We start from the raw sequence: 102,245 nt of genomic DNA, 5'->3' as shown, positions 1-102,245 counted from the left end.
TATGAAATGTTAAAGGAACTTATCTAAGATAAAGAAGATAAAAATCATGTATAGTAAAATGACAACAAACTCACAATTATTAACAACCACACCTAAAACAAAAAGAAAAAAGAAAAAGAAACTAAGCAAACAACTAGAACAGGAACAGAACCACAGAAATGGAGACCACATGGAGGGTTAGCAACAGGGAAGTGGGAGGAGGAGGGAGGAGGGCAAGGTACAGAGAAGAAGTAGCATAGATGGTAGGTAGAAAATAGGGAGAGGGCAAGAATAGTATGGGAAATGTAGAAGCTAAAGAACTTATGACACATGGACATGAACTAAAGGGGGGAATGTGGATGGGAGAGGGTATGCAGGGTGGAGGGGAATGAAGGGGGGTAATGGGACAACTGTAATAGCATAATCAATAAAATATATTTTTTAAAAACTTGCGCATGTACCAAAAAAGGATTAACTGTGCTCTCTTTGAAGTTCAAAACTCCTGACCAAGATGAAGGCATTGGTAAATATGCTTAACTTCCTTGCTCAACAAAAAGAAGGATAACAACCAATTTAAAACAAAAAACAACCAGAACTGACATAAAATTGAACTGTATGAATTCCAAAACCAAGAAGCTAAAGAAGAAACATTCATTGAGACTGGTAGGATGGGTGGAGACAGGCAGTGAGGGTGGTGAGGACACCCAGCATGGTTGCAGCAGGCAGACTAGGTGGTCCCATTCGCATGTGGATAAACTAGGAGGAATAACTGATGAGGGAGACAGACAGCAAAACCCAGGGTTCCATCACTGGGAAAGAAAGCTTCAAAATCTCTGGCTGTAAAAACGTGTGGGGGTTGCAGCAGCGGGAGAAACTGCCAGTATCACAGGAAAGTTCATTGGAGGGGCCCATAAGATCCTAGAATGTACACAAGCCCACCCACCTAGGAATCAACACCAGAAGAGTGCAGTCACTTGTGGGTAATGGGGAAAGTGACTGTAAGCCAGCAGAGAGCCGAGCAAACAGCATTGTTCCCTCTCTGACCCCTCCTCCACATACAGCACCACAACAAAGTGAAGTGTTACCCTGGTGAATACCTAAGGCTCCGCCCCTTGCAAAGTAACAGGTGTGCCAAGACAAAGACATATGGCCGAAATGAAAAAAAAAAAAAAAAAAGATCAAAACTCCAGAAAAAGAACTAAGCAACAAGGAGATAGCCTACCTATCAAATGCAGAGCTCAAAAGACTGGTAATCAGGATGCTCACAGAAATGATTGAGTATGGTCACAAAATAAAAGAAGAAACGAAGACTACACAAAGTGAAATAAAGAAAAATATACACAGAACCAACAATGAAGGGAAGGAAACAGGGACTCAAATCAATGATTTGGAACAAAAGGAAGAAATAAACATGCAGCTGGAACAGAATGAAGAAACAAGAATTCCGAAAAATGAGGAGAGGCTTAGGAACTTCTGGGACAACTTTAAACATTCCAACATCCAAATTATAGGGGTGCCAGAAGGAGAAGAGGAAGAGCAAGACATTGAAAACTTATTTGAAAAAATAATGAAAGAAAGTATCCCCTATCTGATGAAGGAAATAGAAAGTCCAGGAAACTCAGAGAGTACCAAACAAGTTGAACCCAAAGAGAAACACACCAAGACATCATAATTAAATTGCCCAATATTAAAGCTAAGGAAAGAATCTTAAAAGCAGCAACAGAAAGAAAAGAGTTACCTACAGAGGAATTCCCATAAGACTATCAGCTGAAATGTTAAAGGGACTTATCTAAGAAATAGAAGATCAAAAATACTAGCAGTAAAATGACAACAAATTCACAATTATCGATAACTGAACCAAAAACGAAAACGAAGGAAACAACTAGAACAGGAACAGAATCACAGAAATGGAGATCACATGGAGGGTTATCAGCAAGCTCGGGGAGGGGTGAGAATGGGGGAAAAGGTACAGAGAATAAGAAGCATAATTGGTAGGTAGAAAATAGACAGAGGGATGTTAAGAATAGTATAGAAAATGGAGAAGCCAAAGAACTTATAAGTATGGCCCATGGACATGAATTAAGGTGTGGGAATGCTGGAGGGAAGGCGGGTACAGGGCAGAGGAGGAGAAAAGGGAGAAAAAATGGAACAACTGTAATAGCATAATCAATAAAATATACTTTAAAAAAACATAAAACCACAGTAAGGTACCACCACTTCACTCCTACTAGGATGGCTAAAATTAAAAAGGGTGAGTGTTGATGAGGGTGTGGAGAACTCGGAAGCATCATTACATTGCTGGTAGGAATGTAAAATAGTAGAGCTGCTTTGGAGGAGTTTGATGATCCCATAAAATGTTAAATGTGGAATTATCATATGACCTAGCGATTCCACTCCTAGTTATACACCCCTAGTTATACTCCTAGTTATACTTCAAGAGAAATTAAAACATTAAAAAAAATTCAAAACTCTTACGAAAGGTGCTGATTGTTTTTGGCCATCTGGATCAGTTTTTATCCCAGTCCAATCAAGTGTGATCAGAAGGGTCAGGTCATGGCAGTTTCCATGACCCCGCATAGTTGGATATGGCAGAGAAGGATCCTTTTCTAAAAGAGGAAGGTTACTTCTCCCAGAAGAATGTGCAGGTGCAGGACAGACACACAGCAGATTCATCCTCCCTATATTGAACTGCTGTAGGCTAAGACCAGTTTAGGGATGTTCAGAGTTGTGCAGGGCAAACTCTTACTCAGCACCAGAGAGTCACAAGTAAGTTTCAGGAGAACTTTCAGGAAGTTGGCTGCCTGACTCAGAAAAGGATACTGCTGAGCAAGTTGCTCCAAGAATTCTATATATGGAACTGTTTTTTTACCAATACATTTGAGAGCATTCAATAAATTAACAGCTATGTAAAAGACTTTGATTTGACTTGTATGTTTTATTTTCCCTCCTTTTACTACGGCACAGTTTAGACTTTTATTTGGAGCCAGGAGGTGGATTTAGGTCATCAGAAAGTGTAACTGAATTAAGCTCCTACTGCTCACCCCATGACAGCCAATAAATCAAGTAACAGGGTGTTGGGGCAAGCAACTTTATTTGGAAAGGCCACAAACCTAGAAGATGGGGAACTAGCATCATAAAGAACCATATTAAGAAAGTACAGAATTCAGGCTTCTCTTATATCAATGGACGGGGGAAATGAGAGGGGCACGAGGTAACTATGACAGATATCTGAGTGCCATCAAGGGTTTAAGGAGGCTTTGTTTTTAGTCTGTTGATGTGAGCCTGGTCAAGAGGTTAAACAGCACATACTTTTCTTATTTCCTTAGAAGGGGCAATTTTCTGGTAAGGGGCTGTTTTTGTAAAACTGTGCAAGAGGAATTCCTCTAATGCTGCATGCAAGACTAAGTAGATGCTATTAACCAAAAGGCCATAGGAACAAAGCATGTTTGAACAAGATGGAGTCAAAGTAACTGAGCATTTTACTCTTGCAAGAGCAGCCAGCTAAACACTCTGCTTCCAGCACTTTGAGGGCTAGTTCTTACTTTTCTAAGCCCCAAGATGTCCCATATTCCTGCCATTCCTCACCTCTGCCCATGTGATAATAAGCAGGGAGACCAGAAGAAAGACCTACTGAGGATACTAGTACCCTGAATCCTTCTAATGGTGTGAAACCTCTCTCCAGGTTTCAAGCTCACAAGGAGGCATGCCTGACCTCCATATTCTATGTCCTCTCCTCTAAATTATAGTGGTTAAGTGGATTTTAAAAGAAATGTCCTGGTATTCTCCATGGAAGTACAGGCAACCTGCAAAATCAGAGTTTAATGCAAATTGTGAAAATTAGAAGACAAATAGACAAAAGCAGCACATGACAGACAGTGTATTAAGTTTTATTTGATGGAGATTGCATATCCACAAAAGCACGTATGTAAACTGAAACCAATACCACATCAATACCATAGAATAGATGAAATAAAAAGATGAGATGCAGTGAGAAAGCCCATATTGAGAAAAATTGAGAGAATCCCACAACTCAATGGTGATAGCACGACAGTTTATATAAATTAAAAGAACTAGTGCTCACTTTGGAAGCACATGCATTTTTTTTTTCATGACATTTTTATTATTTTATTTTTTAACATTTTTTATTGTTGTTCAAATACAGTTTTCTGACTTTTCTCACCACCCCTCCCCACCAACCCAGCCCTCCCCACCTCCCTCACCTATTTCCACCCCCCCTCCCTTGTTATTGTCTATGCATACTTTATAAATGTTCCTTTTCCCCTATAATCCTCTCCCCTCTCCTCTCTGGTCACCGTCAGCCTGTTCTCAATTTCAGTGTCTTTGGTTATATTTTGCTTGCTTGTTTGTTTTGTCAATTAGGTTCCTGTTAAAGGTGAGATCATATGGTATTCATCTTTCACCACCTGGTTTATTTCACTTAGCGTAATGCTCTCCAGTTCCATATGCTGTCACAAAAGTTAGGAGCTCCTTCTTTCCTTCTGCTGTATAGAATTACAGTGTAAATGACAGCACATGTATTAAAATAAAAGAATAAATGCTGCTCAAATACTCCACAAGATGGCGATCTTGTTTTTCTAAAATGTTTTATCTTCCTTGAGTACCACTCATGATCTTTAACAGAAAAATCAAGCAAATATACAGAAATTTACAGAACACTTCAAAACTGACTTCCTTATTGAAGTGGTATGCTTTGGCCTGACATCCCTGGGCTATTCACTAGCTCCTAGGAAAGCGAATTACAGAGAACTACCACATTTACCATTAAAATTGCAATTTGTGAGCATTTCATTACTACATTCAGTGAGAAATGAAATGAATATTTGGACTTTCCCAGCAACACATTGTAATTGGGGCAGGTAATAACCTACTTCAGCAGCATCAGAATTGTACTTTATCAAAACCTGTATTATTCAGTAGAAGGAATCAAAACCAGGCTAGATGAAGCAGGGAATTGAATAAGCGAGCTGTATGACAAGATAGAAAAAAAAAAAAAAAACACCCAGAAAGAGCAAGAAAAGGAAAAGAGACTCAGAAAGAATGAAGGGAACTGTGGGACAACATGAAACATAGTAATATCCTTATAGTAGGGATACCAGAAGGAGAAGAAGAGCAACAGATAGAAACTCTGTTTGAAAAGGTAATTATGGAAAACTTTCCTAACTTGAGAGGAAAAGTCACATAAATCCAGGAAACACAGAGATTCCTAATTAAGAGGAACCCAAAGAGGCCCACTCCAAGACATATCATAATTAAAATGGCAAAATTCCAACACAAAGAGAGAAACTTAAAGGCAGCAAAGGAGAAAGAGGAAATAACATACAAGGGAGCCCCAATAAGACTCGCCCCTGACTTGTCAGTGGAAACACTCCAAGCCAGAAGAGAATGGCTAGAAGCATTCCAAATAATGAAAAACAAAGCCCTGCAAACCAAAACTACTCTATACAGCAAGGCTCTCAATTAAAATGGAAGGTGAAATAAAGAGTTTCCCAGACAACAGAAGACTCAAAGAATATACCTCCTCCTAACCAGATCGCAACAGATGGTAACAGGTCTGCTTTAAGCAAAGGAAGAAAAATAGTAAGAGAGAGAGGAACACAGGTACAAAGGAAGTAAAATGGCAATGAGTAAGTACCTATCAATAATAACCTTAAACATAAATGGACTAAATGCTCCAATCAAAAGACATGGAATACCTGAATGGATAAGAAATCATGACCCACATATATGCTGTCTACAAGAGACCCACCTCAGAACAAAAGACCTACACAGACTGAAGGTGAAGGACTGGAAAAAAATATTCCAAGCTAATGGACAAGGAAAAAAGCCAGGGTAGCAATATTCATATCAGACAAAACAGATTTCAAAACAAGGGTCATAAAAAGAGGTCACTTCATAATACTCCAAGGAAGAATCCATCAAGAAGACATAAACATTGTAAATATATATGCACCCAACATAGGAGCACCCAAATACAGAAGGAAAATTTTGGAGGACTTCAAGAAAGATATTGATAGCAACACAATTATAGTGAGGGATTTTAACATCTCACTGTCAAAAATGGATAGATCTTCCAGACAAAATATCAACAAAGATATTGTGGCACTGAACAATGTCCTAGATCAAATGGACTTAATAGATATATAGAACCTTTCATCCCAAAGGAAAAAAATACACATTCTTTTCAAATGCACATGGAACATTTTCAAAGATAGACCATATGATAGGACACAAAACAAGCCTCAACAAATTCAAGAAAACTGAAATCATATCAAGCATTTTCTCTAACCACAAGGGACTGAAACTAGAAACCAACCTCAAGGAAAAAGCTCAAAAACACTCAAACTCATGGAGATTGAATAGCATGCTATTGAACAATGAATGGGTCAAGAATGAGATCAAGGAAGAAATAAAAAAGTTTTTGGAAACAAATGAAAATGAATTCACAACAATCCAAAATTTATGGGACATGGTGAAGCCAATCTTGAGAGGGAACTTCATCGTGATACACACCTACCTAAAAAAGATAGAAATATTTCAAATAAACAACCTAACTCTACACCTACAAGAACTGGAGGAAAAACAAAGACAGCCAAGAGCAAGTAGAAGGAAGGAAATAACCAAGATCAGAGAAGAACTGAATGATATAGAGAATAAAAGCACAATCAATCCAGGAGCTGTTTGTTTGAAAACATAAACAAAATCAATAAGCCCTTAAACAGATTCATCAAGAAAAAAAGACAGAGGACCCAAATAAACACAATCAGAAATGGAAAAGGAGAGATGACAACTGACACCACAGAAATACAAAGGATTGTAATTACTATGAAAAACTACAGCCAAGAAATTTGAAAACGTAGGTGAAATGGACAAATTTCTACAAAACTATAATCTCCCAAAACTGAATGAAGAAAAAGCAGAAAGCCTGAACAGACCAATAACAGCTGATGAAATTGAAGCAGTAATCAAAAACAAAACAAAACAAAAAAAAAACCTCCTAACACACAAAAGCCCTGGATGGGACAGTTTCACAAAAGAATTTTACAAACCATTTAAGGAAGAGCTAACCCCTATCCTTCACAGACTATTCCATAAAATCCAAGAAGACAGAAGACTCCCAAACTCTTTTTTTATGAAGCCAGAATCACCCTGATACCAAAACCAGTTAAAGACACAACAAAGAAAGAAAACTTCAGTCCAATATCGCTAGTGAACAAAGATGCTAAAATGTTCAACAAAACATTGGCAAACTGTACCCAGCGACAGGATCATACATCAAAATCAAGTGGGATTCATCCCAGGGATGTAAGGATGGTACAATATTCACAAATCAATACACATAATACATCACATAAACAAAAGGAAAGATAAAAATCACATGATCATATTAATAGATATGGAAAAATATTTGATAAGGTACAGCACCCATTTATGATTAAAACATTCAGCAAAGTGGGAATAGAGGGAGCATTTCCTAACCTTATAAGGGCCATATATGACAGACCTACAGCCAACAATCATACTCAATGGGCATAAACTAAAAGCTTTCCCACTAAGATCAGGAACAAGACAAGGAGGTCAGCTTTTACCATTCTTATTTAACATAATATTGGAAGTCCTAGACACAGCAATCAGACAAGAAAATGAAATAAATGCATCCAAATTGGAAAGGAGGAAGCTAAACTCTCATTGTTTGCAGATGACATGATAGCGTACATAAAAAATCCTACAGACTCCACCAAAAAATTTCTTGACCTAATAAGTGAATTTGGCAAAACAATGGGATACAAAGTCAACATTCAAAAATCAAAGGCATTTTTGTACACCAACAATAAAATATCAGAAGCACAAATCAGGAAACAAATCCCATTTGCTATAGCAACAAGAAAAATAAAGTACCTAGGAATAAACCTAACCAAGGAGGTAAAAGACCTGTACTCAGAAAACTACACAACACTGAAGAAAGAAATTAAGGAAGACACAAACAAATGGAAGCACATACCATGTTCATGAATTGGAAGAATTAACATAATCAAAATGTCCATAGTACCCAAAGAAATTTATACATTCAACACAATCCCTATAAAGTACCAATGATATAAGGATTACAGATAGAGAACAAACATTTCAAAAACTATATGGAAACATAAACAACCCCAAATAGCTGAAGCAATTTTGAGAACGAAGAACAAAGTAGGAGGGATCACAAAAGCTGATATCAAACTGTATTACAAGGCTGCTGTAATCAAAGCAGCCTGGTACTGGCATAAGAACAGACACATAGACCAATGGAACAGAATAGAGAGCCCAGAAATAAACCCAAGTCTCTATGGCCAATTAATATTCAACAAAGGGAGCAGAAGCATAAAATGGAGTAAAAATAGCCTCTTCAACAAATGGTGTTGGGAGATGTGGAGAGATATGTGCAAAAGAATAAAACGCTATCATCAACTTACACCTTACACAAAAATAAATTCAAGGTGGATTAAAAAATTAAATATAAATTGTGATACCATAAAAGTCCTAGAGGAAAGCATAGGCAGGAAAATCTCAGATATTCCACGCAGCAATATTTTCACCAATATGTTTACTAGAGCAAGGGACCTAAAGGAAAGAATAAACAAATGGGATCCCATCAAAATAAAAAGCTTCTGCATTGCTAGAGAAAACAGCATTAAAGTGAAAAAAAGAACCAACTGTATGGGAAAACATATTTGCCAATGATGCCCTGGACAAGGATTTGATCTTCAAAATATATAAAGAACTCACATGAGTCCACTCCAGAAAGACAAATAACCCAATTAAAAAAATGGGCAAAAGACCTGAACAGACACTTCTCCAAGGAGGACATACAGAGGGCCCAGAAACATATGAAAAGATGCTCAGCATCACTAGCCATCAGAGAGATGCAAATTAAAACCACAGAGGAATATCACTTCACACCGGTCAGAATGGCCATCATAAACAAATCAACAAACAAGTGTTGGACAGTATGTGAAGAAAAGGGAACCTTAGTACACTGTTGGTGGGGATGCAGACCGGTGCAGCACAGTGGAAAACAGTATGGCATTTTCTCAGAAAACTAAAAATGGAACTGCCTTTTGACCAGGCAATTCCACTGCTGGTATTATATCCTACAAACCCTGAAACACCAACCCAAAAGAACCTATGCACCCCAATGTTCATAGCAGCACAATTCACAATAGCCAAGTGCTGGAAGCAACCTAAGTGCCCATCAGTAAATGAACGGATCAAAAAACTATTGTACGTCTACATGATGGAATACTACACAGCAGAAAGTAAGAAGGAGCTCTTACCCTTTTCAACAGCATGGATGAATCTGGAGAGCATTATGCTAAGTGAAATAAGCCAGGCAGTGAAAGACAAATACCATATGATCTCACCTTTAAGTGTAACCTAATCAACAAAACAAACAAACAAGCAAAATCTAACCAGAGACATTGAGATTAAGAATAATCCAACAGTGACCAGAGGGGAGGTAGGAAGAGATATTGGGGCAGGGGCTGGGGGGGTGAAGGGTTTTCAGCAACAACTATATAGGACACATGGACAAAACCAAGGTGGGTGAAATCAGTGGAGGCAGGGATGGCTGGTGGGGGGCATATGGGGGGAACTGCAGACAAGTGTACTTGAACAACAATAAAATAAAAACAACACAATAAATATATTCAGAATTGTGAAAAAAAGAAAACAAGCTCTGTTATTCTGTGCACTCTGCTAGGTGCTTGTCTTCCTTCTCTAACAGTCTTCCTTCCAAGAGGATAAAATAAGAGAAAATACTTTTCTATAATATGTATAAATACCTGATTTTATATAGTATTTAGACATTCAGTGTTGGAAGAAGAAAGTATTAATTAATAACTCCTTTATGGCTAGGAGAATATTATGCAAGGTCTCCCCAACTACAATCCAAAGAAAATTAAAAGAATGCTCATTGCAGCATCATTTCAAATAATAAAAGTGCATAACTACATTGTGCTATGGTTGTACAATGAAATTAGACAGCTGTTAAAATATTGAATAAATCAAGTCAATTTCCACCGTTGCCACACTATTGTTTCTCATTTCCACTCCCTTCATACATATGTGCTTTGTGATGCCAGGACAGGCCCCTGCCCATTTTTCCTTGACTGAGGGCATGAGGTCCTGTCAACATCCCTAGTCACAGCCTCTCGCCAGCAGCAGTTGGTACCAGTCTCCACTTTAGTTGTTGTTGTTGTTGTTAATGTTCTGACACTGCCAGTGCCAACTCACTGTGTCCTCCTGCAAAATCAGCACCAACTGACAGGCGCCTTCCCTAAGCAAGACAGGCCTTTCCTCCAAGCTTCTAGATCCCGATACTCCCAACCTCTCCCTGTGCCACTGGCACTGATTGGGTGGTACCTCTTCCAGCAGGTGCTTCCTCTTCATTATCTGTGTCCCCTTGATTTTTCAGTTCTCTAAAACCTGCTTAACCAATTCCTTGTATTAAATTTTCTTTGCTGAAATATGGACACTTGATGTGGATCCCAGCTCCTGGGACCTGAAGCATTATGGATGAAATGAGGCAAATTCACATGGACTACTAAGTCCTGTGGAGGAAAAGGGATGGCATGGCCACTCTCTCAAGGGAAGAGTGCCTCGACCCTTGCCTTGACAAGCTTTTATTGGGTTCAATTTGCACAGGAATACAGGGTGTATAGGTAAAGCTCATCAATCATTGTCTGGCAAAAATGATTAAACAATAGATAAAATTCAAAGAACTCTGAGGGCTTATTCTGAGTCAGGATCAGATAGTTAAAGGGCCATAAAACTTTGAGGAACAAACTCGCTTCCTGCTTGGACCCTTATCATTTAAATTGAGGGTATTAGCAAAGTAAGTTTCATAGGATTTTATGCATTCTTTCTTAGGCCTGATCCCCTAGGGAACCCGCCCTTTCTAGCACAGGGCTGCACCCACCTCCACCATTGTTTCAGGCTTAAGGCATTGTTTCAGGCTTAAATCAGGCAGAGGAAGTAAGGCAGCCAAGAGATTAGGAGACTCCTTGCAGACAGAATGAGGACTCAGGCTATGTTAAAGCCGAGGGGTGAGCATCCATCACCCCCTTTTTCTATAGCCCCCCAAGTCCTTCCCTGAGGGCCCCTTTGTGACCATGCCTGTCTTAAGTTGTCCCTCTTTTGAGGAATCTTACCCCTCATTGGCTAAACAGTCATCCACCTGGGGCAAAGCAGGGTGAAGAGAAAGGGGTCAGAGGTGGTGCCTCTACAAGGAAGATAAGCTTTGTCTCCTAAATGGCTTATGGTCCCAAGGTCCTTTACTCAGCCTTAGCCACAGGGGATTACAGCTTCTGAAACCAGGCAGGGCAGTTCCCAACAGACCCTGATTAATACAATAACTATATGCCAGAAACTATAGATACACAGTACAGATGGATAGATGAGAGCTAGACAGTTATACATATACCTTAGAATATACATACACATACACATGTATGTATAGGTGCATATATACATACAAGTACATATGATACCACTGATACCACAACCTATCTTTTTTCCACTATGCCCAAAGTCAATTTATCCCTAATAGTGTTTATATCATAGTTCAATACTTCATAATATAAGTAAACTGTAACACTATCCTCACCACCACATACAAGAGAATATAACCACCATACACAAGACTGCTTCCATGACTGAAGTTATGGAAAGTTTGAGAAACTGTGGGAAAGCATGGACATCCCTAACTCTAGGTTATTTGTCATCTGTCAATTCAATTAATATGGTTTAGTGCCTTCTATGTGCCTTCCAATATGCTGGGCTCACGATGGTCAGCAAAGCAGACTTAGTCTGTCCTTCAAAAAGCTTACAGTCTATGGGAAGTGACTATCTTTAATTAAATATCATGTATAGGAGAGGTACTTGAGTATACAGGGATTTTAGACAAGCTGCATGACTACAGGGTAGTTCCAAATGCTGAACCCTCCCCCCGACCCCACACACACACACAAACATACAAACACACTCACACTCAAGAGTTTAACATCTGCTCCTCTCCTGTCTGGAATGGCATGTACACTCTGCCTTTGTTGGCCAGGAACTTATTAGTTTTCAATCCAAAGTGATCACAGGGAGAGATCACAGCAATAGAGAGCAATGTCAATCAATGTTTCCATGGTAGCAGCCACATTTACACTTTCCCTGCAGCCTAAATGCAGTCAGTAACAGATGACCTACATTGACCAATGGACAAGCGGCCAGGAAGCTTACTCCAGGGAAGACATCCAGATGTGCAAACACAAATCTCACCAAACTCTTACTGTAATCAGAATCAGGAATCTCTGTTACCCTACCGTGACAGCTGAATCTCTAAACTCTCTTTGTGGCTGTATTTCATTAGTCAAGAAATAGTTCATTAGTCAATTGCACAGCAAAAGAAAAGAAAGAGACCTTGCAGTAGCCAAGGCCATGATGAGTGTTAAACTTAGTGGGAGAAGCTTTACAGAGACAGGATATTTGCATGGCCTCAGAGCACCTTTCCTTAGATACTACTTCCTAATTACTACAATTGTTTGAACAGATGTCCACAATTTCTTGACAATCTTCTCTCCAATTTAATTTAATTTGTCTCCCTTTGTATGTGGCTGTACTTGATTACTATTTTCTAATGACTAGTGTAGGGAAAGGAGAAATTGTGACTTCACAGTGGAGACAACCCCTTACTCAAGTGATCAAGGCTGATATATCACCAGGAAGAAGGCATGTTGTATCATGTCCACCATGGCAGGATATGAGAAGGGGGGCATAGTCTCCGTGGTTTTCTTGTCCCAAATCCATACCCCGGTCTACTCACAAGAAAATATTAGACAAATGCAAATTAAGGGACATTCTACAAAATACATGACTAGTCCTTTTCAAAACTGTTTTTCCGTGCAGAGCAAGAAAAAGAAAGAGAAACAGCCAAGAGATTGGGGGAGACTAAAAAGATGTGACAAGTAAATACCATGTGAGATCCTGGAATGGAAAAGAACATTACTGGAAAAACTGGTAAAAATCAGTCTGAAGTTTAGTTAAAAGTATGTCGCAATGTTAATTTCTTAGTTTTGATAAATGTGTTGTACCACAGTTATGTAAGATGTTAACATTAGGGGAAACCTGGGTGAAGGGTTCCTAAGAATCCTGTGTAACTCTCAATGACTCTTTTGCAAATTTAAAATTATTTCAAAATAAAAGATTTAAAAAGAAAAGTGGGGAAAGCCACCATAAACTGGAACCCATCTCTACTCATGGATATAGCATTTGTGCTGTTTAAGCAATAGGGAATGTTGGGGGACTTTGTCCCAAGTCCCAAATCTGGAGGGAAGGTCAGACTTGTAAGATTTGGACCCAATTCCTTAGCAGCCAGGACACATGGGATTCAGAGAAGGCTCCCTTGAGGCAGAGATGAGCCAGGTCTGAAGGCCCACACACCCCTCCGGAAATACCAGGGGCAAGAAGACACTCTGGGCAAGGAAGCCTGTGCTGGGGTTCAAGAAGAAAGGAAGCCATTGGGGGTTGGGAGGGACATGAGTAAGGGCAGCAAACCTAGAGTAAGCCAGGAAGAAAGAGTTGAGGAGATGGGGCGGAGGGTAGGAAGGTTATAGGGCTGCAGAGCCTTTGAAGCCCTCTGGCTGCATTCACATCATTCAAGTGTGTCGGGCAAATTTAATTTTCCAAAAGCTCACTCTGACCATGGTGCACAGTTGAACAAAATACCAGAAAGAACAAAGGAGGTATTGGAGCCAGGATTTTGTCTCTATTGCCCATGTTTATAACAGTGCCTGGCACAAAGTGGGCCATCAGGAAATGTTCACTGGAGGAGTGACTAAAGAAGAAACAGATTTGTAGGATGGTTGGAGGACAGCACTGTCAGTGTGGGGACAGCCAGCAGCAGGCTGGTGAGGGAGACTCACAGGACACGTTACCGGAGTGCAGGACATGGACCTCCAATCTTGGTGATGCCTCTGCTTCTCCAAACAGCTCACCACTCTCCTCTTTTCCTCACCCTGCCCTATGCCTGCTCCCTCTCCTTCTCTCTCTTCTGAGCCCATCATTAAAGAATGGAGACTTGCAACTTCCCGTGGCTCATGTGTTTCTAAACTAAGACACAGTACTCTGAAGTTCTCAAAGGCTATTTTTATCAATAGAAATTAAAAGCAGGGTTTTATGGGATTATTTTGTGTGTGTTTCAGCTTACCCCCCTACACTCTGACTTATTCAGAATAGAGATTCTGAATAAGGAGGAATAGATTCCTCCCCACTGCAGCATAGAGCCAAGACAGAGGTTTGTCTCAGCACTTAAAAAAAAAAAAGATTTTATTTATTTTTAGAGAAAGGAGAAAGGAAAGAAAAAGAGAGGGAGAGAAACAGCAATTTGTGGTTGCTTCTCGTGCGCCTCCTACTGGGGACCTGGCCTTGCAACCCAGGCATGTGCCCTGATTGAGAATTGAACTGGTGACCCTTTGGTTTGCAGGCTAGCACTCAATCCACTGAGTCGTACCAACCAGGGGTGTCTTGGCACTTTTAATGATGATGTTAATTATAACCTGTTACTGTATGCCAGTCGTCTTCTTCTTAAAAATGATTGTAAAAGTATCATGTTTTTGAAGAACTATGGAAAATACAACAGCAGCCGCTGCTGCTAACATTTAGCTTCCAATTTTTCCCCATTCATCTTCATCAAAAAAAAAAAAAAAAATGTAGTGCCCTGGCCGGTGTGGCTCAGATGGTTGGAGCATTGTCCCCATACAACTGGGGGTTAGAGGTTTGATTCCCAGTCAGGGCACGTGCCTGGGTTCCAGGTTCAATCTCTAGCTGGAGCACTATTCTGTATATATTTACTGTACTTTTAACCCATCAAAGGTCTAGCTGCACACCACTTCAGAAGCTGGTGCTCTAGAGGCAGGTACTGATGTAAAGGAAAGTGGTTTTATTCAGGTGCTAGCATCCTGGAAGATGTGGGACTCTCATGTCAATGCCCATCTTAGCATCTCAGACATCCTAGTCTAGTTTATATAGGGAAACTGTGGGAAGACGGGAATTAAGGAATTGCTGGGGATGTGCAGTTTCTCAGCTCTGCTCTTGAGTAGTTTCAATGCTAACTCCTGCATATGCCATCATGTAGTTTCACATTCCATCTGCAGTTTTAACTGGTGATATCTACAAATAAGATGTGCAAGCAGCGTTTCTGCTGGTTCTGATATAAGACGCTGATGCTTGACCAAATTCTTGTAGTCAGGGTCATTCCTTCATTAAGAAGGAGTAGCAACTACTAATGTCTATAAATACTTATAAAGAAACTTTTAATACATGAATCTTCTATGAGTTGTTAGTATAGCCTATTCTATAATCACCACCTAATTAGTATATTATGCTTACTTTAATCACTGTTTCAATTTCCTACTATCAATTCTCTCTCCATATCTATTGGAGCTACTGTATCCTCTGAATCTTCGGGGGGGGGGGCGGGGTGGGGATAAAAAAATTTAGCCTGTTGTAAAGTAAAAATTCATGAGTTAAAAGCAGATATATTGTTCAGTAGCACCTGTTGAACAGACACAATGTTTCCAATGTGGGAAAAATAAGTCATAAGGAGTTTTAAAACAATAAAGACAAGCATTATAAAGAAAAGAGTGGTTAAACCTAAGTTAAAATTCCTCTTAATAGGTACCTGCATCCTTGTGGTATCTATACAATAGAATTGCAAACCAATCTCCAATTCCTTCAAAGAGAGGGGCCTGATGGTCCATTGTCTGTTGAAGCCAGGTAGCCTGTTGCCTGATTTTGGTGATGCTGGTTTCCACCTTGTATTAATGTAAGTACAAGAGGAGTTAATGGTCATGCAAACTCTTCCTTGTTCTGCTAGTGTGTAGACAGGGCAATTTGATGATCTAAGACAACTTTAGCTAGAAAGTCCAGACATTTCTGAATATTAACTGATCTGAATTTACCCACTTTGGCTTCTTATCACAGAGGAGCTAGAAAATGAATTTGGACCTGTTAATAAATATATCCTATACTTTATTTGAAGTATGTCTCCTGAAAATGTGAATGTGTTTGCCAATGACAAAACCTGTTTCTAAAAGTTATAAAATGTATTCTTAAAAGTATCAATGTAAATAATGCTAATTACTTGTTTTAGATGTCACTACAAATCAAGCTTTCTAAGAATTAAAAATTCTGATTAGGTTAGAAATTGTATGGTTTGATAAGATAAGATATGAAGACACTCATTAAAGAAGTAAATAATTTGTTCTAAAGTTGGTTACTTCTGAATGAATTTTTTAAAAAGCAAACTAAAAGGGACTGTGTAAATTACAGAAAGACTATGTACATTCCAGAGAGTATATGCAAATTGAAGAAGGTTTGTAAAGAAAAATCTTGAGAACAAATTATATAGTTAAGCTGCATAATGAATTTAGGTAAATGAATCTAAATATCAAAAGTAAGCTAATACAGAATTTGTTTGGTTTCTTCAGACTGTTAAAAGGAAAAAAGCTTTTCTTGTATCTGCCTAGACAGCAAAGGTTTTATATATATATATATATATATATATATATATATTTTTTTTTAAATAGCTATGTGTTACATTGTATTAATTAGGTACTTGATTACTTAAAAATCTATATTCTTTTTCATAAGAACTAAAGTGTTGCTGTCCTGTATTTATGTTTAATACCTTTGCCATCACTTGGGTAAATAAATAATTTAATATTGTTTAATAATGAGATATAATCTTTTGGTCAAATATGTTTGGACAACCTTCCCAGGGTTCAAATTTTAAGAGACTTTTTCTTAACCTAAAATTGCTTTAGGTCATTCCCGTGGGTCCCTGGAATGCCACAGGGATTTCTTCTTTTTCTTTATGAAGAAGAAATTCTGAACTAATTAGGACCATTTGATATGCTTAAAGAACTTGGGAAGCTTTGTCAAATAAAGAAATAATAACTGTCTTCTATTTGTATAAACATATTTTTATTATTAAAATGGATATTCTAAAAATTATATAAAAATCTCCAAGTCTATATAGTTCTGATCAACTTTAATTTGTAATTCTAGTTATCTTAAAATTTTATTACAGAAAAACAAATTCCTTTGTCAACTGCATTATAATCAGATCTATAGCCATTTCATTTTAAGTATTTTTGTCATTTAGGGACAGTCTTTGTTTTATTTTGATGCATTTATAAATAATGTTATATCTTCAAAAAGGTCCATGGAAAGGATTCTGACTTATTCTAAATTATGTATTTCTGAGAATAAATTTTCAGGTCATATTTTAAACTGCATGAAGATTACTGAAACTCTGTGGAATGACTGGAATTATAGAAATACTGGCAAATAATCAACATAAGACAAATTGATTTTGGGACAGAATGAACTGAAGATGATTGCAGTTTTGTAACTTTTTGTTGAAAATATTGCTTATTTTTTGCACTGACCCATGTGGCTCAGTTGGTTGAGCACTGTCCCACAAAGCAAAATGTTACTGGTTCAGTCCCTGGTCAGGGAATATGCCTGAGTTGTGGCTTCAGTCCCTGGTTGAAGCACCTATGAGAGATAACCAACTCATGTTTCTCCCTCCCATCCTCATTCTCTAAAATAAATAAATAAAAATCCTTTTTAAAAAAGAAAACCTATTGCTGATTTTAATCTTTTTGTTTTTCAGACATAAGGAAACATTTTTTTCTTAAAACAAGTTGGTAAATTATACTTTCATAAGCAATATTGAGGCACTTATATTTTTCCCCCTGTCTGATCCCTCCAGAATTTGAAAACTCTTAATGAGTAAATAATATTATTTCCCTGACAAATGTTTGTTTGCATAAATCCAATAGGAATATGATTCCTTCATAATAAGACACATAAAGCCAGTTTCCAATTGTGGTTTTATTAACCAAGACTTTGACTGGAATATCATGTCTGAAAGAGACATGCTTAGACTTTGGTTGTCATCAGAAAACTTTAAGGTATGAAGATTGACCATGAAGCTGATAAAAGCCCCTTGCTTATTCATAGGGTTCATGGCAGTCTTTCCAGGTAAGGAGCAAATGTTCTTTCCTGGGAGATGGCAAGGAAGAACCTCAAGACATTTTAGAGACTTCAAGAATGCGGAGGAGCTTTGTCCAGCAGAGCCCTCCTGGTCACCATGGATGAGAATAAGTCTACCAAGAGATGATCTGCTTGGGGAAGAAAGACTGACCAGTCTCTCAGAGGAGAAATGTCTTGAGCCTCTCTCTCAATGGGCTTTTATTGAGTGTAGCTTGCATAGGGAAGCATATCAAAGAAAGGAGGTATGATTTACAGATAACATTTCTGAGATCAACCAGGGTCCTTTTGAGTCAGGGTCTAGTAGACAGGGTGATGCCAACTGACCATAAAACCTGGGGAAACAAGCTTATTTTGTGCTTGCACCCTTAACATTTAAATTGAGGACATTCTTAGAAAAGCAGGTTTCACAGGATTTAATGCATTCTTTCTCAGGCCTGATGCCTAACCCCCGCGCCCCCCCCCCACCACCACCACCGCTGGGAATCAGTGGTTCTGGCACAGGGCTGCAGCCCCCTTCGGGCCTGAATCAGGTAAGCGAAGCAAAGCAGCTAAGAGATTAGGAGACTTTTTACAGACAGAATGAGGACCCAGGCTATGATAAAGCTGGTCTTTTGTCCCTCCTCCATAATCCCCTAAATCCTTCTCTGATGGCCCTTCACAACTATGCCCATCTTAGGTTGTTCCTTCCTCGAGGAGTCATACCTGTCACTGACAATCCAGCTATCCTCCAGGGGCCAAGCAGGGTGAAGTAAAGGGGGCAGAGGCTGCTCCCCTGCCAGGAAGATAAGTTTTGTCTCCTTAGTGGCTTATGGTCCCAAGGTTCCCTAGCCATGGGACCTTTTCGCCTGTCAGTGGGGTTACAGCTTCTGAAACCAGGCAGGATGGTTCCCAACAGAGGAACTAATCCAAAGTTATAGGTATTGCAGACAAAGCCTAATAGCAACTGACTGGCTTGGCTTCTTTACCCTGTGGGGCTAATTAAAGCTCTATATGGAAATTTCTTATAAGATTCCAGAAAAGCACATTTAAGAGAGCCTATATGAACCCTTGCTATAAGTGGCTTGAGTACCAGACTATGGACCAAATAGTCACTGGTTCAATTCCCAGTCAGGGCACATACCTGGGTTGTAGGCCAGGACCCCAGTTCAGGGTGTGTGAGAGACAACCAAGTGATGCTTTTCTCCCTCCTTTCCTCTCTCTGTGAAATAAATAAATAAAACCTTTTTTTAAAAAGAGAGAGTATATGATCTATTGCTATTTCTGTTGTGTTTATGCAAATAATGAAGCACAATTGAAATGGAATTAATACAATAAATAACTTATTCTTAATCAATAAAAGGCTCTTTGATAAAAATGAGGGTGATTATAGAAGGAGACATTATTTCAATAGAGTCTATAATACACAGTTATGGACATTAAACTCTAGTTCAATTAATTGTCTTCAAAGTTTTATTTTCACTTATGCATAGACCAGATTGGAACAGGAATAGACCAGGTGCAGAAGGTCACCAAAGTGGAAAGCTCAGGTGCCTGGTAACAGGCATGGGAAAGATAAATGAAACATAAAAAGACAAACAGGCAGATGATGAAATGGAATAATGACTCAGATAATAAACGAGGAAGTTCAAAGCTCCTCTACACAACTCCCAACCCATTATTATTTCCCCACAAGAGCCCCAGATAGAATGCGGAACAAATTGATTGACTTTTAGTAGACATGGGAGCCACATATTCTGCATTGAACACCAAATTGACTAACAACAACAACAACAACAGCAAAAACCCACAACAGCCTCAGTTGTAAGGGTAACAAGACAAATGCAGCAACAAGCCTCCCTCCAGTCATTAGAATGCCAACCCAGAGCTCTTAAGTTTCACAAAGCTTCCTCAGCTTCCTGTATTTGCCTGAACAATCCAGCAGAGTGATGGGGACTTGCTCTGTAAAGTGTCGCCCCCAGGTAACCTTTTCTCCTAAAAGACAGCAGCTCCACCTGCAGGTCCCACCAGAACATGCACTCCAACTCCAGATGCTTTTAACCTGTTTAGGTGGACCCAGAGGAGAACTGTTCTCTCCTCAGGTCTACAAGCAAATAAATTAAACTCTCTGGGATGATAAAACTCCAGGGCAAGCAATCAACATTCAACCAGATGGCCTGAGATCTCCCTGGAGAAATCCCAGACAATGATAAATATTTCTTTAGATGTACTCTGTTACCCTGTGGGGAATAGCTGCTCATCAACATGTACGTTGGAATCTCTCCAAGAGTTTAATCACCATAGCCAATAAAACTGCCACTTTACTTGCTAATATTAAAAAGTCTCTGGACTTCCTAGCTAAAGTTGTCTTAGATAACTGAATTGCCTTAGTCTACATACTAGCAGAACAAGGAGGAGTTTGCACAACCATCAACTCCTCTTGTACTTACATTGACACCTCAACTTAGGTGGAAACAAGCATTACCAAAGTCAGGCAACAGTGTACCTTGGCTTCAACAAACACTGGACCATCCAGTTCCCTCTATGACATTGGGTTGTAAGTCTATTTTCATGGATACTACTAGGACTCAGGTCCATATTAGGAGGAACTTTTAATTTAGGTTTAATCATTCTTTTTAAAAAAATATTTTATTGATTGTGCTGTTACACAGTCATCCCAATTTTCACCCCTTTGCCCCCTCAGCAACTCCTACTCCCCTCAGGCAATCCCCCACCTTTGTTTATGTCCATGGGTATTCTTTATAATGCTTGTCTTTATTGTTTTAAGCTTCCTTATGACTTATTTTTCCCACACCAGAAAAATTATATCTGCTCAACAGGCACCTCTAAAAAATATATCTGCTTTTAACTCATGAGATTTTGCTTTACAACAGACTCAGGTTTTTCATTTCCCCAGAAGATTCAGAGCACATCAATTGCTCCATAGATATGGAGGAAAAATTGACAATGAAGAATTATAACAGGGAATAAAAACTTTATACTACTCTGATTTACCATGAAATGGAACTAGAATAAAATCTAGAAACAAACTGATGGAAAGAACTCACATACTGACAGTTTCTTTGTAAGCATATTGCAGGTGCCAGCAGTTCCAGTTCCTGCTTGTACATGAAACAGCCTTTACCATTTCAGTTGATGCAGATCTCCCAACTGCAGGAATCTGGCTGGCACTGATCTGTTCCAGAATGCTGACATTAAAGATATATATCAGGACCAGCAAGAATACTGCCTGCATGCCTCTCCCCCTGATCTCTTTGTTTTCTTTGGTGTCCCTCTCTCTCCCATAAAAACTCCTGCCTGTACTGAGATGTTGAGATGGGCTTTGAGATGAGAGTCCCTCATCTTCCAGGTTGTCGACACCTGAATAAAACCACTTTCTTTTACATGAACACTTCCCTCTCAAATATTGGCTTTCCAGTAGATGGGCTGCTAGAACTGCATTTGGTTACATCATCTCATGTGTGTTTCTGTTTCTAATTTTTTGTTGTTCTTGTTGCTTCCCCCCTCCCTTTCATTTCCTATCTTCTTTTGGACTGAAGTTTTCTCTATTTTCTTGACTGCTATGTGGTTTCTATAAACCCTGCCTAATAGTTTCATAGCTGTCTCTAGTTGCCCTTATTTTACCCCAGCTCTAAGTTCAGAAGTAGAACTTAAAATGGCATTTTGAAGTTCCTGGCTTCATTAAGGGGACACCATATATCTAGCTGGAAGATTGGTTCCAGGTCAAGGAGCTTCCGTGTGTCCTCCAGCCTCTGTTAGAAGTCACGATTCTGAGGGTTTATCAGTATATACATTTTTCTTTCTCATTTGTTGGGGTCTGGGTAGGATGGAACCTTGAGCCTGAGTTTATCTGTTGGTTTTCTATTTTTAGATTTACATCTACTATTGCTATGTTTTCGGAGCAAAGAGGTCCACCAAAGTTGGTCTTAAATAGCTTCCTTATCACCTTCTCCACTGCTACACTGCAGGCCACCGTCACAATAAATTTTTGTTGTGTTAAGCCACCCAGTTTGTGGTACTCCAGGAAGCTAATAGATGATGTGTTGCAAGCAAAACAGCACAAAAGAAAGAAATCATTGCCACCAATGTGATCAAGAAGGACTTCTGCAGGATGTGACATTTGTGCTGAGTTTTAGAGATGGCAGATTCAAGTTACCGTGTTTCTGTCAATAATTCAAATTCCATTTGAAAGCCTAACCCTTTTAAGCAGGATCTCTAGAAAACAAGCTGAATTTTTTCACTTTAATGCCTTGAAGCTACTGTCAGCTTTGACACCATCATGACTTTCAAGGTATAAAATCTGGGAGAACAAAATATTTACACACCTTTCAGTATTTCTACCGCTAGAAATATTATTTGCCTTTATAACCTTCACGTCACACTATAAAAGGGGGAAATGTGCTTCATGGAGACCTTACTGAAAAATAGACATGAAGTATCAGGAAATGCAGTTTGGAATTACTTGTACATCTTCATAGTGCTGCTTTTACGTTCTATTAAGATTAACAAGTATTGTTTAGAAGAATACTGTAGTAAATAAATTCTCGAAATTTCAGTAGTACCTTGGGGATCAGGGAAAGGGCTGTTGCTCTCCTTTTTCCAATTCAGATTTCAGTTTGTGTTTTAAATCAAATTGACGACTCTACAAGCTTCCATGCTAAATCACAGGCATCTACTGGTTCCATTCCTCGAAAAATGGAGGGGTTAGGCCTGAAACGCGGAGCAAGGGATTTCAAAGTTCAGGGTTCTTAATTAGAGGTGCACATTGGCCTCCCCAAAGGAGCCTTACAATACCAGACAACCCTTGCCTTCACTTTCTGGGGCACAGCCTCACCCTATTTGAAAATGGGCCCCGAGAGAGCAGTTTGTGCTTCCAGAGCAGTCCCAGATCCGGCTCTGCTATCTAGGAAGTGCTTTCCAACACTGCACACCCAAGGCAGGCACCGCCCCCCAATCCCGATTCCCGGAGTAGCCTCCTCCGTAAGCTCCTGCAGCCCAGCCCCCGGTGGTCGGGAGCCGAGGGCCCGCCCTAAGAGCCGGCCTTCCGGTTTTGGTCAAAGGAGCCCTGCCCCAAGGTGAGGCGACAGCTGGCACGGGGGCGGGGCCTGGAGCGGGGGCGGGGCCTGGCGCTGCGGCTGGGAGCCTCCGGGGCGGTTCCGCGGGACTAGCCGTCCTCTGATTTGCGGCGTAGCTACCTTAGGCTCTGTACTCCTTGGGCCTCGGTGCTGCAGCCGCCCCGGAACATGGCGCCGGGACGGTCCTGGCGCTGCTGCCAGCGCGGCGTAGGCTGGGTGCCGGTGCTGTTCATCGCCTTCGTGGTGGCCTGGTCCTACTACGCGTACGTGGTGGAGCTGTGTGTGTGTGAGTACCGGGAGGGCGCGCCCCGCCGCGGAGCCCGAAGGGGTTTCCCGGGGCGAGCGGTTGCGGAAGTGTGTGGCGGTTCCAGCGTTTGTACCTTTCACGGTGAAGACTCAGGCCTGTAGAGTGGGGACCGTGGAGCGAAGCCAGCTGGGCGGCGGCTGGCCCTTGGGAAGTTCCTTCTTCCCAGAGTCAGTAACTCGTACTCAGTGCAGCTTTTGGTCAAAGAATGAGTGAGACAATTGATCCTTTCAGCAGCTGTTTTCTTACGGAGATTTCTAGTCCGCTCCTCCTTACTGTCGTTTTCCTCAGTAGTTCTCACCCGATCCCCTGAAAAACAGGAGGAAGGGCCTAGTACACTTAAAGGATTTAGGGTACCGGTTTACTTAGGTTGTTCTTAAGAGGGGAGGAAATGGTCTGTCAAAACATTGATTGGTGATTGATTGATTGATTGATTGATTAAAGGAGTAGTTGATGGTCTTTGAGCAGGTGTTTCAGGTTTACGTTGGCCTCTAGGTTCTGGTCAGCCGCTTGCCTCCGTTCTTCCTGAGAACTTGGGGCCACGTGGTGAGTGCCGTTTATGGACACAGTCCCTCGGTATCCCTAGTCTTTGTGTCCGGGCTGAGTCCACATTATCAAAAGAGAGACCATAAAATACATAGGGATTGTAGGAATGGAAAGCTGTACCAGGCACTCCACTTGAAGTGGCACAAACAGCACTTCCTGTTGTGGGTCCGGGTTTGCACATCTCTCAGGGAAGTGGCAAAAACTGAGTTCTGCCTATGGAAGAGAATGCTTTGACTCAGAAAGTTTGGAGATAGGTTTTTAAATGAAAATACCTACCTTTTAAAAAAATTACTTTGTATTATAGAATATTTAATTCCTAGAAAAACTCCCTGCAAGTAGGCCCGGAATAAATTAGTTGTGGAATACATTTCCAAATAATAATAATCCGTTGAATATTATTTAGTCTCATTCTTTTGGATACCAGAATATTTGCCAAAAATGTTTGAATGAATTAAAATTGTCCAGAGTTGGGTATTTCTTGAAGCTACTTCCAGGAAGTGATGGTGATCATAGGATTCTCACCACCTTATGATGATGCTTTATCTTAATTACTCTGAAGTGGGCATTTATTACAAAAGTTGTACCAATCTTATTTAATTACATCGGAAGATTATTCCCACCCTATTTTAATTGCATAGTGGTTTTGAAGTAAAGCTTCCGAAGGATCACTAAAAATATGTATTTATGTTGCAATTGCACATTTAATCAACAGGTGACATCAAACATGAAGGAAAAGAAACATGAATTGAGAAGTGTTGTGTGGAGGAGGCATTTCATTGTTCTCCCCTCAGTATGCCACAGATGTAGGAAATGAGACTGAGTAAATAGGACCCTTGGTTAGGTCACACAATTATTGAGTGGCTGTTAGAATGTGACCCACATCTTTCTATTCAGCATGCAACTTTTAGTGGGCCATGAGGGTATTTTAAAATATCGAAGGTGAAAGGTCTTACATAGAACCTGCATTTAATACTTCTAAATTATCCAAGTTTAGGGAGAATTTGGGGGGTCTGCGGTGCCACTGCATTACATAGTTGAACACGAAAGCTCCTTTGGTCTCATTTTAAAACTGTTCTTTAAGCTACTTATGTATATTTATGTTTTCATAATTACAGATCCACTTAAATACATCAACATATAATTTAATAGGAGCTTGAATTTGAGAGAAGTATAAGTTTTCTTAATGGGTTATTTCAAAAATTTTTATAAAATTTTCATAGCTTCTGATATTCTTTATCAAACTAGATGGGAGAGGAAGATAATAAATAATACCTTTACATGTGCTGATTTATTTAATACTCATAATAATCTCCATAAAGTTAAATAATTTGTACAATAACTAGTAAATGGCATAATCAGAATTAGAACTCAAATGATATGGCTCTGGAGTCCATGCTTTTAAAATTGACAACTATGCAAGACTGGTTGTTTATCCAGACCCAGACACTCAGGGCAGATTTCAATATTAGTTATGGTCTATTTGCATAAGGTAATATTCTCCTAAAAGGTGGCAGCCGAAGTTTTCTAAATATCAGACAATAAAAATGCCGCGTCCTCAGTAGGACATTTGAACAAATAAATTGTTTATGAGAGGCCCTCATTTCATTCCAGCTTCTCTAACTTAATTTTGTAGTTTCATGCACACATATACACACTCTATATGTGTGTGTATATGGTCTGTCCAGAAAGTATCCAGTCATGTAATACAAAAAATAGGGAGAAACATTGTACAAAGGACAATAATACCCCAGTCCCCTTCAAAGTAAGCATCTTCTGACCTTACACAATTCTCGCAATCACTGTCAGCAGCCCCATCGTACTTTACTGAATCTCACCAATGGTCTGAAATCTCTTCCCTTTCAAAGGTGATTTTAGTTTTGGGAAAAGCCAGAAGTTGCAGGGCTCCAAATCTGGGCTGTAGGGGGACTGAGTCACCTGGGTGATTCGATGTTTTGCCAAAACCTCTGCAGGAGATGTGATGCATGAATGGCATGTTGTCGATGTGAAGCTGGCCAATCACCCCTGACCCATAGCTGTGACCTTCTGATTCATCCAAATAGTTTCCACCAGGGAATGTTCAAGCCTAAAGCAAAATTAGTGCAGATTTGTTGCTCTACTCCCTCAGTCATTTTGAATGCGAAGGCCACACAGTACATATGCTCACTAAATGGGTCTACTGCCCCCACTGACTAGTACAGTGAAGTGGTCAGTGTTCACACATGTGCGTTCCAGTCCACTCTCCTTGCCAGGTTACATCATTGCCAGGTTACATTGGTATCACGCAATCCATTCTCATTTTATTAACAATGGTTGGACTTTTTCTGGACATACCTCCTATTAGTCAGGAATTCATATTACTGGAAGGAGTATGATTGAGGACAAAAATTGAGTAAGTAGTAACACATCTAACATGGCTTTCTCACAGGGGTAATGAGTGGAGAAGTGACAATTAAGTTAATTAGTAATATTGGCCTTTGATTTTAAATTGAACTGAAATTCTCCTTTCATTTCCCCCAAGGCTGATATTTAAACACATGAATTTAGGTACGGGTAGATTGACCAACTTCTCCCTAGTTTCCCAGAGTTTTAAATCAGAGCATCTTGTATAGGTCATTTATAGCTGTTAGTAGTATGCATACACCTTTTATTTGGCATGTTTAAAGAGATTTTAAGAGATTTTCTAATTCAGTCCCTTTATTTTACTTCCAAGAAAACTGTTGTTTGTTTGGAAGAGCTATGTGGTTTGTCTAGGGATCAATATGCCTTTTATATTTTTCAGAGAAAAATAGGTAGATTAGAACTGTAACCTCTGAGTCTATATATCTAATACTTCCTGATGTCTCAATAATTTCCTCAGTGTAACAAGATAATGTAACAATGTAATTTCTTAGAATGTAACAAGATAAATAGCTTAAATATCAACAATGAGCACACTGTTGATTCTCAACATTGTTGATTCCTGTGTTTTATTGATTTCAAAAGAAGCAGCTTTTGATTTGATTTTTCTTTGTTTTTCTGTTTTCAATTTCATCAATTTGTAATTTGATATATATTATTCTCTTTTACTTTATGTTTAATTTGCTCCTTTTTCTAGTTTCTTAATGTGAAAACTAAAGTTATTGAGTCCAATCTTAGGTGTTTAGTCCTATAGATTTATCCTTAACTACTGATTTATTTGCACCCCATCAGTTTTGATATGTTGTATTTTTATTCAATTCAAATTATTTTCCTATTTCACTTTTGTTTTTATCTTTGAACCATGGATTAGTTTAGAGGTATGTCATGTAGTTTGGAGTTTCAGTATTTGGGGATTTTCCTAGTATCTTTTTGTTACTGATTTCAAATTTAATTTCATGTAGTTAAAAAACATACCTTCTGTGACTTAAGTTCTTTAAAATGTATTCAGTCTTGTTTTATGGCCCAGAATGTAGTCTGTCTTAGAAATGTTCTATGTGCATTTGAGAAAAATGTATTCTATTCCAGCAGTATATTTTGCTGTTTATTGTTGGGTAGAGTATTCTATTATGTCATAATGCTCCATAAATGTCAATTAAGGAAAGTTGGTAATGTTGTTCAAGTCTTCTCTGTACTTGTTGACTTTCTATTCTGTCAATTAATTATTGAGAGAGGTGGGACTATAAGTGTTGACCTGTCTATTTCTCCTTCCAGTTCTATCGGTTTTTCTTTCATGTATTTTGTAGTATTGTAATTAGGTACATAGAATGTTTAGAATTGTACTGTCCTCTTGATGAATTGACCCTTTATCATCGTAAAATGACTTTCTTGTCCCTGGTGATATTGTTTACTTTGAAATTTACTTTGGCAAATACTAACACATCCGTTATTCTTTCTTTTAGTTAGTATTAGTGTAGTGTTAGTGTGGTATGTTACCACAGTTAGTGTAGTGTAATGTAGTATAGTGTAGTGTTAGTGTGATATGTCTTTCCCTGTCCTTTTACTCTAACCTGTTTATATTTTCATATTTAAAATGCATTACTTGGCCCTCCCTGGTGTGGCTTAGCGGTATGAGCCTTATACTACAAACCAAAACGTCACTGGTTAAATTCCCAGTCAGGACCTGTGCCTGGGTTGCTAGCTAAGTCCTTGATTGGGGGTGTGCAAGAGGGAACTGATTGATGTTTCTGTAGCACATCCATGTTTCTTTCCCTCTCTTTCTCCCTCCCTTCCCCTCTCTCTAAAAAATAAATAAAATCTTTAAAAAACTAAAATGCATTTCTTGTAAGCAGCATACAGTTAGATCTTGTTTTTTTAATCCATTCTGAAAACCTCTGCCTTTTTATTGTATTTTTAATGTATGTTAACTTTTTAAAAAAGATTTTATTTATTTTTTTTAGAGAGAGGGGAAATAAGGCAGAAAGAGGGAAAGAAATATCGATGTGTGACACACACCCCAACTGGGGATCTGGCTTGCAGCCCAGGCATGTGCCCTGATAGGGAATTGAACCAGGAACCCTTTGGTTTGCAGACCAACAGTCAACCCACTGAGCCACACCAGCCAGGCAAATCTCTGCCTTTTAAAAAAATTAACATGTAACATATTAGTGTTAGGTCTAAAACATAATATTCATATGTATCTATATTGAAAAATCATCACCAAAATCTAGTTAATATTCATCACCACAAATAGTTACAAAATTTTTTCCTTGTGATGGTGGACTTTTAAGATTTACTCTCTTAACAAGTTTCAAATATACAGTACAGAATTAACTATAGACATCATGCTGTACAATCTCTGTCTTTCAATTGGGGAATTTTGACCCATTCCACTCAATGTGATTATTAATATAGTCAAGTTTAAGCCTTGTCATTTGCTATATTTAAATCTATCCTCTGTGTTTTTTGTTTCCTTTTCCTCTTTCTTCAGCCTTCTTTGAATTAATCAACTTTTAAATGATTTAAAATTTTTTAATTGCCCTGGCCAGATAGTTCAGTTGCTTGTAGTGTTGTCCCAGTGTGCCAGGGTTGCAGGTACAATCTCTGGTTGGGGCACATACAGGAATCAATCAGTGAATACATAGATGGGTGGAACAGCAAATCAGAGTCTCTCCTCCTTCTTTTCCTCCCTCCCTCCTTCCTTCTCTCTCTTTCTCTAAAACCAATAAAGTAAAATTTTTTTCAATTATTTTTATGATCATTTTTGTTTGTTGACTTATTAGGTATAATTGTTATTTTAGTAATTTATTTAGGGTTTGAATATTTATGATTTTTTTAGAGAGGGGAAGGGAGGGAGAAAGAGAGAGAGAGAAACATTGATAGTGAAAGAGAAACATCACACCACAACCAGTGACCAAACCCGCAACCTAGGCATGTGCCCTGATGGGGAGTTGATTGAACAGCAACTTTTTGTGTTGCAAGACAAGCACCCAACCAACTGAGCCATACTGGTGAGGGCTGTTTTAGGATTTAGAGTATACATTTTTAACTTATAACTTACCTTCAGGTGATATACCTCTTCACATGTAGTAGCTTATAAAATCATTCCTTCATTTCTTCCCTCCTAGCCTTTATGCTATTGTCGTCATGCATTTTATATGTTATAAAACTCAAACTATATTGCTATTATTTTGTTTAAACAGTTTATTATCTTTTTAAAAGATTTAAATAATATGAAAACAAATGTTATGTATTTACCTATGTAGTTACCATTTTCAGTACTCTCCATTCCTTTTTTTTATGATTTAAGGGAGAGAAACATCAAATTGTTGTTCCTTGTTATTTATTTATTTTTATTATTCTTGTTTATTTCATTACAGTTGTCCCAATTTTTCCCCCTTTGCCCTCCCTTGCACCCACATCAATCCCTACACCATTGTCCAAGTCTGTGGGTCATTCATACATGTTCTTTGACTAATTCCTTCCCCTTCTTTCCACAATTCCCCCCACTCCCTCTCCCCTCTAGCACCTGTCAGTCTGTTCCATGTTTCCATGTCTCTGGTTCTATTTTGCTAGTTGGATTGTTTTGCTCATAAGATTCCTCTTATAATGACATCATATAGTATTTCTCTTTCATTGCTTGGCTTGTTTCGCTTAGCATAATAGCCTCCAGTTCCATTCACGCTGTCACAAAAGGTAGGAATTCTTTTTGCTGCATGATACTCTATTGTGTAAATGTACCGCAGTTTTTTAATCCATTCACCTACTGATGGGTACTTAAGTTGTTTCTAGCACTTGACTATTGTAAATAGTGCTGCTATGAACATAGGGGTGTATAAGTTGTTTTGAATTGGGGTTTTGGGATTCTTAGGATATATTCCCAGCAGTCGAATCACTGGGTCAATAGGCAGTTCCATTTCTAGTTTTTTTGAGGAAATTCCATTCTGTTTTCCACAGTGGCGGCACCAGTCTGCATTCCTACCAATAGTGCCCTAGGGTTCCCTTTTCTCCATATCCTTGCCAGCACTTTTTTGTTGATTTATTAATGATGGCCATTCTGACTGGTATGAGGTGGAATCTCATTGTGATTTTATTTATTTATTTATTATATTTTTTAAATATATTTTATTGATTATACTATTACAATTGTCCCATTCCCCCCCCCTTTATTCCCCTCCACCCTGCATACCACCTCCCACCCACATTCCCCACCTTTAGTTCATGTCCATGGGTCGTACATATAAGGTACGACCCCCTTTGGCTTCTACATTTCCTATACTATTCTTGACCTCCCCTTGTCTATTTTCTACCTACCATTTATACTACTTATTCTCTCTACCTTTTCCCCTTCTCTCCCCCTCCCAATCTCCTGTTGATAAACCTCCATGTGATCTCCATTTCTGTGATTCTGTTCCTGTTCTAGTTGTTTGCTTAGTTTGCATTTGTTTTAGTTTTAGGTGTGGTTGTTAATAACTGTGAGTTTGCTGTTACTTTACTGTTCATATTTTTGATCTTCTACTTTTTCTTAGGTAAATCCCTTTAACATTTCATGTAATAAGGGCTTGGTGATGATGAACTCCTTTAACTTGACCTTATCTGGGAAGCACCCTTTATCTGCCCTTCCATTCTAAATGATGGCTCTGCTGGATAGAGTAATCTTGGGTATAAGTCCTTGATTTTCATGACTTCAGACACTTCTTTCCAGCCCTTTCTTGTCTGTAAGGTTTCTTTTGAGAAATTAGCTGACAGTCTGATGGGAACTCCTTTGTAGGTAACTGTCTACTTGTCTCTTTTTGCTTTTAAGATTCTCTCCTTATCTTTAATCTTGGGTAATATAATGATGATGTGCCTTGGTGTATTCCTCTTTAGGTCCAACTTCTTTGGGACCCTCTGAGCTTCCTGGACTTCCTGGAAGTCTGTTTCCTTTACCAGATAGGGGAAGTTCTCCTTTGTTATTTGTTCAAATAAGTTTTCAATTTCTTGCTCTTCCTCTTCTCCTTCTGGCACCCCATGATTCAGATGTTGCAACATTTAAAGTTGTCATGAAGGTTCCTAAGCCTCTCCTCATTTTTTTGAATTCTTGTTTCTTTGTTTTGTTCTAGTTGAATGTTTCTTTCTTCTGCTCCAAACCGTTGATTTGAGTCCTGGTTTCCTTCCCATCACTGTTGGTTCCTTATAGATTTTTCTTGGTATCACATCATGCAACCTTCATTGCTGCCTGGGTCTTTTTTATGCTGTTGAAGTACCCAGTGAGTTCCTGGAGCATCCTGATAACCAGTGTTTTGAACTGTGTATCTGATAGGTGGGCTGTCTCTTCATTGCTTAGTTGTATTTTTCTGGAGCTTTGAACTGTTCTTTCATTTGGGTCATTTTTTTTTTTCCTCTGGACTCGCCTGTTACATAGTAAGGGGCGGAGCCTTAGGTGTTCACCAGGGTGGGGCAACCCACATGGCTGCGTTGTGACACTATGTGGGGGGAGGAGCCTAAGAGGGAAAGTGCTGCTTGCTCTGCTCTCTGCTGGTTTTCAATCACTTCCCTGGCTACCCACAATCAAATTGGGCCTTTGTGGTGCTGATTCCCAGGTGGGTGATTTGTGTATATTCTAGGATCCTGTGGGTCTCTCCAACAAACTCTCCTGTGAGTTTCTCCTGCTGCCACCTCAACCCCCACAGGTGTTTTCAGTCAGAGGCTTTGAGGCTTTATTTCCCAGTACTGGAACCCTGGGCTGTGCGCAGTCTGTCTTGCTCCCTAGTTATCCCCCCCAGTTTATCTGCATGTAAATGTGGGACTGCCCAGTCTGCAAGCGACTGCTTCGCCCATTCTCCAGCCGCTGCTAGCCTGGCCCTGTCCTCCAGCCACAGCCTTGCAGCAAGTCCTCTTTACCTGGCTGCCAGTCTCCACCCCTCTTACCAATCTGGATGAATGTTTCTTAACTCCTTGGTTGTCGGACTTCCATACAGTTTGATTTTCTCTGAGTTCTGGTTGCTTTTTTGGTTTTTAAATTTGTTGTTGTCCTTGTTTTGGTTGTGCAAGGAGGCACATTGTGTCTGCCTATACCTCCATCTTGGCCAGAAGTCCTTCAATGTGATTTTAATTCACATCTCTTTGATGGCTAGTGGTACTGAGCTTCCTTTCATATGTCTCTGGGCCCTCTGTATGTCCTCCTTGGAGAAGTGTCTGTTCAGGTCCTTTGCCCATTATTAAATTGGATTGTTTGTCTTCCTGGTGTTGAATCATATGATTTCTTTATATATTTTGGAGATGAAACCCTTGTCCAGTGTATCATTGGCAAATACGTTCTCTCATACAGTCATTTCTCTTTTCATTTTGATGATGGTTTCTTTAACCACACAGAAGATTTTTAATTTTCTGTAGTCCCATTTGTATTTTCTTTATCCTGAGAGAGATATCAGCAAAAATATTGCTACATGATAGATCTGAAATTTTACTGCCTGTGTTTTCTGCTAGGTCTTTTAGAGTATCACAACACATTTAAGTCTTTTTCCATTTTGAGTTTATTCTAGTGTATAGGGTAAGGTGATGGTCTAGTTTCACTTTTTTGCATGTACCAGATCATTTCTTTCAACACCACTTATTGAAGAGGCTATTTTTACTCCATTGTATGCTCATGTCCCCTTTGTCAAATATTAATTGATCATAGAGATACAGATTTATTTCTGGGCTCTCTATTCCTTTCCATTGATCTGTGTGTCTGTTCTTATGCCAATACCAGACTGTTTTGATTACAGTGGCCTTGGAGTATAGTTTGATATCAGGTATTATGATCCCTCCAACTTTATTCTTCTCTCTCAAGATGCTGAGGCTTTTCAGGGTGTCATTTTGGTTCCATATAAATTTTTGGAATATTTGTTATAGGTCTGTGAAATATGCCATTGGTATTTTAATAAGAATTGAGTTGAACCTATAGATTGCTTTGATTAGTATGGACATTTTAATGATGTTAAGTCTTCCAACACATGAAAGGAATATCCTTCCATTTACTTGCACCTTTCTCAATTTTTTTCATTTTTATATAGTTTTCCAAGTATAGGTCTTTTACTTGCTTAGTTAAATTTATTCCTAGGTACTTTATTTTGTTGTTGTTGTTGCCATTGTAAATGGGATTTTTTTCTTAGTTTTGCTTTCTGATTGTGCCATCGATTTCTGATATTGACTTTGTATCCCACTAATTTGCCATATTCACTAATAAGTTCATGCAGTTTTTTGGTGGAGCCTATAAAGTTTTCTATGTACACTATCATCTCGTCTGCAAATAATGATAGTTTTACTTCCTCCTTTTCAATTTGGATGTCTTTTATTTCTTTTTCTTGTCTGATTGCTGTGGCTAGGACTTCCAGTACTATATTAAATCAGAGTAGTGAAAGTGGCACCCCTGTCTTCTTCCTGATCTTAAAGGAAATGCTTTTAGCTTTTGCCTATTGAGTATGAGGTCGGCAGGCAGTATGTTTTTCATATATGGCCTTTATTATGTTGAGGTATGCTCCCTCTATTCCCAGTATGTTGAGGGTTTTTATCATAAATGGGTACTGGATTTTATCAGATGCTCTTTCTGCATTTATTGACATGATTGTGTGATTTTTGTCCCTTTTTTATGTGATGTAATTTTTGAATATTGTAACAAATTTGCATCCCTGGAATAAATCCTACTTGATCATGGTGTATGATCTGTGTAATATATTGCTAGATCCAGTTTGCTAGTATTTTGTTGAGGATTTTAACATCTGTGTTCATCAGAGATATTGACTTGTGATTTTCTTTCTTTGTTGTGTCTTCACCTGGCTTTGGGATTAGGATAATACTGGCCTTATGAAAAGAGTTTGGTAGTCTTGAATTTTTTAGAATAGTTTGAGGATAGGTGTTAGTTCTTCTTTGAATGTTTGGTAAAATTTACCTGTGAAGCCATCTGGTCCAGGGTGTTTGCGTGCCAGGAGTTTTATGATAACTGCTTCAAGTTCACTAATTGTTATGGTCTATTCAGGTTTTCTGCCTCTTCCTGATTTAGTTTTGGAAGATTTTATGTTTCTAAAAATTTGCTCATTTTGCCCAAGTTGTCCATTTTTTTTTTGGCACGTTAGCGGTAATTTCTTACTATCCTTTGTATTTCTGTGGTATTAGTTGTTACCTCTCTTTCATTTCTGATTTTGTTTATTTGGGTCCTCTCTCTTTTCTTCTTGGTGAATCTGGTTAACAGTTTATCAGCTTTGTTTATCTTTTCTATAAACCAGTTCCTGGATTCATTGATCCTTTGAATTGTTGTTTTTGTTTTTGTTGTTGTTTTTCTCTGTCATTTAATTCTGCTCTGATTTTGATTATTTCCTTTCTTCTGCTGCTCTGGGCTTCATTGTTCTTCTGGTTCTTTTAGATATAGGGTTAGGTTGTTGGAGATTTTTTTTGTCCCACTTTATGCATTTATTGGTTGATTCTTGCATATACTCTGACTAGATATGGAACCCCTAACTGGGCTATCTAGCCAGAGCCTCATTATTCTTTTTTTATGATTAGTACTGCTCTTCCTGCTCCTCCTGCCCCAGAATGCCTGTGCATGAACAATGATAATTTCACTGTAGTAGTCAGTGGGGGCAATAGACACCATTTAGTGAGCATGTGTACTGTGTGGCCAACACATTCAAAATGACTGAGCAGAAAGAAAATGAAAGAAAAATGAATCTGCATTCAATTTTAAGCTTGAACATTCCTTTGTGGAAACTATTCAGATGATTCAGAAGGCCGCAGCTATGGGCCATGGGTGACTGGCAGCTTCACCACAATAACATGCCCACTCATGCAGCACATCTCCTGCAGAGGTTTTGGCAAAACATCGACTCACCTAGGTGACTCAGCCCACCTACAGCCCAGATTTGGATTCCCATGCTAACTTTCATAGTCTAATACCTGCTTTCTTGACATTACTGCTTGGATATTTAGTTGATATCTCACTTACCAGGTCCAAAATAAAACTTGAGATTTTTGTCCTCTCTCTCTTTCCTGAACCTGCTCCTTTTACTCTAGCTCAGTAAATGAATTTCATCATTCCAGTTTGTTGGTTGAAAAATCATTCCACATCTAACGAATTAGTAAATGCTGTCATTAAAAGTACTGAAATCTAGCTGCTTCTCACCACTACTGCTGCAACTGTATTCATTCCAGCCACCATAGTCTCTGTCTTGTGCACTAGATTGGAAAAGATGCCCATAGTAATTTGTACTTCCTCCCATGAAGAGTTGGTGTCTGTCTATCCACCCAGTGAATCTGAGCTGGCCTTGTACTTGCTTTGATCAATAGAATGTAGTGGAAGTGATATGTGAGGTTTGGAGCCTAGGCTTCAAGACAGCATGCATCTTCACTTTAGCTCTTTTGGAATGTTCTGGTCACCATGTAAGGAAGTCCAGGCTAGACGCAGAGGTGTCCAACCTTTTGGTGTCTCTGGGCCTCCCTGAAAGAAGCCTTGTTTTGGGCGACACATTAATTACATTGTGACACGTGATCACAAAAAAAATCTCTTGATGTTTTAAGTAAATTTATGGTTTTGTGTTGGGCCACATTCACAGCCATCCTGGGCTGCATGAGACCTGGGGGCTACAGGTTGGTCACCCCTGAGCTAGAGAGAGAGGTCTGGCCAAGGTGATCTAAGCACCAAAGCCCCTGATATGAATGAGGCCATCTTAGACTTTTCTGCCCCAGTCAAGCTACCAGTTGACTACATCTAGTAGAAAAAACAGTTCACCTGATTTTAGCCAGAACTGCTGGCACACAGTTAATAGGAAATAACAAACGGTGGTTGTTTAAAGTCACTGAGTTTTGAGTGGTGTGTTATACAGCATTGTCACCTGTAACACTGTAGTGCCCTTATATCTTGTCTCTCCCTTCTTGCTCCATCCCCATCCTTACACTATACCTTGCCTATTTTCTATGAAGCAGCTAGAATGATTCCTTTAAAATTAATACCAGATTCATCACTCCTCTTCTGAAAACCATGTTCAGTGGAACACCTTAAGTCTTTACCATGTTGTCTTCCCCTCATTACTTCTCTGCCATAATTTCTTTTCTATTCTTCCTTTAATTTGTTCTATGGCTGCCATGCTGGCCTCTTTGTATATTTTAGTGTTTGTTGAATGAGCTCTCTGAACTTGTTCCCATGCTATAAAATTAGATAAAACCTGTCTTACAAAATAATGTAAATTCTTAGCAGAGTAGGTTTTCAAATGTTATTGGGAGTGGGGAGAAAATTTAAGTAGCCACTAGCATATTTTCTCTTGTTTCCCCTCTTTTGGCAGGTTAGAGTTGTGTTGTTCTCTCCCCCCCACCCCATACATACTTTAGTGAGTGAAGGAGCATGTTCTTACACAGTTTTATATATATATATATATATATGTGTGTGTGTGTGTGTGTGTGTGTTTTATATGTTTTATATATATGTATATACACACACGCATGCATATATATATATATATATATATATATATATAAAGAATATACATTCTTTTTTTAATTAGCTGTATCTGAAGATCATATTGCATGTGCCTATTTTGCTATGAGCTGCTGGTAGTGTCAGAGTATATTGCCAAAGGGAGGGAGCCAGGACTATTAACTTTTTAAAAAAAAAATAAGGAATTGGCCTGGCTGGTGTGGCTCTGTGGATTGAGCGGGGGCCTCTGAACAAGAGGGTTGCTGGTTCGATTCCCAGTCAGCTCACTGCCTGGGTTGCATGCCAGGACCCCAGCTTGGTGCACACAAGAGACAATCACACATTGACGATTCTCTCCCTCTCTTTCTCCCTCCCTTCCCCTCTCTCTGAAAATAAAGAAATAAAATCTTTTTTAAAAATCAGGAATTGATACTGGATTTTTCAAATGCCTTTTTGGCATCTGTAGAAATAAAGATTTTTCTTTATTTGTTGATCCTAAGTAAACATTTTGTACCTCACACTCTGTTTCAGCACCTGATTCCAGAGAAACTCAAACAATATCTTTGTGGGGAAATCTATTCCTGATTTCTTGCACTTACAGTTTTTAGCATCTCTGCAGATTCTTGCTTGAAACAGTTATTGTACTGGTTGTCAGATGGTGGTTTTTCTAATTCCATGATTACTTCTACATAAGGATTCTACTGTAAGGAAGAAGTTTCCCTCCTTCTCATTTTTAGTTATTCATTTAAAGATCTTATTTATTTATTTACAAAAAGAGGGGAAGGGAGAGAGAAACATTGACATGAGAGTGGAACATTGATCTGTTACCTCTTGTACACACCCCCACCCAGGACTGAAGCTGCAACCCAGCCATGTGCCCTGACTGGGAATCCAACTGGTGACCTTTAACGTTGCAGAATGATGCCCTACAGACTGAGCCACACCAGTCAGGGTCATTTACTCATTTACATGTGCATAGTCTCATGGATTCTTCTTTTATGGGTTATGATCTTACCTTTTTTGTTATTGTTTTTGTTGTTCTGATTCTCCCAGACTTGGCCAATAGGATCTCTTTCAATTTGGTTTCTCTGTCTTTCTGACATGTCCCCATCATTTATTTCTTCCTTACTTTTTGGCAACGGGATTTTTAAAGCTTATCTGATACTTTTCCTGCCCCTGGGATCCGTCATTTCAAAGTGGAACAAATCTGAACGTAAAAAATAAAAGCATTCAAGTACTAGAAGAAAATGTGAGTGGATGATCTTATAACCAGAGATTAAGGAAAGCCCCATAGGAAAAAAAAAAAAAAGGATAGGTGATGTAAATAGTTCATAGTAAAAAAAAAAAAAAAAAAAAGAAAGAAAGAAAATGGCTTATAAACTTATGAACAGATGCTTACTCTCATTTATAAGATAAATGCAAAGTGAAACTACCCTACAGTACCAAAATTTGAAAACACTTTATTGGGTATACTGTAGAGAAACAGGCAGTTTCATACATTGCTGGTAGGAGTGTAAAATGGTACAACCCCTATAATGAGGATTTGGGGGATAAGCGGGCAGATTTACTTTTTGTCCAGTAATCCCACTATTGGCATCTACACTGAAAATAAACTTTCACAGATAACACATGCATAACGTTATTCATTGCCACATTGTAGCATCAGTAAACTGGAGACTACCCAGATGTCTATCAATAGAGGCCTGATTGTATTACTGGAACCCCCACACAATGGAGTCCTGTGCAGTGCTGTACAAACAAGCCATGGTTGTGTCTATGTACTCATATGTAATGATAAAAAAAAAAAAAGCAAAGTGTGGAATGATTTATAAATGGAGAAATTGGAAATAACAGGGCAGGTAAAAGTAGCTTTACAATTGTGAGTATGTGAAACAGGGTTTATTCTTGTATTATTAATTATTGTATTATCATCCATACAAACACGTGTAAACCTACTTTTGCCCCACCATGTGTATACTTACATGCTTATTTTGCTAAAAGAAAATATAAGAAGGATAAAACAAATACTAATAAAAATGATTACTTGGAATGAAGAATGAAAGCCAGGCCTTTCTGAGTACCTTTTTATATTACTTTGACTTTTAAACCATTGACATTTTATGCATATTGAAAAAATAAAATTAAAACAGAGACTTCCGGCAAGGTGGACGCACCGTACCTCCTCGTACAACCAAGATTAGAAAAACAATAATTTACAATCAGAATAACACCCAGATCCGGCAGAGGATTTATCTGAATGGAAGTCAGGCAGCCAAGAAGTTGAAGTAGACGCGTTCATCTGGACTGGTAGGAGAGGACGAGCCGGGCAGGCACACGGCTGGCTTGGGACGGCGGCGCGCGGAGGGCGGGGAAAGTTTGGCGCGAAATTGGTGCGACAGCCATCTGGGGCGCAAGAAGGCAGCGGTGATCCCTGAGTACACAAGCTGAGGCTGGCAGACCCAGAGGGGTAGCGATTGTGGACCAGGGCAGAACTCGCAGCCCGGAAGCTCAGACAAGGGTCTGAGTCCAGGAGAATGGAACTATCACCATTGTTTTCTCCCGTCCCGCTCCCGCCCCCGCCCCACCCCCACATATAACATCACAATCTAGCGACTGGGGTGCCCAGCCCCGGTGAACACCTAAGGCTCCGCCCCCCACCGTAACAAGAGCAACCAGACCGGAAAAAAAAAAAAAAAGGAGAGACAGGGGGAAAATATGTTTTCAACAGAGCAGATCAGTCCCCCAGGACTCATCCTTTTGAGCGACTAAGAAATAGCCAATCTATCAGATGCGCAGTCCAAAACACTGGTGATCAGAAAGCTCACGGAACTGGTTGATTTTGGGCGCAATTTAGATGAAAGAATGCAGGTTACCATAAAAGAGACACAGGAAGATATGCGGAGGAGAGCCAATAGTGAAAGGAAGGAATCTGAGTCTCAAAACAATACAGTGGACCAGAAGGAAGATAGAATCAACCAAGCAGGAAAGCATGATGAAATAAGAATTCAAAAAATTGAGGAAAAGATTAAGAGCATCCAAGACACCTTTAAACGTTCCAATATCCGAATTATAGGGGTACCAGAATCGGAAGGGGAAAAGCAACAAATTGAGCACGTATTTGAACAAATAATAAAGGAGAACTTCCCCAATCTGGCAAAGGGAACAGTCTTCCAAGAAATCCAAGAAGCTCAGAGAGCCCCAAAGAAGTTGGACCCAAGAAGAAACACACCAAGGCACATCATAATTACATTAGCCAAGGTAAAAACGAAGGAGAGAATCCTAGAAGCAACAAGAGATAAGGGGACAGTCACCTACAAAGGAGTTCCCATCAGACTGTCAGCTGATTTCTTCAAAGAGACCTTACAGGCAAGAAGGGGCTGGAAAGAAATATTCCAAGTCGTGAAAGACAAGGACCTACATCCCAGATTGCTCTATCCAGCAAAGCTCTCATTTAGAATGGAAGGTAAGAAAAAGTGTTTCTCAGATAAGGTCAAGTTAAAGGAGTTCATCATCACCAAGCCCTTATTTTATGAAATGCTAAAGGGACTTATCTAAGAAAAGAAGATAAAGAAAAGACATGTATAATAAAAGGACAGCAAATTCACAAATATTAACAACCACACCTAAAGCAAAACCAAAAGCAACTAAGTAAACAATTAGAACAGGAACAGAACCACAGAAATGGAGGGCACATGGAGGGTTAGCAGCAGGGGGGTGGGGGGAGTAGAGAGGGGGAAAGGTATAGAGAATAAGTAGCATAGAATGTAGGTTGAAAATAGATAGGGGGAGGGCAAGAATAGTATGGGAAATGTAGAAACTAAAGAACTCATAAGTATGACACATGGACATGAACTAAAGGGGGGAAATGTGGGTGGGAGGGGGTACAGGGGGGAGGGGAGAGAAGGGGGGAAATGGGACAACTGTAATAGCATAATCAATAAAATATATTTTTAAAAAATAAAAATAAAATTAAAACAGAAAAAAGCAAACTGTAAAATCTGAAATCATGATAAATGAACTTAGTTTATTAAATTATTTCTTGTTTTCTTCTTTTGTTTTTTCTTTTGTTTGTTTTTTTATTTGCTAATCTGAGAGAGAAGAGGAAGAGAGAGAGACAGAAGCAACGATTTGTTGTTCTACTCATTTATACACTCATTGGTTGCTTCCTGTATATGCCCTAACTGGGCATCGAACCAGCAACCTTGGTGCATCAGGATGATGCTGTAACCAACTGAGCTACCTGGCCTGGGCCTCAAGTGACTTTTGAACTTAGTACTCCTTAGTGGGATGTAGTTTAAAGCCAAAACCAAATGAAATGAAAAAGCTGCAAAGAAATACACTAGTATGCAGTTTTAAAACTATTTTATTTATATTTTAGGATAAGCCAAATTAAGTAAATTAATTGGGAACTAAGATCTTCATTGTAAAAGCAAAGAGATGCAAATTTTATGCCAAAGAAATTGAGGAAAAACTCTATAGAGGTACATGATAGACTAATTAAGTAACTATGAGTGTCACAGAGGAGTCCTGTTCAAGGTAGCACCAAGGAAACAGCTAAAGAAACAGCACAACTATAACCATATGGATACACCTAAAATGAACAAAGTTGTGAAAGAAATGTTTAATGTAATTGCAGTGTCAATGATGAAGAAGAATCTGAGTTTTAGCAATTTAGTGTTTTTAGTATGTTTTAGAGTATGTAATTCTGAAGTTGCACTAGTGTTTACATTTTATAACTAAACTTTATGAAAATGATATTAAGGTGAATAGTCAACCTGTGATAAAATTTATGTACAAGATGTTTAAAGTATATTAATTCACTATTTTTTCTTCTGTTCTAGTTACTCTTTCTGGAAATGGAGAAAATGGTAAGGTACTTTTAGTCTCAATTTAAGTAGACTACTTAAGCTATCATAATTACAACCCACATTCTTTTTATTTAGTGATGACTGTGTTTTTGTTTTCAGAAAGACAATATATATTTTTTAAGTTTAAATAGTTAAAATGAGATGTCATACTGTGTTCATTTCTATATAGTCAATATTTTCTTCTTTGCATTATTTATATAAATTAAAATAGTTGTTATTTTGTAAGGCATCTGGTACCCAAACTTTGTTGATGTACATATTTCTGCCTTGTGTGTTTTTTAGAACTCTATAATAATAGTTCAAGGATATTTACTATTTAGGGTGGAAGAAGAGATTTTATTTTCTATAGTTTATACATTTGTTAAAAATTGTACTTTAGTACTCACAGACATTTAGTTAAATAGACTGTAAATTTGTAAATTGTATTACTGGTTCATTTTGAAAGGGAATTAAAAGTTCTTATCATGACTAGTCAAAGACAGTGACTAGAGGGAAAAATATTTGCTCAGAGTTCACTGAGATAAAATTAAATTTTAGGTATAGTGAGACAGATTTCAGGAATAAAATTTGATGCTTCGAGATACAGAAAAGGCATGAACTATGTAAATCTCAAGTTGGCTTTGAATCTCATTTCTCAGTAACAGAATAAACAGACTCAATCTTGGTAGATTTGTTTTTCTTCCTTTAAATCAAAACTGTGTCCCATATATTGAATGAGCACGTACAGAAAGCAAAGAATTTCTGAAGTTCTTACAATAGAACTTTTAATTTGTATTTTTATTTCTTGGAACTGTTTTCCCTATGTCTTCCAAAGAGTCTTTTGATGAAGTTGTTTGCTTGCTTGGTTTGTCTTTAATTCAGTTACAGGTAATTTATGAATCAGGCTTTTTGATTTATAGGTTCCTTTTTTCTTTCAGCTTTGATTTAATTTGCTTAGTTAACTTACTTTATATATTTCTTCCAGCACATATGTGTGCACAGAAGTTTGTTATTGGCAATTGCATTAATTCAAGCTTGTTTAAAAGCAATATTTTCTATTTTTTACATCATAATTTTGATGCCAGAGTGGGGAGTCCCCCATGGGAACTCCAGATCCAAGCCAAGAAGAATTTAAGACTCAAGTCAGATAAGAGGTTAAAGTGGAAAAGCAGGTTTTATTGAGAAGAGGGAACAAGCAAGAAAACCCATTCCACAGACAGAGTAGTGGACTCTTCTCACTAAAGAAGGAAGAGAGGCCTCAACTGTCTCTGGAGGTTGAGCTTATATCTGTTTCTAATTTCTATGGAAAATTGCTGGTATGGGAAAATAGAAAGTAGAAAGAGGTTGAGATTAATTTTGACCTTTACAAGGTATATTTTGTGGTGTTGTGTTCTCCCTTTATGGTATGGGTAAACGATAAGGTATGAATGAGTAGCTATTAATCTTAGGCAGGAATTTTCTTTGTGCAGAGGTTCCTCATGGTCTGCTTGCATTTCTAGTCAGGCAGGTTCTGTGTCAGGCAGCATGTAGCAGGCCCCTGACTTACATGGGCTGTGAAAGAACTCACAAAATGAAGATACAGAGAGCAAAGTTTTTATTTTTACTTTCCCAAGGAAGGGAAAGGGCTAGGTGTGGAGAAATGCACCAGCCCCAGGAGGTTAGGGCTCTGGGCACTTACCAGGTAATGGGGTGGTCGTAGAGCAGAAGGTTTCAGTTGGGCTGCAACTTGTTTCGAAGGCAGAGGGTCCTGTTTGGATGGTTGTAGTCTGGTATATCCTGTTTCATAAGTTCCTAGAGTTTCTGCACCTTTAGGGGGCTTTTAGTAATTTTCTAGTTCTGAGGATAAAGTCTCTAAAACAGCTAGGGTCAGTCATGCTTAATGGGGTCCTGCTAGCTCTGGGAAAGAAGATCTGAAAAAGGGGCTTGTGTCCTATTATTAAGTACTTACTATATTTCAGGCATTATGCTGAGAGATGTACCTATGTTTTGTAAGTGAGAGTTACGGGTTCTTAAAGCAAAAGCCATTTCGTTTTTGTTCTTATGGAGAGCAGAAATATTCTAAAATTGTGTTAAATGTTTTTAGGCTATATTGTTTTACATTCTAGCTTTAATTGTAAGTAACTAAATGGTCAAGAGATTTAAAGTAACTCTAGGCTGCCATTTATTTCAAAGCTATACAATAGTGTGTAGATGAGGACTGACAAACTTGACTGAATGTCAGCCCAGGCAAAAATAAAGTACAGTGAGTTAGGTGAAGATGACAGTTGGTGGTAACATTAGGAGACTGAGCTCCAGCATGCTTTTCCAAAGGAAAAACAAAGAATGGTATTGAATCTACTGAGTGGACCATGGGATTCAACGTGGAGGGAGCTGAGATGATACAAAATGCAATTTGAAAAAACAGTCTTTTTAGTGAGGATGACAATTTTAAAGGAAGTGAAAAGAAAGCAAATTTGAAAATAGAAGGAGGTTGTAGTTAGGACTTTATCTTGGCATCAAATGTTGGCTTTAAAGTAGGCTGTGATCACTATTGTTGCCTGAAGTAAACCAGTGTGGAAATAGGTTCTTGCTAAGTTGCAGGAAATGAATTTTGGAGACTCACACGTAGGAGGATTTGAACAGTAGTAGTAGCAAGATTTAGTGGAAGGGCACACAGGACATAGATTCCCCTGAAGAGGGTGCTGTACTGTGTCTTCCCCAACCTGGTGGCTCAGTGCTGTGTTACTTCAGAAGTCCAGGCTCTGAGGTCACAGTCCCAAACTTGTCCCCACTGAGTCCAGGAGGAAAGTCAGGGCTCAGAGCTGCAGTGCCTTTAGCCCGGGATCCGAGACTCCAGTAGTCCAGCATAGTCTCTGTTCCCATCTGGTCCCCAAGGCTGCTGCAGAGAGAGAGTGTGTGTGTGAGACTTGAGCCTTGTTAAGCTTTGATTATATTTCCATGAGTTTGGGAAGGAGTAAATTTTCTTTCAAACTACACAATCTCTTTCCTGGATCTTCCTGGGGCTCTGCTGGTACCTCCCGCTATCCAATCCATTTCCTAGGTTTTTCTCTTCCCCTTTATGGTTGCTATTTTTGCTCCTATTGCACATACCTCAGCAGAGGAATTTTCCCTGTTTATTCTCCTCCTCCCCAGTCCCTGCAAACTGATGGATTGTTCTCCCAGGGAGACTGGAAAGCTGGTCTTTCCTGCCTGCTCATCAAAATTAACATCCCTTTGGTGGAGGACAGGGCTCTCATGTGGGGTGTCTGTGAAGCATTAGCCTCCTGACTTAGACAGGCTTAGCCAGTTTTGCTTCTCTTTGGTTAATACCTAACTAGCTGCCCATGTCAACACTATGATGATGGTTCAAGAAGTGGAGGAAAATACAACTTTAAGTATGTCATAGTGAAAAGAACCTTGGATTTTTATCAAGCAGATACGGGTTTGAAATCTGGGTTTCTCATTTAGTAGCTAAATGAAACTGGGCAAGAGATTAAATTCCTGAGACTTAGTTTTTACCTTTGTAAACTGAAAGAATACCTTACCAGACTGTTGTAAGGGTTAGAAATAAGGTCTTATTATATGCCATCTCTTAGACTTTCAGTGGCAGAAGTGGTGATTTGAATAACTATGGTCAGATATGGTTACTAGGAAGTCCCAGAGTTTTAGAATGAATTCACTAGTTATATACATGGAGTTAACTTCCCCAGAATTTCACTGCCAAGGGGTGGGGGAATAAGCAACACATTTTATACTGCCAACTGAGATGGGTTGGAAGTGAGAGAGACTGGACTTGGGAGACCAATTGACTTTTGCATTAATCCAAGTGAAATAAGCAACAGTTTATGAACTATTGCACTGGCAGTGAAAGTAATGAAAAGTTTACTTTGAAAAAGATTTTAGGAGCTAGAATTTGAAGTATTTTTTTACTGATAAGCTTTAGGATGTGAGGAGTCATTGAGTCCTGGCTTCCTGTAGGCTTCCTTCCTGTCTCCTGGACCAGGATAATTGCAATAGAAAATGCTGGGGTCAAAGGAGTTGTCACTTTTTCATTGAAAAAGAACATTTTTAAAACCGAAAACATAAGGAAAAATAACCTCAGACCATAGGAAGAACAGTACTTTGAACTGAAAACATGTTAGCTCTATAAAAGCTTTACCGTGTTGTTATTAGTATTTTTCATTTCACTGTAGATCAATGAAAACTTTTACTAGTCTTTCATTTTGGGAAATGCTGACAAAGAGAATACAAACAAGAACCACCTTTTGAAAAGGAATTAAGATGCCTGGAAAGTAATAATAACCAGTATTTATTGAGGATTTATTATGTGCCAGGCACTGTCCTAAGTGTTTTGCATTTATTAGTTCATCAATATTAAGCAACTAACTTTAATGTATCAAGTGAAGTGGTTTAATTAAAGTCTGAGTAAATTAATTGGAGAGTAGAGTATGAGGGTGTAATGAATTCTAGAGGTAATGGAGAAGGCTTTTGTGGAAAAAATAGTGTATTTGACCTGAACTTTAAAACACTTTTAAAACTTACACTTTGTTTTTCAGTGGGTTTGTGGTATTAAGTTTCAAACTTAGAAATTAAGCACCTGGTAGATAGTTTTTGCTTCTTGTGGAAACCAGTCCCATTTCTTCCAAATAGAAAAACTACAGAACCCAACATAAAGCTTTAAGTTATTTCGGTGAGTTTAATATTTGGAGATTAAGATGGTGGAGTGTTACCCTAATCCACTTGGGAAACAGTTATGGCAGAAATTCAAAGTGGCTAAAAATTTTTTACCCTGTGTTGAAAAGAACAATAAAATTTTTAATACCTTTTCTGAACAATCCAGGGATTGAGTTTTTCTGATGTACTGATTATTTGCTGTGATAGGAACTTCTTTTATTTATTTTTACTTCATATTTTATTGGATTTAATGTTCATTGTAATGGAATCTGTTTCAAGTCATTTAAAGTCTAACTCTTAGGAAGAGCTTTGAAATGCCATCAGTTAAAGAGGTGTTTTCAACTTAATCTTCAGCAGCTTAATAAAATCAAGTCTCATCTCAGACCAGTCTTATACTACTTATAAACTAGAATGATGACCCGTAAAAACAAAACGTACCTTCATATGTGTAACTTTACTTCATGCAGGTAAAGGACCTAATGTATTTGATGTCTTTAGTATGTTTTAATTTTTTTTGTTAGGTTAAACCTCCTGACCCTAAATATTGTGTTTTAATGCCATGCTTTTTCCTGTTTTCACCAGGATTCAATGAAATGTTGTTTTTATTTACCAGGAAAGGCCGTTGTTTACCTTGTGGCTTTCCATCTGTTCTTTGTTATGTTTGTATGGTCCTATTGGATGACAATTTTCACCTCTCACGCTTCCCCCTCCAAAGAGGTAAATTTAATGTTGGTAAATTGCCAAATGTTATAATTAATTATGGAATTATTTTCCCTATGTTATCTTTGTTAAAACTTTATTACATGATTACATTTGTTCTGTCTCCATTCATTAAAGTGCTTGTTAATTCTGCATTGTAGATGTGATCATCAGCCTTTTCTCAGATAGAGCCCCATGAACATAGTATAAAGATTAATGATCTGTTAAAGTTTAGCTGTACTAATATTCCTCTGCCATGTTACATTTTCTTAAATTAAAGATATACTTTATATCACTGGAGTAAAAAATTTTAAGGGACAGAATAGAGTTAAGAAAATGGGGTTTGGTTTTAGAAACCTTTTAACATTTATATTTTCTCAGGCCTGAACAAATATGCTATAACTAAAGAGAGTGATTTGATTATGAGAACAAATTGTCTAGGCTGTTGCTTGTTACACCTTAATCTGGCCAGTTGAAGGTTCCACCTGGAAAATAAGGTGACTAAACACTCATGTGGGGCAAGTTTCAAGACCAGTGTCTCTCTCTTGCCTTGACATCACCCGAATTCTCCTTTACGTACAATTTAGTATAGCTAGATGGTTAAGAATATATTCCCTAGGGTTAGGGTCATCCGAGTTTGGTTTTTCCTCTGTAACACATTGCGTAATGACTCTGAGACTCAGTTTCTCATCGGAAAATCAACTTAATAATGGTGCCTGTCTCTATAGGATATTTGTGAATTAAGTGAGATTCACTCATGTAAGACTTTTAATATAGTACCTGCTACATGGTTAGCACTCAGATATTAGTGATGATGATAGTGTACTTATTTCTGTTAATATTAAATTCATTAAAAATTATAGACTAGATATTTAAAAATACCAACTTCCATTTAACTTTTTATAGAAGAACATATATGCAGAAAAGTCTATGTACCGTTAAGTGTACACTTGATGAATTTTCACAGATTGAACACACTTGAGTATCTACCACCTAGGTCAGGAGCAGAACATTATCAGCTTCCCATAGCCTCATACTCCCTTCCACTCACCCACTTCAGGGGAAGCCACTCCAGTAGCACTGATTGATTTTGTTTGCCTGGTTTTATACTTCACATAAATGGAGTCATACAGGACAAATGCTTGTGTGTGTGGCTTCTTTTAGTAACATCCTATTTGTGAGATTTGTCCATGTTGTATACAGCTGTGGATCACTCATTCTCATTGCTTATATTTAGTTGAGGTCTATAACATAGTTAATGTGCCTCGTGTGATAGTTGGTGGGCACAAACATCTGGGTAGCTTCCAGGTTAAGGTCACTACAAATAGGGCTGCTATGAACCTACTAGTACACAGATAAATGCACGCACACATGCCTAAGTGCATACATATATAGTTCTTTTGGGTAGATGGCTAGGGGTAGAATCTCTGGATCATAAGTTGTATATACATTGATCATTAGTAGATAATGCGAAACATTTTTGCCCATTTTTTCTTATTCTGTGCTTTTGTTTTAAGGGGTTTTATAAACTTTCAATAAATCTTAGTGTTTCTTCAAATATATTCTTCAGACATTTGATAATAATCAACCCTTAGAGTTATGCCATCCATATCTTAATGCTTTAAGTTGAAAAGGACCTGATTTTATTCAATCAATTATAGTCGTGATGGCTATTGAAAACATAGCATGCATGAGAGTTTAGTTCTCATTATAGGAAATAAAAAATAGAATAGGAAAAGCAATTGGTAATACTTTTGAAAAGCAGTATAGTATAGAGGTTAACAACTCAGACTAGCTCCAGACTGTCGGGTTCAACTCTTATCTCTGCCACTGAGCAGCTGTGTGATGGCAGAGACTTTGCTTAGCTGTCTGTAGCTCAGACCTCTTCTCTGTAAAATGAGGATGACAGTAATACGTATCTATGGGATTGTTGTAAGGCTTGAATCAACTAATAATATATGTGATTAATAAATTGATAATAATACATAATTAATATTGTATATAAAGTGCTTTAAAGAATGCCTAGCACACAGTAAATGCCATCTAAATGTCATTGTCTTTTGTGGTAGTTGGTTTTTGGCACATTGCACCCATTTAGCCTTCTGCCTAGGGCTTAAGCCTTTATAGCCACTGCTTCCCTATTTCTGCAAGTTTAGCTGCCTGCCCAATTCTACATCTGGGGACCCTGCTGGGCATGTCTTACCTTCCTTGTCATGGCTCTATTATAGAGTATTGTAATTGCCTGTTTTACTTGTATGTATCACCCTATTAAACTTTCAGCTTTTTGAGGGAAGGGATCATTTCTATAATGTTCTCCACTGTTCTCCAATAATTCCTCTCCCCACTTTTTAGCACATAGTTGGTATTCAGTAATTACTGAATGAATGAATTATTAAGTCATTAAGGGCTAGCTAAACTAAGCTGCCTTGACAAACAAGAACAGGATTTTAAGTTTCTCTTTCTAAGTAAGCATACAGTGTGCTCACTGAGATACTCTGTAAGTAATTACAAATCTGTATTTAATTATGTAATCTTGTAATTACAAATAATTACATAATTATAAATTTAGAAAAAGAACTTCATGTGGTAGAGCATAACAGTAGAAGCTATTATATTAAAAATCTATTTTAGATAGTGTGATCAAAGAAGTCTTCTCTGAAGAAGTGACAATTAAGCAGAGATTTTTGTTTTGTTTTTTGAGATTTTATTTATTTATTTTTGAAGAAAGTGGAAGGGAGGGAAAAAGTGAGGGAGAGAAACATTGATGTGAGAAAGAAACACCAATTGGCTGCCTCTTGCACTTGCCCCAACTGGGGACTGAACCTGCAACCAAGGTAGGTACCCTGAATGGAAGTCGAACCAGAGGTCTTTCACTTTGCAGGACGATGCCCAACCAACTGAATCACACCAGTCAGGGTGAGACCTTTTTTGTTTATTGCTGTGTCCTCATTACCTAAAATCAGACCTAGTGTATAACGGACAGATTGCTAAATACATGAATGAATGAATGAATGAATGGTAAGGAGGAGACAGCATATGAAAAGCTGGTAGGCATCTTCCATCACAAAGTGTCATCTTTCCAAAAAGAAAATATGTTTCTATCATTTTTCTGGCAACCCTTCAGAGGTTCTCAATCAGCTACAAGATGAATGACCTGCTCATTTACATGGTACACAAGACGCTTCATGAACTAACTTCATCTGCATTCCTTTTTCCTGAAATCCAGCACTCAAGTAATGTAGTATTGCTTTGAACATACTGTTTTTGTGTCTTTGTGCTTCCTATACCATATTCTTTTTGGCAAGATTCTCTTTCCCTTTCTGTCTTCCTGAAACATTCCTGTTATCTCTCAAAACCCAGCTTAGATACCAGTTCTTTCAGGTAACTGTCATTAACAAACACCTACCCTCCAAAGGAACTTTTATCTTACCTTGTAAAGTTAATGTATTTGTTTGCTGATTTGTAATTTGCAGTTCTTTGTTTACATGGCTTAACCTTTCTACTAAACTGCATGAATATACTTTTGAAGGCAAGGTCTATATTTTTATTGGTCTTTAGGTCCCTGAACCTGGGACGGTACAAACTCTTAATTGGTTTTTAATATATATTTAAGAAAAATTTTTAAAGATTTTATTTATTTATTTATTTATTTATTTTTAGAGAGAAGGGCAGGGAGGGAGAAAAAGAGGGAGAGAAACATCAGTGTGTGATTGCCTCTCATGTGCCCCAACTGGGGACCTGGCCTGCCACCCAGTCATGTGCCCTGACTGGGAATTGAACCAGTGACCCTTTGACTCACAGGCCAACACTAAATCTGCTGAGTCACACCAGCCAGGGCCTATTTAAGGAACTTATTTAAAAATTGATTCTAAAGAGAGAAAGAGGGGAAAGAGAGAAAACCATTGATTTGTTTTTTTGTTGTTTTTTTTTTTTTAATTTTTGAAGATTAAAAGATTGACTTTTTTAAGATTTTATTTATTTTTAGAGAGGGAAGGGAGGGAGAAAGTGAGGGAGAGAGAGAGAAACATCAATGTGCGGTTGCTGGAGGTCATGGCCTGCAACCCAGGCATGTACCCTGACTGGGAATCGAACCTGCGACACTTTGGTTCGCAGCCCATGCTCAATCCACTGAGCTATGCCAGCCAGGGCTAACCATTGATTTGTTGTTCCACTTACTTATGCATTCCTTGGTTGACTCGTGTGTGTCCTGACCGGGCATTAGACCTGCAGCTTTGGCGTATTGGAACGACACTCTAACCAACTGACTACCCAGCCAAGGCAATATATATTTAAATCTAATTGTCTGAACACTGAATTTAAAATGACATTTTATAGTTTGAATTCTGTTTGGTAGCTTTTAATGGAAAACAGAATTCTAGTAATAATTTCAAAATTCTAATTCATTTTAAACTTTGTTTTATTCCATGCTTCATTTAAAATTCTGGCATCTCTTTAAATTTCCATTTGGTTTAAGCTTTTCATAACTTATGACCTTAGTTCTTAAGGAAAAATAATGATGTTGAGGCCTGGAATACTATGGCAGGCTACAAATAGGACAGCCCATAATAATTTGTTCAGATTTTATAAGGAAATCAAAATTTGGTTACAACATCTCCTATCCAGGTACGTATTTAATGTCATGTTACTGGCATTGGGGTTCTTAGGTTCCCCAAGATAGAAATCAAGAGGAAACCCCAGAAAAATTGCCAGACAGAAATATTTTTTTTATTGATTGATTTTAGGGCAAGAGAGGGAGAGAGGAAGGGAAGAGGGAGGGGGAAGAGAGAGAGAGAGAGAACGAGAGAAACATCAATTTGTTACTGTACTTATTAATGCATTCATTGGTGGCTTCTTGTATGTGCCTTGACTAGAGGTGAACCTGCAACCTTGACATATCAGGACAATGCTCTAACCAACTGAGTTACTTAGCCAGGGTCACACAGATTTTTTTTTTAATTACTTTTTAAATTTTTAGTGCCGTATCATATTAGTTTAAGGTGTACAACCTAGTGATTAGATACTTATAAGATGATTACCCTGATAAATCTAGTACCCACCTGGCACCATACATAGTTATTAAAATATTATTGACCATATTCCCTATGTTGTACTTTACATCCCCATGACTGTTCTGTAACTACCAATTTGTACTTCTTAATCCCTTCACCTTTTTTGCCCATCACCCCCAACCCACCTTCAACTGGCAACCATCAAAATGTTCTCTGTATCTGTGAGTCTGTTTCTATTCTGCTTGTTTGTGTATTTTGTTTTTCAGATTCCACATACAAGTGAAATTATCTTATATTTGCCTTCTTCTGTCTGACTTACTTCACTCAGCACAATTTCTTCTAGGTCTATCCGTGTTGTTACAGATGGCAGGATTTCATTCTTTTTATGGCTGAGTCATATTCCATTGTATATGTGCACCACTTCTTTTTTATCCAGTCAACTATTAATGGACACTTAGGTTGCTTCTATATCTTGGTTACAAAATAATGCTGCAATGAGTATATAGATGTATATGTCTTTTTGATATAGTATTTGGGTTTCGTTAGGTAAATACCCAGAAGTGGAATTTCTGGGTCCTTCTTTGTCTCTTGCTATAGATTTGTTTTAAAGTCTGCTTTGTCTGGTGTAAGTATTGCTACCGCACATTTCTTTTTGTTTCCATTTTCACAAAATATTTTTTTCCATCCCTTTACTTTCAGTCTGTGAGTATCTTTCAATCTGAAGTGAGTCTCTTCTAGACAGCATAGGCGTCTTATTATCCATTCATCCACCATATGTCTTTTGATTGGAGCATTTAATCCATTTGCATTTAAAGTAATTGTTGAAAGATATGTGTTTATTGCCATTTTGTTATTTATACATTTAACGTTTTTTCTTCTTCTTAAAGAAGACCCTTTATCATTTCTTATAATACTGCTTTGGTGGTAATGAACTAACTCCTTTAGCTTTTTCTTTTCTGGAAAGCTCTCTAAATGCTCTTTGATTTCAAATGATAGCTTTGCTGGGTCTAGAAATCTTGGTTGGATGTCCTTGCTTTTCATCACTTTGAGTATTTCTTACCAGTCCCTTCTGGCCTGCAAAGTTTCTGTTGAGAAATTAGTCTTTTTTTTTTTTTAATCATTGTTCAAGTACAGTTTTCTCCCCCCTACTCCCATTCCAGCCCACCCACCCAACCCTCCCCCTTCCCCCCCATCACCCCCCACCCCTAGTTTTTGTCCATGTGTCCTCCGAATTTGTTCCTGTAAACCCTACCCATTCCCCCCTGAAATTCCCTCTTCTCTCCCCTCTGGTCACTGTCAGACTATCCCCTATTTCATTGTCTTTGGTTATATTTTGCTAGTTTTGTTTTGTTTTGTTTTGTTGTTTAGATTCCTGTTAAAGGTGATATCATGTGGTATTTGTCTTTCACTGCCTGGCTTGTTTCGCTTAGCATAATGCTTTCCAGCTCCATCCATGCTGTTGCAAAGGGTAGGAGCTCCTTCTTTCTTTCTGCTGCATAGAATTCCGTTGTGTAAATGTACCATAGTTTTTTGATGAGAAATGAGTCTTATGAGAGCTCCCTTATAGGTAACTAACTGTCTTTCTCTCACTGCTTTTAAGATTCATTCTCTCTGTCTTTAACCTTTGACTTTTTAATTATGATGTGTCTTCGTGTCAACCTCTTTGGGTTCATGTTGTTTGGGACTCTCTGTGATTCCTTAGACTATATGTCTATTTCCTTTACCAAGTTAGGGAAATTTTTCTGTCATTGCATTTTCTAATAGGTTTTTAATTCCTTGCCTTCTCTCTTCTCCTTCCATGACCCACAATAATGCAAATTTTTTGGTTATGCTTGAAGTTTTCCCAGAGGCTCCTTATACTATCCTCACTTTTTTTGGATTTTTTTTCTTTTTTCTGTTCTGATAACGTGTTTTTTTGCTTCCTTGTGTTCCATATGGATGATTTGTTCTTGGCATCATACACTCTACTGTTGAATCCCTATAAATTATTCTTCATTTTAGTTAGTGTATCCGTTATTTCTGACTGGTTCTATTTCATGTGAGCTGTTGAAGTTCTCACTAAGTTCATTGAGCATCCTTATAACCAGTGTTTTGAGCTCTGCATCTCCATTTTGTTTAGTTCTTTTTTCTTGAGTGTTATTGTGTTCTTTCTTTGGGCCATGTTTCTTTGTCTCCTCATTTTGGTTTCCTCCTTGTGTTTGAATCAGGTACAGCTGCTGTGTCTCAAGTCTTGGTAGGGTGGCCTATGTATTATAGTTAAGTGTCCTTTAGGGCCTAGTGCAGGGGTGTCAAGCTCATTTTCACCAGGGGCCACATCAGTCTCATGGTTGCCTTCAAAGGGCCAAATATAATTTTAGGACTGTATAAATATAACTACTCCTTAACAGTTAATCAAGAGCTCAGTGCTGCTATCAGGTAGAAACAAGGTGCCAGGCTGGATAAAAAAAGGTGGAGGGCTGGATTCAGCCCTTGGGCCTTGTGTTTGCCACCTGTGGCTTAGTGGCACTGCTTTCCTGGTTATCAGAGCTGGGTGCTCATGTTGTTGTGGAAAATCCACCCACACTCGGGGAGATAACGAAGCACAAACTTTATTACCCGGGGCCCAGAGGGGGTGGTTAACATCCAAATCCTCTGAGCACTGATCCTCACTCTCCCAGGGTTTAAATAGTCCCGGGCTTCCTACCTACGTGGCAAAGCAAGGTTACAGAAGCTGAATGCGGAAGTTAGGTCCAGCTACCTTATATGGGAAACAAAGAGAAAATGCAGGAGGAATTTGCAGAAGCTACAGAGCACAGGAGCTTATCATGGGAGCCTGTGTACAACCTTGAGTAACTGGCCGCTGCTTTGGTTACGACTTGTCAGCTTCTACAGTCCTGTGTGAAATTTTGCAAGTGTTACAGTTACAGAGCATAAGAAACTTTTGGAGTTTTCTTTTCCTGCCACGATGTGAGCTATGTGCACCCTCCTTTTGGAGTTGAACCTTGATTGCTGTTGGCATGTCAATGAGAAGGATTTATTTCCAGGCCAGTTGGCTTCCAGGACTGGCTGTGGATGATTGTGGAGGATCTGCTGTGTAGCAGTCAACCCCATGGACCAGGACTCTCTTCAGGGGGCTCTGGTGCCCACTGAGTCTGACCCTTGCATATGTTGCATGTGGAGGTGGTTGTATGGTGCTTTGGCATGGTCTAAAGCTGTCCAGCAGGTACACTAACTCTGGATCATCTTGAGAAGTGGAGGCCCAGTTCAGCTGCCTAAGTCCTGCTCAGGGCCAGTGGATATGACCTACAAAGCTATCTATTGGCTGCTACTTATGCTGGGATTGGCAGCTGCTGCTACTGCCAGGCCCGGGGTCACAGCAACAGGTATGGAGTACACAGGGACTAGATGCTGCTTGCTTGAGAGATATTAGGAAAGTCTGAAGCATGAGCCAGGATAGGCTGTGTGTGTGTGTGAAAAAGCCATAGGAAATGACTTAGGTGGGCTCACAATTTGAGTGGGGCGGGGTCTCTGGGAATCAGCAGGGTGGGGAGAACAGTGTGAGCTAGGTTGATAGAGACTCAGATATGGTGTCCACCTGCTGCTGCTTCTATGTGGGGAGGGCTCAGCAAAAGAACAGTGGCTTCTGTCAGCACTTCTGGGAGAAAGTTGCCCCTCTAGCCCTCATACTGATGTCAGACAATTCAGTTCCTCCTTCTGTGTACCCATATGAAACTTTTAAAAAAAGATTTTATTAATTTATTTTTAGAGAGAGGGGAAGGGAAGGAGAAAAAGGGAGAAAAACATCAGTGTGTGATTGTCTCTCACATGCCCCCTATTAGGGACCTGGCCCGAAACTCAGGCATGTACCCTGACTGGGAATAGAACTAGCAACTCTTTGGTTTGCAAGCTGGCACTCAATCCACTGAACCACACCACCCATGGCCCCGTATGAAACTTTTTGAGTGTTGCCTTAATGCTGGAGCTCAGAGCGAGTGAGATCATCAGCAAGTTTATGCACAGGCCCTTTAAGAGGAACACCTGGGACATCAGGAGTCCTCAGCCTCACTCAACCACAATCTTTGCTTTTTACAGCCAGAAGTTATGGGAAGTGCTGTTTCCAGCAGTGGAACCCTATTCTGGGGAGATGCATAATGTGGGGCTGGGACACCTCACTCCTCAGGGTGTGACAAAGTAAGTAGTCAGTACAAGTTGCTGGAGAAGGCAGAGGACAGGGAGAAAAAACCCCAAGGTAGAATTGAAGATTAAAAGCAGTTAACGTTCCAGAGGGAGATTCTCCAAGGCAGACAAGCAGCTCGTGACTCAGCAGAAGGAAGCTTATACCGAGTATGCATGGTTTAAGACTTTGCCCCCTTGCTAATAAACATGTCAGCTGGAAGAGGGGAAAAGGCAAATATGGCTGACACTGGGCCTTATTGGTTGGAAAGCTAGGTATTCCCACTGGTTTTCAGTGTATATGGGATTTGGGGAGAGGCCTTTTAAACAGAAGGTGGGCAGAAGCTTGGCTCTTGGCCTCTGGGCCTCTTGTCCTTTTGTCTTCTTGGGCCCTCTTGCTTGCCTCACACCCCTGGTTGGAGAGTGCTCAGGGCTTATGCCTTGCGTGTTTGGAAGCCAGCTCCAGGAGGCATGGTCCCTTGCTGGGATGTGTCCTTCACTGGACTCCAGCCCTTGGGATGCTACAACCCATTGCAGCATGGCATATGGGTCCTGGGCTGCTTCTATTCTTTCTCACCCTGAGATTAGCTCACAGAGGCCTGAGCTGGGAAATTCCTCGTGGATGGAGCTTCCCCTGCACGACTGGAGTGTTCTGGCAGCACACCCTAGACCCTGAGAGAGATCAAGCTGCTATGCAGTGATGGCCATCCTGGCTCCAGAGAGAGAGAGAGAGAGAGAGCCCAGAGCTGTAGAGATGGAGATCCATCTCTACAGCTCTGAGTAATAACCTTGGGCTACAGATAAGCAATAATGGGGAACTTCTGGACATGGATTTGGACATTAATCTTCCTGAGGGTGGTTGGTTTTCTGTGCTTTACAGGAAAGGTTGGCTTGGTGAGCTCAGAGCAGGAATGCTCCTGGCCCCCTCAAATTGGGAACCCTGTTAATAAAAACCTATTTCTTTACTCACAAATCTTTGTTCCCTGCTTATACATGGAGACAACAAGTGGCTGGAGCCCATGTTGCCCAGTTACAAGGGGAGACCTCCACAGACAACCTATCCTTTGTGACCTTCAACTGCCATACATGGGCATGTGACCAGTCTGTTCTGCATCTTTACCTTTTTTACCAGTTTTGTAGTGGCTTCTTCATCATATCCATAGTTGTAGGACTGCTGTTTAGCTAGGTTTCAGGAGGTTCTGAATGACGGTTGTTTTGTATTTTAGTTATGGTTTTGATGTGTTTGTGGGAAGAGGTGAGTACATTAATTACCTACTCTGCCATCTTGACCAGAAGCCTCCCTAGCCAGATTTTATTAGGCTTATGCTTGAGCACAAGAGAGACAGTAAGTTTCTTTTCTTTTTTCTTTTTTCTTTTCTTTCTTCTTTCCCTCCCTCCCTCCCTCCCTTCCTTCCTGGTTTCTGGTTTTCTTTCTCTTTTTTTTTAAAGATTTTATTTATTTATTTTTAGAGAGGGGAAGGCAGGGAGAAAGAGAGGGAGAAAAACATCAATGTGTGGTTGCCTCTCATGTGCCCCCAACTGGGGACCAGGCCGTCAACCTAGGCATGTACCCTGACTAGGAATCCAACTGGCGACTATTTGGTTCACAGGTCACCAGTCAATCCACTGAGCCACACCAGCCAGGGCAGGAAAGGTCCTTTAAACTGGGCTCTGCTTGGCTGCTTTTATAAGCTGGGGACAGAGTGGACTTGTATGAAAAGACAAACTTTTTGAAAAAGGTGGGCTTGTGGGATTTTCTGTTTCAGAGTCTATCTACTTCCTCCTCTGTCAGATTGCTTAAACATCTGTCTTTGCCCCCTGGGCTGTGAGGGCCAAAATATCGAACTGTTTGTTACCACCATCCCAGGAAGGTGGAATAGCAGTCAACACTTCATCAGCCAGCTGCACATGAGAATGCTAGTTATTGCATCTGCAGTTAGAAGGGAGATAAAAATAGGTACCTCTGTGTTTCTGAGTAGGGAGTAAAGGGATGGTATTTTACAGTCTGGATTTCTTTCTGGCCACCTGGTGTCCTTGTGGTCCCAAACCTAGGTCCTTTTCTCTCAGTCATACTATAAGATTTTTATTCTCTACTTATAAATGTTTCAAAGACATGGACTTGCAGGGAAGAACTTTTTAACAAGTTATAATTCCTTTTAAGATAATGGGCCATCTTGCAAAATAGGTAAGTATTTCTGTACCTGAAAAATTCAAGAGGGGCTAGATCTTGGAAATGTGGTCTGAAGATTCCTGCCTACCTGAGGTTAAAGTGACCTTAAGTCTCAAGTGTAAGATCAGGGGAAATGTCTCTGACTTCTTTCTGTCCTCTCTATGTAACTTATTATTTTTTATAAGTAATTTGGGATTGCTTGTACCTTCAAGATTGGATTGAGGGAGCCAGACCCAGTAACCTAAATAGACTCTTCCACTTTGTACACTGTGGTGTTTCAGTCTAGTTAGAGCAACAGTCTGTGAAAAGCAACAGCATGTATTTTACATCAGCAGTACTGGAGGAAACATGCTAAAGCTTGAACTCAAAAGACTTGAATTTAATTATCAGCTCTGCCAGTAATTGTGCAATCTCAGACAGTAACCTGAGCCTATTGGGATCAGTTTCCTTGACCACAGCTTGCTCTCCTATGCCAAACTAATGCCTTATTTATAATAGAATAGGCTACATTGATAAGCTAATACTGTTGTTGATGATAAGGCATCAAGAATATATGGAATTTAACCCCCCGCCTATGTGGTTCAGCTGAAGCATTGTCCTGTAAACTGGAAGTTGTGAATTCAATTCCTAGTTATGGCAAATACTTAGGTAGCAGGTTCGATTCCCAACTGAGGCATGTATGAGAGGCAACCAATCGATGTTTCTGTTTTACATTGATGTTTCTTGCTCTCTCCCTCACTTCATCTCTCTTTAAAATCAATGGGCATGTCCTCAGGTGAAGATCAAAAAAAATTTTTTTTGAAAGTATGGGGAGTTTTGGTATTTGAGCTAATAGGCAGACCAAAATATGTAAATATAAAAAGATAAAATTCCAGACATGATTCCTTAGGTGTTTTTGAGCAAAACTGTATAGGTAAATAAAAATTGAGGAATAGTATTGTTAACATATAAAGCATCATCAAAAGCAAGTCTCAAGCCATTTTTAGTTATAAAAAAACTTTTGTGAAATAAAGACTGATAGAAACATAAAGCTCCTGGTTACATAGGATAGAATCATAAAACTGGGGTTCCTTAAAGTACTAGGATGACATCAAAAGAAGAATAACGGAAGTCCTTTGTAGGGAAAATGCTATTTAAGAGATGAACTATATGCAAGTTATATTATGGGAATAAAAACTTAAATGAAAACTAGAAACAACTCCATAAAGGAGTCTTTGCTTGAGAAAAAGAGACTCCTATTATTGCCTTGACTGTCCTTAATAATTCTGGAGACAGTAGTCCTATTTGGTTAGCTTTTTCAAAGCTAAAACAGAGTAGTAAAAGAATGACTTTTACTCATTGGGACATTTGGCCAGAGAATAATAGGACCCCAAGGTTTGTGATTTAGTCTTGTAGCCAAAGCAAATGAATCCATAGACATTTTTTCAAAAATTAAAAATCTTGACACTTAACTTTCAAACACCAAAATTTTCATTACCTTTTTGATGGAGGAATTTTTCTCTTTAAAAAAAACAAGATGCAAAATATTTAGTTCATGTTCTTTGTTGTTATTATTAAATAGAAAACATTTTTAATATGTCAGGTATAAATTTTATTAAAATGTACTTATCTTCTTAAAGAAATTCAAAGAAAAGTTTTGCCTTTGTAAAGAAAATTTTGGCTTTTTTTCTATTCTGAATAAACTTTGTTTTTATGAATGTAATAGTTCATAATTATGGGATTAAAAAATTAATAATTATTTCTGCTTTTATAGTTCTACTTGTCCAATTCTGAAAGGGAACATTATGAAAAAGAATTCAGCCAAGAACGACAACAAGAAATTTTGAGAAGAACAGCCAGGGATTTACCTATCTATACCACGTCAGGCTCAAAGAGTAAGAAAAATTAATCTTAACCTTTCCTGCTCAAATAATTTTTATAATATGGTCATTCCTGCCAAGATATATTTATGTGATTTGACTGTTAAATGGATATTGTTATTCCACGAATAACATGGGCAGGAACAAGATTTCCCCATGTTTGTATCTTCTGTGGTATTGTAGATATAGATGTGTACATATATTGATAGATTTTTTTAAGAGGTTCTCCTTAATGTGAGTCTCTTTTCTTTGCATATTCTTTCTTTTCCAACTTAATCTTTATGACTAAAAGCTTCAGTTATTATTCTTAGTAAACTATCATTTGGAAATTTGGGTTTGAATTTTAATATTGTGTGTCATCACCAAGTAACTTTTTAAAAAGCAAGAATGTGCTAACTTGAAAAGGAGAGAAGCAAGACACAAAGGGGTAAAAAACTTGTTCAGAGTTACAAAGCTCATATCAGAGAGCCAGAATTTGAACTTAGGTTTTTGTGGTTCCGAAGTTGTTGGTATGTCTACTGTCCCACTGCCTCCATTGAGAGATATGTGAGTACAGTAGCAGCTTCCTTTTCTCAAGGGTAGAGTCTTATGATAGGGGTGAAACTATGAATCAACAAAGTGTTCATTTAAATACAGGAAGTTGTTTTAATTATGTATTGTATAACTCATTAATTCATTCAAATGCTAGATAATAGTAATAACTAACAATTATTCTGTTCTAAGTGCTTTATGCGCATGAACTCATTTAAACTTCACAACAGTCCTGTGAGGGTGATACTGTTGTCTACACTTTATAGAATAGGAAACAGAAATGCTGAAGGGCTTAAATACTCAATAACTATTTCAAGGTCAGACAGATATATGGGAAAAAACAGGTTTAGATTGAAGAACTCTGGCTTCAGAACCCACCATGCTTGTCAATTCCAAGGGAAAATAAAAGTACTTCTTTTTTGTATAGTTATATACACATTGTGAATTTTTAAAAGTATAAAGTTTGCACAAGATTTTGGAGGGTATATTTGACCAAGTTTTTAATTTTTTTATGCACTTATTGCTGTCCTTTCTGCATAACTGGTATATTGCTATATGAAATGAAAACATGGATTTCAGATCAAACCTCAACTTTCCATTACTAGTACAGTGAGAGTCACTTAAACTTTCTAAGCCCTAGTTTCCTCATTTTAAAATTAGGATAATAATATCTACCTCTCTGGGTTAGTGGAAGTATTAAATGAGATTCATAAATGAGATAAGCACTTAGTATGGATCTTTGTACATAATAAATTGTCAGTAAATGATATCTAATTTAAAATAATCCTTTTTTATATTTAATTATGAAAGCTCTGGTTTATAATAATTGTTAGTAATTATAGTTCTGCAGATTAGATATTTTTAACCCAGGGTCTAAGAGTTCAAAGAATTTATGAAGCCCTGAGATTATACACAAAATTCTGGGTCATTTTTCAAGTAACCTATTCATAGCAAGAGCATCTGACTTTAATTGCAGTATATGTGCCCCAAAGAGTTAGGAGGCATGATGTAAAACCTTTACCCTTAAAGCTTTACTACTTTTCATTATTGATAATGTCTGTCCTCTAATCTGAACAATACCCTTTATGTATTGAACACTACACTAGAAATCATTCCAAGCATTTTATTGGTGATTGTTTAATCCTCAGAACAACTCTGAGTGAGATGGGTGCTGCACTTGTCCCCATTTTATAGTTGAAGACGTAGGGTGTAGTGAGGTATCCAGCATCCCCAATGGCCAGGTTTGGGACTTGTGCCTTATGTTCTCACTACTGGCAAGTCCTGCTCTGGGGTAGCATTTTATACTGGATTTCAACTGCTTAGAATCTCAAATGCTGGGGCTTTTTGTTTCTTTTTTCTTATTATAGAAGGACTACACATTCATCTTTAAATAACAAAACTACAGAATACATGTTACAGAAAATCGACCTTTTATAGACCAGAGATCATTGAAAGTAATGGAGCTGCCTTCACAGAGAGGATTTGGGGGCCCAAGTACCAGGGTGGGACCTTCTCACTGAATTCTTTGTGCTTTTTCAAGCCATGTGGACATATCATTATCTATTCAGGAAACATAATGTATCTTTATAAACCTTCTCCCCTCCAGTCTTGATTCAACCAGCAGTTATCTCTAGCTTTGTCCCATACTGTTTCTCTCTGTCAGCTGCACTAACACATTGCCCTTCTCCACTTTTTTTTTTTTTTTTTGTCTTTTTCTCTGCTTGGAATGATTATTTTCTCTTCTCTAAATCCAGTTTAAAGTTTTAATTCACTATGTACCTCTATTCAGCTTCTATTCATTTTTAACGAGAAGCGATTTAGAAAGTCTTCTTGGAACATCTCAAATTTCTACCTGGTAAACTACAAGTCACTGCCTTTTAGTTAACAATGTCCATCTCACCTCATTAATTTTATCTAAGTGTCTGGCAGCCAAGAGTTCCCCCACAGTCTCTAACACGGTGTTTCACTAACCAGGCATCAGGAGATATCTGTGGAGTAAATCTATTCCTGGATGTTCTCCATTATGGCTGTTTGTACACTTTTTAATCTCTCTGGTTTTCTCTCCCTCACTATCTTTTCCCATCATAGTCTGACTTTATATTTTATTAGAAATAATAATTTTATTATACTTACTGCTTAATTGAGAATCTGATATATTCTAGAAGGTTTCATTTTAATCTGAAAAGTAGTTCATTACACTTGGTATATTTTGCACTTACAGAAGAGGGAAGTGAGGCTTTTAGAAAGTGAATTACTACCCCAAAGTCACCAGCTAGTCAGTGGGAGAATTAGTATCAAACCTGATGACAAAATAACTACTTGTCAATTTCCCCAGAGTTGTTTATAAAAGAAATGAAAGAAAATTTTATAGTCAAATTCACTGACCTTGTACATCCTCAACAACTTCCTTTTAATTCTTAAATGTAGCCATCAGGTACTGTGAAAGATGTCAATTGATTAAACCTGACCGTGCGCATCATTGCTCAGCATGTGACATGTAAGTGTTACCCTCATTTGCTTCCCTTTACCCCCAGCACTGGAAATTGGTGACAGGAGAAAAAGGGAAGAAACATTTTATATGCTTTATACTTAGCAAAAAACACTTCATCCTCTCCCATTATTTGCTACACATGTGAGCTAACATAAATATTTCCATAAGCTAGAATATGCTTTGGAGTAGTCTTTGATAATAGTTCCTATAGTAGTCAGCGGAATTTTCTTTAAATGTATTTTTTATGTTCACGCTTAGCATAATATTGATGAACAAGTAATAACCCCCTTAAGAATATTTTTTCCTAAATTAAAAAGACCAAAATGACAATTTTCTTGTTTTTTATTATTGTTGTTAATATTAAAACCTAACAAACCACACACAAAAATGTTTTTTCAATTTCTACCTGTAACATTGTTCCCAGAAAAACTTGAAAGATTTTATTCCTTGTGTGCTTGTAAGAAGGTAGTGTGTGGAAGGAAAGATCCCTTGTTTGGGAATCCCAGTTAATCCTTCAACTTGAGCTAGACAAGCTATTTAACCTTCTGGGTATTAGTTCACTCATTTGTTATGTTATTTGAGATGATCTGTGGTTTGACTTTATAAATATATAGGCTACATATACTGGTGGGGAGGCAAGTTTTGGGATTTTTTTTCTGATTATAAAAGTATAGTAGTGCTTATCTATGGTGTAGAATTCTATAAAATATATGAGAAAAATTACCATTTATAAACCTGTCAAAGTTAATATTTTAACACAGTTGCTTCTAAAGTTTTATTTTTATGACTTGCATATGTTTAAAATAAAGATTGTCTGTATTTCACTTTATTTCCTTCAACTGATTTGTGAGTTGGACTAGCTAACGTACCAAGTGCTCTATGTATCATATCTGTATATTAAAATGTCACTTGATACAGTCCAAGGCAACTATCTATGCTCTGCTGAATTCTCAGTGTAAAAGAATTGTTATGTCTTACCTATGAAAATGTTAGTGGAAATATCAGAAATTTTCTCTAATCTAGTGTTTACTGGGTTGGTTTTTCCAAGATGTATTTGTAAAAAGAAAAAATTGAGGAAAATTATCTGCAGTTAGAATTAGGATAATATTCTACATGAATTTTCTAATGCTTATTTGTTTTTTAGATGTATTCTTAAGATGGATCATCACTGTCCTTGGTATGTATAAAAATACAGGAAGTCACATATTGGGGTGGGGAGGCAGGAAGGAGAGGATTTAGAGTGATTTATAAACCTCATCATTCCTAAATTTTCAAGGGCAATTTAGTTATTTGTATACAACAAGACTGATATATATAGATATAGATATAGATATATACACATATATGTATGTACATGTTTACATTAAATATTTTCCTTTAAAAATAGTGTCTGATGTTATTTACCCAAATAATTATATATTAAGAATTAAGATTAAAATTCCAGGTTCCTTATAGGATTTACTAAAAACACATATCCACAATTAAGACATACTCCCTACTTCCCAAATGACCCATTTCCAAATAATAATTAAGGTTTTTGAAATGTCTTATTATTATTGATGTGGTAATAAAGAAAAACATACAGTTTACCACCTTAACCATTTGTAGTGTTCCGTAGTATTAAGGTTAAGTATGTTCACATTGTGCAAATAGTCTTCAGAACTTTTTCATCTTGCAAAACTGTGTCCACATTAAACAACTTCTCATTTCCCCTCCCTGAACCCTGGCAAATGTTCTAGTTTTTGTTTTTGTGAGTTTATGGATTTGTCTTTATTTTTACAGTGTGACCTTCTGTATTCTTCTAGGGTGAATAACTGTGTGGGATTTTCTAATTACAAATTCTTCCTGCTGTTTTTATTGTATTCCTTATTATATTGCCTTTTCGTGGCTACAACAGTTTTACAGTACTTTATAAAATTTTGGATGGTAAGTCTTTTTCTATCTTAAAACATGTATTTAAGACTTTTTAAGATCTCTATACATAAAGAATTTATTTTCTGTTACAAGTAGATATACTTTATTTTAATTTTATGAGTTAGAATTTATAATGGATCAGAGATCAGTTAATATTTCATTCACATATATGTGTTTATTTGCAAATAAATGAATATTTTTTTAAGATTAACCAACATTTTTTAAATTATTTTATTGTTGCTCAATTACAGTTGTCTGTATTTTCTCCTCACCCCCTCCAAACCCATCTAACCTCCCTTGCTTCCACCCTCCCCCTTGGTTTTGTCCATGTGTCCTTTATAGTAGTTCCTGAAAACCCTTCTCCCCACAGTCTCCTCCCCCCTCCCCTCTGTATTTGCAAATAAATGAATATTAAACAGGTTATTGTGAGCTGCTTTTTAATGATCCAAACTGTTTTCAACCACACTTTAATAATAACATACCAATTTTAGGGAAGTAATTGCTTTTATTTGAGTTGATGAGACTTACTGCAGTTTTATAGTAATCAGAGTGATATTGCCAGGCCTAGATAATCTCTAATCTCTTTCCTGTCTCTACAGACATTAATCTTCTTTCTGTTATGAGTTGGAAGTGTTTTTTCCATATTTCCAAGTTTTATCTTATAATCCTGTTTTACTTTTATCAAATCAAAATTTTATATTTTAAAGCAGTACTTTTATAACTTCTGGTTTTATGGTTTTTTAAAATTTGAAAGCTATACATTTAAATTATGATTTCTGGCTTTAATCTGTTTGCTATAAATTTACGCAAATATTTACCTATGTTTTTCTTCTGGAATTTTTTTTAAAGATTTTATTTATTTATTTTTTAGAGAGGGAAGGGAGGGAGAAAGAGAGAGAAACATCAATGTGTGGTTGCTGTGTGTCATGGTCCGCAACCCAGACATGTACCCTGACTGGGAATTGAACCTGCGACACTTGGGTTAGCAGCCCGCGCTCAGTCCGCTGAGCTACACCAGCTAGGGTGGAATTGTTTTTATTTCACATTTAAACCTTTGATTTAAAATTTTTTTTTAATTCATTTATTTTTAGAGAGAGGAGAAAGGATGGAGACAGGTAGAGAGACATCAATATGTGAGAAACAGATTGATCATTTCCCTGTCAGATTCCCCCAACTAGCCATCTGGCCTACAACTCAGTCATGTGCCTTAACTGGGAATCAAACTGTCAGCCTTTCGTTCACAGGCTGGCACTCAAATCCACTGAGCCACACCAGCCAGGGCTGATTTTTTTTTTAATCGAGAGAGAGAGAGAGAAAAAAACTCTCTCATTGATGTGAGAGAGAAACAGTGATCAATCACCTTCTCGTATACGCTCCAACTGGGGACTGAACCCACAACATGGGTATGTGACCCAACCAGGAATCAAACCAGCAACCTTTCAGTCTAGAGGATGATGCTCCGGCCAACTGAGCCACAAAAGCCAGGGCAAAACACAATTATTTTTTTCAGGAAATATCTAATCCATTTTGGAAGGGTTTAAAACATTATTAAATTTTTAAAGTTTGATTATTTAAAACCAGCGGGTACTGGCATTGCCTTTGTGCATATTAGAAAGACTACCCCATTTCTGTGTGGTCTTAGCCTAATGAATTTTGGCCTCTCTTGTTTCCCTACCTGGTATCTCTGTTCAGTTTACAACCTACTTAACCATACTCAGTGGCCCTGTTTAAAGGAAGAGGATTCGGTGCCTGATGAATGAAGTCCAAATTATAGAATTTCACATTTCTTTATCAGAAACTTCAGCACTGTTTGCATGCAATGGTTTATTAATTAAAGAATAGTTGTTTCTTAACTTTTTTAGATTAATTATGTTAAAGAAATACTAGTAAACTTAACTCTACCCTTTTCTCTATTTATTCAACAAATATTTACTTAGCACCTATAATCTTCCAGGCAGTATTCTAGGCAGTTGGGATATATCAGTGGACAAAACAGTCATATTTTTGGAATTTACTTTTGAGAAGAGGAAGTCAAATAATAAACATTGTAAATAAGTAAATTATGTATTAGTAAGTAAATGCTATGGAAAAAATAAACTAAGGTAAGGGAATTTGACAAATGTGTGGGAGTGGGTAGGTTAGGGGCAGGTTGCAGCATTTAAAGAGTGATTAGGTAGACCTCAGTGAGAAGTTTTGAGCGAAGATTTGAAGGAAGTTAATGGATATCTGAGAGAAGAACACTTATGTACCCAAAGCAGGAGCATCTAAATATATAAAGTAAATATTAACAGACAGAAAGGGGGGATATAGACAACAATACAATAATAGTTGGGGACTTTAATACCCAACTTTCATCAGTGGATAGATCATCCAAACAAAAACAAAATCAGTAAAGAAACATCTGCCTCAAATGACATGTTAGTCTATATGTACTTAACAGATGTGTATAGAACACTTCATCAAAAAGTCACAGAATACATATTCTTCTTAAGCACACTTGGAACATTCTCATCTCAGAATACAGTCATCCCTTGCTATATTGTGGTTCACTTATTGCAGCTTCACTGTATCACAGGTTTTAAAAATATATATATATCTAATTCTGTATTGCAGAGTTTTCACTATATCGCAGGATTTTGTGGTATATAGGTATTTATATAATATTTATTATTTTAATTATTTTTGCCTTAAAATTTAAAATATAAAAAATGTTAATTCAAGCATATTAAAAGAATATTACATCAAAATAAAATACAGTGTGTATTTAATCAGTGGATGAATACTGTACTGTACACAATGGAAATGCAGTACGCCACTACCACTTGCGCAAGTTCGCCAACGTGAGAGTGTACACAGCACACTGTTGGCTGATGGAATGGAAGGTGACCAACCACAGCACTGTGTTCTGTATCCTAGGTGCTGATTGGCTCAGTGACCGTAGCATCAGTCTGTTTGCTCTCCTGCACTGTACCCATATGATCAGCATCTCTCCTTATCCACTTCACATCAATGTCTGATTGCTGCGTGTAGTGTTGCTTGGCAGTTGCTTGTGTTTTTGTGAAATTTTTGTAAAAGTTTGAATTTATTTCAAACCCTACAATGCCACCCAAACATTCTGCACCTCTTAAGGCTTCTGGCAGTGAACCCAAGCGCCAGAGGAGTATGCTTACCATCAAAGAAAAGGTGGAACTTCTTGACATGTTAAAGGAAGGAAAAAGCTACGCGGCTATAGGCTGCCATTACAGGATCAACGACTCTATTGTTCACTGCATAAAGAAAGACAAGAAGAATATTAGGTCTACAGCAACAATGACTTTTAACAAGACTGCAAAGAGGGTGGTCACTTCCCACAATAAGGCCATTGTGAGGATGGAGTCCACATTGGCCCTGTGGATAAATGACTACAGGAAGAATATCTCACTGGATACCAACACTATCCGGACAAAGGCCAAGAAACTTTATGATAGTTTTGCAGAAAGCATGGATGTTTATGACGGTGACAAGGATGAAGACACGGACAATGACGTAGAAGGAGAACTGTCGAGTGTTTCTCCCACCAGACCAACCCCATTCAGTGCCAGCAAGGGCTGGTTTGACAAATTTCAGAGAAGCTTTGGACTCAAGAGCATTTCTCTACATGGAGAAGCTGCCTCTGTGGATAAAAAGCAGCACCAGCAACTCCCCATAACTACATTCATCACTCAGATGAAGAGATCAGTTACACCTACACCTTCAGCAGAAATAGAAGTTACGGCCCAGGGTGAAGATACTGCATCACTTGATGAAGCGCCTGATGAAGTGGTGCCTTCAGAAGAGCTATAGTGCTTTTCTTGGCTGTGTAGTACATTCATCTCATTGTCATCATCTTCATCGCCATCAGTACTGCACAGCTACATAATTCATGATCTTCATCATTCAAGTTATAGTATACTTGAGCCCCATAGCTCAGTGGATTGAGCGCGGGCTGCGAACCAAAGTGTCGCAGGTTCGATTCCCAGCCAGGGTATATGCATATATGCCTGGGTTGCAGGCCATGACCCCCAGCAACCGCACATTGATGTTTCTTTCTCTCTCTCTCTCTCTCTTTCCCTCCCTTCCCTCTCTAAAAATAAATAAATAAAATCTTAAAAAAAAGTTACAGTATACTTCACCGGTGAGTACCCATATAGAATTTTATATGTTGTTAAAATTATGTAGGTTTAAGAGTGTAGAAACTGCTTAAGAGCATATGAAATGTTTATAGGAGTGTGGGAAGGGTTTATAAGGCCTTAAAATATATATAAATAATGAAATAAATATAATGCCACCACTTCAAGGATTTTCACCTATCTCGGGGGTCTCTGGAACGTAACTCCCATGATAGGTGAGAGATCACTGTAGATCTTTTGTTCACAAAACAAGTCTTACTAAATTTAAGAAGATTGACCTACAAAACATCTTTTCTAACCACAATGGTTTGAAACTAGAAGTCAATTACAAGAACAAAACTGGGATATTCACAAATAAGCAGACATAACATGGTACTAAACAAACCAGTGGGTAAAGGAAGATGTAAAAAAATACCTCGAGACAAATGGAAATATAGGTACAACACACCAAAACTCATGGAATGCAACAAAAACAGTTCACAGAAGGAAGTTCATAGCAATAAATGCCTATCAAGAAATAAGAAAGAGCCTTGGCCAGATAGCTAAATTGGTTAGAACATTGTCCCAATACTGAGGTTGAGGGTTCAGTCCCCACTCAGGCACATGCAAGAATTAACCAATGAATGCATAAGTAAATGGAACAACAAATTAATGTTTCTCCCTCTTCCTCTCCCTTACTCTTCCTTTCTCTTTCAAATCAATAAATAAAAGATCTCAACCCAACTTTACACCTCAAAGAACTCAAAAAAGAAGACAAAAGGAAGGAAATAATGAAGATCAGAACAGAGATAAATGAAATAGACTTTAAAAAGACAACAGAAAGATCAGTGAAGGTAAGAACTAGATTTTTATAATGAGAAACAAAATAGACAAAGTTTTACCTAGACTCATCAAGAAAAAAGAGTACTCAAATACAATAAAAAGTGAAAGAGGAGACATTACAACTGATGTCACAGAAATACAGAGGATTATAAGAAACTACAATGAACAACTGTATGCCAAAAATTAGCCTAGAAGAGATAGATACATTCCTAGAAACATACAACCTTCCAAGACTAAATCATGATGAAATAGAAAATCTGAACTGACTGATTACTAAGGAGATTGAATCAGTCATCAAAAGCCTCCCAACAAAAGTCCAAGACTAGATACCTTCACTGATGAATTTTACCAAACATTTAAAGAGCTAATGCCAGTCTTTCTTAAACTTTTCAATGAATGGAAGAAGGAAGAACACGTCCAAACTCACTTTATGAGGCCAGCATTACCCTGATACAGAAACCAGAGAAGTTACTACAAGAAAAGAAAATTACATGCTAAAATCCCTGAGGAATACAGACAAAAATCTTCAACAGAATATAAGCAAATGGATTTCAGCAATACTTTAATAAGAATCATACACCATGGTGAAGTGGATTCATTCCAGCTATGCAAGGATGCTTCGCTATCTGCAAATTGATCGATGTGTTACACCACATTAACAAAATGAAGGCTAAAAATCATATCTCAATAGATGCAGAGAAGCATTTGACAAAATTCAACATGATAAAACTCAAAGTGGGTATAGAGGGAATGTACTGCACCATAATGAAGGCTGTATATTCCAATATGCCAAATGTACAGCTAACACCATATTCAACTCTGAAAAGCTGAGAGCTTTTCCTCTAAGGTTAGGAACAAGACAAAGATGCTCACTTTTTTACTCAACATTATATTGAAAGTCATAGCTAGAGCTATTTTGCATGATTAAGAAATAAAGACATGATATTGGGAAGAAGTAAAACTTTTGTAGATGACATGATAGTATATATAGGAAACTATAAAGACTCAAAAAATTTTAGAACTCAAATTCATTAAAGCTACAGGATACAAAAACCAGCAGCATTCTCTGCACTAATAAATTATCAGAAAGAGTACTTCAGAAAACAATCCCACTTAAAATTACATCACAAAGAATAAAATACCTATGACTAAATTTAACCAAGTAGGTGAAAGACCTGTTACACTGAAAACTATAAGACACTGAGCCCTGACTATTGTGGCTTAGTTAGTTGGGCATCTCCCACAATGTGAAAGGTTGCCAGTTTGATTCCTGGTCAGGGCACATGCTTGTGTTGGGGGCTCAGTCTCCAGCTGAGGTACATGCAACAACCCACAAATCAGTGTTTCTGTCTAACATCAGTGTTTCTCCCCCTTTAAATTAAAATCTTTTTTTAAAAAAAACTGTAAGATATTGATGACTATATCTGAAGAGGACACAAATGGAAAGATAGTTCGTGCTTATAGATAGGAAGAATTCATATTGTTAAAATAGTCACACTACCAAAAGCAATCTGCAGATTGACTTCAATTCCTATCAAAATTTTAATGTCACTTTCCACATAAATAAACAGTACTAAAATCTGTATGGAACCAGAAAAGAGTCCAAATAGTCAAAGGAATCTTGAGAAAAAAAGAAGAAAGCTGGAGACATTATGATTTCTGATTTTAAACTATGTTACAAGGCTATAGCAATTGCTCTGACTGGTGTGGCTCACTGGGTTGGATGTTGTCCCACAAACTAAAAGGTCTCAGGTTCAATTCCCAGTTAGGACACATGCCTGGGTTACAGGTCAGGTCCTAGGTTAGGGTGTGCAAGAGGGAACCTACTGATGTTTTTCTCTCTCCCTAGCCCTCTAAAAATAAATAAGTATCTTTAAAAAATAAAGGTGTAGCAATCAAAACAGCATGATACTGGCATAAAAACAGACACATAGATCAGTGGAACAGAATAGAGAGCCCAGAAGTAAACTCTTTGTATGGTCAATTAATCTTTGACAGAGGAGGCAGTAATACACAATGGGGTAAAGACAGTCAATAAATAGTGCTGGGAAAACTGGACAACCACATCCAAAAGAATGAAACTGAAACCCTATACTACACACACACACACACACACACACACACACACACACACCACAGCTCTAAATGGATTAAAAACTTCAGTGTAAACCTGAAACCATAAATCTCCTAGAAGAAAACACAAGCAGTAATGTCTTTGACAGTTCTTAGCAGTGATTTTTTGGATTTGACAACAAAAGCAAAAATTAACAAGTTCGACTATATCAAAATAAGAGACTTCTACACAGTAAAGGAAACCATCAACAACATGAAAAGACACCTTACTGAATGGGAGAAAATATTTGCAAACCATATATTTGGTAAGAGATTAAGATCTAAAATATGTAAAGGACTCATAACTCAATGGCAAAAAAAATTTAGATTTTTGCAAATAGGCAGAAGTCCTCAATAGACATCTTTTGATACAAGACATGGAGGTAGCCGGCAGGTATATGAAAAAATGCTCACCATCACTAATCAGTAGGGAAATGCAAATCAAAACCACAATGAGATATTACCTCACACCTGTTAGAATGACTATTATCAGAAAGACAATGAGTGTTGGTGAGGATGTGGAAAAAAGGAATGCTCGTGCACTCTTGGGGGGAATATAAACCGGTGCATCCACTATGGGAAAAATACGGAGTTTCCTCAAAAAGTTAAAATTGAACTACCATAGAACCTGGCAATTCCACTTCTAGAAATATAGTGAAAGGAAATGAAAATATTACCTCAGAGATATTCGTACCTCCATGTTGACAGCAGCATTATTGACAATAGTCAAGACATGGAAACAACTTAAGTGTCCATCAACAGATAAATAGATAAAGTATCAACATACAGTAGAATATTATTTAGTCAAAAGAAAGGAAATCCTGCTATTTGGGACAACACAGATGGGCCTTGAAGGCAATTTTATAAGTGAAATAATTCAGATAAAAATAAATACTGTGTGATCTCACTTACATATAAACATAAAAAAGCCCAGCTCATAGATATAGAGATTGGTGGTTGTTAGAGGTAGGGTGTCAGGAGTGTGTGAAGTGGGCAGAGGCAGTCAAAGTAAGTCCTAGGGATGTACCATATACCATGGTGACTATAGTTAATAAGGATATTTGAAAGTAGCTGAGAGTATATCATAACAAGTTCTCATAAGAAAAAGAATTGTAACTATGTGAGGTGACGTATGTTAACTAGACTTACGGTGGTGATCATTCACATTTGACATAAATGTCAAATTATATTGTATACCTGACACTCATATTTTGTTATATGTCAGTTATATCTCAACTAAGGAAAAGAAAAGGGTGATCAGGGTAGACCTAAGTAAGGAGGTAATATTTGAGCAAGAACTTGTTGGAAGTTAGGGGGTATCTGAGAGAATAACATTTCAGACAGAGGAAACAGAGGAAAAGACTCAAAATTAGGAGCTTCCCTGCCATGTTTGAGAAGCAAGGAGGGAGACTAGTGTGGCTGAAGGGGGTGAGCAAGAGTGAGACTAATGGGAAGTCCTGGAGATGGGCCCAAAAAGTAAAGAACCTTGAAAAGTGTTGTAAGGACCACAGTTTCTACTCAGTGAAGTGGGAACAGAGCAGTGATATGCTCTGATTTGTAAAGGATCACTGATTGCTCTGCTGACACTAGAACAGAGAAGGGCAAATGACAACCTTTTAGAAGGATATTGCAATAGCGACTAAAGTGGTAAGAAATTGTCACATCTGGTTCTTAAAAACAGCTAATCAGAAGTTTTTTTCAAAGCTATTTGCTAAAAAGTTTAATTTTATTCTATGCTAGATACAGACCTCTGTTTTAAAAACTGAGTTGATAATGCTCTCCAGTTCCATCCATGCTGTCACAAAGGGTATAATCTCCTTTCTGCTGTGTAGAATTCTACTGTGTAAATGTACCATAGTTTTTTGATCCACTCATTTGCTGATGGTTGCTTCCAGCACTTGGCTATTGTAAATTGTGCTGCTGGGAACATTGGGGTGCTATGAACACTGGGGTCATAGAAAAAGAATCTATAAACATAGATTCTTTTGGATTGGTGTTTCAGGGCTCTTAGGGTATAATCCCAGCAGTGGAATTGCTGTTCCACTTTTAGTTTTCTGAGGAAATTCCATAAGTGAAATAAGCCAGGTGGTGAGGGACAAATACCATATGATCTCACCTTTAACTAGAACATAGTCAACAGAAGAAAAAAGCAAACAAAATATAACCAGAGTCATTGAAATTAAGGACAATCTAACAATAGCCAGAGGGGAGAGGGGAGGGGACAGTGGGGAGAAGGGTTTTCAGAAACTACTATGAAGGACACATGGACAAAACCAAGGGGGAAGGTGGAAGCAAGGGAGGGAGGTGGGTTTAGAGGGGGTGGGGTGGGGGGTGGAGAAAATACAGACAACTGTAATTGAACAACAATAAAATAATTTTTAAAAAACTTAGTGGAAAAGTATGTATTTAAAGTGTACCTGAAATGTGCTTGAAGAGCTAAATGTTCTTGTCTGTTTTCTGTTTTTTGAGAAAATGTTGTTGATGACCTTTAGAGAGCAACATCTTACCGTTCCTTCAAAGCAGAAGTTTGCTAAGACTAGTGTTCAGGAAAATTTTGTATAAAACATGGGTTCTTAATACATTGTCTCTATTTGTACAAGCTTTGCCACAGGATATCTACAGAGAGTTGTCCAGAGGTAAAATACATTACTGCCATGACATTCTTTTCATCTCTTTTATGATGTTTATAGTGAATATATGTGTGTGTTTATATATATATATATATATATATATAAAATATTCATTTGTTTCACTAGATGAAGAGATAGGAGAATCACTTGATATATTTAAAAGGTATCATGGTTACTCGGAGAGAAGAGAAAAAGATAAATAGCAGAATTATGTAATGCTAAAAAACTTCCTTTTAGCCTGTAAATAGTGTTTAAATCTCTAAGGACCACTGTGTTCTAGGAGCTCCTGTGATTTCATTATAAGAGCTAACACTTTAAAACCTTCTTCCTTCTCTTATTAATAGATACTGATGTGTTCTAGGTTAATTAAGACTTTGCTTCTGTTGAAATGAACCTAGCCATAAAAATGGATAACTGAGAAACTGTTTTCATTCATTCATACCTTGTGTTAAATTCATTTACCAAAATTGCTAATTACCAAAAAGGAAAGGCTCTGTAAGAATGGAGCGACAATTAAAAAGGTAGGAATTTAAGCAGCTCAGGGGATAGGCATATTTGCAGTGGTGTTCCAAGAAAAGAGATTAGAAACCTACAAAAATAAATCTCACAATTAATTTCTGATTAGCAGCATATATAATTAAAATAAGCAGATACTTTAGCATTGACGGGGAAACCCTCCTATATCCTGGATATTGAGGGGAAGGCTTGCATGTGTACAGAAAGTACAAAAGAAAAATGTTGAGTAGAGTCCATATTTTTATTTTATTACTGAAAGTATTGCTAAATTTTTTAGTTTAGTAGTTTTTTTAAATGGCTCTGATTTTATGTAAGCAAACTCCTTTGATGATGCCAGTTTTCTGCTTTCAAAATTTTTTTTGGATATATTATTTAATTTATTTTATTACTCTTCATATCTGACAAGTTTTGGGGAGATTCAATAATTTTTAGGAAAACCAAATAGTACATTTTAGAGATTGACTGTCTCCAAAAGTAACACTTCTTTTTTCTTTCCTCAGAACGAACTCACAGATACACGTGCCAAATTCCATGTACTATTTCTTTTCTTTGTGTCAACAATGTTCTTCATCAGTGTCCTGTCACTTTTTAGCTACCACTGCTGGTTAGTTGGGAAAAACAGAACAACAATAGGTAAGGAGATCAAAATAAATCATAATTATTTACTAAAATGACCACTCATGAATATGAAATCTAGAGAAGGACAGTAGATAATAAAGAAGTATAAAATAATTGTGTGTGAAAATTCACTGTGACTGGACAGGAACAGTCAGTATATGTAAATATAAAGGTTCATTATTTTAAAGAAGGTTGAGGAAGTAAGATTGGCTTTTATGTATTTTTTCAGTAGTGCATTGTATATAGAGAACAAACCATATTATAAATGTTAATAGAAGTTGTTTCTTGTGTATATACAGTGTCTTTAAAAATTAATCTATGAAAGATGAATAGATTTATGTGTTAATAAGGTAGTTAATTCTCAGATTTCTAAAAAAAATTAAATTCTTAATTACAGCTTATCATTTAGTTCTTTACTTTTTTCCCAAATGTTTCATGATTGAGACAGGAATAGTGTTTTGACATGGGGAATCCTTTCCATCTTTGTGTCAGTCAACATTTAAACTTATGAATTGTATCACTAACATCAACGTTTATGTCTTATTTTGCTTTTTTTAAGGAACTGATGCTATAATTTATTTCATCTGCATAATTACATTACAGAGCAGGGTGGGTAAACAAGACAAATAAAGCAAACTCCTTTCTCCCCCTATTTAACCAGATACAACATTTTTGCATTTTCATGCAAAATTACTTAAGTCATTTCATGACTTAATTAATTCATTGACTAAGGTTGAAAGTTGGCAACAGCAAATTTTTGCAATTTAGGATCTTCATCCATAGCATACTCCAAAGATCTTAATGATTGAACTGCACTATGAGTTCTGAAATGGTGCTCATTCTTAACATTCTTGAGGCTTTCATGTCTTAACCTGAAAGGCAAGGAACTGTTTAAAAGCTTCCTCTTGGCTAACCCAGTCCACCAAAAATCTTGTAAGAGTTAAGTTACTATATAAAAATAAAACTGCTCCCAAGTATTGATTGAAACTGTTGTGCTAGGATCCCTTTTCAGAGCATTAGCTTCCTGAAAGAAAAGAGGTCCTAACCAGTTGCTTCCATGAACAATAACTCTAGCATGGTATGCCTAATGTTCTTTGAAGCATAACTCAAGAGGTCAGACAACCATGATCATCTGACAAGTTTATCAATGTTTACTGTACATACAAGGTATATTTAAAGTGATCCCAGGTGAAATAAGGTAACCATAATCCCAACAAATCATTCAGTTTTAGCACAGTGAGTTCCTGCAAGATTCCAGAGCAAGTGAGAAATCGCCCCAAAGTAAAATGTTTCATCATCTTTTACAAGTGAGAGGGAAACATCTAGAAGGAGGAAATGCCCCACCCCAAACTCCTATTTAAATTGATGGCTATCTTCACAGCTTTAATTGACAAAGTCTAGAGTGACTAATTTCCTTATGTAAGTAGTCCATTTTCAAGGTCAAGGTCAAGAAGACTTTTCAAGCTTTTCTCTACCATGGTCCTTCAATGGGAATGTCATTTCCTTTTATTGCTTTCTGAACATACTGCTGGTAGTACTTGAAGAGGTCAGTGCATGGGTCCCCAGACACGTGTCCCTTTGCAGAACTTCTCAGCAAGTCAGTGATTAAAGCACTGACTTACTCATGCTTCATGTCAGTGCATCCCTCCCCTATGCTATTTATGGGAGCAGCAGTGACGGCGCACTTTGTTGTCTTATTTTCCTCATTTTTAAAAGTGGAAGAATAAGGGAAGAATTCAATAAAGTATTAAAATAATTGGACAAACATTTCAAAAACAAGGTGATGCGGCATTGCTCAAACTGAGTTGTTGGCAAGTAAGAAGCACCACTGTGCTATCATTGAAATATTCAGGTATCAGCTAATATACCATGTTTTATAAGAAAGTTAAAGCCTGCCCTGCTATCTAAAGCCATGTGTCTGTCAGATGAATTAGAAGGGGACAGATTTTAATAAATATGAAGACATTTTATGGAGGCTTTTAGATACTTTTATTGTTGGATCATTTTAAACTCGTCCAGCTGCGGCACGTAAGGGATGATGGGTCTCCAGAATAAAGGATTTCTGTGCTATTCCTATCTCAGCTCACTCTTCACTGTTGAGCTCTCCAGTTCCATCCAGCCTTCATCCCTTTTCCATGTAAATAAACTCTATTATATCTGTTAATTTGTTATCCTCATCATAGAATCTCCTGCCATTTTCTTATCTTTAATCAGAGATGAAAAAGTACAGCCTACATGCATAGTCTAGCCTTTAAGATCTTTCACTACAGCTAAAAACTTAGAGATTTTATGTAGAAAAGTAGATTTATTCTTAACTGATTAATCCGATATTGTGGGCCCTTTTTTCCACCCAGCATCATTTAGTTACAGCTAAGTGGCAGCTGACCCCTTTAAATGGGGCATGAACACTAATTTGCCATAGTTCCCACCCAATCCATGGTGGGTATTTGAGAGACCAGTGCTTCCTGGGAAACTTATTGTTCCTTTTAAACAGTGTTTTCCAAACTTTTTGCCAGTGACTACAGTAAGAAATGCATCATTTTTTAATAACCTAATGCATGCACAAATATTTGTAAAGTTATATAAATAAGCAAAAATTTCACACAATATTATTCCGCTCTCCTATGTGCAGTGTACGTTAAACCACTGGATTAATTTTGCAGCCTATTAAGGTATTTTAACCCACACTTTGAAAATACGTGCCTGGCCAGTTGGTTGGCCATCATCCCTCAAATCAAAAGGTCGCCAGTTTGATTCCTGGTCGGCTCACATGCCTGTATTGCACATTTGATCCTCTGGGGAACATACAGAAGGTGGCCAACCGATCTTTCTCTCTCATATTGATGTTTCTCACCCTCTCTTTCTCCCTCCTTTCTACTCTCTCTGAAAAAAAAAAAAGTATTTAAAAGACAAAGCATTACCCTAGCACAGCACTTGCCCTCAAAGCCTTCCCTTCCACACCCCTGGGCTTTGGCTGGTTGTCCACTGCTGCTTCCAAATTGTTGTCTTTCTGTTCTTTGAAGGTATCTTATTCTGTCATTAGAGGTATCACCTCTACCCTTCTTCATAACTGTCATCTACGTACCTTGAGATAATTTCCTCATACTAAGAGTTTCTGTTGTCATACTACTGTCATCCAAAACAGGCAGTGTAGTCCCTTTGATTCTAGTGGCCAGTCATTTCCATAACTAAACATTGAACCTTTTCATTGCTTGAAACTGCAGAGTCCCTGAAATTTTCGACTTCAGTTTCCATTCTGTGAGCATAGTCTTTGTCCTTTCAGCCTTTTTTCCCCTGTACTCTAATTCCTTTTTTTTAGATTGCTGAATTCTCTGTTTTCCAACACTTTTCTTCCAAGTGTTTTCTTTCCCTTTTGGTTTCATTTCCCACCCTTTTCCATTCAAGATCTTGTAATATTGAATAAATGCCTTTAACAGTTCTTAACAGTACCCTTGTGTTACACCTGGCCCCTAAGCTTTCAGCTGTAATGCATTTGCTAATCCATGACCTCGATTACTATAGCTGTCCATTTTATCTACATGTGCATCTGAGCTGTAGAAAGCTGATAAAGACAGTCTCACTCCCATTGAGATTGTTACAACTACAGATTTAATTAAAGTATCAACCCTCACCTCTATGTGGCAGTAATGTGATGTTTCTGATCAGGTTGGTCACTCGTTACCTACAAGTTATTCCAGACTTTCACCATTCTCTCTAATTTTCTTACCCATTTTGAGTCCTACATAAAAGAATTAGAAGTTGTCACAGTAAATTCTAATCTTCTTCACTTTATAACCTCACACAAACATTTCTCCTTTGAGATGTATCACTGTTACCCTTCCTCTAACTTCTGAAGAAGTCTTTTCTAAAATCTAAGCAAGGCTAATCTTTAGAACTCTTCTAGAGCCCATCCCATTTCTTCTAGAATTTTCTTCCATCAATGTTTACATTACTTTTCTATGTTACCAGGCTTTCCCAATCAGTCTCTCCATGGCTTCTTATCCTTAGTTTATAAAACATGCTGAAATGAGGTCTATTTTTAAAGTCAAAACAAAGCAAAAATAAAACTGTTTTTTGGTGAAACTTAAGTCTTTCCCTAACCCTCACTCTGCATAATTTTACAACCAAGTTTAAAAGAATGGTGTTTAGCCCTGGGTGGTATGGCTCAGTGGATTGAGTTCAGGCCTGAAAACCAAAGGGTCACTGGTTTGATTCCCATTCAGGGCACATGCCTGGGTTGTGGACCAGATGCCCAGTAGGGGGCATGGGAAAGGCATCCACACATTAATGTTTCTCTCCCTTCCCCCCTGTCTAAAAATAAATAAATAAAATCTTTAAAGAAAAAAGAATGGTCTTTAATTACCATCTGCTTTCTCACTTGTTCAGGATCATTCTCAAGTATTACCTCCTCCATGTTTCATCTTACTCTACCATCCCCCCCAAAACACACATATCTCTATCACATTGTAATTTTGTTAGACTTTGGTTTTTGGTAAGAATTTCATCCAATTTATCTTTGGATCTCAAACACCTGATAACACCAGATCATCAGGCACATAGTAGGAAGTGTGTAAATAATGAATGAGTGAAGTTGAAGAGTAAGAATATTAAGAAACCTGGCTGGCATAGCTCAGTGGATTGAGCGCAGGCTGCAAGCCAAAGCATCGCAGGTTCGATTCCCAGTCAGGGCACATTCCTGGGTTGCTGGCCACAGCCCCCAGCAACCACACATTGATGTTTCTCTCTCTCTCTCTTTCTCCCTCCTTTCCCTCTCTAAAAATAAATAAAATCTTTTAAAAAAAGAATATTAAGAAAGTAAAATAAGATATATTAGGTACACTTTAGTAAATTTTCAGTAATATTAGATACTTATTTTGACATTTTCATTTTATAAGGGTGATGAAATATTTACAGGTGATTTTTTTTCTGCCGTAAGTTTCAGAAGTTAATCTTTTAATTGTTATACATATACTATTTATTTTTAAATTATATTTACAACTTCTCATAGTAAAGATATAAAATAAGAAAGTTGGTACTTTCATTTCTCATATAATTTTAAATAGAATAACTTATTTTTTTTATGTACACACATAACAGAATCATTCCGTGCACCCACATTTTCATATGGACCTGATGGAAATGGTTTCTCTCTTGGATACAGTAAAAATTGGAGACAAGTTTTTGGTGATGAAAAGAAATACTGGCTACTTCCAGTATTTTCAAGGTAATTTATAAATTGCAGGTGTCAGAAATTATGGATATTATAGTTAAGTGTCTTCATAATCAGAGGATACCTGATTATATTAAATATTTTCTTTTTCTTTTTTTTTATTGGTGAGGGTAAAGGAGAGTTTGGGCATATACTTGAATGGAAAGTTGAAAAAAGATGATTCATAAAAAATAAGAATCACTCTTTTTCCTTCAAAATGAAAATAAATTGAAGTAGAGAATCATAAGAATTTAATACTTATTGAGCTTCCAACCAAGATGAAGGTGTAGGTAGATATGCTTTGGTCCCTTGCACAACCAAAAGAAGGGTAACAACCAATTGTAAAACAAAAAACAACCAGAAGTTCCAGAAATCTGAACTGTATGGAAGTCCAGGAACCAAGGAGCTAAAGAAGAAACGTTCATCCAGACTGGTAGGAGGGAGCAGAGACAGGAAGCCAGGGTGGAGAGAACACACAGCAACGGGGCAGCTGACTGATGGGGCAGTCAAACATTCTCATGCGGATAAACCAGGAGGAACAACTGGGGAGCAAGACAGTCTGCCGAACCCAGGATTCCAGCTCTGGGAAAGAAAGCTTCAAAACCTCTGGATGTAAAAAACCTGTGGAGGTTGCAGCAGCAGGAGAAACTACCAGTCTCACAGGAGAGTTCGGTGGAGGGGCCCATGGCGTCCTAGAACATACACAAGCCCTCCCACCTGGGAATTGGCACCAGGGAAACACCTGAAAGAGCACAATTCACTTGTGGGTAGTGGGGTGGTAGGGGAAGTGACTAAAAGTGGGGCAAGAGCCAAGCAAGTGGTACTGGTCCTTCTCTGACCCCATCCCCACATACAGCACCACAACAAAGTGAAGTGGGTTGCCCCACCCTGGCAAATATCTAAGGCTCTGTCCCTTGCAAAGTAACAGGTGTGCCAAGACAAAGACATATGCCCCAAATGAAAGAACAGATCAAAATTCCAGAAAAAGAACTAAGCAGCAAGGAGATAACCAATCTATCAGGTGCACAGTTCAAAACACTGATAATAAGAATACTCACAAATGATTGAGTATAGCCACAAGATAAAGGAAGAAATGAAGGCTATACAAAGTGAAATAAAAATACATAGGGAGCCAACAGTTAAGGGAAAGAAACAGGGACTCAACAATGTCAAACAAGAAATAAACATTCAACTGGAACAAAATGGAGAAACAAGAATTTAAAAAACTGAGAGGCTTAGGAACCTCTGGGATAACTTTGAACATTCCAACATCCAAATTATAAGGGTGCCAGAAGGAGAAGAGGTAGAGCAAGAAATTGAAAAGTTATTTGAAAAAATAATGAAAGAGAACTTCTCCAATCTGGCAAAGAAAATAGACCTCCAGGAAGCCAGAGAGTCCCAAAGAAGTTGGACCCAAAGAGGAACACACCAAGGCACATCATAATTAAATTACCCAAGATTAAAGATGAAGAGAAAATCTTCAAAGCACCCAGAGAAAAGGAGACAGTGCTACAAAGGAGTGCCCATAAGACTGTCAACTGATTTCTCAAAAGAAATCTTGCAGGCAAGAAGGGGCTGGAAAGAAGTATTCCAAGCCATGAAAAGCAAGGACCTACATCCAAGCTTACTCTATTCATCAAAGCCATCATTGACAATGGAAAGGCAGATAAAGTGCTTCCCAGATAAAGTCAAGTTAAAGGAGTTCATCATCACCAAGCCTTTATTATATGAAATGTTAGAGGGACTTGCCTAAAAAAAAGAAAAAGAGCAAAACTACGAACAGTAAAATGACAGCAAACTCACAACTATGAACAACCAAACATTTAAAAAAAAAAAAACTAAGCAAACAAACCAGAACAGGAACAGAATCACAGAAATAGAGATCACATGGAGGGTTGTCAATGGGGAAAGGGAGGAGAGAGAAAGTGGGTAAACTTACAGAAAATAAACAGTAATTGATAAGTACAAAATAGACAGGGGGGAGATAAAGACTAGTATAGGAAATGGAGAAGCCAAGGAATTTATATATGTAACCCATGGACATTAACTAAGGAGTGGGATAGAATGCTGGAGAGGGGGCTGGTACGGGGTATAGGGGGTAAAGGAGAGGAAAAAAATGAGACAACTGTAATAGCATAATCAATAACATTTTTAAAGGAATTTATTACTTAGCCATATCTTTCAAAATTCTATCACAGATTACATATTTTGTTTTGTCTTAAATCAAAGACCCTACACAAAATGTAACTTTTACTCAAATCTAAAGACTCTACCTGTATTTTTTGGACCTAGGTTTTAGAGGAAAATAGGGAAAAAAATTTGAAGCAAAAAATATGGTAAAATATTTAATAACATAAATAACATAATATTTCACTAATGTAAATGTAAAACTACATTTGGACTATAAGACGCACCCCCCTTCCCCTCCCAAATTTGGGGGGTGTATCTTGTAGTCCAAAAAATACGGTATGCTCGAGATGTTGCATAATTTACTTTCTATCCAAATTTGTAGCTGTCCTAGGCTACCTAATATGAAAGTCATTGTAGAAGAGGAAAAAATATTTGAAATTCAAATGACATATTTGTGAGTGTTATGGGTTTCTTAATTAACTGCATTGCCTATTGTGTGAAAGTGAGTTATTTTGCCTTCATTTTTGAAAGATATTTTTCCTTGGTGTAGAATTCTACATATTTCTTCACTGTCTTCTGGCTTACATATTTTTCTGATGAGAAGTCTGAGGTAACTGTTATCTTTTTTACTGCATCTTTTATATGTCTTTTTTCTCTGGTTGCTCTGAAGATTTTGTTTGTAAGTAGATTCATGAAATTTGATTTTGATGTGCCTTGTTATAATTTTCTTTGTGTTCTTGTACTCAGTAAGGATTGAGCTTCCTCAATCTGTGATTTTATAACTTTCATAAGATTTGGAAAATATTTCAACCATTATTTCTTCAACTGTTTCTTCCTTCATGCCCCTCTCCTCAAATAACATGTATCTACTCAAAGAAGTTCTAACCACATATCATTGATGCAATGTCCATTTTTTTTGTTGTCCTTTTCCTGTGTGTCATTGGATAGATCCTATTGCTATATCTTCAAAAGCCAATCTCTTCTGTGTACTATATCTCTTGTCTTCTGCATTGCAAGGTTTTTCCATTCTGGACTCCGGATAGAACACAGACTTTTTTTTTGAAGGTTTTGTTCTCTACATGGAGATGTCAACATTATGGGGTTTTTTTTCCTTTTCTTTAAAGATGAAGTTCCATTATCTTCCCGTTTGTGAAAGAAATGAGCCTCACTCTTACCTTTATTACAATGTTTGTAAATTTTCCTCTGGCTACCCTGAGGGTTTTATCTTTCTCAGCTGGTTTTAGGCAGTTGGATGATAATGTTCCTTGGTATGGTTTTCTTTGTGTTTGTTCTTCTGGAATCTTAAATCTGACTATAGGTTTCATTACATTTGAATAATTTTCATCATATGTCTTCAGTTGTTTTTGCAGCCTGCTTCTACTCTTCCTATGCCCTTCCCACATGAGCTTTTCAGATACTGATGTTGATAACTGTACATATGTTAAATTGCTTGATTGTCACTCACAGGACATTGCTATTCTGTCCTGCCCTCTCTTTCCCTCCCCATCTTTTTTCTTTGCTTTAGTTTGGATAGTTTCTACTGCTATGTTTATAAAATCTTGGTCTTTTCTTCTATAATGTATACTCTACTGTTAAGCTAATCCAGTTAATTTTTCATTTCAGATATTATATTTTTCAACTGTACAAGTTCAGTTTGGTTCTTTTTTTTCTTATATTTCTCTTTTCACTATGTCTGCTTTTCCCTGTTAACTCAGAGACATTTGCAGTCACTATTTCAAAGTCCTTATATCTAATTTTTCTATTGACTGTTTTGTTTTCCTTAATTGTGTATCACATTTCCCTGCTACTTTTCATGCTAGTAATTTTGTATTGGATGGTAGACATTTTGAATTCTGAGTGTTTAAATTTTGTGTCCTTTTAGAGAATGTTGAATTTCATTGTGGCAGACAGTTCAATTTTGTGCTTCAGCTTCTGCATATCTCCCTCGTCCTCAGCTCTGTCTGACAGATTCAAGCTCCCTTAATTCCTCTGTCACCTCAGTCCAATGGGACCACCTTGCTCTGTGTGTCCTTTCTTTGCCTGGCAGAGGCTGGAACTCAGTCATTTCTCTTCTATCACAGACCACAGTTCTGTGCTGTTTTGAAAGCAGTATTGAATATACTGTTCAATTTTCCAGCTCTTTAAGACTGGAGGTCAGATTTCCTGGTTAATCCAGATTTTTTTAAAATGTGAAAAAAAAACATAGCTTAACTTTTTGGATTGTAAATGTTTTGAAGACACAGATTTCCTGCTCTTTTGTTAATTGCTAGATCCTCAGGACTTAAATTAGAACCTGGAATATCATAGGCATTCAGTAAATATTTGTTTAATGAATGTTGTTGAATGAATATGTGTGGGGCTTCTATCTTGAATTCCAACATGAGCTTTTATGATGTCTTAAATAATTGTGAGTATCAGGTCAGTTACCCAAATATTTGAATACTGTGTTTGAGGTATCATAATATTCACAGGCATCATAATCTTAAGTCATGGAAGATATTTTTTGTATTAAAGAATAGTTGGCATACAATACTATAAAAGATACTGTTTTTAAATATATGTAATTATAAAAAAAAGTCTTTTAGGTTTTTTTAATCTTTACCCAAGGATATGTTTATTGATTTTAAGAGAGAGAGAAAGACAAGAGAGAAACATTGATGTGAGAGGGAAAAATTGATTGGTTACCTCCTAGATTGGTTACCTCTCCACTGTGTTCCAAACTGGGATTGAACACTCAGCCTAGGTGGGTGCCCTGACCCATGATTGGACCCACAACCTTTTGGTGTACAGGATGATGTTCCAACCAAATGACCCACCCAGCCAGGGTAATAAAAGAAAAAGATTTTCAATAACAAACTAACAGAAAGGGAAATTAAGAAAACAATCCCATTCATAGTTCATACAAAAAGAATAAAATACATACAATTAAGTCTAACCAAGGATGTAAAAGACCTGTACTTGGAAATTATAAGACACTGAAGAAAGAAATTGAGTAAGATAAAAATAAATAGAAGCACATAACATGTTCATGGATAGGAAGAATTAAGATGATTAAAATATCCATGTTACCGAAAGCAACCTATAAATGCAATGCAATTCCTATCAAGATCCCAGTGATGCATTTCATAGAACTAGAACAAATATTTCAAAAATTTATATGGAACCACAAAACACCCTGCAAAGCAACAGCCATCCTGAGAAAGGAGAACAAAGCTGGAGGAATCACACTACCTAATATCAAACTGTACTATAAACTCATAATAATCAAAACAGAATAGTACTGCCATAAAAACAAACACATAGATAAAGAATAAATAAATTTAAAGAATAAATTCAAAATGGATCAGACTTAAATGTTAGGCCCAAAACCACAAAAATCGCAGAAGTAAAACAAGCAGCAAAATCTTGGACGTTGCTTGTAGCAGTATTTCATCAGATATACCTCCCCAGGCAAGGGAAACAACAACAACAAAAAACTAATGGGACTACATCAAACTAAAGTTTTTGCACAGCAAAGGAAATCATCAACAAAATTAAAAGACAACCCACAGAATGGGAGAACATATTGGCCAATAAATCTGATAAGGGGTTAATATAAAAAAATTTATAATGTACTTACAAAATTCAACACCAAAAAAAACAACCCAATTAAGAAATGGCAAAAGACTGAAGAGGCACTTCTCCAAAAAGGATGTACAGATGGCCTATAGACCTGAAAAGATGCTCAATGTCACTCATCAGAGAAGTGCAAATTAAAACCACTATGAGATACCATCTCACACCTGTCAGAATGGCTATAATCAAACAACAAACAACGAATTGCTAGCAAGGATATGGAGAAAGGGGAACCCTTTTGCACTGTTGATGGGAATGCAGACTGGTGTAGCCACTGTGGAAAGCCTTATGAACATAACTCAAAAAATTAAAAATGTATCTGCCTTTTGACCCAGCATTCCCACTTCTGTGAATATATCCTAAGGGACCTAAAACACTAATTCAAAAGAACATAAGCACCCCAGTGTTCACTGAAGCATTATTTACAGTCGCAAAGGTATGGAAGCAACCCAAGTGTCTGTTAATAGATGAGTGCATAAAACAACTATTGGACATTTACACAGTGGAATACTAGTTGGCTGTAAAGAAGAGGAAAATTTTACCCTTTGCAACAGCATGGATGGACCTGGAGAACATTATGCTAACTGAAATAAGCCAGTCAGAGGAAGATAAATACCATTTGATTTCACTCATATATTGGAATCTAATGAACAAATTGAACTAACAAGGACATGGCGACAGACTCATAGATGGAGAGCCAGATGATGGCTGTGTGTGGGGGTGGTGCAGGTTAAGGGGTGGAAGGATTGAGCTAAAAGGAAGAAGGACTAATGGGCATGGTCAACAGTGTGGTGATTGCTGGGGGAGGGGGTGTAAAGGGACTAAATGGTACTGGAAAAAATACAATAAAGATTAAATTTTTAATAAACACATGAAAAAATTTTAAAAACTACAGCCAATTACCCACATAGAAGAAAATAAAGTTAGATCTTACAACATTAATATATAAAGCAAACTAAATCAGAGACATGAGAAAAAACTAAAAATTCTAGAGGAAATTTTCTAAGAGTATGTGTATAACTTGGGAACTGAGGAAACTATTTTAATAAAAATGCAGAACCAAAAAGCTATAAATATAAAATTCTACATATCCTACTATATAAAAAAAGTTACTTTTTGTATGTGGAAAAGGATGCCAAAACAATATAAAGTAGACAAAATAGATTGGGTAAAATTATTTGTAATGTGGGTGACAGATAAAGAATTAATATCTGTAATATACAAAGAGCACTTACAAAGTTATATTTAAAAAACTCAAATTGTTCACTCCTATCTCCATGGACATTATATATTTAATGTATCCAAAGATACTTTCAGGATTGACAGTATGCTTTTTTTGGTTATTTAAATATCCTGAAATATGTTTATTTTGTTTTGTTTTTATTGTGATATAATTGATGTATAATATTACATTAGTTTCAGGTGTACAATGCAATGTAATGTTTCAATATATGTATATATTATGAAATGATCATCACAATAAATCTAAATGTCCATGAAAAAGAAAAAAGAAAAATGTTTTCTCATGGAAAATAATCACATTCCATTAGAAATCTTAGGAAATTTGCTCTGAAATGACAAGTTATGATAATTTCTTTATACCATGTCTCTGAAAATTGGGAGTTAAATTTGACAACTTCAATTTAATATAATATAAATTAAATTATTACTGATATTTTTTATTACGCAGTTTGGGTGATGGTTGCAGTTTTCCAACTCGCCTTGTGGGAATGGATCCAGAACAAGCTTCTGTTACAAACCAAAATGAATATGCCAGAAGGTGTGCTTCTTGTCATTCAGTTTTTCAGTATTCATTATAAAATAAACTTTATATGTGTGTGATATATACATATATTACAGATAAATACAGTCGTAATTCGCAAAGAGAAATACCATTTAAATTTTTTTAACTGAGGTTTAATGTGTAATGTGTCTACTTATAAATTATGTTGTTATACATTGCTTGGGTATATATACTTAACATGCTTAGGATAATGATATTTTTTATCATCCAAACCATAACAATTTTCTGAGTAAGAAAGAGAATGCTTGCTCTTACCAGATGAACCAGAACAATCACATAAAACTGGAAATGTGTGGGCAAACAAGGAAGCATCGCTGCTCTGAATATACTACATCTTCCTAGAAATTAAGACATTCCTTCCCTCAAGGCTTGATTTAATTTGCTCATATGCTGTATTTTTTCACAGAAATTAGTGATTGTTCTATTCACCATTGTATTTTGATAAACATATTTTAACTGTAGTGTGAAAATAGTATTAAGGATTCAAAAATACAAATATAAAATTTTCTCTCATTCATTCATCTTAGAGGATGTTTTTTCCATATTTGCATGACAAGAAAACTGATTCACACATTCAGTGTTCATTTTAAGTGATGTTTTAAAGAAGATAGAGATACTTCTGTCAAAGTGATAAAGTTGGAACTTATTTACTGCAGAAATTGTGAGGGAGAAGGGATTATTAAGTACAAGCTAACATATTAACATCAGGAGTATGTAGACCTTAGACTAAGGTTTTAAGACCTTAGAGCTCCAACATTTATTGTGGGTCTAAACAAGTCATTTAAACTACCAGAGCCTCAGTTTCCAGGTATATCTACCTGCAAAGTTTTTTGTGCAAAGGTTGAGATAATGGGTATACAGCACCTCGCACAGTGTCTGGCCCAAAGTAGGTACACAATAAATATTAGTTCCCTTTTCCTCCTCTTTTCATTCCTCTGTTTCCTCCCTCCCTGGATCTCTTAACTAGAAAAATAAGCCTGTGTTAAATCACTTAATCACTTTTTCCCCTTAGATCTAATCTGCAGAGGTAGAAAGCAGAAAACTTGGGAAATGACAGGTAATTTTTTTTGTCCTGGCCACAGACATTAGATCCTCACCTGCCCTTGTGCTACCTATGGCTCTTGATTAACACATGTTAAAAATGTTTCAGGCTGGCCTCTGAAGATTTTTTCATTGCCTAATTGTTTTCATTGGCAGTGTTGGAGTACACATTCTTGTATTTGGAGAGCCATTTAATGGGGAATTGGGGCATATTTTTGTTTTAAGATAGAGTTTTTTTCAGAGTGGTGAGATATTTTAAGTTGCCGTCACATGTTTAGGAGAAGGAGTACCAATTTGAAGCTTATTAACTAAATATTCTTAATGGAGCATTAAACTGTTTACTAAATTATTTGCTCTTCTTTTCAGTATTGGCTTAAATCAACCTTTTCCTATCAAACCACTTAGTGAATCAAAAAACCGATTGCTAGACAGTGAATCTCAATGGACAGAGAATGGCTCTGAAGAAGGCACTGTCAGATCAGGTAATACTTGTCATCTGAAAATATTGCTTCATGTGGTTAAAGTAAAACTCACCAGATTTAATAAATGTACAAAAATCAAACTAATGTGATGTTTTAAAATGCTACAGTATGCTCTGCTTGGTGTGTCTCTGTTGGTTGGAGCACTGTCCCGTAACCAAAGGATGTGAGTTAAATTCCCCGTCAGGGTACATGCCTAGGTTGCAAGTTCTGGCCCCAGTTGCAGGTGTGGGATTGTACAGTTTCTGGTCCAGTCACATGTGATCCCCATTCCTGGTGCGTATGGAAGGCAACTAATCAATGCCTCTCTCTTGCATTGATGTTTCCCTCTTTCCCTTCCTCTCTCTTTAAAAAGCAATGGAAAAATAAAAGTCCTCGGATGACGATTAAAAATACTAAAATATGTGAAACTTTTAAATAATGTCATATATGGGGTGTTAGTGTTTATTGGTAGCTTTTATGGAGAAGAGGGTTGAGTGAGGAAGTACAATGGCTACTGTTGTGTCTTGTTTGGTTCACTGTTGGATTTTTTTGTTGTTGTTGTTACCCAGCTGTATATTTCTTTACTGCACACATAGAAAGTTCTTTTGGCATAATATTCTGAATGAAACTTAAACAAGGTGAGTGCTGGTCAAGATGGTGGTGTAGGTAAACATGAGGTACTCCGAACCTCCCACAACCACATCAAAATTAAAACTAAAATACAGAAGAGCCCTCATTCAGAATGTCTGAAATCTAGCTGAACAGAAGTCCTGCAAATAAGGATATGAAGAAATCACCACATTAAGACTGGTAGGAGGGATGGAGACATGGAACAGGCCAGTTCCACACCCATGGATAGTGGTTAAAAATTGTGAGGGATATCTCAACTGTAGAGGTCTCCACTAAGTAGTGAAGGTATTGGCCTGGGGTTCTACTGCCAGGAAGAGAAGACCCCATAAGTCCTGGCTGGATTGTGACTGAGTCCCAGGCATTCCTTTCAAAGGCTCACATGAACTTACTCTGACTCACTCCCTTCGAGCTCCAAGAGTGGGCCAGCAACTCGATAGGTGCCAGGGACATTTGGGGAAGAACTGAGTTGTTTGGCTTTAGGGTCAGGGCTGGAGAGGCAGCTTTCTACCAGACAGAAGTGCTACCAGAGGCCATTTTTCCTTTTTAGAGCCCTCCCACACACAGAGCCCGAGGCAGGTACCATATCTGAGTTTCCAACAACCTGGCTAATTCTTTTGGGTTTTTTTTTAAGATTTTATTTATTTATTTTTAGGGAGCGGCAGAGAGAGGGAGGGAGAGAGAGAGAGAGAGAGAACAATGTGCAGTTGCTGGGGTTATGGCCTGCAACCCAGGAATGTACCCTGGCTGGGAATCGAACCTGGGACACTTTGGTTCCCAGCCCATGCTCAATCCACTGAGCTATGCCAGCCGCTCAATCCATTGAGCTACGCCAGCCAGGGAAACCTGGCTAATTCTATTAGCCCTACCCTACTGATTCTCTGAGATACCCCATTACCCCCCACCATTTGCAAGCCCACCCAAGCCCTTTCCACACAAATAGCCTATCCTGGATTATGCTTTGTACTTCTGAAAATGTCTCAAATAAGTAGCTTCTGCTTACCCCATACCTCTTGCTAAGTGGCTCCAGACCTGGCACTAGTGGCAGCCAGCCTTGGTTTGCAGCTTGGCCTTTCCTGGGTAATTCCAAGTAAGCACAGGTAGTAACAAACTACAGATCACTCTGAAGCTCATGCTGGGTGGCCCTGGGTGGGGCACAGGTGGCAGGTGACCTTGCATCTCTTGGGAGGTCCCAGAGCCAGCACACCCAGTGGGCAGCTTCACACCATCCTGGATTACAACTCAGTCTCCTCCATAGGAGACACACTCCAAGGCTAGACTTGGCAGGCAACAAAGCCCCACTGAAGTGAGTCTTGCTCCATGGGGTTGGCCTCTGCGCAGCAGCTCCTCTAATGCAGTCAAAGCCAATCCTCACAGCTGATCAGCCCAGGGGTCAGTCTGTCCCAGTGGCTTGCCAACATTAGTCAAGGCTCAACCAATGGATTGGCCAAAAAGTTCATTTAGTTTTTTCCATAAAATAAAGGACATATTTTTCATTTCCACCAGTAACTTTATTGATTTGGAACTAGTCATGAATGTAGGATTATAAAGATGCTCAATGAATTTAGGGGAAGAGTATATGAACTTAGTGAAAACTTCAACAAGCAGGAAACAGAAAAAATTCAGAAAACATAAAGAGCCAGTCAGAAATGAAGAATACAATAACTGAAATGAAGAATAGTTTAAGGGAATCAAAAGTAAAGTTAATGAAGCAGAGGATCAAATCAGCAATTTTGAAGATAAGGAAGCAGGAGGCAATCAGAACAGCAGAAAGAAAATTCAAAGAATGAGGATAGTTTAGGAGCCTCTGGTTCAATTTCAATACATACCAATGTTTGTATCATAGGGGTACAGGAAGAAAAAGAGCAAGGAATTGGAAACCTATTTGAAAAAATAATGATGGACTATTTTCCTAACTTGGTAAGGAAAATAGGCATACTTGCCTTGGCTGCTGTGGCTCAGTGGATTGAGCACTGGCCTGTGAACCAAAGGGTTGCTGGTTCAATTCCCAGTCAAGGCACATGCCTATGTTGCAGGCCAGGTCCCCAATAGGGGGCATACGAGAAGCAACCACACATTGATGTCTCTCCTTCTCTTTCTTCCTCCCTTTCCCTCTCTAAAAATAAATAAAATCTTTTTTTTAAAAAAAGGCATACAAGTCCAGGGAGTCCCCAGTAGGTCCCAAAGAGACCCACACCAAGACACATCATAATTGAAATGCCAAAGGTTAAAGACAGAATCTTAAAAGCAGCAAGAAAAAAAGCAGTTAGTTACTTACAAAGGAGCTTTCATAAGACTGTCAACTGACTTCTCAACAGAAACTTTCCAGGCCAGCAGTGATTGGCATGAAATATTCAAAGTGATGAAAAGCAAGGACCTACAACCAAGATTACTTGATCCAACAAAGCTATCATTTAGAATGAAAGGACACATAAAGAGCTTCCCAGACAAGAAGGAACCACTTCCACCATTAAACCATTATTAGAAGAAATGATAACAGGTCTTATTTAAGAAGAAAAAAAAATTAAATAAATGAATAATGGAATGGCAATAAACACATAGCTTTCAACAATTACTCTAAGTACAAACAGATGAAATGCCACAATCAAAAGACATGATGACTGAATGGATAACAAAACAAGACCCTTATACATGCTATCTACAAGAGACTCACTTCAGATTGAAAAATATACAGAGACTGAAAGTAAAGGGATGGAGAAAGATATTTCATGACATGTGGAAACAAAACAAAGTTGGGGTAGCAATACTTAATACCAGACAAAATAGACTTTAAAATAAGAATCAAAGACCCAGCACCTTTACGTCCTGGTATTTATCTGAAGAAACCCAAAACACTAAATCAAAAATATATACATCCATATGTTCATTGCAGCATTATTTACTGTGGATGAGCTATGAATGTACCTAAGGGTCTATCAATAGATGAGTGGATAAAGAAGTAGTGCATATATACAATGGAATGTATATATGTGACTGAGGCATAAAAAATAATGAAATATTGCCATTTGTAACAACATGAATGGACCTAAAGGGAATATTGCTGAGTGAAGTAAGTCAAAGAAAGATCAATGCCATATGATTTTACTTATATGTGGAATCCAAAAAACAAACAAACAAGCAGAATAGAAATAGACTCCTAGATAACAGAATATTTTGATGGTTGCCAGATAGGAAAAGGGTGGGTGAAAAAGGTGAAGGGATTATGATGTACAGATTGCTAGTTACAGAATAGTCACGGCAATATAAAGTAGGGTATGGGGAATATAGTCAATAATCTAATAACTGTGATGTCAGATGGGTCAGGATGATCATACTGCAAGTTATATAAATATCTAATCACAGGGTTGTACAACTGAAACTACATAAACAAGGTTATTTTTTAGGGTCCTAGTTTTTGCTTATTAGAAAGTAACCTTTTCAAAAAGCATTATACTCTCACAGCCTTGTTATAAAAAGAGTGCACCTTGGTGTATTTTAACCTTTTTTTAAAAAAAGGTTTTATTTATTTTTAGAGAGAGGGGGAGAGAGAACTAGAGAAACATTGATTGGTTGCCTCTTGCATGCCCCCAGCTGAGGACCTGGCCCACAACCCAGGTATATACCCTGACCAAGAATCAAACCAGTGACTTTTCATTTCGCAGGCCAGTGCTCAAGCCACTGAGCCATACCAGACAAGGGTATTTTAACCTTTTCTTGATGACACAGTCATTTCATGAATTATGGATGCATTATAGAACAGTTGATAGGATAGAGTAGACTTTTGGGCCCTGGCTGGATAGCTCAGTTGGTTAGAGCATCATCCTAGTTTTGCCATGGTTGTGGGTTCAATCCCCAGTAAGGGCAATACCAGAAGCAACCAATTAATGCATAAATAGATGGAACAACAAATCAGTCTCTCTCTCTCTCTCTTTCCCTCTCTCTGTCTCTTTCCCCTTTCCCTCCCTCCTCCCTCCCTCTCTTTCTCTCTAAAAATCAATCAACAAATAAATTAATATTTTAAAAAGAAGTGGGCTTTTGGATCGGGCCTAGGTCTATAATATACTCTGACCATTTACTAGTGTTATAGCCTAAAATATATCTATGGTTGTCCTTAATAATAATAACATTGGCATTGTCTTCTTTAACTGTATAAAAATAATTTGGACATTCAGGTCAATTTGTACTACAGGAAATAACCTAAAATTTCAAAAGTTGCTGTCACATTTTCTGATGTTTTTTGTCTTTTTGGAATTTTACAGCATTTAAATTATTCTCTAAAATTAGTATAGCTGGAATCATTAGATTCCTTGTATAGGATAAAGAGAAATATTCAGTTTTTTAAATCTTCACCAAGAATATGTTTATTGATTTTAGAGCAAGAAAGGAGGGAGGGAAGGAAGGAGGGGGAGGGACATACACACACACACACACACACACACACACACACTGATGTGAGAGAGGAACACTGGTTGCATCTCGTACATGCCCCAACCGGCAGTGAACCCACAACCTAGGCATGTACCTTGCAAGGGTATTGAGCCTGCAACCTTTTGATTTATGGGACAATGTTCCAACCAACTGAACCACACCAGCCAGGGCTCTGGTGAATGTCTTTAAAGCCAAATGACATTTTTACCAAAATAAAAAGAAAACCAGACTTCTAGCTCTTAGCACTGCTTTTTTTACTTCTGGTTCCACAAGATGACACATGGTTGGCACTATATACCTATTTAGTGTGTACATAAGAGTCACTTTTACTTTAATCATCAATTTTGCTATTTAGCCAGGAACTTAATGCAATTTTTTGGTCATATCATATGTAATTTTGCACTTACAGGGACAAAGAACCATGTCACAGTGGCAATAGAAAATTGAGTACCACGTGGTCATAACTATCTAACTGAATAAGAAGGTAAGACAATACAATGGTAATTTCCTTAAACAAATGCAGTTTATTTGTACATTTTTTATAACCTTAAAACAACTTGTAATTCAAATTTTCACTTTTTCAATTATATCAGCAGAATTATGTAGTTCAGGAGAAATCAGAAGAAAGCTGCCTAAATCTTATTTTCCATGCTTGCCCTAGCACAATTTTAGTAAATATTTATTGGTAGATTAATGAAAAAACTAGTAAAAATTGTTTAGGATTGGTATACAAACAACCTTTTTAGTAAATAGTCCCGTATTAATTGGTTTAAAGGAAAAGGTGACATTTGCCCACTATTGAAAAAATTTGGCCCAGAGAAGTGACTAACAAAGGCTGAAAAAAAAAAAAGACTTAAGAGGTTCATTGATGTTATTTACTTTGTAAAAGAAACAACAAAAGAGCAATTTACATTAGACCAAGTACATGGATGAGTCATTCTTTACTGTATGTCCAGGGTCAGGAGCTGTAGAGAGGGTTATCAGTCTGAGTCAGTAGTCTGAGCAATGAGGGTAATAGCTAACCTTAAGTTGAACTGCAGGGAGGGAATCAAGTGTCTCCTGACACTAAAGTCAAGGATACAGCTGTCTGTACTCAATCAGGAGCTGAGCTCAGTGGCATCCTGTGAAGATGTTCAATTTTCGATAAACCTACTTAGACTGTTTTGGTTACCTGTTGCCCTGTAATGAATGCTCACAAGTCGAGCAGCTTCAGACAATATGCATTCATTACCGTGATTCCTGTTGTCATGAGTTTTTTAAAAGGTTGTCATCCTCAGTCTCAGGGAAGCTTCTGCCTTCTTGCATGGCATTTGTCACAAGCATGCAATTCTGTACAAAGGACCTAGCTCCCTGTCCAGAGTTATGCCAGAGCCAGAGACCCAGACAGAATCAGAACACAGGCACTCAGGCTGGGCTCTCAGGATGAGCAACAGGAGTGCTTGTCGTCACAGTCCTAGTCAGTGCCACTGACAACTGGGGCTGTGGTACAGCATGTGGGCTTCAGATGGGGGTCCTCAGTCCTGGCTTTGTTTCTTCTTACTGTAGGGATAGTGGCTGCTGCCAGTGGTGGTGGAAAATCCCCAGCTGAAGTTCCTAGAACTGTTGCCGAGGGTCTTTCCTAAAACCCACAGCAATCTTTGGAAGGTGGATAAGATGTCTCCTCAGATCATGTCCCACTTAACAGTAAGGAAGAACCCTAAGAGTCTGCCTGTTATAAAATGCTCTCCTGATGCTCCAGGGGAAGAAGACAGATATCCCTATTTACTGCTTATAAAAATCCTTACTATTATTATAGTATAATAGCATTAAAGCATTTCTTTCCTATTTTGTTAGTAGGTTTATACCTTAGCCCACAGAACCACTTAGTAAATTTTATATTCAGAAATGTAAAATCAAGTTTTAACCAATAAATCACTTTTTTCTGGTTTTACAGGTTTATGAAAATATATTATGGACTGATATTTTCAGTATTATTTGCAAGAAAATCATCAATGGGATGAAATAATTGAAGTATAGCAGAAGATATATTTTTCCAAAAGAAACGTTTGTACAGATTGCTGGATCCACAGAAGCGCTACTTTAAGGCAGAGCAGGAAGATGCCTTAATCTTAAGTAATTTCAACATTGACTTACAGCTACAAGAGTGACTTAATTTTACTTTGCAAATAACACCTGTTATGAGATGTTATGTTAGATCACATGTTAACATGGCATATGTACTTTTTGATACCTTAGTTACACTATCAGAGTTGTTTTTCAGTGTCCATGTGAATTGTCACTCCAGAAACACAAGCTAAAAACTGGTCTTAACTGAAGTACATCTAAGGGCAGTTTGGTGGCTGAAAGTGAATAATAATACCCAAATCACTGTTGCTTGTACTATGTAAGGAAAAGAAAAGACCTTTTTAAAAATTGGGTGTTTGATAATTTATAATTACTATTTTATAGTTTTCAACATTTTTAATAAAAGTTTTTTTATTATTGGCTATACAATAACACTCAGAAGGATTAAGATCTAAATGTAATGATTTAAAACATGGCACATTTGAATAATTCATTGAAGGCTTAGTTCTAAGCATTAATACAACAATGTTGTATAATGTGCTCAAAGCTCAAAGGAAACTTGGCAGTATAAGGAATATTTTTGTTTCTGTTTTAAAATTACTTTCTGTTAAATTTTTATTAGTATACATGCATGCAACAGAAAGGTACATATGTTGTAGAAATATTGGACAAAGAAGGAATATGTAGAAGTGGCTAGAAGAAAAGTAAAGAGAAAGACAGGCTGTTGTAAGCTGTTAAAAATATTTTCAGTCTTAAGGTATGTAGAATGCAACATGTTATTAAATTGATTTTCAAATTTCAGTTTAGTTAATGAAAAATTACTTTGGAACTTTTTACAGTAATCCTATAACAGCATAAACAGTGACTTAAAATGCAGTTTCAAGTAGAGTGAAATTTTAGCATAAGACTGCTCTCAGGAAAGAAATTGTACTTGAGTAGTCATTTGAAACTTCCTTTCTCCAATGGGTAGATTCCACTCTTAAATGCAAAAATACTAAGCCTGAACACTTGCTGCCTAGACATGTCCCCTCTTTCCCTTTTAAAATCCAGTCAAAGTGGCAAGAATTGTTGTATTACTTATAAAGAAAAATACAATATCTTTAAATGTTAATCCTTCTTTATACTGTTCAGTCAAATATACACACACAAACCAAAATAATTGATTGCATCCAGGAATGGATAAAAATAAATCTTGTGTGTGTGTTGGCAGTTTTGTGAATTATTTGAGAACCTAGTAAGTATCCAGCACTGTGCTGCATGTTTAAAAACAAGTACCACTAAGTCTCTAAGTCTTCCAAAGAACCATGCAAGATAAATACCACAGTCTCCATTTTACAAAAGAAAGCTGAGGCATAAAGATTTTAAGTGTCTTCTCAAAGTCACACAGCGAGTAAATGACCAAGTTTGACTTCAAATTCAGATCAGTGATCACTAATTTCATGCTTTGCTTGAGATACCTACCACATTGCTTCCCTGAGATAGTTTTGAAATGTATTTTTATAGAGGGGTGAAGATTAAAGAACTCCTTTGCTAGCCATGTAAGAAATGTGAGACTGCCTGTTGATGTCTGCTTAAAGCTTTGAAGGTAGAGAAGGAGTGAATGAGAGAGCCTTGGGCACCTTTTCACTATTACAAAATCCAACTGCATCATTTTTTATAGACCCTGAGAAATTAAATGACTTGCTAGATATGGCAGTTTGACCTAAAGATAGAAGAAAAGTGGGTAAGAAAAATCTGACATGTTCTTTCATGCCTCTGTGTCTTTGCAAAATGGGTTTTCTGTTTGGATTTCTCCTCCCCATCCACCTGGCGACTCAGCTACAGCATCAGGTCCTCTACAAAATTTCCCATTACTTTTCTTTTTCTTTATTTTAAATTGTTAAAATCTTTATTGTAGTTTTTCCATTACCATTTAGTACCCTTATACTTTTCTCCCCTCAGCAATCACCACACTGTTTTCCATGTCCATGAGTCCTTTTTCCTTTTTGCTCAATCCTTCCACTGCCTCACCTCCAGCCCACCCCTACCAGCTGTCATCCTGCTCTCTGTCTATGTCTGTCCCCATTTTCCTTGTTAGTTTAGTTTGTTCATTAGATTCCACATATGAGTGAAATCAAATGGTATTTATCTTTCTCTGACTGGCTTATTTCAGTTGGCATAATGTTCTCCAGGTCCATCCTATTCCATTGTGTAAATGTCCCACAGTTGTTTTATCCACTCATCTATTAATGGGCACTTGGACTGCTTTCGATCTTGGTGATTGTAAATAACTCTGCAATGAACATATGGGTGTTTATGTCCTTTTGAATTAGTGTTTTAGGTTCCTTAGGATGTATTCCCAGAAGTGGGATTGCTGGGTCCAAAGGCAGATCCATTTTTAGATTTTTGAGTTATGTCCATATTGCTTTCCACAACAGCTGCACCAGTCTGCATTCCCACCAACAGTGCAAAAGGGTCCCCGTTTCTCCACATCCTTGCCAGCATTTGTTGATTTATTGATGATAGCCATTCTGACAGATATGAGATGATATCTCATTGTGGTTTTAATTTGCATTTCTCTGATGATGAGTGACAAGCATCTTTTCATGTCTACTGGCCATCTATATGTCCTCTTTGGAGAAGTGTCTCTTCAGGTCCTTTGCCGCTTTTTAAATGAGTTGTTTTTTTGTTTTGTTTTGTTTTTTTTGTTTTGGTGTTGAGTTTTGTAAGTTCTTTAAATTTTGGATATTAACCTTTTATCAGATGTATCAGGAATATGGGTTGTCTGTGGGTTGTCTTTTAATTTTGTTGAAGATTTCCTTTGCTGTGCAAAAACTTTTTAGTTTGATGCAGTCCCATTTGTTTTTGTATTTTCTTTTGTTTCCCTTGCCTGGGGAGATATATCTGATAAAATATTCCTACAAGCAATGTCAGATTTTTGCTGCCTGTTTTCTGCTATGATTTTTATGGTTTTGGGTCTAACATTTAACTCTTTGACCCATTTTGAATTTATTGTTGTATATGGTGTAAGAAGGTGGTCTAGGTTCATTTTTCTGTATGTATCTGTGCAATTTCCCCAACACTATTTATTGAATAAACTTCTTAGCCTATTGTATGTACTTGCTTCCTCTGTCAAATATTGACTATAAAGTTGTGGGTTGATTTCTGAGCTCTATTTTCTATTACATTGATCTTTGTGTTTGTTTTTATGCCAGTACCATGCTGTTTTGATTACTATGGCCTTATACTACAGTTTGATATTAGGTAGCGTGATTTCTCCAACTTTGTTCTTTCTCAGAATGGCTGTTGCTATGCGGGGCCTTTTGTGGTTCCATATAAATTTTTGAAATATTTGCTCCATTTAAATTTAAATATGCCATTGGAAATACAACATTGGGATCTTGGTAGGAATTTCGTTGAATTTGTAGACTGCTTTGGATTGTATGGACATTTTAATGATGTTAATTCTTCCTATCCGTGAACATATTATATGCCTCCACATATTCGTATTTTATTTAGTTTTCTTTGTTAGTTCATTATTGGCATATAAAAATGCAACTGATTCCTAGATATTAAATTTGTATCGTGCTGAATTCATTTATCACTTCTAGTAGTTTCTCAGAATCTCTGGTGTTCTCTATATATAGTATCATGTCATCTGCAAATAATGCCAGTTTTACTTCTTCCTTTTCAGTTTGGATGTCTTTTATTTCTTCTTCTTGCCTGATTGTCATGGCTAGGACTCTCAGTACCATGTTAAATAAGAGCACTAAAAGCAGACATTCCTGTCTTGATCTTAAGGGGAACACTTGTAGTTTATGCCCATTGAGTATGATGCTGGCAGTGGGTTTGTCATATACGGCCTTATTATGTTTGTGTATGTTCCCTGTAATCCCACTTTGTTGAGAGTTTTTATCGTAAATGGGTGCTGGATTTTATCAAATGCTTTTTCTGCATCTATTGATATGATCATGTGGTTTTTATCCTTCATTTGTTTACGTGGTAAATCACATTTATTGATTTGCAAATATTTTACCAACCTTGCATTCCCAGAATACATCCCACATGATCACGCTGTGTGATCTTTTTGATGCATTGCTGTATTTGGTTTGCCACTATTTTGTTGAGAATTTTAGCCTCCGGGTTCTTCAGGGATATTGGCCTGTAATTCTCTTCCTTTGTATTGTCTTTATCTAGTTTTGCAATTAGGATAATGCTGGTCTCATAAAATGAGTTTGGGAGCCTTCACTCCTCTTGAATTTCAAGAAATAATTTGAGGAGGAAAGGGGTTAGCTCTTCTTGGAATATTTGGTAAAATTCTCCTATGAAGCCATCTAGTCCAGGGCTTTTGTTTGTTGAGAGTTTTTTGATTACTGCTTCAATTTCAGTAGGTGTGAAACATCTGTTCAGATTCTCTGATTCTTCCTGATTTAGTTTTGGAAGAGTTTGAAAGATTTTTATATTTCTAAGAATTAATCCATTTCATCCAGTTTATCCAGCTTCTTGGTGTACAGTTGTTCATAATATTTTCTTATTATCCTTTGTGTTTCTTTGGTGTCAGTTATTGCTCCTCTTTCATTTTTAATTTTATTTATTTGGGTCCTTTCTCTTTTTTTCTTAATGATCTGGTCAAATGTTTGTCAATCCTGTTTATCTTTTCAAAGAACCAGCCCTTGGCTTGATTGATCTTTGTATGCTTTTTTTTTTTAAAGACACTATTTTGTTTATTTCTGTTCTGATCTTTGTTATTTCCTTCCTTGTACTCACATTGGGCTTGTTTACTGTTCTTTTTCAAGTTCCTTTAGTGTAAAGTTAGATTGTTTATTTGAGCTTTTTTCTTGTTTTTTTGAGATAGGCCTGTAATGCTGTGAATTTCCATTAGGATTG

The 102,245-nt window shown here is 37.6% G+C and overlaps 1 protein-coding gene across 8 annotated transcripts; it reads left to right on the top strand.

Annotated features, from left to right (window-relative positions):
* Positions 1–23,198: 23,198 nt before the first annotated feature.
* ZDHHC20 (zinc finger DHHC-type palmitoyltransferase 20) lies at positions 23,199–98,588 on the top strand. 8 transcript variants are annotated; one of them, XM_036018411.1, is made up of 14 exons: positions 23,245–23,445; positions 41,671–41,697; positions 46,943–47,046; positions 60,113–60,233; positions 63,177–63,246; positions 64,385–64,417; positions 65,046–65,166; positions 74,837–74,872; positions 75,883–76,015; positions 81,098–81,224; positions 88,645–88,734; positions 90,166–90,281; positions 95,725–95,794; positions 97,247–98,588. In XM_036018411.1, the coding sequence occupies exons 1-13, from the start codon at positions 23,328–23,330 to the stop codon at positions 95,760–95,762; spliced, it is 1,134 nt and encodes a 377-aa protein (XP_035874304.1). In that variant the 5' UTR covers positions 23,245–23,327; the 3' UTR covers positions 95,763–95,794; positions 97,247–98,588. The 8 variants fall into 8 exon arrangements, with proteins under 8 accessions (XP_028388509.1, XP_035874307.1, XP_035874304.1 ...); XM_036018409.1 differs by having other exon boundaries at positions 95,725–95,799; positions 97,249–98,588; XM_036018410.1 differs by having other exon boundaries at positions 95,725–95,807.
* The last annotated feature ends 3,657 nt before the right edge of the window (positions 98,589–102,245 follow it).

Source organism: Phyllostomus discolor, chromosome 2 (genome assembly GCF_004126475.2).
Source record: "Phyllostomus discolor isolate MPI-MPIP mPhyDis1 chromosome 2, mPhyDis1.pri.v3, whole genome shotgun sequence".
Classification (NCBI taxonomy): domain Eukaryota; kingdom Metazoa; phylum Chordata; class Mammalia; order Chiroptera; family Phyllostomidae; genus Phyllostomus; species Phyllostomus discolor.
The sequence above is the reverse complement of the archived record's forward strand: the minus strand, read 5'-3'. Positions and strand labels throughout refer to the sequence as shown.

What these genes read in the sequence shown, in the direction of transcription:
- ZDHHC20 (XM_036018411.1), top strand. Translation starts at nt 23,328, where the DNA reads ATGGCGCCGGGACGGTCCTGGCGCTGCTGCCAGCGCGGCGTAGGCTGG. An exon ending in ACTTTATAAAATTTTGGATG is followed by an intron (nt 65,167 to 74,836) that starts GTAAGTCTTTTT and finishes TATTTGTACAAG; the next exon opens with CTTTGCCACAGGATATCTAC. An exon ending in GAAAAACAGAACAACAATAG is followed by an intron (nt 76,016 to 81,097) that starts GTAAGGAGATCA and finishes CACACATAACAG; the next exon opens with AATCATTCCGTGCACCCACA.